The sequence below is a fragment of the Dermacentor albipictus genome, chromosome 6, assembly GCF_038994185.2.
Source record: "Dermacentor albipictus isolate Rhodes 1998 colony chromosome 6, USDA_Dalb.pri_finalv2, whole genome shotgun sequence".
Classification (NCBI taxonomy): Eukaryota; Metazoa; Arthropoda; class Arachnida; order Ixodida; family Ixodidae; genus Dermacentor; species Dermacentor albipictus.
In genome coordinates, this window is record NC_091826.1 from 63,330,273 (window position 1) to 63,444,608 (window position 114,336).

At 46.5% G+C, this 114,336-nt stretch overlaps 3 protein-coding genes across 3 annotated transcripts in view; all 3 read left to right on the forward strand.

The window, feature by feature from the left end:
* LOC135912311 (prolyl 4-hydroxylase subunit alpha-2-like) overlaps nucleotides 1-21,668 on the forward strand; it is a 49,661-nt gene extending 27,993 nt beyond the window's left edge. Inside the window, exons 8-13 of the mRNA XM_065444701.2 lie at nucleotides 1,671-1,847; nucleotides 2,590-2,664; nucleotides 15,377-15,439; nucleotides 18,059-18,127; nucleotides 20,323-20,419; nucleotides 21,432-21,668. Coding sequence (XP_065300773.2) covers nucleotides 1,671-1,847; nucleotides 2,590-2,664; nucleotides 15,377-15,439; nucleotides 18,059-18,127; nucleotides 20,323-20,419; nucleotides 21,432-21,625 — 675 coding nt within the window. The 3' untranslated portion in view covers nucleotides 21,626-21,668. The remainder of the gene's footprint in view (nucleotides 1-1,670; nucleotides 1,848-2,589; nucleotides 2,665-15,376; nucleotides 15,440-18,058; nucleotides 18,128-20,322; nucleotides 20,420-21,431) is intronic.
* A 20,074-nt stretch (nucleotides 21,669-41,742) lies between these two features.
* Nucleotides 41,743-93,936, forward strand: LOC135912301 (prolyl 4-hydroxylase subunit alpha-2-like). Its single transcript, XM_065444693.2, has 13 exons — nucleotides 41,743-41,988; nucleotides 44,018-44,196; nucleotides 49,258-49,422; nucleotides 50,203-50,363; nucleotides 65,122-65,149; nucleotides 68,130-68,218; nucleotides 70,213-70,383; nucleotides 75,872-76,048; nucleotides 76,529-76,603; nucleotides 84,608-84,670; nucleotides 89,079-89,147; nucleotides 92,688-92,784; nucleotides 93,685-93,936. Exons 1-13 carry the CDS (start codon nucleotides 41,786-41,788, stop codon nucleotides 93,777-93,779), a joined length of 1,572 nt encoding a protein of 523 aa, XP_065300765.2. The 5' UTR covers nucleotides 41,743-41,785; the 3' UTR covers nucleotides 93,780-93,936.
* Nucleotides 93,937-102,688: 8,752 nt separating this feature from the next.
* LOC135912351 (pre-rRNA-processing protein TSR2 homolog) lies at nucleotides 102,689-109,576 on the forward strand. Its single transcript, XM_065444783.2, has 5 exons — nucleotides 102,689-102,816; nucleotides 103,025-103,115; nucleotides 105,205-105,296; nucleotides 105,587-105,739; nucleotides 109,382-109,576. The coding sequence occupies exons 1-5, from the start codon at nucleotides 102,751-102,753 to the stop codon at nucleotides 109,517-109,519; spliced, it is 540 nt and encodes a 179-aa protein (XP_065300855.2). The 5' UTR covers nucleotides 102,689-102,750; the 3' UTR covers nucleotides 109,520-109,576.
* The last annotated feature ends 4,760 nt before the right edge of the window (nucleotides 109,577-114,336 follow it).

Here is a 114,336-nt window from a genome sequence, read left to right on the forward strand (position 1 = left end):
TGGATGATAAGGGGAGAAGGGTTGCCGGCGGCGTCACCAAGCGGCTACAATGACAAGCGCCCTTCGTCCTCCTCTTCTGCTGCCCTTGCTGTCGCTTTAGGGTAACAGCATTGTCACGCTGTCCTGAAGGTGAAGTACGAGACCGCGGCCCAGAGTAGAGCCACGAAGTAACTATTTACAGGGACGAACTCACGGCCGCAAACACAAGTGGCGCTCGGGCAGAGCGACAGAGACGAGCGAATGCGTGGATCGTCGAAATCTGATCCAGGCGCGTCGGCTACTTTTTACATGACTCGGCGTAGACTCTAATGCACAACATTATTCGCGTCGACCCTGTAATCCAATTACATAATATTCGACGACAACAGATACAACAGATGGAACCGGCGGCAACAATCGAGAATGTTTCGATAAGTACGTGTGCGCCATGCGCCGAGCGGTAAAGCTAAATGTTGGTAGTATGTGGAACAGTGGACACAAGAAAAAGGATAAACAATCTACGCCTGTCATTATAGTAAAGATGCCTTCGTAAGATGTCAGCATCAGCTACGGTAGCGCTGCGTTAGCATCACAACAAGCAAGTATAAGGTGACATATAGGAATACGCTGAAAGGCAAGGATCGAGAAAGCAGAGCGCACCTATTCTTCATATTTCGCAAAACCAAATAGAACAACCGCCTTCCACCCTCACAATCCCCGTCAGCTCGCGCGGCTCAGTGCAAATGACCAAGAAGACCGGAGCGCGAACGAATATTGTTCCCGTTTGTAGATCTCAGTCACCCGAAACTACACTCCGTGTGCACGAAAAGTGATCGGTAAGAATTTACTCACAGACCCGATTAATAAAGCGCTCCAATGAAGATTGGGAACTCGTTCATTTCATCGACCACAGTTGCACAAGGATCCTCAGCAGCCTTTCTCAAGCTGCTAACTACGAACCTTACGGTATCATGAGACTTCGCCAGAATATATTTCGTAGCAAACATAGCAAGCACTAAATGTCATCTTAATCTCTTGAATACAGGAAACCAATGTTGAAGAAAGAGGGGAAACTTCTAAGATGTATCATATGCCAATAGAAGAAACATTTACATCAATGACCGCTCCGCTGTACGATTGTTGCACTCTTTCTAAGCACTAGCTAGGGTCTGTTTGTACACGGTTCTCACAGTGAATCGTTACCATTGTGGACACTGTCATATTTTGAGCCAATAGGAGAAGCTGTGGCATGTCTCTGGGCCTGTCAGAACTGAGCAAATCCAAAATTCGACAATATGGCTGAATTTGAGCATGTCCGCTACAGGGCCCCTGGTTATATGGCCACAGTGGGGGACCCACTCAGGCGGCGTTGCCTGGGCAACCCCACCAGCATTCACGGCCATAGCCGTACAAGTCCATAGCCGGCCTCCTGTGTGGAGACTGTATACAAAGTGAAGTGTGAAAAGAAAAATAACTGATTACTGGTTTAAAAAACGAGCCTGTCTGAGTTGTCTATTTGCGTGATCTATACGGAAGGTAGATTGTTTAATATAATCATGTATTATTACGTTTAAAGGCGAATTCCGGGACACGCGTTTTTGTTGCACTCACATTCGATACCCGAGCCTTCGCCACGGCATGATGACTGCAGTTTTTCACAGCGCTTTGAAATCGCCTTTCTCCCTGCGCAGCTGGCCCGTGCCACAGTCCTCGAGTGGACCGAAAGAAAGGTGGACCCCGGCCGCATCAGTCATGTGGCGTGGATAAATCCAGACACCGACCCGCTGCTGGAAAGGGTCAACCAACGGGTGGCCATGCTCACCGGACTATCCACAGACTACGAGCGCGGAGACTCCGAGATAATACAGGTGATTACTCACTGAAAAAAAAACTCAAAAAGAAAAACACTGTCTCATGTATGTCCGAATTCCAGCAAACTCGTACATCAAAGGTAGCCAGACTGTGTAAGAAAGTTCTCTTACCCTTCGGAAGTCCAAAGGTCTGGTTTACCGCAGATTATGCCAACCCAAGACTTTAAAGGTTTAACATATATGGCACTTTTCTCGGCTATCTTATCTTTATATCCCAGCTTAATACTTCTATATACACTCCGATATATCGGACGCCTTTGCTGTGTGTTGTACCGGCTGTATACAGGGTGTCCCAAATAGAAGCCCGCGAATAACGAGTTATTGCCTCGCAATTCACCCCTCGAGACACTTTGCGCGTATTCCCCGGGTTTCTTTCACACTCAGAAAAACACGTTTATATAGCCTTAATGAGCAACAAAAAGCTCTACCGGGAGTTTTTCGTGTTGCTCTGCAATATTTCAATGAAACTTTTCATCTAATTAAAATATTTGAGCAGTTGATAAAATAATTAAGGCTAACTATATGCTCAGACATAATGCAAAAATAATCTCAGAAGGTAATAACACTACCTTCGTTCGGCCAAGCGACATTAGCTTATTTTTAAATCTTCGAGCATGATAGCTGGGAGACCCTTTATATCCCTTCGAACTTCGCAAGCTACGCACTCTGTCTGAGCTCGCTTAGCGTTCTCAATCTCACCTTTCTTTTGTTGTTCCTGCGTGCTGCTCGCGAAGAGCAGTACAACGCCTACGGACCTGGGGGTCACTACGAAACGCACCACGACTACCTGCTGCAGGGACTCACAGAGGAGGAGGTAAGTTGAGGATCACCACACAGGCGCCACATGTGAGTGTTCTAATTGATGAACATATAGGGAACGTTAGGTGCCTCAGCATTGACAAGAAAACAGAACTGTATTGCAGAATAAAAATTTGCTACATTGCTATACATACTTTAGGCACAAGGTACATAGGATACTAAGGAAATATCATGGGTATGGCGTTGGATTTCTTTCTTTCTTTTTTCTTTATTTCATACTGCAGACCTAGATCAGGTCCAAGCAGGGTGGTTAAACACAACAATAATACAATGCATTATTCAATTAGGTAGAACGGTAAGACACAACAGTAGTACAATGAATCAATCAATTGAAACAGGCAACAACGAGTTAGTCCAGTCTGTTATAGTTCGAGGAAAAAAAGAATACATGAATACATCCGTCCGTGCAAAATAAGGTGTTAGTGAATTCGGATGATGGTGCCGAGTAAGCCTAGACGTTGTACTGGACAGATACGATGCAGGATTATTTGATAAGTCTCCATTAAAAAACATGGAAAGAAATGGAATTCTTAAGTGTTGCCTTCGCTGCTCAAGGACTTCGATGCCATTATCACGCATTACTTGTGAGGGGGAATCATAGCGAGAGAATTTTGAATATATGAATCGCACGGCTTTTTTCTGTACCCTTTCAAGACATTTATTATTTTATTTTGTTGCATTCGTAGTTTATCGAGAAGATATCGTGGACAAGGCTGTTCACTCTTATAGGGAACGCGGGCATGCTTGCCTTTTTGTTAGTGTCTTATACATACCTTGGTTGTATTTTTTCTAAAATAAACATTCATTCATACATCATCAACCAATTACACTAATATGCCTTGCTTTTATATCGTAACTGCGAAATCTGTGCGAGTTTCACAATTTGAAGGACATCTTAAAATTAAAGAACACTTGAAGATATTTCGGCACGCAATATCCACGCCCCACGCCAGAAAAGGCGCGAAACTTATAAATCCTGACTGCGGCCGAAGTGCTGGTTTCAGAGAGAGAGAGAGAAAAGGATGCATAGAAAGGTAGGGAGGTTAACCAAAGGCAGTTCCGGTTGGCTACCCTGCGCGGGGGAAGGGTGAAGGGGGATAAAAAGAGAAAGAGAGCGGAAGGGGGAGATAGAAAGAAACACAGACGAGCACGACCAAACCGCGTACACTACAGAGCGGTAGGGGGCGGCGTTTTTACAGTGTATAGTGAAGCCCCGCAGACCGCAGGAACCCTAATAACGCCAGTAAGGCCTTTAGCGCGGATGTTCCGAAAGAGTACTGACCTAAAGCTTTGAACTGTGATAGTTAACGATTGTCCAACTGGTCCAGTACTCTGTACAGCACTTTTCTCTCGGCCCTATATCGCGGGCAGATACAGATAATATGTGCGATTGCCTCATCGACGTTGCATGTGGCGCACGTGGGGCTGTTGGCCATTCCATTAAGGAAAGCATACGAGTTCGTAAATGCAACGCCTAGCCCCAAATGGTGCAGCATGATCTGTTCACGTCGTGGTAACCCAGGCGTTTGGTGTATCCATATGTCCGGAAACGAGGAACGCTAACGACACATGGTGAAAGCGTTCTAGTACCACAGCGGGAAAGTACATTCACAGGACATCAGTCGCAGCCCAGCCGCAGCGTCTGTTCGCGAAAGCGGAATCAAGACACGTTGACCACTTTCACGAGCAGATCGGGCGGCTTCGTCGGCTTAGTCGTTCCAGCTGATGCTGCAATGTCCTGGAAGCCATTGAAAGATTATGTTGTGTCCCTGTCATGGCTACGATGATACATGTGTCAAATTTCTGAGGCCAGTTGTTCATTGGGTCCGTGGCGCATTGGGCTTTGTATGCACTGAAGGGCTGCCTTGGAGTCACTAAAGACTGCCCTTGTTGCGGTGGTTCCTGATTAATGAAATCAAATGCGGCACGGAGCGCCGTGAGTTCTGCACCCGTCGATGTGGTCACACGTGAAGTTCTTAATTTGATTTCTTCAGATTTTGCCGGGATGATGACTGCAGTAGCTGAGCAGTTGAGTTTTACTGAACCATCTGTGTAGACATGTTGCCTGAATTTGTGTACGTTGTGAATGTGTACCGAAGTTGCTTGTTTCAAAGCTGGCAACGGCGCTCCAGCTTTCTTCCTGATTCCTGGAATTGTCAGTTGCACTTGCGGCTGGTGCAGACACCACAAAAGATATGATAATCGCGGAGCAGGCGTAAAATATGATGGTATGTAGGACTGATGTCTTACAACACTTTTGGCAAAGGTAGAATGTGGCCTTTTGGCTGGCAATCAAGCAAGACGGTGTGAGGGAATCCGAGTCAGGCGTCGGATATGGGCTCTGAGGACATCTATATCTGTATAGACTGTCAACGGAGTGTCCCCGGCAGTGGCCACTGTCGCAATCGATGACGCAGTTTTGGGGAGACCGAGACAAGTTCTGAGTGCTTGTGCTTGCACACTCTGAAGTTTACGGATATTTGTAGCGCGAGTATTTCCTAGTACAGGTAAGCTGTACCACAGGAAGCCCAAAGACACTGCTTTATATAGTTGCAACATTGATGGTACTGTTGCGCCCCAGGACTTCCCGCCGAGAAACGTAAGAAGGTCCACGATGGCGGCCAAACGCTTTGTCATGTACGAGACGTGAGGGCTCCAAGACAAGTCCCTATCAATGATGACACCGAGGAAGTGGTGCGTTCGTCTGTATCGTACAGTCTGGTCATTAATCCGCAAAGCACACGGGGCCATCGCTTTGCGAGTAAAGGCAACGAGTGCACATTTCTCATGGGAAAGCTCCAGGCCCTGCCTTCTTAGGTACGTTGACACGGCTGTATAAGCCTTCTGAAGTCGTGCGCGGACTTGTAGGCGTGTCACTCCTGAAGCCCATATGCAAATGTCGTCTCCATGTACGAAGGGCTCAACGTTTTGCGGTAACGAATCGGCGAGAGCAATGAGCACCAGGTTGAAGAGGGTCGGGCTGAGTAATCCGCCTTGCGGCACACCATGACTGGTATAGCTAAACGGCGTTGGTGCGTCTTCAGTCAAAATAAAGAAAGATCTTCCATTCAAATGGCTGCGTATCCAGCGAAAGGCGTGTCCACCAATCCCTACAGCTTCTAAGGCGTCCAGAATTGCACGATGATGGTCATTGTCGTACGCACCTTTAACATCAAGGAATACGGCCACAGTGATTCGCTTCAGATGTTTCTGGTGCTGTACATATGTTACAAGTTCAATAACGCTATCTATTTACGAGCGTCCGCGTCGGAAGCCAGCCATTACCTCTGGTATGACGTAATATCCCAAGTACCATTCTAATCGTGTAAGGATCATTCTGTCCATTACCTTGCCGACACAGCTGGCCAGTGCTATTGGACGGTAAGATGACAATTCCAATGGAGACTTGCCAGGCTTGAGGAGTGGAACAAGGCACTGGATTTCCACGTGGTACGGACCAGGCCGTCACGCCATGATGTATTGTGTAGGCCAAGAAGTGCATCTCCGGCCTCTTGACGAAGGTTTGCAAGCGCAGAGTATGTGATGTCATCGGGTCCTGGTGACGAAGGTCGTCTGCACCCAGCAAGTGTGGCCCCTAGGTCTTCGATGGAGAAAGGAGCGTCCATAAGAGGATCTCGAGAGCAAGGGGGGACAATAATAGGAACAGTGCGCAACGTGAATGGGTGAACGCCGGACCCGCGATCCTTGCGCAGTAATCTTCGGCTACGTCGGCTTCTCGGCGTCTTTGATGAAGCGCTAGATATTTAAATGGCCGGCGCTGTTGAGGAGCTGTTCGAAGTCTAGGGACTATTCTCCAGACAACTGACAAAGGTTTACGCGGATCGAGAGACTCACGAAAGGATTTCCAGAGTTGATTTTGCAGCACAGCAAGACGACGTTGAGTTTTCATCTGAATACGCCTGGCCTCTCCAAGGTCGTAAACCAATTTAGTCCGTCTGTGCCGTCGCTCCGAACGACGGCGGATTGCACAGAGGCTCTATATTTCCGCATCAAAATCTGTGTATTTCTCCAATAGCCGAAATGAACGCATACCATCCTGCATAGCCTTGGCGAACAGAATTTCTAGTGTGTACGAAAAGCCTTCGTGGCCCGCATCTTCCATAAGTGATTTAAACGCAGGCCATTCTATTGTTTGCTGAAAACTGGATGGGACGGATTTGGTTAGGCCTTTAATATTCAGGTAGGTTGGGATGTTGTCGCTTCCGTGGGTTTTGATACCTGCGAACCAAAGGACGCGGCGAGTTAGGCACCCCGAGACAAAAGCCAAGTCTAAACAAATAATGTATGTCTGGCCGCGCAGAAACGTGGGACTGCCATCGTTTATACACCAATGTTCATGGTCACAGGCAAAGAAACGAGGTTTCTGCCTTTGGAATTTACCTTGACGCTTCCCCAAAGTGAATGATGTGCGTTAAAGTCCCCAACAACAATTCATGGACAAGGAATCGCATCTATAACGCCACTCAGTCTCTGTCTGTCGAAACGACCTGGTGGAGAAAGGTAAGCGCCCACTAGAGTAAATGAAAGTTTGTGCTTTTTCACGGTCAAACAGACATACTGATTGCTGTCATGTGGCAGCACTGGATGAACAATAAGCCAGTTCACACCGTATGTAGATGACCACCTTGCTAATTTCATTACAAGTCGATGATACAAGTGGACAAGTTTCTCTAGGTTCGGTTCATATATGACAATAATGGGGAATCGGTTGGTGAAAATGCAATGGCAAAAATCAGCAATACGAGATTTCAGTTCACGGGCATTCCATTGGATAATAGACGCTTCCTTGACTTGACTGGCTTCAGAAATCCGCAAAATGTTCGGGTCTAGGTACTGCGTGGTTATACAGTGACTATCAAAGATCACTACCTAGAAGCATACAGGACACGACTAGCGATTTATAGGCTTCTTGTATTTCCACAATGATTAACCTATGAGTCACGTAAAAGGAACTTCTTGTGGAATATTCGACGCGGTGCCTAGCACACTCCTGCAACAACCTAGAGGAACTGATACGAAATTTGCACCTGAGGTACTTGTGCAAGGCCTTCAGCTGATGAAGAGAAGGTGGCGTGATCTTCAGTGAAGCGTAGCTCAGCTTTAGGGTAGGACGGTTTGTGCGCTGTGTTTAATTTAACTTTCTGGGAAGATATCGGAGCCACTTTCACGTCTGTTATTTACCGTGTGCATAGAAAACGTTCATTTCCAGATTAGCTTTCGTGCCAGTGGCATTGTGCGTATACCTGAGCACGATCCATCATCAGTTCTTTCATACAGACCAACAGCGAGCACTCACGTTTCTCAACGTTGACCACAAAACATTCACAGGTGTTGTCACTCCACGCTTGGGAAGCCTGATGACTTCTTTATAGGACACCGTAAGGCATGCTTGGTCCCTGGCGGAGAGATACATAGTTTCTCGTCCGTCACGCTTGACAGAATCATATACATGCTGACAAGAGCACCACGTTCTCTCTTCATGTCTCCATATCAAGAAAGGACATTCGATCGCCTTGAACACAGTCCCATATCTAGCATACCAGTAGCGTCCACCTTTTCGCAAAATTTCGTTGAGCTTCTTAGGAATGTCCGTTTAAATATTCCAAGTACATTGTTCCTTGAGTGACCTGAAAATTCCGCCATTTCCAGTTATCCGTGGTTATCGTAGAGGATGCTGTCTGTCCGCAGTACTCTTTGTGCTCATCTTTGAGCCATTTCAGTGCTCAGTACTGAGAGCCCCTTACATGCGCGGCCTCCCCCTGCCTAATAGTGGTGCTATGAACGTGACAGCCTTAGCCGGTGAAATCACACTGTGTCTCGAGAACAAAGACAGCTTACCCACTAGCCTTAGAATTTACACTGAGTGCGAAAATATCTCAGATGCGGTAACTAGTTTCTCAAAATGTCGTTATTTGTTCATTGGTTCCCCAAAGACACACCTAAGTCCATTTTTCTGTTTTGAAAAGAGAGATTCTATTCATATTTTAGACATTCATTGCACCTGTGATGGCATATCTGATTGCGTGGTTTTCAATTCTTCAGGATGTAACACGACATCATATGGATGCTCAAGGGTATCAGTTACCCCTATTAGAAAGAAAATACTTAGCGTAGACTGTACTTTGCGGCCGTGTGTGATATGTGTGTGTCACGTTGCACAGCCACCATTACCGGTGACAACGGCGATGCAGTCACACCTGAGTTCTTTCTTCTAGTCGAGCAGCAGAAAATTGGGCTCTCGTGCGGCGCTTGGACAACCATGCTATCGCGGTGGGCTAGCGTTCCCTTCCGTGACGGCTCGCTACCGGCTGCTTGCTAAGTCATTTCCTCTCAGCTTGTTACAGCGTGATTAGTGTCCCACGCGTGAACTCGCCTGCTATTTCTTTGGCACATAGATTCGCTACCTGTTACCTGGCGCAGGTTTGAATTGCGGGCCACAAGTGTTAAACGCATCTGCATTTTAGTGTATACGGCAATGGAATTTTGTCACCACGTACAAGTACGTCCGGATATAGATGTATGCGAAAACCATGTAGTGTTTACAAGGGCAGCCTTACTGCTTCTTCTGATTACCCATGGCCAGCCTCGCACGTCCCAATAATGTGTCGTGGGGTCCGACAACGGCATCCTTTCTACCTGGCTACCTACGCGACTTCATGTGGCGTCTAGGGTGGAAGGTACTCCCAAAGTTGGACAAACTAGAGCGGTGCAACATGGTCCCGTCTTCACTGTGTCTCAAACTCCCAACTGCCGCTTCAAGAAGCGAATAAGAATGCACTGCGGTAATGCGTCGTTGCTAGCGTATTTTGGAGGGCCACGCATGCTGGCTTCTATGGCCTTAGAGTTAATCACTTTATCACATCTGGTCGTTGCTCCCTTGGTCGCTTCGTGCGACCTTTATTTGCTGCGGGGATCTCTCACCCGTGGAGCAATCGGTGCGAGGGAGTTGCCACCAGACATCGTCGCTGCACTTTCTTTCCCCTTCTGGAGAGGCGCTGCTCTGAGCTACTGTTATTTCTGTCAGAGTAGTTCTTCTTCCTTGGGGAACAAGAGTTCCTTCGACAGTGGCCGTGCCGTTCCCTGTCGATGGCTGATGGACGCGCAAGGCTTCATTTTCCGACCAGCTTGGTCATTTCAGCCAGGCCGTCATAAGTATTCATCGAATGTTGCCACAACAGTGTGTGCGTGCGTCAGGAGAAGTTAGAATATCAATTAGCGGTTAGTTATTCGAATGAGATAATGTCACAAACGGAGGTGCCATCAGCATAATAAATTTCGTTTCTAGAATAGGACAGGGCAGGTGGAAAATTCGAAAACTCCAAAGAGGACTCCACTGTTAAGGTAGCTGGCTTCGTAAGTTTTAAGTTTTAGCTTACGACCATAACTACCGTTGTGCCACCATAGTAAAATGCATATTCACGACTATGCATATGCTTGCTACAAATGCATATCCGCGAAATGCATATGGTCGCCACCTAGAGGAAGAGCCGACAAACCGCCTGTCCCAGCTGAGGTTTCAAGCGAATGAGGGTGTCCTATTATGACGTCAGGTCAGTGATTCGCAGTCCCGAATCCCGAAAATGAAAAAAGACGGATACTTTGTTCAGACAGGCACTTTGATAAATTAAAGTGAGGTACGCATAAACTTCATTTTGTTTTTGTTCATTTATAGTTTCCTGCCCCATCATCAGTGTTAGTAATATTTTAGGAAGGAGCAATATTCTTTTTGATATACTTTTGTCTATAGGTTCGCTAGCAAGAATGATGGAATGATGTATTGAATGGAGCAGGAATGGATGTGCGCACCTGTCAATGGTGATGACTGGACGGCGCGCACTATATCACTTATGTTTGGGCCACGCGCTCCGCGGTCAAGTTTCATTTGACGCTGATAGTACAATCATTTTCGTATTCTGAAAACAGCGGTAACCTCAGTTAGCTTTACTTCAAATTACTCCATTTAAACAGATGGGGAACCGCCTAATATTGAGAAGCAGTTATTGATTGATTGATTGAAAACTTTATTGTTCCACCGAGCTGGGGTGCCCGCCTCTTAACCTACACGTAGGTAGGGGAGGAGAACGAAGCAGTCCCCGCGCGTTGAGGACGGTGAGTCTTCACGGCCTCAACGGCCAGGCGGATTGCTCGACGCTGGTCGTCTTCAGCCTCACTCTGGAGCAAGGCCTCCCAGGCTTCTCTACTGACAATGTTTTCCTTGGCCCCTGGGGAGCCAGCACACTCCCATATTATATGATCTAGCGTACCTTTTTGCTTACAAATTTTGCAGAGGGTGTCGTTATAGTCCCTCGTCTGTGTTGTAGATCCAATGTGGTGATGTATAATTGTTTCCCTGGAGGCGTCGCCAAATGCGAGCGTCCTCCAGAGAGAGAGACCGATGCGGAGGCGGAAAGATTCTTCTTTCGGCTTTGTAGTGATCGACAATTTCCCTGTACGTGATCATGCCATCTTTTATCCCTGGAACTGGCTGCTCTAGAGTTGCCCGGTGGTAGAGTGCTCGGGCGAGCTCATGAGCGGCTTCGTTGCCTGGGACTTCTTCATGGGCTGGTACCCAAATAAAAGTTATGTCCCTCCTGGGAGGGTTTTTGAATAGAATGTGGAGGGCTTCTTCCGAGATTCTCCCTTTGTTAAAATTTCGGATAGCTAATTTGTTATCGCATAATATTACTCGATGCGAGCAGTGCTGGCAGAATCTAAACTGCATTGTTAGTTAAGTCCTCGTGTTACTGCCAAGCGGGTCTGTGAAGAAATGCAAAAATTCGATATTATACCATGAACTACTCATCGTGAACCATGAACTACTCATCGTGAGCGAACCTGTTTTAGCGGATTAATATCAAGATAACAGTTGTAGAAGTGACATATAGCCAACGTTTGTGGCAGCCCAGTTGCATTGCGGCAGGTATGGTATTGACCGCAAATAAAGACGGGGACAGTTCTTCGGGAAAGTTCTTCTGAAGCATATATCTCTGAAGAATATATCTCGTACAGATGGCCATTCTTTCTGTACAGTAAACACCAACTAGGCCAAACTGAAGTTCTTCTGAAGATATGGTATCTTAACTGCATTGTTATATGCTATATGTTTTGCGGTTGTGGAACCGCACATGAAAAGCCCGCAATGGGCTAGTCGGCGCTCCTTCGGCTGGCAGTGTTGCGTTGCCTTTGAGAACGTTATTATCGTATAAGAAATAGGTTCTTTGAAAAAATTTTCGTAAACGAAGACGTAGTAAAAATATATTTCAGACGACCGCCATAAGTATACAAGCAAAGGGAACGAGAGCGAACAAACGAAAACACTGCAGAAGGTGCCCGGAAACCAACCGAACTGCAGCGCACGACAGGCGCGAGTCCGTGCCCTGACGTCACGCGAGTGGCTCTCGCCGCGCCCCTGTACTTTGTTTTCGGGGCTAATAGGGGTAGCGTTCTTTTGCCTTCTTACGTCACCCTTCCCCAATATCTTATCCCTTTCCCCGGACGCCTCTATGGAAACTGTGAGTGAAGAGTGGCAAGGTGGTTAAACCCAATCATTCTGTGCCTCTTCTCCCCTTCCTCTCTACATTATGTCTAGCTTCCTTCTGGACTTGCACGCGAATAGAAAGGTAAGGCATGTAATTTCTGCAATGCTTTTCCGGACAGTCACTTATAATTACAGCCATCAAGAGGCTAATGTGGCGACGCCCACCGGCCTCCCGAGGGCATTGTGCACATTCAACGCAGTGCAAAGGTCCTAACGAGTTTGTCGCGTAGCCTTCCCTGTCTGCCGCGCTCCTGTCACGTATACACACGGTTTGAATCACGCCCCGACGCGGTGTGCCAGACAGCAGCAGCGACAGCAGTGGTAAAGTAGAAGGGAGAGGCAAAGGAAGCTTCGTTTTAATACTGGGAAGTCGAGGAAACCAACTAGAGACACGAGTTCACCTTATGAAAGCGACGACTCCGTCATTGTTGATGTTTTTTATGCAGATTCTTTTTATTCGTCGTTGACCCCTAACACCAATGCGTCAACTGAGCGGGCTCTTCGTTTCATAGCGAAGCTGTATAGGGCTACCCGGCAAATTTTCTGCGTCCGTGCGTGTACACCATCACGTCGACAAAGAAAATTTTTTCGTTTCCAGAACTTGTGTAAAAGAGAGTCTGGACATGTGGGTTAGTTAGCATTCGTGTCAACACCTATCATGGATGGCCACTTGTTCATTTTATTGCGCTCGTCACAAGTGACAACTCGCAAGTTCTCGCAAGAAAACTCGCAAGACAACTCGCAACATTGCAAGTTCTACTACCTATGGTTCATTCTAACTATGAAAAAAATGACATCATCATTCGCTCCTATAAAACTGCAGAATGGTTTACCCGTCAGCATTAAATCTTCACCCTTTTATACATTTAGTCGTGCCCTTAGCAGTTTTATATGTGTAACTAAGTTTACGTCATTCATTACACTACATTTTCCATTTCTATGTATTGACAGTTTCTTTTAATGCCCCATAGGCTTGTACACATACAATTTGTTTTCATTTATTGTATTTTTCTATCTTGTATTTTCGCGATTGTGTTCGTTTCTTTTATTTAGCTTGCTCTTCTTTTATACATCTCTACATTGTTATTATTAAGCGAGGGTCCCATTGCAATCTTTGACTTTGGGACCCTCGTCTGTATATTGTATCTTACCAATTCATAGTATTTAAACAATAATAAACTGAAGCTGAAACTGAAACTGAGTCTTTTATGACCCATAGTTATCGCCGCGGCACTAGTTCACTGCCACTTGGGGGCTCGTCGCTATACACCAGAACACAGAAAAAAAATTGAGTGGCGCCATTTTCAAAGCGTGGTGACGCCACCTGCTGCTCCAACGGCTCCGAGCTGCCAAGCGAGGCGACTGCAGGTAGACGCAGTGCTTGCGCTGCTTGCGCTTTGACATTTCTTTGAAGTTCTTACGAAGGACCGGATTGTAAATTTTAGCTAACGAATTTAGTTAGTGAACTTCAGCTTCTCGGCAAGATTGTGCTGCAAATCGGAATGGCTATGTCAAGCGCAACTTCAGCAGACGGAGCGGATTGTTCGGGTAAGTCCGCGTTACCTTTGCAGGCGGAAATATTGGTTCTGCGGCTATTCCACTTTGATTTGCACGTCTGACAGTGCACGTCATGAACTAGTAAAAGCCTTGCAGTACGCGATATACTTTACCTCCGCGTTGTTGTGCCTGGAAAAATCTCGCGGCCCGCACTTTGAAAACAGGTGGCATGCCGTAGGTTCGCGTAAGCGTAGCGCACGTGCGCAGATGTGTCAGTTTTTTGCCTCGGGATGGCGGAAGAATGAATTAACATTAGTTCAACCGTGTGGGATCTACTGTGCAATGTTTGCATACTTTTTTAACAAATATCGCCGCTCTTGCCATCTGGCCAGCAGTTACGATAAGCAACACAAACCAGCTTTCACACGTAAAGGTTTCGAATAGTTGATGAAAGGTATTGCAAAATTTCGTGGCCACTAACGCCAGTGCATGGAATTCAATCTGTTATGCATGAGTTCGATTGTCATGAGCGTCAGAATTCTGTAGCGGTGCGAACACTTTCGCGGCATTTACTTGTGAGTCAGGTGCGGAGTTCTATGGCGAGAGCCGCTGTACGAAGCCAACCTGAGGCCTTTGTGCAATCCAGGCCCGTAGACAGACACAAACACATAGAGAGACAAGCCCAGATACACACATACAGAGACAAAACGACATGCACGGCTGAATATGCCACAGCGGCACAGCTCTCGACGTGCATCGTGTTCGTCGCAAACGGTGCGCTGCAACCTGCTTCGTTTTCGCTGGTTGTTTGCACATCCATATATGACGCAGTGACGCCCCGATGATGCTCTGTACTTGGATGTTGCGGGCACAGACATATTTACACCTTGAACACCTCGTAACAGACGCACGTTACATGCACGCGAACGCGTTTTGGCAGCTCAGGGAAGATGGCGGCCGGCCGCTGGGTTCCGGAGTATGCGCTCAGCCCATCCCGTTCGAGACTATCGTGTTCTGGCCTATAGCAGCAAGAGCCTGGTGACGCAACCCACCAATGGGGACACTCGTAGCATGCATCTTTCCGTCTCCGTGTAAAGACCGTGAGAAACGTACACGTATATATCGCCTATTGTTTGTTCGTCTTAGAGTGACGTCAGTGCCGCCTAGCGACCATATCGGTAGTTGCTACTGAGCGGTTCTATGGAGTGGAGCATATCGTGCGCATGGAAGAGGAGCAACGTGTCCATCTAGAACGACGACGGAAGCGACAGCGGGAATGAGTGCGCTGGCGGCGCGAAGCCGCTATAGCATCGACGAGCCTGGCCCGTCGTGGGCGACGACCGACGAAGACCGGCAGCGTGGCCGTCAAGAACGGCGGCGTGAGCAGAACCGGGAATGACATCACCGGCGGCGGCAAAGCAGCACTGGCGAGACTCAAGCTTTAAGTGCACATATATGGTCATACACATATATATAACTTCGTTATTTTAGAAGAACGCATAACAGATTCGCTGGTCGTCCTTCTTCACAGAGTGGAAAGGCCGATGAATGTTTTTCATTACGGCACGCGAGACTGCGTCTGCATGAAGCTAACACGCTTTTGGTGTGCCTTTTGACTAACTCTTCTGTTCTCTCCCCCCGATTCACGCAGCTGGAACAAGTAGACCTAGCGGATAAGGAGTCCGGAGACCGCATCGCCACCTTCATGTTCTACGTGAGTTTGCGGCAGCCAACCTCACACTGCTCGACGTCCAAAACTCGAGGCGTTGAAAGTGTGCTGTTCGGTTCATTTTCTCGCAGTCTTTGTCAAAGGTTTTCTTTTTACTTGCTTTTTTTTACAGCTGGAAAAAAGAAAAGACAACAGTCCGTTTGTGACTTCCGCCGCTTCAGATATCTCGCCAGGACAGCGGCAGTCCTGGCGAAACACGACTTAAATGCGGCATGTTTCTTAGCAACAAAACTTAACGGAGAATTTTCTATTCTCCGTGAACGTATTACCGTTCGCGCAATACCTGGTTACCATAGAGAGGTGCACGACGGAAACAACTCTGATGGCGACATCTTATGACACAGAATTTAACCCCATGGCGCACACAAAACTAGTATCCTGCCCTGACCTAATGTATTCTATTTTACTGGTATAAGACATTGGTTGTAGTTACGTGAGCGTTAATGTTCCGTCTCTTCGTGGTTTTCGTCCGACAAGTACACTCACCCAATAGAAACACGACCTAAATTTATTGTAGTTGGACAAAGAGTCAGGGGATGTCGCAACCGCATTTCTTCCTGTCGGCCACTGCTCCTATACCCCCGTAATCCGTTAACGTTAAGTATAGGCTAAGAAGCTTACAAGCTCAGACACTCTAATATAAAATGTATTTCATGCGCGTGTGAAATATGGACATTTATTTCATAGTTGCCACTGTTGCTGTCGGCCTTAGTCGAGTTTAGCATTCGTAGTTCAGAAGAATGTTGTGGTCTTACACTACATCCGAAAATCTCGGGTTCTTGGCCGTGCGAAATGTATGTAATGTAGCCGTTCCGCTTGCTTTCTATAACGTAGCTTTTAATAGCTAGATGAGACGAGAACGAACCATGAAATAGTAGTTATGATAAGCATCGAAGTACCACTCATGAAAGTGGTAACCGCTGTTTTGAACGACATGACTATGTGCATTTCTACAAGTGAAAAGCTTCATTCCTCAAAACGAACGTAAACAGAGGGGCTTCAACACACGGTTTTTGCTCGGTCGTTAACTACTTTCTTCTTTTTTTTTGGCGGTGGGAGGGGCAGATAAACGCCGTGTTTTCCTGTACAATTTATTTAGTGGCATAAATATCCGAATTATAAAGGTTCCGCGAGAGATGTCACAAAATAATAAGATATATGCTTCCGTTATGTATATATGAAATTGTTATAACCAATTTGTAGATTTCTACAGGGTGCCACATTTCGTCTTTGCTACTTAAATCAGGAGCAACATTCTCATTTATTATTCAACAATTAAGATAAGGTTTTAGTTTCCCTTGGAAGGATATATTCCTTTGTGTTCTACAAACGTACGAGCTATCATGTAAGCATTTCACCTAAAAAAATCCTAATTCTAATATTTCCTATAATACTTAGTGATGACATTTGGGTACCGAAATTCATGCCACTAAATCGGACACAACAACTCGCCCTTTTCTGTCGACGGCGTCAAATGTAACTTTAACTTCACTCAGTGCAGTCATTCCTTAATGATGTCATTCTGTTCTTTTCAATGCCCTTGCAAAGAAGGCCGTATATAATTGCGTGCGGTGAAAATGTTTTCCTTAAGCAACGCATGTGTGGTACATCATTCAGTTAACTCCCGAGTAGAAAAGTACCTAGTTCTCTTACAGCGATTACTTGCGGCTACGAAGCCTTCTTCGAAAAAAAAAGCAACAAATGGGTGAAACATTGCCTTTTCTTATGTACGATAATAGCATGCAAAAGAAGAAAGAAAGACATGCTGGTGCAATAAAGCGAACAGTCCACCTTGTGACCATTTTGGTGGACCAGGAGAACGCCTTTAGTGCCAGTAATGACTGAAGATTTTTGAATTTCTGTGTCCTAGAATGAGCGGGCTCTCATAGAGTCATACACGTTTTCTCAAGAAAGTATAGCAACATTCTCATAGGTTGATGGTAAGGGTGAGGATAAAGGTAAGATGAGGGAAGGCGATGTATTCAAAGAAGAACATAAAATTGTGTTAAGCTGTGACAGAGATGAAACAGGCTGGCGTGTGGTGCGTTTTGTTCTAGCGACAACAGTACCCCTATTTTCCAGCATTGAAATGGACCGCTATCTCTTACACTCTGTTGTGAGGTAGGGGAACGGTTGTTGGAATTTAAACAACAGTACACCTACCTGTGATATATCTATCCCAACTTAACACCAATCCTCCCCTTCCCCCACATATCAACGCTGTTCATACTCTACACAACAGCCTATTCTCCCCTCTTCCCACATTGACGCTAGGAAGAGTGAAAGACGTGTGCATGAAAAAAAAAAAGCCGCTGATGAAAGGAGCTGCTGCCCGGACGAAGGCAAGTGTCTCCTGGTCGAAAGGTTGACTGTAGCGACATTCATTATCCTGCCATCGTTAATCACTTCCTTTGATAACTATTATAATCTCAGATTTCATGCGCCTTCTCTGCCAGTGGCCGTAAACGATATTTATTTCATTTCGCCATTGTCGCTTCTCTTTTTACTCTTTCACGAAGGTGGTCCTCGCCTTCTGATGTTCGTTATAAGTGTTCTGCCGTAATAAATCGCCTATTTGCTTCGTTTTTACTTTCACCGGGACAGCTGTCAGACGTGAGTTTGGGAGGTGCCACTGCGTTCCCCTACGCCAAGGCGGCTGTCCCTCCGCGAAAGGTAAGAGTTCATGGACCAATGTGTCTTACGCTGCAAAAAAAAAAAAATATGGCCGTACGAAATGTTTTGAAAACCTGCGGAGTCATATAACAGAGCCTTTGTAGACCTGGAAGTATGTCAACGGCCTAGAAAGCAGAACAGCTGGAACATGCTCTTCAAAGACATGCGTAACGTAGTATCACATGTGCCATCAGTTATAATATGTTCGCAAAAATTCTAGTCGGCTTTGCAAACTCTTCGTTTTGTTTTTGTATTTCTTTCCTTTAAATTTGCGTAGTGTGACATCGCAGAGTTTCTTTCACAACGCTACGTGCATTCTTTTTCGATCACATTCTCAAAACAATGCTTCTGTCGCAAAGCGTGAAATTTTATAACAACACCATCGCTCCAATGTGCAATTCCATGTCGCAGTCCGAAGGCAACAAAAACGTGCCACCTACCTATCCCCATCAAGATCGTTTGGAAGGATCGCTTGGGACCTTGTAGGACATAAGGCGCCTCGCGATGTAAACAGAAGTAAGCTTTATAAGTGGCCTTTTGGTAAAGTTTCTATGGCTAGATAAGAAACACCTGCGATGTAAAGAATAACAAAGGTGAAAATTCAGTGTCGGTTAACATACGTGCACTGACTCTGAATGCTTAATGTGGTACTCGTGACATAATGCGCATTTCGTGTTACACCGGTGGTCTTCGAAGGTGTTCGTGGTAGCGATTGTAATATTGCTACCCTTCACTGATAATAATCCTACTGATGATAATCAGTTTATGTTACGATGCCTAAGTATAAAGTGAGTGGCCAAAATAAACTTTACTCAAATACGACGACACGGCAATTGATTGCCCATTCGTAAGCTCAGCGTCCTTCTCGGCAAATACGCAAATTGGTACGGCCGAAAATTATGGAAGTGAGATCGAAGTCAAGAAAACGACTACGGATATCCTTGGGCCTGCGACACGAAAACAGTCGGCAAGACCTGCCATCTAAACTGTGAAACGCTACTCGTGGACGCCTCGTCGTGAAACAATAAGAACTATTGAACAAAAAAAAACAGATTGATGATGGTGATACCGAGGAACCAACTCCATAAAAATTGAAGGAGCTGGTGTCTGTGCAAAGTCACAACCGATTTTAGAATGGTAAGGCTCGTTTGACCGACAGCTGAAGCACCAGGACGAAACACGAATGACGGGGTCCTGTCGTTCGCCTTACGAGCGTGCTCACACACCGTGTGAGACGGCGATAACGTGACGAGGCCTTTGGCCTTAATGGTCCCTTTCCATTTCCCGGGGTTTCTCCTGTTTTCTTGCCGCGATCACTGTGTCAGGTTCACAAGATGAACTCCGGCTTCACAAAATTCCTACAAGCTTCCGTTACATCTTGCACAGTTAATTTTTCCTGGTGTCTGTGTCGAAGCTTATTACATATTGTGTTACCACTCGTAGTGAATAGCAGGCACATGGGTGTCGGGTTTTTCGAAGCCTCTGTCTACTCGATGAGACTGCCCTTTATGCGCGAACGTTGTACTGCCTGCTTTCACAGTACTCGGGAAAAAAATGGGTGGGCTGTGTCACGAATGCAGGGGCAGGGGAGTACGGCAAATGTCTTGTGCGTCCTGTAGAATGGCGTATGGGCACGAGGGTGCAGAAACAACGCAACCAATTGCACAAGTTACATTTACTCAGGCATTAGCAAATTTGCATTTTTAATTTTTGTTACAGCACGGAGGCGTACGAGCGTTGAAATTCAGCTAGCGACCCTCTTTTACTCATATAAAGACAGTTTCACGTCAAAATTAAGTTGTAATATTTAATTTAGGGTGCCGAAACTGCCCAGTGGGTTTCGAGGGAAGTCGTAATGTGGGGCTGCGAATCATAGTTGACCATCTGGGGTTCTTTAACGTGAGCCCACAGCACGGTACGCGAGCTCTCTTTTGTCTCGACCCCTGAATCGAACCCGCTACCTCACGCTCAGCAGCTCGACGCCATGGCCACTGAGATACAGGCATGGTTCGTAGTATTGAGAGGTCGCTATTTGCTGTCAGATTGAAAATGCACCAACAGACTACACTTTTACTAACATTTTACTGCCGCCTTGCTATGCTTTGTTCACCAAGTAAATCTTCTTGAATCAGCATGAAATGAAGCCAAACCGAACATTCGAATCACCACTCATGTGTGCGCGTCCCTTCTTACAGGGCTCGGCTGCCTTCTGGTACAACATGCACGAGGATGGCAGCTACGACTTCCGCACCTTGCACGGCGGATGCTCCGTGCTACACGGCACAAAGCACGGTACGTCTACGCCTGCTGCATGGCATCTTTTCTTTCTGTATACTCGAACGAGCCGCGGCCATTCATCAAAAACTTACGGTCCACTGTATCTCAAGAAAGAAATTGAACATTTCCGGATTCTGGACACGTACGCAGCGTGATATTCGTATTCCCAACTTGTAATATTACGGACAGGCGCCGACAAAAGTGGTATACTCCACGCAGCGGAAGCTGGAGCAACGGAAAAGTGCATCGCAACCCCATCTACAGGCAGCATATGGGATCGAGACAGCCAATGGGTGCCCTTTATTATCCGCAGGCATGTCGCTTGACTCGTGTCAATGTTTCGTGCTTCAGCTCGCCAAAATGCCGAGCGACGCCGCTGCAGTAGCACTCTGCGCGGAGTATATCACTTTTGTCGGCGCCTGTACATGCAACCAGCATAGTGCTGCAAGTTTTTACTCTTTACACTCGCAAACTGCTCGGAAACTTAACTTTTTCTCACGTCTCGCGGTTCCCGCACTTCTGACGCCGACTCCAACTGTGCTTTCAGAACCAGCTGCGTACTTTATAGTGAACAAGTGAAATTCCAACAGAAAAATTCAATCGCAAACGCAAAATCTGAAAACATTCTTGCTAGCGCAATCCATAAATGATCGCGCAAGTACGCCAAGTGTACCGCATAGTCCACACGGCGGACCCCCGTTTATTATTTGACTACCGATTACTGCTAAATATAGCATGAAGACGCGCACAGTAATATTTATCCATAATGTGCCCAGTCAGCCACATTTTGAATATCAAGTAGGGATGTTTCCCTTGTAAAGGCATTTAATATGCTGAGCCCCTCGGCCACCGTTTCGTTAATTACGTACCGTGCTGTACTACGATTACTCCTAAATGGGTAATGGTAGCAAATCCTGCAACATACGTTTCCGACGGAATGAAACGCACGGCATACTACCTTTAACTATTAGGTTTCGCTTATCAATGATAGCTCACATACTCTGTTGCACTGCTTTTGCTATTGCAGTCGCGAACGTGTGGATTCGATCCAATGCCCAGATGTTCAACCGACCATGCCCGGCGAAGAAAAGAAGACGAAAGCCTGTTGCTCTGAACCTGCGTACTTTATTTCTTGGCCCTGCTGCTTACATTTTTCTTCTTGTTATGTCTTTCTCTTTTGCTATCTTTTTTTCACTGAGAACGACGGGTCGTCCCTGTTAGAATGTATTGTTCTTATTTTTAAATAAAGTGAAAAGAAAATCAATACATTCTTTATACAACGGAACGCATTCAGTGTGGTAAAAAAAGGGCAAGGCATGGCACATGCCAAAAAAAAAAAAAGAACACGACTTTGAGTTTGTTGGAGAGCTAAAGGATGGTCCGTGCAGTCTTAAGCACACCACCTTGAGGATGTTAGCCCTGCACCTGACAGTTGACATGGCTAGCGCTGTAATTAGCACGACTTTTATTGCGATGCGATGAATGCGATGCGATGAAAGCTTCTTGGCAAATGCGCACGCTACGCCACGTACACACAACTTAAAAGTCTCTGCACGCATTTTTTTTTTATTCCTAAGATAGATAATTTGAGCTTGCCCCCTAAACGACTTTCTTTACTACGGCCGAATCTATAGCAGTATGGATGCAAAGGTGAAAGAAATACTTCGATACCTGTAACGCTACACTTCATTGCTGATTGAGAGGTGAGTAACTGCGATAGAAATAGAGGGTGGCATGATTTAAGAACGATAATGGGGAAGTAAGTATAACAAAAAAGACGGAACGGTGACGAGTGTTACAAGTTGCGTCAATGCTATAAAAAGTCGGTATCATGTGGGCGATGAAGTCTTACGGTGTGTGTTGCCTTCGATTGCTTGTGTGAAGGCCTTGTGGCACCTTAGGCTTGTAACATGATTCATACGGCGCAAATATGCCAGAGTCAGTAAACTGCGGTACATTTGTGGATTACGGTAACAAAAAGAAAATAAAAGAAGGAAAGAATGAGTATAATTAGCGAATGGAGAAAGTCGAGGAAAGAGCTCACAGGTCTAACTTTATCAGCTACCTGTCAGAAACAAACGGTTTACACAGAAGTAGATGCAGTGGTTTCAATCACCTCTACGCACGCGTTAAAGCGATGAGCTAGAGTAACTTCCGTGGATAGAGCTAGGTCAGACAATGGCATGAAATCTCTCACCAATACACCGAACTATAAGAAAAAAAGTAACAACGAGACTGAGGTATATCCGCAGTATATCGCACTAGTCATAGACGATTCCACACTCTAATCGCATGTTGTCCGCAGCTTCCCTGTAGGTGAGAATGTAGGATTGAAAGTTAGCCTTAAGAACGACGATGGATGGTATTCTACGAAAAAAGTGACCAGACAGTGCTAACATAGGGCCAGAAAATACCTCAGGTATACCAATACAAATAGCTTAAATACCTTAATGTATAGATAAACGAAGGCGACAGATATATCGAGACAAAGGAAGAAAAACCATATTAGAGGAAAAGGGAAGAGAAATGTGGCCGTAATGAATCCCAGAGCGCTGTGGGGATGGAATAAGTACGGGATGCTCCGGGATATGTGGTAAGGTACAATGGTTCCAGGACTTACACTCGGAAATGCAGTTGTTTGCTTGACTCTGGGGTACAATCAAGAATAGATGGCAACCAAAGGTGAGTGGGAACCCACGCATTGAGCCCCCACAGGAAGGCTACTAAAGAAACTGCGCAGTGTGATATGGGCTGGACAAGTTCAGAGGAGACGGAAGATCAGAGTAAAATTAATCTTAAAGAATGACTGAGGAATACATCAGAAAGTATATGGGTTGCGAGAGTGTTCAGGTATTCATGAAGGAAAAGCATTGATTCACAGTGGAGCAAAAGAACTAGAAAGTTTACGAAGAAGTGTGCTAGCGGTATGGCCACAGCATTGCAAGAAAGACCGTCAAACGAATAGGCTAAGACAATCTCATCAGTGGCAGCAAAGGAAAACAAGCCTGCTCTGAGTAACAACCTCAAACGAAAAAAAATGAAATCAGGGAACAAACAATCTATGATAACCCAAAGGGAAGCCCCTTGCTTTTCGAAGCGAGATCAATATGCCTTATAACGCATGCTTATAAAGTGAGGTACTTCAACGAGGAAGAAGCACGTGCTTGCTACGGTAAAGCTCGGAAAACGATGAAACATGTTTATTACAATGTGATGATATCCACGCAGCCGCCGGTTTAGCCTGCTCTGGCCTCGGACTTCCTTGGGTTCAGGGACAGCAGGGGGAAAGTAAACATGTCCGCAATAGAGATTAGTAAGAGGCGATTGGATGCTGGGTATCTTCAAAGTAGGGAGACCGCAGACAACGGAGGCACACAAAAACACATTTCCCAGTAATGGTGGAAAAAAGCTTTATGCTAGGAATTCTTTGTTTTGTGTATGTGTGTGTGTGTGTGTTTTCTCAAAATGATCAGTAAGACATTACGTAAAATAAAAACAAGAGCTTGGTGTCGAACCCCGCCACACCCTTCTGAAGGGGACGCTCATGGCGTTCATCCATACATCCAGCCAACCAGCCTTGGCCGCAGAAAAGTAGGCAGACCGCAAACAACTCAGCCGTACAAAAACAAGGTTCCCAATAATTGTCAGACTGTTTGATGATGGGAATTTTTGTCTGTTAAAAAAAAAACATACGTATGACACTCGGCAAAATAAGAAAAAAGAGCTTCGTGGCGCAACCTACCGCCTCGCTTAAATGGGAACGCTCATAGCATCTGTCTATTGAATCAGCCTTCTCATCGCCTTCCAGATGGTTCCAGATGCATTCCATTAAACGGTGTCGAAGCTGTCTCCTTAGCCATCTAAGAAGATTGTCTCCGATGCTGACAACTGCAACACACCATTAAAGGTCTTTCTGCCCGGCTGGCTCACGTGTGGGATTGCGGAGACTCTGAACGAGCGCTGCGCCTTCTAACGACCTTCATGCCAGCAAGCTGTATACGTTTACCTGTCAGGCAGCTTCACTGAAAAACAGCCCCTCTGTCTGGTGGAAAGGTGCCCGCCTGCCTCGCAACCTCTGCCTGCACTCGGTGTACCCACTGCTCTCGCACCGGTCGCACTAGGTGCACGCCGAGGCGCGAAGGATGGCGACCACGCTGGGCCCCGGGCTGAGCAGCCGCACGGACCCACGGCGCGGCCCCGAGTGCGGCGCTGCCAGAATACTGCGACGCTGCGCTTCCTCTGGAATCAAAAGCGCACAAAATTATTCTGTTAGGCACCACTCCCCGATAGAACACTGCATGGTTTGCGAGTAGGACTTTTCCAAAACCCCTCGCAGGCACTAAACGTTTCACGTGAGCTGCAGAGTTACGCATGAATTTATCCGTTTAAGACACTGTAACAGACGCAGTTTATAGAAAACACTTACTTTACGTACTTTTATTGATACTGAGTCTTGAATATGTAAGCTACGACTTTCTCGGTCCTTTTTTTCTTCTCTGAAGTTGCAGATTTTCTGCAAACGTCATTAGAAATGTTAAGCCCTGAATGGAAATCCTGATTCCTACGTACAGCCGATAGAATTTAACTCTTTCCTAAATTCAAAAGCCTTACTTAAACACGGTTAAGCTTTCGTCTAATAAGAATGTTTCTGTGCTTCCCGTCTGTTTAATACAGGGAAATTAGACTTTGTCCCGACGCGAATCTTGCTCTTAATAAAATTATAGAGACAGACGGAACATGCAAAAGTGCACACGCCGGGGTGGACACTGCACCTTATATCTGAAGTGAGCTGTATGGTCCGCTTTCGAAGAAAGCATTAAACTAGTGCTCAAACGACATACCTCAGACTTTTCTACGAAACAACTCGAAGAATAGCTTGATGTTGTTCCTTAGGGTAGAAACAACTCGGTAAACAAGTAATCATTCAGGCCGTTCATATAGAAAGTAAGCTACCATCAAGGATATACTACAAACTACGCGTTTCCTAGAAGATGCGATCACACTGTAGGTGCTCTTATGTCCTGGCTGTTTCCAGAACCGGTATATCACAAAGCTCACCACGGTAGATCATGTCGCAACCTAGAGCCAAGAATAGCAGTTGAATTCCTCTATAACTGTTGCACTTCTTTCTTTTTTTTTCGACCTGGATGTCTCGGCTTGACTAATAAATTTGTTTTTTGCAGAAGCGTCCAGCATTTCAGCGTGCCAGTCTCTGTACTTCTGTCTTCCATACACGAAGCAATCCAACAAAATTTGGTAGATAGGCACAAATATTGCGGTCTGTCGCATACATTTGTTAGGCTCCTACGTAGCTCGTATCCTTGGGCACTTTCCTAAATGACATTATGAAATCACACACACTTGGTCTTTGCAGAACAGTTTCTCCACATAAAAATGGTGTCTTCAATAAGTAGCACCAGACGCGCCTGTTAGACCCAGAAGGAAAAATGAATGTATTGACGCTGCTCTACTCGGACGACTGAGGTGAGTCACCCAGCTGACATCACTACAGCGCTTTTCCCAAATCCGCCATCGGCGGTCATGTAGCCATGTAAAACGACAAAACAGCTGCATAACACGAAGTATCTTTGTCGCGGAATTCTGGCTTTATTAAAACCACACTTACAGTCACGGCGTCACGAAACAACTTAGTTACTCTGTTAGTTTTGAAACTTTCCAGGAGTTCACGAAAACGGCCTGTCGAGACACTGAACTTCCGCTACACTGTTTAAGCGAGCTTGACTCTGCCGGAGGTTCCCTGACGTTCGAAGCTTACGTCACGCTTATTAAAAAGTTCACGCCAAGCCTCCGCGACGGTAATCTGTACCGTCATAATCTTCACACGGAAGACTCCGATTTCCTACTTGTAATTCGTAAGCACCTCCAGTCAACCATTCTACAAGAGCTTCACGACGCACCACCGGCGGCACACCTCCGAGTATCTCGAACATACCACCGAGTACACCGCCGTTTTGTTTTGTTATTTTTTCTCGCCGGGCCTTGCCCGTCCCGTAGGATGTTACGTCACCGCTTGCCGGCCGAACCCTTCCATCGCGTCGACTTAGGCCTCCTCGGCCACTTTCCGGAATCTACATCGGGCAACAAGTGGTTCGCTGTCGGTGCAGACAACGCGACTCGCTACGCAGTAACATGGGCTCTTCCGACCAGTTGGGCAACTGATGTTGCGGACTCGTCCTACACGATATCATTTTGGTGCACGGTGCTCCACGTCAAATACTCACAGACCATGGCCGTACGTTTTTGTCCAAAGTCGTTGACGACAGCATGCGTGTCGCCTCGACGCAGCGTAATCTAACCACTTCCTACCATCCACAAACGAACAGCCTCACTGATCGTTTGAAACAAACGCTTACAAACATGCTATAGAAGTCGGTTTCAGCCGACCACCGTGACGGGGACCTTGCTCTACCTTACATCACCTTTACTTACAGCGCTTACCATCTCGAAACTACCGGCTATTCCCCGTTCTACCTATCGTATGGCCAAGAACCAACCCTACCGAAAGACACTGTGCTTCGGTGCACCACAGCTTCAGCAAGCGATGTGCCTGTGGTGCCATCACCCGTGCAGACCATGCTCGCCAAATTGCACGCGCGTGCCTGCAAACGTCCCAAGAGAAATGGAAGCCCCGCTTTTACCTCCGTCACCGTGATAATGTCCATTTCGTGCCCGGCACCCTCGTGTTAGTTTGGTCATTATATCGTAAAGCTGGCCTTTGTGAAAAACTACACTCCTGTTACAGAGACGCATATCGCGTAACCCGACAAGTTAACGACAATCTTATGACATCATTTTAGCCACACCCACAACGTCCTCTGCTCTGGCAACCACTGACATTATCCACGTCGCGGTGCTTAATCCCTACATCTCACCGCGTGCCTTCGATGTTTAACAACACAGTTTGCCCCCGGGAGATCTTTGCCCTCGGCAGGTAGTATTACGATACCATGGACGCGCATGCTGAAGAGACGAGCATCCACAAGAAAGAGGATGAAGTGTCTGGGCTATTGACGCGAGCGAGTGTCTATCTTCCTGTCTACCTGCAGTTCAAATACAGTGTAAAGGACTCTTTCTCTTGTGTCTATCTATGTAACAATACAAACTTCACGAGAGGGACATTGCCGCCTTCGGTGTAAAATGTATTGGCTTCCACTTCACAATTCAATATCTCTAACAGTAAGTCTCTTCAATTATCCGTCTCTGACGCTTACGGACTGCACGAGGCGGGACATTAAACCAACGAGCGTTGCGTATAGGGCGTTTCAGGCCGCACTGGAAGGTCCGTGGCGATTAGTCAAAGATTCCTACATAAAAAGGAAATTATCTTTGCACAAAGAACTTGTACACAACTTCGATAAAAGAACAACATATATTTCACAGGCACTAAGTTACCGTGGTATGACACTGCGTATCTGTAAGCACTCAAAATATAAGGCATACGAAGGGAAGTTTACAGATGTACTAATAACAATAACAGCACAGGTAACCTTCGAAAACCGCGAACACTAATACTTATAGGCAAAACACAATTGTACGCTGCCAATTCAAGCCGTGCATTGTTTGCATGGAGCCAATGTACTAGCATACCAATGTAGGAGAATTTTTTTTTCTGCGACAACAGTTGCACAAGGTTATTGAAGTACATTGATTCAACCTAGCTGTCTGTGCTGCAAATATATCTCTATCTTCAAAAGCCATAAAGCTGCATTCCCGAACGAGCAGCGAACTTTATTTCAAACGATCTGAAGACAGGTTAGCAATGTTTAATTTGAGCCTGAATATGACCCCTAGCTGTACACTTGAGCGTTCTATCATCTTGGTCAACGCAACTAATTCCAATAAGACATTATTTGCGAAAACCAAATCGAACAATTGGAATAAAGCTTTAGTTTACGCCCGGTACTGTTACTCACGTTTACGAACGTATTTGCATTGTTATTGTTGCATTGTTAACCCCTGGCGGAAAAGTTTGAAGACCCCTGGCCTAGAGCACCGAATCGATAAGCTATACGATGTAACGATATTAAAACGTGTGGGCTGCTGGCCAACTTAAACAAAGCCTGCAAACAGCGGAAGCCGGAAGGACGCAAGAGCCACACCGAATTCCTTCCAGTACCTTGAACCTTGAAGCTGCTGTGTTATTACTCTCTCCTGGCTCTGCGCGGTACAGGACTCGAGCGCACTAAACAGAAGCAAAATAAATTTTATATGTTTTAAATAGGGGGTCCCAACCACCGTAAGCCAAGCTGTTCAACGAAAGAAATCCTTAAAGGAACAAGGTGCAAGATACGATTTTCAGAACTACGGTGTCCAATTTTAGGAACGCTGTCGACCGAACACATTCGGTATTATAATTGAATGTTCCATCGTGTTTTCTAAATCTTTTTTTTTTCGTTCAGCAACTTGGCATAACGTTGGCTGTGACACACTGTACGCTTATTTCCATTTTTACAAGATCGCTATAATTCAGGGAGCAAAAACACTAAAAGCTGACTTTATTTTATTTTCAAATTAAGTTCTAAAACAATTACGTCAGATATTAATCATGAATATCAGGTCGCATGTGGAACTGCAGGTCGGAAAAATGAACGTGAACACTCTCAGACTCACTCAAAAATTATGTTTATTACTTCCGGCCAACTCAAATTCATAACGACCGAAATTTTGCTCGGCCGGGCTCACACTCACCAGAATTATACTGATTCGGTTTCACTCCGACTCAAACTCACCAGACTTCTACTCAGCTGGGCTCACTAGGGCTCAGACTCACCAAAATTCGACTGAGCCGGGCTCAATTGGCCTCAGTCATCAATATCCGATGAAGGCCTGTCCACTTGGCCTGGCTCACACTCGTTCAGGCTTTCTCGTGAACTGAACGTCTCAAATAATCAAAGAACTTCATACGAGACTGCATATAGCGCATGCAGACGAATTACAAACGCGATAAGATTTATGAAGATGTATGCACAGGAGTCTTGAACACACATCGGACGACCCTTATTTCATCTTCATCCCACTGCCTTCTAAGCAATAAATAAGTATGGCACACCATCGTCGCAGTGCTCGAAGTATTTGGCTTAAGGATAAAATGTGCTAGATGGATAGTTAGAGAACACCGAAATTCTTATTTGCCGAATGAACTCGGTTCCTTCGGGCACTGTGCGATATGACGGCCTGCCTCGTAAGCAAAAGTGGACGCAGATAACATTGTGCACAAGACATCGCTTAATGCAATGTCATTTCTTAACTACGATTCACGATATTAGCGCAGAAGGTCGGGCTAACTGTTTCACTTTCTTGAGTTGTCGGATATCGCTCTATATAGGCGTTGAGTATTTTGTAAGTCCTGGGCAGTCGGAGGATCAAGGGTAGTTTCATTTATGACACTACATGCAATAAGATGCAGATGCGCTATTCCAAGCACAGGCAAGCAGTCAATCGCACTGAACGCGAGCACCGAGCATGGAGGAAGAAGAAAAACGACTAGGAGAGGATCGTCACGCTACCATCTTGAAGCCCAATCATAAAAACACAAAGGAAATGCTTATTGGGAAACAGGAGCTCAACGCGTCGTGCAAAAGCGAGAATTTCTTGCCACCAAGTGCGTACAAGTTATATTTAGAACAGCGGTTGCAGCGCTGACCGGTTAGATTCACCGCGCGAGCCCAGTTCGTTCTTCCTCCTCTTTTCTCGAGTGATGGCGCTCACGCACCTCGTTCAAACAATCAAATACCACACGCGCGTAGCAATACAAAACAAGACATTTAAACAATGCATGACAGTCCCGATAAAAGTCTATGCCATTGGTTGGCTGACACGGGGGCTAAAAAGGCTTCAAGATCGCAAGGTCAGTCAACAGACTGAGTCACGCTGGTTTTTTCTTTTACAAATTATACGAAAGTGCCGAAGGTGGGGGGAGGGGGGCTCAATTTCTCAATGTTTGCTCGTGCGACGGTGTCCCGCCCGTTTCCCGTTGCCGAAAGTTCTTACGTGCTTCAAGCATTGCGCATATCAGGGCCAAAATACAACGTTTACACAGAGTAGTTGCACTGTTTGTGTGGAGTTCAAGCTGGGAGCGCACCGGTCGCACTAATTTCCTTCGTTCTGTTAAAAATGGAAGGCTAGGTCTTGCAGAGTAGTTCATAAGGAAGATTGTGCCGAGGTATGTTTACTTACGGGACCAAACGGACCCATTTTTGTTCACTATGTTTCAAGTAAGGCTGTGTTGCATCTATGCCCGAGTCCATTGTGTCGTCTCGGCGGTGCAGTCAAGCCAGAGGGTATGGTTTCCTAAAAGTAGTAGTCTGGGCTTTCCAGCTGTTGAAGGTTCGGCTCTCCACAGAATATCTAAGTCGAGTACCACGACAACGCTGATTTAAGGACCTGATAGGCACAATACTGCCGGTACCATTGTATCGCTCCATGTTCTCCATTGGACCTGAAAAGAACATGCTAAAAAGAGTAAAACGAATTTCAGTGAGTCTGTCGGTAAATTCCTTCTTTTTTTGAGCTCCACACCAATACTTTACCTGCCAAATCATGGCAAGCGGAAATAGGACTTCTCGCACCTTGTAGCGTCAACTGTTTACTGTGCCGGACACCGCAAAGTCGAACACGTACTTCTTGAGTGCTGGGATGTGGCATTCCATTACAATATCTTAAAGACAACCCTAAATAAGGGCGTACCGATTACGCAATACGGTATGCGTTTCCTGCCTACTCTAAGTGAAATTCTCTAAATGCTCTAAATGAAGACACTGCTCCATATGACATGTTCATGCTGTTGTCCTGCCATATCTTATGGAAAACTAGAATGGCCGTGAGACATGCTGAGCTAAACGCCCAGCCTGTTAGCGAATGGTCCATCGAAAGCTCTTGTTACACTAAGGAACACAGCCGCACCAGCGATTGCTAGCATGCTGCGGGAAAATGCAATACAAACGCGACCTAGCGCGTGAGAAGACACGCGATGTGACATTCGCGCCGCGTAGCGTCGATACGTGCACATTTTGCATTCTAGTTTCATATTATTACACAAGGTATAACGCCATGTAGCAGGTACACAGGTAGAGGTACGCGGCAGTTCAAGAAGGTTTGAGGAAGGAAAAGTTTAAAGAGATGTGCACAACAATGCAATATCTATCTATCTATCTATCTATCTATCTATATATATATATATATATATATATATATATATATATATATATATATATATATATATACAGTAGAATCTCGATAAACGGAAATCGGTTAAACGGAATCAACGCTTAAACGGAACAAACGCCTCGCAGTTGGTTGGTTTTGTATTAAGGCAATGTAAAAAAAATCCCGTTAATCGGAACTCGAATTTTCAGACCACCGCATAAACGGAACCGAAAATAGACTCGAAACCACAACTTGACGTTCACGCAGAGCCCCATCGTGGTACGCATCACTGTCTCCCCTTCTTTCTCGCACACTGTAACCGCATCGCTTGCTCTCTGTCACGGTGCGCTTGCTGTTGTTAGGCTTCAGCCTTACATCCTCTGTTTAGCGTCGTCTGCGACATTTCGTCGCCAAGTGTTGTAGCAGACATCAGCATTGTAGCTGATGTCTGTCCCCCCCGATGAAAGCGAAGACGACTATGAAGAAGTCGAACACGAGACTGCCGACTCTGATCCTGTGGTGACACCTGCGCAGGCGGAACCGGCAGTCCAAATGCTGAAGAGTTTCTTCCAACGAGAAGAAGGTTCTGAACTGTTTTTGAGCAGCCTGTCTAGTATGAGTGGTGCCATTCAAAGAAAACGGTTGCGAGAGCTCAAACAAGCAAACATAAAGTCCTTTTTAACAAGCCAATAAATCGCAGTTCCCACTGATCTCCGCGGAATAAGTGGACTACTGAGATTTTTTTTTTTAAATTTTAGTAGTGCTCTGAAAAAAAGTTCATTGCTTACCGCTTTTGTGCAATAAAGTTTGTGCCCATAGCGTACCGTCCTCTTTAATACCTAGATTTTGCATCTGAGATCCGCTTCAGCGGAGACTGCCAATTGCGCGCACGCCTGCCTCGTCGGGACCAAGCAGTCCGGAACGGATTGCGAAATCTTGAACGGATTGCGAAATCTTGAACATTCTCTCTCTAAACGAAACTCCTGATAAACGGAACATGTTTTCCCGGTCCCTTGAGGTTCCGTTTAACGAGAGTCCACTGTATATATATATATATATATATATATATATATATATATATATATATATATATGGTGCACTTGATTAAATCAAGCTGGCTAGGTGACTATGTCTTCGCCGAGTTTCGAAGGGGATGCTGATAAATCATCATCATTATGATCGTATCGTGCCACTTGCTTTGCTATGTGAGATACGCGCCCATAGCGCCTATGCGTGCGCCCTTTGCATTGCAGTTACATAACATTACGGCAGGTGACACGCCATGTAGCAGTTAAATATATGTAACAGTACAATGTAGACAGAAAAGTCTTAAGGGTGAAAATGAGTATATAGATGTATTATTATTGATTTAATGAGAAACATGTATGGCGTACCTGATTAATTAAAGCAGGCTAGGTGACTGTTTGTCACCGTCCCATGCAATTCAAAGGAAATGCCAGTATATCATCATAATCATCATCATTAGCATCGTATCGTGCCATTTGACACGCGATGTGACATGCGTGCCGCATATCGTCGATACGTAGAAACTTTGCATTGTAATTCGTTATACTGTACGAGGTGTCCCAATATGTAGGAGTTGCCTGTAACAGTTGCATGTTGCATGTAGTTGGACCTGGTTAAGTCCAGCAATCTAGGTGATTATATGTCACCCCCGTCCACCTTTTTGAACGCGATGGTCATAAACTATCATTGTCACCATCATCAACAGCAACGTACCATGGCACGGGTCAAGGCATGTGACATGCGTGCAGCGTAATATGGATGCCTGTACACACATCACGGCGTGTCTTTTGCAACTTACGAACCACTGCGGAAAAAAGCGAAACGTAGGAGCAACGCGCGTGACTACAACCAGGCAACTTCGGGCCCAACAGACCGCTTTGCAGACAAAGGCGCACGGTTCAGTTCGTTCGCGCGAAAACGACATGAAGAGACTTCGCCGCGAAGACCACCGTACGGCGTGGTGGCGAAAAAGGAGCTCCTATGGAGCCGCTCCTCCAACTTACGCTGTGACTGTGCTCCGTGTGCCGCGCAGGCCTGCGACTTTTCCTTTCTTTCATTCTTGCTTCCTTTCTTTTGTTCCTTTTTTCAGTCTACCTTTCTTTCCTTCGTTATTCCTTTCTTTAATTCGTTCATATTCAGTCATGGAATCTACACTTGCTTACTCGGGTAATATACATTCCTGATGATGATATATTATGCATCACTGACATTTTTCATCTCTGGACTAGACGCCGCTTTCCTTTTTTCATGTATCAGCCATTACAACGATGCATTTCAGGTGGTGATGGTAACTTTACTGAGACGCTGCTCAGTTATGCAGTTATGATCTGGCAGGCCCGAGTCCTAGGATGGCCCCTCACGAGGAGCGACCCTTTCGGCGCAGGTAACGAGGGCTTTTTGTAGTTTTTCATCCGGCGTTCTGAGCAGCTCCTTCCACGTCTGTTGTGAGGGAGCTGGCAGGAGCGACCTGGGAAGGGGTAATCACACCCCCAAAGAATATGATTTTGAGTAGCCAATGTTTGATTTGTGCAGTTTTGACATATTGGATTCCATTGCCCGTTGGTAATTATGGCCAGCCAATGTGGGCTGGGGAACGACTTAGTTTGAATTCGACGCAGGATCGAGGCTTGCGCTCACGTGAGGCTTGCGTTTGGAAGCACGTAGATTCGCCTTTTTTGCTTGTAGTAGTTTGTTATCTCGCGGTATGCCGTCGGTGCCTCATTCATGGGATCCGAATCTGAGGGGCACACCTCCCGGTTGATTAGACCTCGGGCTACCCAGTGCGCCTCCTCATTCCCTTGATTCCCCGAATGGGCAGGGACCCATACGAGTTCAACAGTATTTTCATGTGTAATGTCCCGTAGGACTCGCGCTGCACAGACGCCTATGCTGCCTCTCGAAAAGTTGACTATTGCCCTTATGGAGTCGCTTATGATAGTTTGCACGGAGGGATTCATGATGGCCAAAGCAATGGCAGCCTTTTCCGCTTCCACGGTGGACGCTGTTTTTATGGTCGCAGCGTTGAGGATACTTCCCTCTCCGGTCACGACGCTCACTACGTAAGTTTGGTGATGCTTTGCTGCATCGACATAAGCGGTGTGCTGGTTGCTTTGGTACCTTTCTTGAAGGGCCTTGGCTCTGGCACCTCTTTTCCTGTCTCCCAGGTAGCATGATCTTGGGTAGCGGTTTTGTAACCAAACGGCGTTTGACCGCACCGAGTAATGCTGTTCTTCCTGCTGAATTCATAACGGGAGTCAGCCCAAGTTTACTTAGGATGACCCTGCCAGTTGCGGTGTTGGAGAGTCGTTCACGTTGGGATGTTTTATGGGCCTCCACGAGTTCGTCTACGGTATTGTATATACCTAGCTCAAGTAATCGTTCAGTGTTCACATACATCGGGAGACCTAGGGCAGCTTTATGAGCTGTGCGAATGACGCTGTTGACCTTTTCCTTGTCAGAAAGGCGTAGGTGGTAGTAATGGAAGGAATACACGATGCGACTGATCAGGAAAGCCTGCATCCGATGGCAGATATCAGCCTGCTTCATACTGCGGTGTCGTGTGGCTACTCGGCTGATTAGGCCACATATTTGGCGGGCTGTCATATCTAATCAGACAATCGCCTTAGAATTATGAGTGTTATGTTGAATTAGCATGCCCAGGACTCTTACAGTCAGTACGGGCGGAACTGGGCCGTCTTCGATACTGACTCCATTTCAGGTTTTCGCCTTAAGATATGTAATAGCTCATACCCCCGTAAGGCAGAGGTTACAAGCGTTCATCGAATTGCCGCAAACACTGCATACATTTTTTTGGAATCACGCATACAACATGTGTTGGCAGTTGTTTCAACGGAGATGTGTCGGGACCGAAAAGGTTGACGCGTTTCGTTTTGGAGAAATTTTGCTTGTGACGGGGGGCCACAGCGACCTAACCTAACCGGCCACCAAGCGGCGTACATGCATCGATCTGGCATTGTAAAAGAACCTGTCTGCAGTCGCGAGTATTCCGATCGGTGTATATCACACACGGCCACAAAGCCATTGTGACCGTCGTTATTAAGTGACAATGACTGATGCAATAAAGTCTTTACCACAAGCTTTTTTTTTACCAAGATATGTACAGCTCCGCTGGGGATCCACTTTCAGAGAGCGGAATCGCCTTGAATTTTTAAGCATGAAATGCTTTTAGGTGCCATTGTAGGCGACTTTCAAGTTACCTTGAGCCAAAAGCCAGAGCCGTTATCGAGGCACTCAAACGAGAACATCCGGGCAAGTTACGAGAACAGAGCCATATCGTCCCGGCATCCTGTCAAAACTAAAGAAAATGCGGTTTATGGCCCAAAATTGCCCTTTGTAGAGAACCACACTACACACGTTAGTTACCACCCAAACAAGTTACAAAAAAGATATTGCTATAGAGTTCTTCCTAATGTTTTGTCACAATAATACTGAAATTGAAACTTCTAGTACGCTGAAGTTTTATTCATCATTTCTAATAGCGACGTTCAAAGGGCCGATACAGGACCCCATAGACTTATTGTTATATTTTGACGCTGATACAGGGTTGCCTGCGCTCTTCTGAGCGCCAGTGGTCCGTGAGTTCCTCGGCGCGGGTTTTCCGCCACCTCGAGAGATGGCGCCGCGCTCTGTGGTGCCTCCTGGTGCTTTCCTTCTTCTAGCTATGCAGTGCGCTCTGGCTTCCTGGCCTCTTTCGCTGCCTGCCGTGCTGGCTTCAGCCGGTTGTCTTCTTCTAGATGGGCAGAGTCTATATGAACCAGTGCACAGTATGGCGTCGTGTGGTGTGGTGCTATGTGGTGGGGTGTGCCATTGCAAATATGCACTACACACATTTTAAGGTTGCGGCTATTATCCTGTCCAACCAACCTGCTTTGCCGCTTGCCATATTATGCTTACATTTATTCTGAATTACGAAAAAGCCAGCATTTTTTTCGTTTCCTGGCCTTCCAGAGTCGCGCTCGCGCTCTGTGCAGCATAACGCAATGGTGTTTTGAATGCAAAGCATTTCTTGGCGAACATTTCCCATTTTGACAGTATCTATCCACCTATCTACCTAGCCGCCTAGTCTTGGTGCTCTCATGGTCGTTTCGTTAGCTTTGTAAGTACCGAAATTGGCACAGCACGACAAGAATGTATGAAAACATAAATTATAGGTGAAGACATGAATGTCCTGACATGCGTGTCATATAGGTCATGAAATAGCCGCCTACGTCTCGGTGCTCTCATGATCGTTTCGTTAACTTGGTATGTACCACAATTGTCATAGTATGACAGCAGGCGATGCCAAACAAACACGATAGGCCATGACATGAATGCAATGGCATGCGTGTCATGTAGATCATTAAACAACCGCTTACTTCTCGGTATGTACAAAACTTGGCACAGTATGACAAGAGTACTAGACGAACATAAATTATAGGTCATGAGATTAATGTCGTGACATGCGTGTCATGTAGGTCATGAAACAGCCACCTGCGTCTTGGTGCTCTCCAGGTCATTTTGTTAACTTCGTAGGCTCCCCTCACACTACTTGGCATAATGTAACATCGATTCCCACAGGGCGTGATATCTGCCAACTTTTTTAGTAACTGTTCATTATCTTTATTTCTCCTTTTGTTGCACACTGCGCGATCTTACATTGCGCTGTTGAGACTAACGAACCTTGGCTGTAAGTCAGAGCGGTGTCTGTGTCTCTCTTCATCTGGTCTCCCTTCGTTTGGCACTGTTTTAGCATCCGATGTACTGTCTTACAGTTTCTTTATTTTCTCTCTCCGCAGGCTTCGTTTGCTTGCGCTGTAAGCTGGTTCAAACTTGTTACAGCCCAGCTAGAAAATGGGCCAAATGCTTGCAAGAGCACTGCAACGTTACCACCCCCTGTAGCAATAACAGCATAACCACCTAACTCACTTAGATGACATGCGATTAACCTTTTTTGCCTATTTCAGCCATCTTGAGTACATCTATCTATCTATCTATCTATCTATCTATCTATCTATCTATCTATCTATCTATCTATCTATCTATCTATCTATCTATCTATCTATCTATCTATCTATCTATCTATCTATCTATCTATCTATCTATCTATCTATCTATCTATCTATCTATCTATCTATCTATCTATCTATCTATCTATCTATCTATCTATCTATCTACCTATCTATCTATCTATCTATCTATCTATCTATCTATCTATCTATCTATCTATCTATCCATCTATCCATCTATCTATCTATCTATACGTTTACGCCGACTATGTGATCCCAGTTGTCTACCAGCTTCGGCCACTATATATGTTATCGTGGTTGTGTGAACGTTATGGTCGTTTCATCATCTCACTCCCGCTTTGTTACCTCACTCTCGGCATGCCGTCGTCGTCGCACCGTCTATGCGGACCAGTGCCCTAAATTGTCTAATAGCTTGAGCCACCCGGTATGCGCTCGTGGTCGTCATGCCGTTGTGGCCGTTGCATCATCGTCATTCCATCTTTGTCATTGGACTCTTGTTATGCTGTCGTCGTCAGGCTATCATCGTGACGCAGTCATCGTGCATTCATTATTACATCACCATCACAATGCCGTCTTGGTCATTTCATCGTCTTCACTCGAGCTTCGTGATCCGACGTTCATCATGCCGTCATCATCATGCGGTCATCATCATGCGGTCATCGCCATGCCAGCGTCGTCATACTGGCTTCATGATACAGTCATCGCCAGCTCATTGTCATGCACTGCTCACCCCCTCGTTTTCCTCATAGGCTTGTAATGCCATCATCGCGACGGTGTCATCGTCATACAGTCGCCGCCATGCATTCGATTCATACGGTTGTGATGCCATCGCGTTCGTTCCATCATGTCGTCGTGCCGTCACCCTAACGCCATAGTCGTCATTCAGTAGTCATCATTCATTATGGTCACGCTGTCGTTTTACCATCGTTAGCACATTTTCACCTTACTGTCACTGTCATGGAACCTTCGTGTTTTCTTCGACGCCAGTCCATCGTCGCCATCCTATCGCGATTATGCTGTCGCCAGTCAATCGTCATGATGTCACTGTTGCCATGCAATCATCGTCATGCGCCTTGTCAGGCAGTCGCCATCGTGTTTTTGCTGTCATACCTACGTCATAATGCCGTAGTGGTTGTGCCGTCGTTATCACTCCGGCCTCCTCATCCAGCTCTCGTCTTGCCGACAAAGGCATGCCATTTTTGTTATATTAGCTTCGCGATGTAGTCATCGATACGTCACTGCCTTCATGCATTTCTCGCTATCCCACTCTCCTCATACCTTTGTCACGTATTCGTCGTCGTTGCGTTGTCATACAATCGTGGTCATGCATCCATTGTCACAGCGTCATCATGGTGCCGTCGTGGTAATTTCAACACCGTCATTTTAACTTCTACATCCGCCTCTCGTCATACCATCGTGATCATGCCATGGTCGTCCATCTTGGCATGTGCCACAGTTGGCATAGTATGACAAAAGTGTATGACGAACATATGTGATAGGTCATGACATGAATGTTATGACATGAGTGTACGTGCAACTACTCATAATCCATTGTCTTCACACCGTCGACGTCATAGAGCCTTCGTCGGCGCATCAACGTCATTCCTTCTTCGCCATTCTATCGCAATTTTGCTCTCGTCATTCAATCGACATTACGCCGCCACTGTCATGCCTTCGTCCACATGCCTTCGTGGTGATGCAGTCGTCTTCATTCTAGTTCGTCATCCGGTTGTCGTCATACCGTCGTCATCACGCTATCGGCGTGACGTAACCGTCGTCATTTCATTCTCCCCAGTCATCGTGACGCTGTAGTCGTTATACAAGCGTTATAATTTAAGAATCGTTATCTCATTGTCTTAATGTCGTCATAAGCAAGCCTCACTTGTCGTTCCATCGATGTCAATCCTTCATTCTTCCATCGTGCTCACTGCGTATGAGTCAAAAAGTCTTCGCCTGCCACCATGTTTACACACACCTTGTCAAGCGAGTGCCATAGTAAAGTGGAACGATAACGCTGTAGGTCGCACAGGACCGATGTAACGCAAGTCACAGAATACTCATAAATATTCAATAAACCCAACTTCAGAAATACGGTTTGTCGGTGCATTGTTCAAAACCTGATAGCATCACCATCGACAGTCATCATGTGATGAGTTCTGTTGTACTTTCCTGTTTTGGAAGGGAACGAAACGGTACGTTTGAAAAAGAAAGTCAGATCAAATTTGAAGAATCCAGGTACCTGCGGCACGATACATGAATGATTTATTCATCTCATTATATCTGCGAAATTCTTAAAAAAGCTATTACTACTTTATTTAGGAGCACTGCGTCATTACCGTTGACAGAGAATGCCTGTGAAGTACCAATAACGCCACGCCATTTCGCTGCTTTCCTAGATGAACTAGAGCAACAATAAGCAATTAGGTTTAGCATTCTTACGATACTTTACACACTTTCTGATATCTATGCCTGTTTCTAATCAATTCTCTTGACTTCATAAATAAAGAAAGCGTACGTGCAAACTTCTCCGGTGGGAGAAATCGCAATTGAGTCAAACGGGTTCCCCAACCACAGCATCCGCACCCTCTAGCGAGTAGCGCGCACAAATGCACTAGGTTTGTACCGCTCTTCACTGACAAAGAAAAAACGGACCAGCTTTCCCACCTCGGTACGCACGCGCGGATTTCGTGGCGGAACTGCTACATAAATATCTTTAAAAAATATCCCCAGTGGTTTCTTTCAAACCTGGTTCCCTCAGCACAACAGTCCCATGTTCTTCCCATTAGACCCTGGACATACGCCTAGAAATTCCGCATCAACTATTACAAGCTTCCTGTCATCATGAGACCGCAGTCATGCTTTCATCAATTATTCGTGATTATGCCGCCATTGACATGTCTTCTTAGGCATGTCAATTATCGTACCATCGTGATTATTCCATCGTCGTCATTCGAATTTCATCATCCGATTAACGTCGTGTGATCGTCTTCACGCCATAGTCATCATGGTGTCGTCGTCATTGCGTCGCCACCCTATTGTCGACATTGCGCCATTATCACATGGCCCTCTTCGCTCCATCGACGTCATTCCTGCTATTTTATCACAATCACACTGTCGCCATTCAATCGTAATCATGACGTCATTGTCAAGGCATCGCGATCATTGCCTCCACGTGATACAGTCATCAGCATTCATTCGTTGTCATTCCGTCCACATGGTCACGTCGTGTCGCTCCATAGACACCATGCTAGCTTCGTCATGTCATAGTCGTCACACAGTTGTAGTGACACCACTGTCCTCAAGCTGCCGTCCTCATGACGCCTTCGTAGTTACATTGACCGATCCATGTCATTTCTTCTTCATCATTCTATGTTCATTTTTACTGTCGTGGTCATGACCAGCCTTGACGACCGATTATCACAGCAAATTGGGCCAGACTCCAAGAAAGTGTGTGTCGCATATACGCGAAGCAATGTTTACCTCTAAATGACCACAGCAAAATGCAAATGAAAGTGCCTGAAATGTGTGTTCAACAACACGGTGAGTTCATGCATTGCTTCAGTGATAATGGCATTGACGTCAACAGTCATCGCGGAGTGGGTTCTACAGGAATCTTTTTTTTATGCGAAGCTTTTTTTCACTCTTCCGTCAATTTTTCCTGTCTGACATGTCTTGCACAATGGGCCGATAGCTAAGACAGTGCAAGTCCAGGCAGCTCAAGGCATGAGTGTTCGCGGACGCGAGCCCCAGGACAAATATGCCATCGCCATACCACTATCATCCCATCGCTTTCATTTTATCGTCGATAAGAGCACCGTTCCTCGCCAGAAAGAAAACAAGCTTCGCTTAAACCGATTACGCTATAGCGCTTGGGACATTCAGAAACTGTGCAAGAGTCAACTTGAGAGGGGGTCACTTTTTCACGTGCATAGAAATTGTCCTTTGCGCACTTACTCGTGAAATTTGTTCAAACAATGGGCTTTTTTTTATGCTCATATGAGAACGTTTTGCATTAACAATGGACAATGAAAAGGCACTCTGCCTCCAGGCGCTTCGGTGTTGAGAGACTAAAGATATTGCCTTTTTGTGACCGAACGACGCCTTTTTTTCACCCAGGCCTTTCCTCCCAGTCGCTGCTTCGTAGTTTAACCGTCGTTCGGCAATGGCGATGCACTGCCGGCTACTGCTCACGACTTTTGCGTCGCTCTGTCTCGCTTCCCTGCTCAACCGCGATGCCGTCAGCGCAGCCAACGTCTTCTCGTCGGTGGCACACATGAAGGACCTGATGTCCCTAGAGCGAAGGCTCGTTTCCAAGGTCGAGGACTTCCTACACCGCATGGAAACCAAGCTGGACCACCTGCGCAGGTGAAGAATTGCCAGCGTACTTCCCCCTGTGCATTTCTCTAGTTACGCACGATCGTGATTTACTTCGCCCTTTTCGTCGTACGTTCTTTGTAGACTTATGCTTGCTTACTAGTAGCTTTATACTTTTCAGTTTACCTGCCTGTTCGTTGGTCCCTCTTCCCACCATGCCCTGCTGGCCGCCGTTCAAGTTAGCCGCTAAGCTAGATAGAAATTCCCTGCAACCTTCATTTTCTTCTAAATTAAAGCGCTCCTGAACCACCCCTCGGGCTTGGCGAAAAACAGTCCACGCATTGCACACGCTGTTGTGAACATCCCAGTGAAATATTGGATTCGTGCGCGACGCGCGGAGTTCCCAAGCGTAGCGCCATGTCACCTTTTTGTCATATGCTCTCTTTTCAACAGAAGCCTGTTCCTCACTCTTTTCTGAACCCTTTATTTCGTGATATAGCAGATTACCATACGCGGCTGCTATTGGCCAATAGCTGATATCACTCGAAATGGGTGTTTGGATCAGTGCCCTTCTTCTTACTTTAATGTGTATATATACTGAAGCAGTTTAATAAGCAGGCTGAAGTAAGCTAAATTCTTATTTCGAATTTCGATAATAATTACGTACTTCCGGCAGAAGTACGCCAACTATCGTCTGCTCACGCTTGGCTGCACCCACTCGCGTAGGAATTCAACAACTGGCCACCTCGCTCATCGGTGTCGTAGCCACCGGGTCTCGCTAATTTCGACTAGTTTTGAACACTCTACTAGCCTCGAACCACGCAAAACTTACGGTCAGGCCACGCGTACGCTTACCATCACGCGCTCACTCCTGGTCGCTCCTGGTTAGGCGCCTTGGCAGACTCTGCTTCGTATTGACCTATTGATTGAGCTTCAAAACGCGCAACAGTTACACGGTTACTATCCGTCGGTCAAGCCGGTGCAGGACAAAGCCGGTCTGCACCGCGTAGCTCGACCAGCCCTATCAGCGCGCACTCAAGCCCTGCCGTCCACAAGGTGAACACTGCCCATACGCACAGTTGCATGTAGTTGCCCTCTGCTACGTAGCGCAAATACCGCGGCTATAGTCCGCTAGCTCCACGACACGGCGTTAGCTGAGCGCACTGCGGCTCTCTGAGGACAGCCGCGTTTTGAATGATCTGGAGTCTTGCGTTAACATTGAGGCAACCAGATACTGGTACAACTAAACCTCTATTTAAAGTAATGGAAGGAAGCCAGCAGTTATTTCATTGAATTGAGAACTTCAGTAAATAGTCATACAAACAAACACACAGAAAACAAACAGACAAACTTTATTCAAACAAGAACATACCTGAACCCCTCATACACTTAACACTTACTTCAATCAAGAGCAAACTAAGTGAAAATGCCTGGGGGTAGTCAGCAGAAAGCGCAGTGAGTTATCATAAAAAATAAACAACGTTCGTAATGAACACTAGGTTTCAACCAGTGTTCAACGGCTGGGACAGAGCAGCTGGCGCCGTCTGGTATAGCCGGCTTTGAGCTCGCATTGTCTAGCATGGCCGCACTGAAGTGTCCTGGGGGAACTTCTGCAGGCGCCATGAGTAGCATATTCGGCTACCAATTACCGCTTATTTCCCTGTCTCTCCCCCTTACCGATAAAGAGTGGTAGGCCAGAGACCATCTCTGACCTCTCCTTCGTTCTCTTCATAAAACCGTCTCCACATGCAATGGGCAGCCTCCTAAAAGAAGAACGGCCCCGTCTGAAACCGTCATGGTGATGTTTTTGCCGTAGCACCACGTGGATACATTTCGAGGCATTTTTAACACAACGAGTTTCCGCGATCGATCTTTTTAACCCCTGTTTCCTATTCAGAAACTTTGTTAAATAGAGCCGACGTTGAGTTCATACCGGTGATCCGATGTTTTGATCCTATCAGGGACTTGGAATATTTGTCGGTGGACTTCGACCCCGCTTTGTTAAATCGCAAGTTTTGTAAATTCGGATTTACTGAATCAATAGATATGAGATCACTGCACTATTCTCTATCGACTGCAGCTTTCTGAACGACTACTACGAAACGAGGGCGACCAAAGACCGGAAGCTGACACCCTCTTCGACCGAGCATGAGTACGACACCCGCATGGCCCGTCGCATCGACCCGTACAACACCATAAAACGGCTGTCGGTCGACTGGAACGAGATAGTGCACCACTTCAGGGTGCCCGACTGGACGGGTGAGTATTCCCTATATTTTAGTTATTTACAGGAGTGATTGCACCAGCTTTACACAAAGCCTTCTGCGGGAGTGGGCGACGAGTCATACTCATTGCGACAAAATTGAAATACTAAGCATATACATATTACAGACCTTTTATTCGGCCGAGTAGGAAAAGGGCGCACGGCGAGCCCTTCCACCTCTCTGGCTTGGGCGAGCTGGCGCGGCGCGGTTTAAATGTGTTGTCGCGTGCTGTGGAACGATATGGAGATGTTCTAGCTGGTTCTTTCATGACATTTACTTGATGTCACTTGACACGACGTCGTCGAAGGACGATTGTGCAGTCTCTCGGTGAAGCAGTGATTACAGCACGCGGAAATTTCTATTCGCTGCTCAAACATAGACGACATGCGTCATCAATGCGGTGTGTGTATGCGCTGTGAACTGTTCTGTCTCTGTGGGTTTTTACTCGACGAGCAGCAGCGGTGACTATGAATTGCCAGCGTGAACTGGAAAATACTCTCAGTAACTGGTGGTCTGGCGTAAGAACTAAAACACAGTTCCGCGATTGTCTGTATCTTAGCGGAATCGCTTTCAAGTTTAATTGGACAGTATCACGTGCTCCCCTCACTCAATGCCTCACTGGAGGCCTGTGAGATATTTTGAAATAAAATAAAAAATAGGAGTGCTCGTGGTAGGACATTTTGAAATAAAATAAAAATAGGAGTGTACTGGTGGTCTGGCGTAAGAACTAAAACACAGTTGCGCGATTGTCTGTAGCAGCGGAATCGCTTTCAAGTTTAATTGGACAGTATCACGTGCTCCCCTCACTCAATGCCTCACCGGAAGCCTCTGAGATATTTTAAAACAAAATAAAAAAATAAGAGTGCTCGTGTACGGCAAACGTCACGCGGCCCCGAAGGATCTAAGCGGCAATCATTAAAAAATATTTGCGTAAGCCACCACCATGGTTCTCACGCATTTCAAGTATAGTAGACATGAAATCATTATGTAATGTCTTCGTTAGCCTCCAGTACGAGGCCGATGGCGTTGCTAAACATAGCGACCAGTGCAGTTGGTGAACTAGCATGATACATATAAGCTTTGTGCTGCGGCATTGCCTTTTTGCCCCGTAAAGCACTAATATTCAAAAGTGATATCGCAAAAATAATCCAGTAGCTACTTGTGCGGGCACAATTTCCGTAAAGCGGGCGAATGCGTCGTAGAGGACGGGATGAACGAGGCCGAAAAAAAAATTGTTTTCGTCCTATTTCTCGCAAAAGAAGAAAGACACTAGCGAACGTCCCAATAACAGCCAAGGATGGTCATGTCGCACTTATGAAGCATGTGCTATATACAGGGTGTTTTTTTTTTTAGCTGCACCAAATTCTTTAAATGAGAGAAGTATAAATCACGGTAACGTTATGTTTACCATTCAAGTGTACGGATTGAAAGCCTCTAAATACAGAGCAATTTCCGCACTTGCGTGCGTAATTAGCGAAGTTACGATAACTAACTTTCTAATTACCAATAATAGGTGGCTACAGCAAACGAGCACATAGGGGCCCGTCCCCGACGCTACCTATCCCAACATTAATATCTTGAATAGCAGAATTTATGTGAAAGCTACGCGAACAATTAGGTCCCTTTGGCAGGCTCCTCGAAACCGAAACTGCCTGTAAAAAGAACCTTTGTGTCATCGATGTCTCCGCCCACCCCCGCCTTTCGTCACATCTCCGAGGTCACCGCCGGTCCGCATTTTACAGCGGGGCGTGGCGCATCTCGCGGCGCTCGACGTTTATGCGCAGGCGCGAGTATGAGTGGGTGCGAGAGAGAAAATGAGGATGCCTTTGCTCCTTGAATATGTGACTCTGCCTAAGCCATAAAATAAAGAACACCTAGGCACTACGGAGCAGGTTTCTTAGCGCGTGTTGTATGCGTTGGTCCACTAGACATGTAAAACTCTTGCTTGGGCTAGTTGGTTCATGCTTGAAGTAGTAAAGGCAAGGCGCAGAAGACCAGGACTTAGGAAGAAGAACACAAACGACAAGACCGGCGCCCTGAAGTAACTCATGCGCCGGTCTTGTTCTTTGTGTTCTTCCTAAGTCCTGGTCTTCTGCGCCTTGCCTTTACTACTTCAAGCATGAACCAACTAGCCCAAGCAAGAGTTTTACTCGAGTCGAGTTTGTTTACGCTCCGCCGCTGGCTGCCCGCGCGGTGAGGCAGTGGGCGCGGACGCCCCATTCGGCGATCTCTGTGTCTGAAGCGGCAACGTTCTGACTGGTGCTGTGTAAGTCTCGGGTCGCTTTTTTCCTTGCGACGATATATTCCATTTTTCGCAAGCACTGCTCCAGGAGGGCACATGTAACGGGCTAACGGAAGCCTCAGGGCAGCACCTGAGATTATAATAAAGGCAAGCGGCGCAGGATCTCCAGGGCACCCAATGGGTAGAGGGGGGGGGGGGGGTTCAACGCTAGAAGCAGGGCGGCCCGTGGGTTGGGGCCGCGGAGACCAAAGGGTACCAGGGGTGTATAAAATCGGCTGGCTGTACGCCATAGCGGACAGGCAATTTTTTATGCGAACACCCCCTGAAACGCGTCACGCGTCAATACGCTCTGGACAGCTTAGCACTGGCGCGCGTTAAAGCCGCTCTCGAAGACTAGCTTAAGAACTTCAAGTGTATTCGTTCTTGTCAAGTGCTATGCCGCGCGTTCAAGAAAATTCAACAACATTGTTCAAAAGAGCAAGAAACTCTGGCGCTGGGTAGCATAGCCTGCTCTTGTCTTGGCCTTGCAACAGTGCATAAAGAGGATCATCTTTGTCGCATGTTGTTACAAGCATATCACAGGACTCGCAACAAAAATCTGTTCATTCACTTAGCTGTGCAACCTCCAACATATAACAAACCGGGTAAGTCACATACTTTGTTGTAGCGACTTGACATTCACATCGGTCACCCAGCTCGCCGTGAAACTTTTCAGGCAGTTTCGTAGCCATTTCTTCAGCATCAGTACCGGGTGTCTTGGCTTATTTTGGGCCTAATGACTTGGCCTTCCCAGTGCGATCAAGAGCAACAGCAACGGTCCTGTCGTCCAGTTAATCGTTGCCACCGCACGTTTGTCGAATTTCACCGGAAGGTGCCTCAATTCGATCGCTATTCTGCTTCAGCACATAAATGACACTTATCTACAGCAATAAACGTGTTCCCGTAGTGGACGGTGCCGTGAAAGCCAAGGCTTGAAAAGTCTCCTCTGTAAAGGCGTCGTTTCCTGGGGCGACTGAACAAGATTGTACATTCCTTATGCAGACGTCGAACTCGTTTTTTAGCCACAGCAAACGACGATCATGCGTGTTGCAGATTGGCGCCTTGTAGCCACATCCTGGATAGGAAGTATAATGAATATTAAGCAAATGCTTTAAAGTGTCCAGAAAACGAATGGCCGCTTCCACAAAATCATATAGGGCCCTATCTCACGGGTAATTATACTGGAGATGTCGTAGTGCTGCACAAACCTACCGTAAGCACACTGCAAAAGCGCGAAACACATTTTGCTTTTCGATATTCGACAAATACACATGTTTCCTTGTCATGTTTCGAGAGAAGTTCACACTCGTCTGCTTCTGGTACTGGTACGGCTTCTGCACGTACCTACCACTTATGACGTCACAGTCATCCAAGAGCTGCCTTTCGGGGAACTGACTTCGGACATAATTTATCGCATGAGACGGGCCACGGAAGACGCGGGTTCGTGCCCCACCTGCGGCCAGATGCTTTTTCATTCACTTTCATTATGCAATGTGACGGTGCCTGTGAAAAAAAAAGGGTATATAGTCTCAAATGTCTCGCACAGCAAGCAACGATTTGCCTTACAGCAGATATGTATAATGGAAGCAACAAGTGCGAGGCACAGATATCAAAAAAAGTAAAACTAAGAGAATGCTAACTACAAAGTTTCATAAGAAGTCAACAAACAAAGACACCAAGGACAACACAGGGGAAATTACTTGCAGCGGCAACTGTCGTCTGCCTGTCAATAATGCCCGCGTAATATCGTTATCGCGCTCACCTATCACGGTTCTCAGCATGGTTCCAGTAACCGACTACATCCTCACTGTAGACCGAAAAATTCTAATAAAAAATATTCTGCGGCGTTATCCGCGTTACCAATTCATTAGTCGACACTCTGACCGGTAAGCTTTCCATTACACTACAAAGAATGGTTACTGAAAATTGGTTGTCAAGTCCCTCTAAGGCAGATTTTAGAGCACCCCCAGAGACCGCACAGCCCGTAGAGACACGTTTTATGAAACAAGGCTGAAGCAATCGCGCACATTGAACGCACTGCGCTGAAGCGAACGTGCCAATTGCATGAAGTTTTAGTAAGAAGTATGTTAAACGGTGCGTACAGGTATCTTCAAGATTAGCCCCATTGAGTCCACATATTCGCATGCGTGTAGACGATTTGTTTATTATAACTGTTTCTTTTTCTAGTGGTGGCAAGAAAAAAAAACGTACATTAAGACTTGGGCAAATTGAACCTCTGTGAACCGAATGGGAATCGGTTTCAATTTTATGTCCTAATCAGTGCTACATATGACCACGGCGCTGTGTGCACCACTATGGATGAATAGACGGTCGAGGAGATGTTATACGTTCCGCGATCCGTCACAAATGGCCACATAACATATTTTGCCCTTTCTCGTAACGCCTGCAGCCAATATATGCGCCAACCCCCCCCCCCCAAAAAAAAAAAAAACGGGCAACACGTTTGGCTGTACAGTAAGTCGATATTCATTTACTCCTTAATTATTAAAACTCACTAGAACATACACGAAGCATCTTCCTATTAATTTAACTTTCTTAAGTTGAGTCTGCACTGTCTCAAAATAACATCATGCAACTTCGACACATTTATCGACAGTTCAACATAATCACTAATGACTCAAGCGGGTTGGTGCAGTGCCCGTGTTACTCGTCCTTTTCCTCAATATTGCCGAAGCAAGTCCATTTTGCCATGCTGAAGGTAGGGCCGGAGTTCGCGTGCTTGACTTGTCGCGTGTCGTCCATTTCAAACGGCAGAGATCGAGAAGCTGATGGTGGAGTCGAACGACACGCTCCCGCTCCCGAGCGATCTGCTGGACGCCGGCCAGGCGCTCGTCCTCATCCAGAAGATCTACCGTCTCAACCTCACCGACATGACCAAGGGAGTGATCATGGGACACAAGGCAACGTCGCAGTTGACAGGTAGGCGTGCCATAAACAAGCCTCTTGGTTTCGCTAAACGATTGCTGGGTTCCAGTTCAGGTGGATGGCATTGGTATGCGACCATTTGCTACTCTGACAATATTTGCGTATCGATCTATCTAGCGGCCAACGTCTTGTTGCTCTCATGCATGTCTCGTTAAGTTGATACGCACCGAAATTGGCGTAATATGACAAGAGTTTATGACGAACATAAATTATAGGTCACGACACGAATGTCCTGACATGCGTGTCATGTAGGTCATGAAACAGCCGCAAGACGGATTTTAGAGCAGCCCCTAAGACCTAACAGCACAGTTTAGGTTTCTTTGTATTCTGGTCGGAGAAAAGACATGTATAGCAAATGCAAGGAGGGTATGAAGCACTAAGCCTAGTTGGGAGTGCTACACGGAAACATTATTCGCACGATATCAAAATGCGAGAAATAAGGATAAGAAGTGGAACCAGAGTACTCGACACTACACTTCTCATCCCTTCACAAAGGCAGTCAATCAGGGCGATTAGCTTCAAGGTGTGAAGCATTTCTTTTATAATTTTTTTCTTGACCAGAATATACTTGTCTAGCGAATGTCTCAAGATCAATCTTTCTTACGCAAACTTTTTCAAAAGGGGGGGAGGGGTATTGTGAGGCCGGGGCGAAACACCAAATAAGATGAGTGGGTAGCATGAATGCAAGTTGACGCAATGAACGTGCTTCTACAGTGTACGCACAGGCTCCGTTTGCCAAAGCGCTGCCTTCCCCTTTTCACCCCCGATGCGCAGCGCGAGACTGTCTGTACTTCGGCCAGCTGCTGTACAACAAGTCTGACTTCGAAGACGCCACCAAGTGGTTCGAAGAGGCACTCGCAAGGCTGAGCCTCGAGAAGCAGCCCTCCATCACGCCAAAGACAGTGCAGGATTACCTCAAGAGCAGTCTCGAAGAGGTAGGCCCCGCTCAACACGTGACTGTGCCTGTACTCGCATTCTCAAGGAACGTAACACCATTCCCTAGTGAAGCAACATGTGGCAAAAAAGAATTAACGATAAATTTAAGGATGCTCGCACACAACAAGAAATATTAATCCGCCCTTCCACTCTGTGAAGAACGACAAGCAGCGAAGCTGTTATGTGTTTTACCTCAATCGACGCGCCTATGTATATATAGGCATTATTATTTCATATTTACCATAACTTTATTATTACTATTATTATTATTATTATTATTATTATTATTATTATTATTATTATTATTATTATTATTATTATTATTATTATTATTATTATTATTATTATTACAAACACCCGTGGTTGTCCGTTTCCCTCCCGTAGAAGCCCACATATTGACAGCAGACAGGAATTCCACATTTACAACTTCACTGTGACTTACGTAATTAAGAAAAGTAGATGAAACTCGGCGTAATGTTAAGAGCCGTCTTCGCGGCTAATTGTCGTATAACTTATTTCGATAAAGCAAGAGTTACAGCCGTTTTCTGTAACGATACTCCCTCCGTAGACAGGCGTGTATTGACAGCAGACGAGAATTCTGTAACATTTACAACTTCTCTGTGAACTAATTATGACAAGCAAAAGAAGCTCTGCGTAATAGAGCCCTCTTAGCGGCCAATCTCGGTGTCGTTTTTTTTTCCGAGACACCTCCATTTGATTGAGAGCTAAATAGCATACGCGAGAAACTGGAGAAGAATATTTTTTCGTGTAGACGCGACGCGTAGACGGACGGACATCGACTACCGCCAGAGGGTAGCTATACACTGCTTCGCTCTAAGAGAAATGTTGGAATGTGATTCAAACTTCTGTTGAAGTCGATAAAAGACAAAGTGTTCGTGAGCAAGTTAGGGTTGACAATGGAGTGCGTGGAGCATATCAACTTATGCTTAGAGCCCCGTAGCTTCTACACCAGTAGCGCCTGCGTCTTCTACCAGAGGCGCAGCGTTTCAATTACAGCGTCTCAAAACACTGCCTTTCATGAGAGAAAGGAACGCGAGAACGTGCCCCCTGTCACAGGTACCTCTACATGTAATCAGTACCCCTGGTAACACCGCTACCAGATCTACCTTCGGGACATTTTATGCGAAGCATATTAACGTAGGTTTCGGGCCTTCGCGCGACGCCCGGCGGTGGCCACCATTGACCCTGAAGTGGGGTCACGTGACATGACGTCACGTGATGACGTCACACAGGCTGTAGATGGGGCCTCATATCGCGCCATCGGTCGCCTCCCGGCGGTGGCCACCATTGACCTTCAAGTGACCTTCAAGTAGGTCACGTGACATGACGTCACGTGATAACGTAACACCAGCTGCAGATGGGACCTCATATCGCGCCGTCGGTCACCTCCCGGCGGTGGCCACCATTGACCCTGAAGTGAGATCACCTGATGTGACGTCACGTGATGACGTAACACCAGCTGCAGATGGGACCTCATATCGCGCCGTCGGTCACCTCCCGGCGGTGGCCACCATTGACCCTGAAGTGAGATCACCTGATGTGACGTCACGTGATGACGTCACACCGGCTGCAGATGGGGCCTCATATCGCGCCGTCGGACGTCGCCCGGCGGAGGCCTCCACGCTTCGGTTCGCGCCGTCGCGCGCGACGCGGCGGCGGCGCCACCATCGCTGCATCACATAATATGTGACGTCACGCGAGGGATGAAGCGGCGCGCGCCCGCCGTCGCGTCAGTCTCTGTGCCCGCAACCGCACCAGCGTCTTTGCGCCGGGCGTGTATGCGGTCAGCATGCCTCCAAACGCTAAGGACGTTAATAATAGGAATGCAAAACGAAGGCTGCAGCGTGCTACGGAAACCGATGAAGAACGCGAAGAACGCCTAGCCAGCTTCGCATCCACTGGACTTAACCTTGATAAGCCTCCAACTTTTTTGACTCACGCTATCACCGGGATCGGCCCACGAAAGAGACTAGAAACGTGCCCGATACAGAAAAGGAAGGGTAGCTCGCCAAGGATAGCATTGTCTTGAAAACAAGCCGGCGGCGGCAGCGGATCTCGGTGCGGTGAGTCAACGTGATGTGTTGCCAAGGCTACGGCGCAGCTGTGGTCAAATGAAGGTCAAATTGCTGGCGACGGCGAAACTCGTCTCGCCGCAATTAGTAGAGCTTTCGCTTTAAAAATTTGGAGGTCGCTTAAGCTTCGGCTTTAAGAGTGGAGCGCCCCCCGATAGCATTCAAAGATACCTGACTGCTTCTCACGCCTCCCGGCAACTGCAGTTTAGGTAACCGTAATATTTACCGGGAAACGCTGGCGGCGAACGCTACGCACAAAGGCGAGCTTTTGGGTAGAAACCCGGCTTTTTTCATGGGACCATCTCCTGTTACAGTTTCGCACGTTTAATATTTCAGTCTCAGAAGGTATGACACAAAGAGTATGTGCTGTCGGCTTTATTTTACATGACATTTGTTTTTGCTTTGTCATTCTCAAGATTGCGAGGAATAACTTTGAAAAGAATGAAAGACAAAGTATGAGCAACCTTGGTGATGAAAGAGTGGTTGGGTATGCGTGGTTCGAAATAAATTTTGCCGAAGCGATGGTCGACGTTGGACGCGGGATGCCGCCGCCGTGTTTATTGCGACGCGCGACCCTCAATGCTATCGCGTCAAAGCGCCACCTTTCGTTAGGCTGCTGACGTGGATAAAGCGTTCATTATCTTGTCGCCAAGGAAATTAATGCCAGAAAGACACTCCTAATATCGTTCCACATAATTTTCATTAATTCAGCAGAATACTTTTTTTGCAAATAGGTTCCACTAAGTCGGTGCAACCTGCGTTGAACGAGTTTAAGATTTTCCACTTATTGAAGATTACGTGGAGTGATGTTAAAAGTGATATACAGTAACAATGTAAACAACTTCAAGCAAAACCCGATCTTCAAGGACATTCATTGCACATAGATTCGACTTAGTATGCAGAACATTTTTTGGAAATGTGTTCCACTTGGGGGAACACATTTCCGCGAGGTACGGTGGTGGTACGGTGGCGGTACGAGAAGATTAAATGTATAAGATAGTGTGGAATATGTAAACATTTTGGTAATATTTAGAGGCATTTTGAGCCTCGGACACCATTTCTGACCGAGTTGTGTACGTTTCTGTTAACCTTGGAGTATTGATGTAATAACCACGCAGCAAAGAAGTTACATAACTTTTAATTTATGTTATTCGGACAAGTTCAGCTACCGTGCAAACTGATTCTTATCGCGCGTTATCAAGTGCTACGAAATTTATGCCTGGGTTCATTTCTTTGCATTGGCTTTTTCTCTCCTGCGACCTTACTGCGCGTGAGCATTCGTTTAGGACCTGGAATCGTCTACAACATTTATTTAACGCCTTGGGAATCTTGCATGAAAGAAAAGGGTTATTACTTCAGACGATGTGTGACACACGTGTTTGATAACATGGTTGCTTGGCACGTTTTTCTCGTATCTGTAGCCGCTTGTCTAGATAATGCGAGTTAGCTAACGGTTAGTAGCACGTGTTTAAGCTCTCGTTACCTTGTTAAACTGCTTTGGCAAACTTCTTTTACAACTCTGTCACAAGCGCAGCCTGTCCGCCAGCATTAGTTGGCTTCGTTTAAATCCCTCTTGACCACACTACCCTTTCATGACCTCCGCAACACTGAAACAGATCTTAAATTCTGTGGTTTCGCGTGCCAAAACCACGATTTCGATGATGAGGCTCACCGTAGTGTGGGGATCTTTAACACGGCCCCAATACGCGTGTTGGAACGCGCTGCGAGGCTGAGCTAAGCGAGTATAAGCAACCACGCGTCCCAAACAACAACTGAACTTTTATTCACTCCGAAGTTCACCAAGAAAAGTCACGTGGTTCCTCGCACGTGCGCTCTTGGCATTGCGCACGGACGCACCGTTTCGCGCCGCTACAATATCCCCCCCGCCCCCATTTAGTGAATGGGTCAACAATGAGCTGCGGTTCGTAAGTTCATTCGCAACGGAGGTCTTGTGCGCCGTCCACTCAGTGTGAACCTTTCGATGACTGGTTGGGCCGGTTCAGTCTGGTCTGCTGGTAGTCCTTGTGGCTCTGGAACTCGAGATGATGCGCGCACTTCACTGTTGCTGTCTACGTGCGCTGGTTTTACGCGGTCAAGCGAAACCACGCCGTAACAGCCACCTCGGTCGATCGTGATGTGCTTTTCTCCTCGTTTCACCACCTTGAACGGCCCGTCATACGGGGGCTGGAGTGGCGCCGTGCCTTACAAACACGTGGGAGCAGGAGGAGAGATCACTGTGGACATGCACAAGCCGTGGTGCCGGCAGACGTGGAGGGACATCGCGTAGCTTGCTCATAATGTCCCGTAGTCGCAGGGCGTAATCGTTGTTGGCCTGGGCGTTTGAGTTTTTACTGTCAGCGACAAACTCGCCCGGGAGGCGAAGTGTTGTGCCGGGTACGAGTTCAGCCGAGCAGCAGCCAATGTCTGCTTTCAGAGCCGTACAAATTCTCAATAAAACCAGGGGTAGCGCCTCTACCCAACTGTGATTTGAAGTTGCCGTCAGGCTAGTCTTCAGCTGGCGATGGAACTTTTCCACCATACCGTTGCTGATTGGATAGTAGGCACTTGTTCTGATGCGCATGATTCCTAGAAGCCGCGTGATGTTCCCGAATAGGAAGAGGACTCAAGCTTCAAGAATGAAGACTTCGGCCTCGACCCGCTAAAACCTTTAAAGAGTCAATAAAGTTTTCCATTCCATTCCATTCCCGTATAGGGCGGAATCGAATTGCGTTCCGCGATCCGCGATCCGCTGTCACTGTTGATAGAACTCCGAATCGCGCTACCCAATGGTAGATCAAAGCGCGGAGCACAGTATCGGCAGTCATATCTGGGATAGGGATGGCCTCCGGCCACCGCGTGAAGCGGTCGACGCAAGTTAGTAAGTAGTTTGGCCCTTAGCAATAAGGCAATTGTCCCAAAAGGTCCAAATGCACATGGGAAAATCGAGTGTCCGGCTCGGGGAAGGATCCTAAGGGGGTCACAGTGTGGCGCTGCACTTTGGAGCGCTGACACGATAGGCACTCCCGTGTCCAATGTCGGACGTCCCGGTTTATTCCGGGCCACACGAACCTAACTGCACAGCCGTTGAGTGGCTCGAATCCCCGGATGCGAGAGGCCGTGCAGCAATCCATAAATGTTGAGGCGAAGGCCGGGGGGAAGGGGGGGCACAAACGGCCTGGCCCTACCTGTGGACATGTCACAGCATGCAGATCCTGTCGGCCCATCCACCCATTGCAGCTTCAAGGTGCTGGTTGTGGACTTCAGTAGGTGTTTCAACTGCCTGTCGCTGCGTTTAGCTGTCGTTAGTGCGGTGAAGTTTATGCCGCTCGGTATAGGCTGATGGTGTTCACTGGGCTGCGCGAAAGAGCATCTGCCACTGCATTGTCCTTCCCGCTGATATGGCGCATATCCGTCGTGAATTCTGCGATTTACGACATTTGGCGGAGCTCTCGTGCCATGTGTGCACCCGTATCTGAGTTGATCGCGCGCAATGCGTAGGTCAGCCGATTGTGATCCGTGAGTACAAAGAATTCTCGCCCTTCTACATAGTGGCGAAAATGTCGTATAGCAGCGTATATGGCCAGGAGCTCCCTACCAAAGGTGCTGTACCGTCGTTCGGACGGACTCAATTTCTCCGGTTTTCTCCGGATTCTCCGGACGGACGGAGTAATGTCGGGCTGAGAGGAGGACGCAAACACGGCTTGCCTTGTACCACTGCACGACATACAGGATCCTGAAGCCGTTTGTTCCGAACATCAACCAACCGACCGAAGTATTGCAGAAAGTCAGCGCCCAATATGGCGAGCTTGATATCAGCGGCTATGGACGTTCTGTTGAAACCGAAGTTCAGCGTGAGCGAACGACGTCCGTATCACCGTGTTATTGACGGCTCGTAGTGGCGATGTGCAAGGGTTCTTCCTTTCGGCTTGTGACGCGGATATCACGCTCACCTCGGCGCCTGTGTCGACTAAGAAACGGGCCACGTTGTTGCGGTCGGTAATAAAAGATACCGAGGGACGACTTGAAGGCAACGTAGAAGCACTGGTCGCCCTCAGCATAGAGTTTCCTACAAAAAAACTACAGGGAACTCTGGCACTAGTGTCTACGGGACCTGCAATGGAAGCGGTTGCACCATCATGGGAAGTACATGGATTTACCTAAACTTCGTCCTTTTGGCTTCAAACGGCTTTGTGACTTTACAATCTCGTCATTTGCAACAGTGTATTGCGTAATGAATAAATAAACATCATTAAGATCGCCCGACGGCAAAAAAACAGTTACGCGCAGCATTCCTGAACTGCCGATGATAGCAGCATATATTCTCCCGCTGAGTAAGTGATAGCGACGTGTTTGGCTCGTTCAAATTTTGTGCTTTCCTGCTTGTGCGCAAAGCTGATAACGTCTCGGTTATTCGAGAAATATCTTCACGCATTTTCTGAAGTTTGTCCTAAGCCTGTGGTGCTCGCACGGCAGCCAGTGATGTGATCGCCATGAGCCGATTGGCAAGCTCGGCGACCGCAGGTAGGTCTTTCTGCTCTGACGCAGCGACAACCAAGCGGACACTTGACGGCAGCTTTTGCAAAAAGAATTCTCGGAATACTGCTCCGTCTACAGTCTTTGTTGTTTCGGCGCACAATAGTTGCATGTGCCGCCACAGTTTACTGGGAGTGCGGCCGCCGAGGTCCGTGTCACGAAGCAAGTGCTGTAGTCGATGCGACTCGGGGGGCGTGACACGGCGGATGAGGGTTTATTTTACCGTTGCATATGCTTTTTTAGCAGGTGGGTCGTGTAAAATATCCCGTATTTCACTGAAAATGGGCGGCGGGAGACTGCTTGCGACGTAGTGGTACTTGGTAAGGTCTGCTGTGATGCGTCGTGCTGCGAATGGCGCTTCTACTTGAATAAACCAGAGTGCGGGGTCCGCGGTCCAAAAAGGGGGCAGCTTACCGTCGACTGAAGAGACTGTCGGCGTAACGTCCGTCGTGGACGCCGAAGCCATAGTCGTGGAGTCCGTCGACGACGTCGAAGTCATATCGACGTTGATGCTCAACCCCGGTGGCTGCTTATCACGTACGGGTCACCAATGTTGGAACACGCTGCTAGGCTGAGCTAAGCGAGTGTAGGCAACCACGCGTCCCAAACAACCGCTAAACTTTTATTCCCTCCGAAGCTCACGAAGAAAAGTCACGTGGTTCCTCGCGCATGCGCTCTTGGCATTGCGCACGGAAGCGCCGTTTCACGGCGCTACTACACCCGGGACACGGGCGTTCTTGCATTTCGCTCCCACCGAAATTCGGCCGCCGCGGCCGGGATTCGATCCGAAGACCTCGTGCTTAGCAGCGCAACACCAACGCCGCTTTACAAGTTTACAGGTTATTTGTAAGCTTACAGTTATTATAGGTTATAGGTTATTTTATAAGTTTTACAGCGTAAGCTGTTATGGGGCTCATTCTAATGGTCGTTTGGGTTGGCGATGATGTCCGCTGCCTCCGCCGTCGGTGTCCATATAGCAGCTATCGTCGGGAATGAGAAAAAAAAATGAGCCAGTTCCCGCCGCGATCAAACCCGGGCCCGATGCATGGGAGTCAGCTAGTCTACCACTGAGTCACGCCACTCCTTTTTTCTTTATTTCCAGCTTGGCTACAAGCCTCAAAGGAGTTTGCGATCACACATCACACTCGTTGTATATGTGCTAAAGTATCCAACGTCGACACCACACATTCATCACAGTCAATCGTCTTGTACACGTCACGTACTTTCAAAACCATCTCCACAAAATATTCGTACACAGATCGGCCTTTAACATCGCAGTGTCTATATGCTAACGGACTACGCCTGACTGCGTGCAGCCCGAGTAAAAATATGACGTCCATCTGTTGAAAATCGCGTTCAGGCGGCGAATGCCATGTGGATTGAGGGGTAGGTCTACCTTTAAAGTTCTCTGTATTATATCCCAAAAGAATATAGCATTGCTAGAATCAATGAAAACGTGTTCGATCGTTTCAGCTTTGTTGCAAAAAAAGCATCTGCTTTACCATAGCATATAAATCCGTCTTTCTTCTAACGTTTTTAACAGGTAAGGTTCCCGTGTAAAGCGTGAAAAAATATCTGTTAACGTTCGCCGACATCCACCGTTCGCCGCCGCTTGCTAGCATGCAGCGGAAAAATGCCCTCGAAACGCGTCCTAGCGCGCGACGAGACAAACGATGTGATGTACGCGCTGTGTAGCGTTGATACGTGCACATTTTGCATTGCGATGCGATGCGATGCGATGCGATAACTTTATTTGGAATCCGGCGATTGAGAGGCCCGGGCCTGGGGCCGCCTAGATGGCCACTGGGAGCTGCTGCTCCTGTGTGGCTTCCTTGGCTCGCTGGACGGCCCAAAGTTGGTCTTGGAGTTCTGAGCTGAGCAGCACGGCCGACCACCGCGCCCGTAGATTTTCCGGGGAGACTGCCATTTTATTTTGATATATTTCACATCCCCACAACATGTGTTGAAGGGTGGCTCTAACAGACTTGCATAGCTTGCACATATCGCTCTCGTATATATCGGGGTAGAAAGTTTTTAGTTGCACGGGACTCGTATAAGTTTCTGTTTGTAGTCGCCTCCAAGTAACGGACTCAGCTCTGTTCAGTTTAGTGTGAGGCGGTGGTAATACTCGCCTCCGATTTTGATAGAATTTGGTAATGTCACTACATCTTGTTAATATGTCTTTTTCTCTCCAGATTTGCTCCTCCGCGTTCTCCTGACCGATGGAAGTCACTCTTTGCTCAGCTCGGCGAGTAAGACCTCGAGCTTCGCGGTGAGCTACCTCGTTGAGGTTGACTGAGGGAATGTCTGGAGTCGTATGCGCTGGGAACCAAATCAATTGCCTGCCGTTCTTCTCTGCATTGGAGAACTTTCCTTCATTGACTCTGATGATATGCCATGCCTCAGGAGAGATCCTACCTTTTGCATAATTTCTAATGGCCGCTTGAGAATCGCTAATGATGTACTGAGCATTCGTGGAGACCAATGCTAGTGCAATGGCTACCTCCTCTGCGGTCTCGGAATGTTTGGTATTAACTGATACGCTTGTAAGGGGTTTTTGGGTGTGATCTACGATTACTGCTACATAGCTTTTTCTGTCTGGGTATTCAGCCGCGTCTACGAAGGTTGCTCTGTCGTCTGACCCAAAGCTTCGGATAATTTTCTCTGCTCTACTCTTGCGTCTGCCGTCGTTGTAACCTGGATGCATGTTCTTGGGTATATTTGGTACTAGGAGTTTGTCACGAATTTCTCTCGTTATCGTCATCTTTTCCCCGTATAGATTGTGATAATTCATTCCTAGTTTGCTTAGTATATGCCGTCCCGTTTTGGTTTTGGTTAGTCGCTCTGCTTGAGATGTTTGTTGTGCTTCTATGAGTTCGTCCAGTGTGTTGTGGAGTCCTAACTTTAGCAGGAGATCCGTGCTCGTACTGATGGGAATCCCTAGCGCTAGTTTGTATGCTTTTTTTATCATGTTGTTAATTTTACGCTTTTCAGCTGCAAACCAATTGTGGAAGGCTGCTATGTATGTGATCTGACTGATTACGAATGATTGTATCAGCCGTATGATACTTTCTTCCTTCATACCTTGGTGCTTGTTAGTAATTCGTTTGAATAATCTCATGGTGTTTGTTACCTTTGTGTCTAACTTCATTACGGTTTCCCTATTTGTACCTTTGTTCTCGATTACCAGACCCAGCACTTTGAGCTGGTTGACTATTGGGATATTCCGCCCGTTCTTGGTGTGTAGCTTGATTTCCTCATGAGCCTTGTTTCTGTCGTATCCTCTGGGAGGCCTGCCTCTAAGTGTGGGGCGGTACAATAGAAGTTCAGATTTCTCTGCAGAGAATGTGAGGCCTGTTCCTATGAGGTGTTCCTCTACTGTGTTAATTGCAGTCTGTAGTCGTTGTTCTATTGATCCGTCGCTGCCATCACAGGTCCAGATAGTAATATCGTCCGCGTAGATTGTGTGATTCAGGGACTCTATGTGATTTAATTTTTCGGGGAGTCCCATCAAGACGAGATTAAACAGCATCGGCGAGATGACAGCGCCTTGCGGCGTGCCGGCCCCCCCTATGTCGATCTCGGGCGACTTGAGCCCTCCGACGGAGATGACTGCTTTCCTATCTGATAGAAAGCTCTTGATGTAGTTATACGTCCGTTGCCCTAGTCCTATTCGTTCGATGTTTTCCAATATGGTTGCGTGGTTGGCATTATCGAAAGCTTTTTTAAGATCAAGGCCCAACATGGCCCTTGTCGAGCGCATGTTATAATCGATTATCTGATGCTTAAGTTGGAGCATCGCATCTTGTGTCGAAAGATTTTTGCGAAATCCTATCATTGTATCTGGGTATATGTTATTATCCTCTAAGAAGTTGTCTACTCTGTTTAAAATTACATGTTCCATTAATTTTCCGACGCAGGATGTTAGGGAGATTGGTCTGAGGTTGTCAATCTCAAGCTTGTTACCAGGTTTTGGAATAAGCGTTATCGTCGCTTTCTTCCATTGAGCTGGCACTTCTCCCTTTACCCAACACTCGTTTATGTATTCTGTTAATTTGGCTATCGATTCATCATCCAGGTTCCTGAGAGTCTTGTTGGTTATACCGTCCGGGCCTGGGGCAGATTTGGTATTTAACTTTTGTAGGGCCGCGCGGATTTCTGCCTCCGTGAGTTCCTCGTCTAATTTTGCGTTTGTATTCCCGTTGTAGCTAGGATAGATGCAAGGGGGTGCCTGTTTTAAGTATTTCTGCTGTAATTCATTGAGAAATTCCTCTTCTGTACCCTCATATGCGTGTATTAACTTGTTAATGGCTTGCATGTGATTTTTCTTGTTATTGTCATGGTCAAGCAGGAATCTGAGCATGTGCCAGGTTTTGCCGGTGCTTAATTGTCCGTCCATGGAATTACATATCTCGTCCCATTGTTGTTTGGTCAATTGCTTAGCATGTTCTTCTATTTTTTTTTTGGTGAGGAGTGCTATGCGCTTTCTTAACTTTCTGTTATGCTTCTGACCGCTAAGTCTATTCTGAAGCGACTGCTTAGCTTCCCACATGTGGAGAAGTCTGCTGTCGCATTTATCCAAGTTAGATTCAGGTGGTGCTATTTTTGTGGCAGCTTTGACGTCATCACTGAGCTCCTTAGTCCATTGTTCCATGTCTGCGATTGATCGTTGTTGTGTCTTCTCTCGCGTTCTACGAAACAGTTCCCAGTCTACTAATTTGATCTGTCGTTCCTTGGGTCTATTCGGCCCTTCTCTGACGTGTAACTCCAATATGCGGTGGTCACTACCCAAATCTTCCAGTGTGTTGTGCCACGTCGCCTTTTCAATATTCTTGGTAAAGGTTAGGTCTGGGGTTGTGTCCCTGTTTAGCGCCGTGCCTACTCTGGTTGGAGTGGCGGGGTCTGTGACGAGCGTGAGGCCTAATTCTTGCGAGTCGTTCCATAAGTCCCTTCCTTTTGCTCTGGTATATAAGTATCCCCACGTGGTGTGTGGGGCATTAAAGTCTCCTCCTATAACTACCGGATTTTCTCCAGCAAGTCTGAGTGTTTTCTGGAACAGGTTCTTGAATTTGTGTTTATGTAGCATGGGGTTACTATAAATGTTGAGAATAAATAAGCTACGTCCTGTCTTTTTTTGTGGGATGAGTTCCAATAGAATATTGTCAATGTGCGTTATGCCTGTGTTATGGCTTGTTGTTATGTTATGTTTCTTTTTACCAGCGTAGTTAATGCCCTGGTGTCCCCTTCGGCATAGCCAAAAGATCTGTATCCTGCTAGCTTTGCAATCCCGTGTGTTTCCTGCAGAATTATGACGTCCGGTGTATCCTTGTCTTTCAAATACTGCTGCAAAACTGACTTTTTGTTTTCGTAACTTCTACAATTCCACTGCCATATCCTGAACCCTTCTTTAGCGCGCTTCATTTCGGGTGCGACCATGGGAGGGAGACGGGAGGTTGGAGAGAAGCTGATCTGATATAATTATGTGGTTGTGAAGTGGGTAAGGATTGTGGTGCTTCTGACGCAACGGAGGGGAGTCCATTACCTGGTGACTGGGTTGCCTCTAGGATATCTAATCTACTCATAATTGCTGTTATTGCCTTAGCCATTTGATTCATCATTTCGTCCCGTTTTTCATTGGACTTTTGTATTTCTGCTAGGCTCTTTGGATATCGGCTAATGCTTTATCTACCACTGCGTTATCTTCTTTATCACTTATGGCTTGGGCCTTGCGTTTGAGTGGAGGGGGCTCATCCCCTTCGTCCATCTTATTGTCCGGGATTTCAAATGGCTCTTTCGTGCTCGCGCGTGGAGTGGGAGTTACCTGATTTATTTGGTTTTTTCCTTCCTTGAGAATTTTGATTTCATCGCTCATACGTGCTAGCAGAATCCTCAGCTGCGCGTTCTCGTGTTTTAGTTGCTTGATCTCGTTATTAATGGCAGTCTCCCCACCAGCCCCCGGGCGCACGCCATCGACCACGTCTGCCCAGCTCACCGTGTTAGTCTGGTTTGCTGAAGAGGATGGCTTAGTTCTGGACCTGGATCTGGATCGTGTCCCCGGTGTCCTGGAGCCGGACCGGGATAAGGACCTGGTGGTGGATGGAGACCTTGTTCTCGACCTGGAGGGTCGTTCCCTGGCGTTTAGAAGGCCAGGCGTTCCGCGAGTCTCTGCTCTGTCTTCTCTTGAGATAGCGTCCTCATGTTCTTCTTGTCGTTCTCGTTGCAGTCTGTGCCATTGTCTCTGTTTAACGATGAAGGGCTTTTTGAATTTGGCTTTGCACGTCTTGTCTGCGGTCGGATGGTCCTCGCCGCATAACTGACATTTAGGTTGGCAATTGTGGTCTTTTTCTGGGTTTGGTGTTCCACATCCCGCACAAATCTTGTTGTCAGGGTTGGGACATACATCTCCTCTGTGTCCAAGTCTGTTACATTGGTGACAGATATCCACTTGTTTCCTGTACAGGGAGCAAGGGAGTAGCGCTGCCCTGTATCGGACGTACGTGGGCACTTTGTGTCCTTCAAAGAGCACAATCACTGTGGTAGTGTTACTGAGTCTCTTTGCTGCTATCGCCGTTGGGTTTTTACTCGTAACCACCGCTGCTGTGATGTCTCTTGGGCCCTCGTCGAGTGGGATTCCTCTGATGACTCCTTTGGCCGTCATGTCAGGCGCTGTCTCGTAAGCATTGCTCTCGTAAAACTTGTCTTGAATCTTGATGCGTGCTACTTCCTGATATTTGTTTGCACGCTCTTGATCCGAGGTACTGACGATGAGGATATTTTGATAGTTGTTGGGGCAGACAATGTCCTCCTCCCTTTCGTCTCGAGGAATACCTGCCGCATCTTGTACCGCAGCTGTGAGGGGAACTATACCGTGCTCGGATAATTTGAGTCCTCCACGCGGTCTGATCACAATCTTGTAATCCCCTCTTGGCAAATGTGGCATTCTGCTTGCCTTGCGTATTTGCTCTAGCCTGCCTTTCCATGGGTTGTTGTTGCGCTTGCCGAGCCGCGTCGGCGACAAGGTGCTCTCGCGGTGTTGGGAGGTTCGCCGGTCTGATCTTCTGTGTCTGACCTCCTTCCATCCCTTGCTTGTATCCATTTCTTCCTGGGATATGCTGCGCCCCTCTACGGTGACTTCCATCATTGAGAAAATGATCGGCAATTGTTGAGGAAGCCGGCCCCGGCGCGTGGCCTCGCGGCTCTCCCGCCACGAGGTCCGGCCAAAATACTGTCGTAGAGGCTTGAAAATGGGAATCCCACCTGGTTTTCGGTATCCACTTGTTCCTGGGAACGAGCTGAGTCCGTTGGCGTGCAATAGCGGGTGGCTTTTTGGCGATTTGCGCTAGAAGAACATTCGTGGAATACGGAGCCGACGTGGTGTGCATCCGCTCCCTCCGGCTTCTTCTTCTTCTCCACATTTTGCATTGATGTTCCATATTATCGCAACAGGTAGAACGCCATGCAGCAACTGCACAGGTAGCGGTACAATGCAGTTAAACAAGGTTTGAGAAAGAAAAAGAAGTTCAAGGAGATGTACACAATAATACTAGAAATATGTGTGCGTGTGCGTACGTGTGTGTGCGTGTGTGTACATGATTGTAATGATGTAATGATGTGTAATGTAATGTGTAATGATGTGTGATCATTACACATTAATGTGTAATGATCACACTTGTGTAATGATGTGTGACATCATTAGCATCGCATCGCGCCACTTGCCCTGCTATGCGAGATACGCGCCGCGTGGCGTCTATGCGTCCGCCCTTTGCATTGCAGCTACATATATATACCAGCACGATCGATGTCGACGAAAATTTATTTAGGTCACTCACCACGGAAGATTTTCATTTCAGTTCGAAGTGCAACAAGAGGTATTGCTTCCATTAAAGCGGTGTGTATGCATCACAATTACTACTTTTCTTGCGTTTTCCGTACGAGAATACGAAATGTATGCTGCATTCCCGTACCAGATGCGTTGAGAATCTTATCAAAAATTTGCGCATTTTTGGTATGAAATGATTTCAAGGCCACACTGAAACGTGTCAGTGGATGTGTCTCGTTCGTTCACGCATAAGTTCGCAGCGTAATTATTTAAACCCTGCCATGAGTCTGATGTACGTTTACTCTTGTCTAGCTGGAAGAAGAACAGTCGTCCGGCGCCGGTAAGTAGCACACCTACGTCATCGTTTTATTGTTTGAAATAGAGAAATTGCAACTCTTCTCACTGATGGAGATTTGTAGTTGTCTTTGCTTTCTAGTTTAGTCGTCTAAAGGGCGTTCAATCAGGAACTGAATGCGATTAAACTTGCGAACGCAGTCGTATAGTTATTGAACTCTGCACCCATAGAAACCTTATCCTCTTTATAACATTCTTCATTATATATATATATATATATATATATATATATATATATATATATATATATATATATATATATATATATATATATATATATATATATATATATATATATATTGCTCTAGAAGAGAGAGAGGGAGAGAGTAGCTGACCTATCTTTCTACCTGCATATGATATTAACAAAACAGAGCAAAAAAGAAAGAAACAAACAGAGCAGATTCCGTTTCATACCACACAAGTCTGTCCTTTAAAGAGCGCAGACTTTGTGAATAAGGGAACTGGGCGTACTCATTCAGGGAAGCGGAAGAGATTTGCATTTTTAATATTAACGCTGCTTGCTGACGCCAGCTAACGCCAACGGTAACTCCTCACATTTTAATGTTTTTTTGCTGGCGTTCTTCCGAAGATGTTCTTATCGCCTTCATACCTCCTCCCCCACCCCCACCCCCGTTTTGTCCCCTACTTGCGTTACAGAGAGGCAGAAGATATCTGTGCCCACGGTAGTTGCTATCTTCAAAAAGGAGCTTGCACGTGACGTGGAGTGATATGCACACATTTGCATATGCACAGTTTTTACAGAACAGCTGCCATAGAAGTGTTCTTTTTCCTAATAACAATCGGTAGGGACCCTTTAAGGAATTTTTTGGGTCCCAAAAGTGTGTACTTTGCAATTGTATACGTTCATTATGTTAAATAAACTTTCAAACTTTCAAAGGTCGCGAACGACTGAACCCTACGTTCTTAACTCTGTTAACGACCTTTGTGTATGCCTTAAGTTAGGCCTCCATTGCGGTTTTTACACAAAATGAATGAAAAAGACTATAAGGTTCTGCTAAGTAAAAAACAAATTGACTGCCGCAACACTAGTTGAGCGCCACGCAATGCGAAGCATCGTTGTTCGGTAGCATAGAAGGGCACTCACGAAACCCTGGTAATTTCCTGAATCGAAACATAAAGCGCAGTTTTCGTTGTTAGTGATGACGATTAGGTATAGTCTTACAATTTTGCATTGTTAGAGCATGTGCAATTAAACATACGCACAGTGTTCAGATATTCAGGCGCGATACCCCACTCGCGTGGCGGCCGGCACTTTTCCAGCCATCAATGAACACTGGACAATCGTTGTGCGGCCGAATACACTGCCACTGCGTCGCAGAGGCTCTCCTCTTTGTCGTATATCGTCACGTGTCAGCTCGGTGTCCACAGAGCTCATTCATGGCTCAAAAATCGCCGGCAGCGATACCCTCCGAGTGCCGTGTTTGATCCACTGAACGGTGTACATCACGTGACCTACTCAATATCTCTCGGTTCACTTATTGCGATTTGAACCATGTCTTCACTGGTGGATTCATCGGCTAGGGTGATACAAGTTCATTGTGCATCACTGCTGACGTCAGTGCGCACTTCTGGAAGAACTCAAGTGTGCAACGGCTATAGAATCCAAGTGCAGCTGTTGCGACCCATAAGTGATTGCACATTGCTTCGTCGGCGCCTATTTACGGGGCCGTACAGCTGCGCGCTGCAAATGCAGTTTCAAGTCTTTGTTTGAGACGCTGTGTTACATACTGCGCTCCTTCTGGGATAGGGCCGCGAAAAGAGTCACCTCAACGGCAGGAAAAACCGGTCTACGTTTACCGAGAATGGTCCGACATTTAAAGTACAGAAACAGCATATCAGGGAAAAAGCAACACCTACCCAATGACTTAGACATTTCCCACGCTGATTTAGCGCAGTGATTCTGATGCGATGCGCTCATTTCACTGCACAGCGCAGGGCAAAACGTTCTTTCACTTGACATGCCTCACTCATCGATGTGCGGCAATGAAAGATAGCAGCCCCGGTAATAGAACGCGGTACGTCGACGACTAACCTCCCAGATTTCTGTGCCACAATTCTGTTGTCATGTGCAGCACCTAATTGGAGGTCGTTTGCATACGAAACTGTACTTATCAAGCAGCACGTCGTCACCGCCTAGAAAGACCGGCGGCGAAAACGAGAGAATAATGAACTGTGAAATTAACGGTGCATGTTATTCTTAATTTGGTCTAGCCTAAAAATAAAAAGAAAACAGGCAAAAGGATTATCACAAGTTCGGTGTCGCGCTACTTCAAAGAGGACGTTCGTATCACATCCACCTTATTCAAAGCGTGATTCTTTCACATCCACTGATAGGCCCATTCACGGAAGTGAATGGGGCGCGTCAAGCGTAGAAATACTCGTTATTCATGTACTAAGATATAATTTTAAAGACGCTCATGTAACTATTCTACGTTGAGCAAAGCGCAGGGAGAAACAGTGATAGAAATTATCACATAGAAATGTTACATTAATAACACTCGGTGGTATACACTAGCCTAAAAAAAGAACATGGGGTTCAGAACACATTAAACAGGGACGTCGGCAACATCATAAAGCAATACACAAGCAGTCTAACCTTCAAAAAGTTTAGTTGAGTTGTTTAAAACCATCGAAATTGTACAACAAAATGGTCCTCACTAACATATGTCATCTGCATGTAATACGAAAATATGAAAAATAATTGTGCTTCCCAATAAGTTGACTGTATAATAGAGTGCGATGCGAGGTAATAAACAGTGATTCACTGAGAGACTACGCGAAGTAAAAAAAAAAGTAGGGACCGCGGTAAATCGCGAAAAAGAAAGGCGAACATATGTGTTAGAGGGTCTCAATAAATTGTCTGGTTGTGCTTTGAACGTATGCCATTCGTGTTGCTTCTGCTGTGGCGCGCATTCATTTGCACAATTAACAACCTTACGATGCAGACATGCCGCAGGTGCCCAGCGTTGACACGCCCTTCGTCGATGGATACCTGGAGGCGTACAACGACCTCTGCCGCGGAGACAAACTCCGGGTCAGTAACTCAGAAACTTTCTTGTTGCATGCGTATTTATTTTTTCATGATTTCTTTGGTATTCGCGTTTGCAGCCTCTTTTCTTCAGTGGGAACAGCAATGTGTCATTACCCCACTGAACTCACTCCCGCCGGAGCTTGTGCAAAGGTAGTTAATGTTTCGCACAAGCTGCTCCGGTTGTTTGTAACGTTTTTAGCGGCAACTGCAATGGCGTAGTGTTCAAGGCAAATTCTATTCTCTCAAAGCACCAACGTCGTCAACAGTCTCTTACAACTCCGGAAATGCACAGTTTAAATGCAGTAAAATATGCGAATAGAAAGTCTGTGCTTCGACATGCATGCCATTTGTTTCAAGGCCTCGTGGTTGTTATGGTATAACTAACGTTGAGGGACAGACCATATCCGCTCCGCAGTATGTGAAAAGTAGACCTCCTCGGTGCACCGAGACTGCGAGGACCTTGTGCTGGCCTCGGTTAACACCATGCAGATGAGCCTACACCGCAAATGTATACGCACACAAACACCGTTGCACATGCCCTCTTGGGAGCACCTCTCGAGCAGCTCTGAGCGTTCCTGCTCGACCACTAAAAGTCTGTGTTGCTAACAGCGGAAACAAGATTTTTACTTTCTACCTCTCTCCATTCACTACATTCTTCCTTCGTTAGCTTCGCTAAGTAAAGTTCCTAGCCGTAAAGAAGACCAAGCAATTAATGCGGCTAACTTTTCCTGATTATCAGCAGCGGCTGAACAAAGGAAGCCTTAGCCGCGTAGCCAACGTTGCAATAAATGGCTGTTCAAACGAATAAAAGTGTCGTTGTGCAACCGCTTGTTGTAAGCCGAAGTTTTCATTTCTAGGCCGCAGTTCGCAAATTCAAGTAGAGCCCAATAATACGTACTGCAAGCCAGTATTACAAATCTGAGCTTTTTGTCTGGTTTCGACCTTTACTAATGTTTCTAGCGAATACGCCATGAAGATTAGTGAATAAGTTTACCAGGAAGGCTCGTACTTGAACGCGAGACCATGACAGGGAACAAAACCACACAAGATGTTCTTCCTAATTTACTGCAGCCAATCATGGTAAAGCCTACTATAATTATTGAGAACAAAGCGATTGCGTTAGAGACCGTTCAAGGTAGAAGGAGAGAGAGAAACAATACTTATCATTCTCAAAGGGACTAAGGCCTCTGTCGGGTCCTCCTGGTACAGGCTCGTGCCTCTTGGTCCAGCACATTGTTGACGTGCTGCAACAGGGAGGGCCATCATAGTCCGTGAATCGGGGTTAAAAAAAAAGCAAAGCGCGACAGACGACGAGCACAGGGCCACGCACGTCGAGTGTAGTTCTGTGTTTTATGTAGCTTATGGATATTACAGGATTAGAAGGGGTACGGCTAACATTGCCCTTACAAAGGTCGTTTGAGAAATTTCACTGCCTTGCTGATTACATTTCGTAGCCTTCACTAGACCTTCTGTTGAGATGCAAACGATTACCGCGTAAAACTTTTAGAGAGAGAGAGAGAGTAATATAGGAAGGCAGGGATGTTAACCAGTCAATAGTCTGGTTGGCTACCCTACGCTGGGGGAAGGGAGAAGGAGAAGCGAGAGAAGGTAGAGAAAAGTTGTAGATACCTGTACGGACAGCACTTGTTAAAGACGCTCGCACAAACGAGAAGTTCTGAGAAAGCATAACAGTGCCTTCACTGCCTTCTGAGCCGATGATCGGTCGGGACGGTGCCCTAGTAACGTCTGTTCACTCAGAGGACGATCACCTAATTTCCTCAATGTGTTGGACTAAGATTGTCTTTGTGCTTGAAACTTTTAGAAAGGTGTGCAGTCGTATGCTATCTAGCTACGATAAACAAAATTCTACAACATACGTGGCATTTAGCTAGAGCCTATGCATAGCTAACAGCTTGCTTTCCATGAATGCGTGCAACAAACCAGTAAACCGTATGCTCATTAGGTATTGTATATACGTCACCCGACCCTGTGCCCAGAATGCTACCGAAGAGAAGGACCTGCGCTGTTACTTGAGCGTACCACACCCGTACTTCCGAATCGGCCCGGTCAAAATGGAGGTAATGAGCGTGGACCCTTATATCGTCCAGCTCTACGACGTCATCTGGCCCGAGGAGATACGGGCAATCCGCAGCATGGGAGACCCCAAGGTGAGCCAGTTTCTGATATTTCGAGGAGCTAGCATCAAGCCCGCCTGTGACGAACTGTTTCGTTTCCTCAGTAAAGACCACCGGAGGCAATTTTTTTTTTCTTTTTGTCACTAGGAGTCTACACGATGCCATGGCATCTAAAGCCCGTCAATAAAAAACTAAAGTAGCGCCGTCCTTAGAAGATTGCCGCCGTCCTTCTCCCTGGCGCTTTCCCTCGACGCTCGGCCCTCCCATTGGCCAAACGCCGTCACACGCTTTTTTCTTGCTTTTTTTTGCTTCCACCGCCATCGCGGCACCAAGCATTGTGAGTGGCGTGCGCAGGCACAACGTTTCGCGACTGCTTTGTGCTTTTGTAGCGTAGTCACGTGATCGCGATGTCGCGTTGATGTTGCCTCGCTTGGCGCAGCGCACGATTTTGCGCTCTGTGCATGCGGACACCTGACTAGCGGTTTAACTCAGTGCTACACGAATACAGAGAGAGACACAAGCGGACCAAAAAAATGGCCAGGCTTAGCGTGGTTAAGCCAAGAATGCGTTGCATATTGCGCGAGTTGGGGCCCAGCTTTTCCTCCGGCTGTCGTGACGTCACGTCACGTGGTTGCGCTAAAGGTCAATGGTGGCTGCCCGGCCGCGCCCAAGGGCTGAACTGAGTGATTGCAATATGCAACGCATAAAAATAGAAGCAACTTAATAACAAACATCGCAAACTTAAAAAAGAATGGACCCACACATGAGACGCGCAGCAATGAACAATGGCTCATACCCTCAATGGTGGCTGCCCGGCCGCGCCCAAGGGCTGAACTGAGTGATTGCAATATGCAACGCATAAAAGCATGATCGCGCGCGGGAACACGGTAGAAAATGACACAGTTTCGGTGTCTGCGCGCGCGAGTGCATGACGTGGGAACAAGCAGACGAAGCGCAAGTACATCTCTCTTGCTGCGGTGCGAACAACAACACGCAGACATTCGGTTTGTGTTTTTTTAATATTTCGCTAAGCTTTAATTCCTCTATTCAAGCAACATAATACACAAGTAAGAGACGTTGCATTAAATAATTTTCGAAGTCACGTGTTACCACGAGTGACGTCACTGCGCAAACACATGTACGTAGGCGCACTAGCAAGTGTACGTCACCTTCCGGCTCGGAGCGCCGCGGGCGCGAGGAGGAGAGTAAACGGTTTAGGTTATAAATTTTAGATCTTTCTGCGGCGCGTAGCGACGTAACACTTCGCAGACACGATCGTTATCACGCATTGTATGCTCTGCGCTTGTCAGCTCAAAATCGCCACACCTGGTGGGGGGCCCTTTAAGTGCCGCATGTTCGCACTGCGTTTACTTGCAAACTTTCTTGCCCGACTTCAATCAGATCGTCTTCAAACACACGGGCTTTCTGTCGACTCAGTCATACATTCCATGGCGTTGACTTTGTTTGGCGTGAATGTGTGCGAAGAGCACCTTTTGTGTGCATCGCTGTACGTAACGAAGCGGTGACGGTACGTAGGCAAACAGGTGCGCTGACGACATTCCGATCATTATAAGCCGTTCAGATTCAAATTCAGATTCAGATTTATTGGATTCCAAAAAAAGGAAGTAATTACATGACGAATATACAGACGAGGGTCCCAAAGTGAAAGAACTGTAGTGGGACCCTCGGTTAATAATAAAAACATTGATGGTGATATCAATAGCCAGCAAATTAGAGTTACTATAAACAACATCTACAGATCAAATACATCATTACACATGTCATTTACAATCAAACACGAAAAAGCACGTTATAAAAGAAAGTCGGAAAAAAGCATGGATGAAATACAAGAAATGACATGTGAGAGAAAAGTCAAAGGCACACCGCCAGATCATAGTTAAGTTATCGCATGAAATGATGCTTAAGGTGATGGGGTGGATAAGGCGCTCAAGAGCGATAACGCTCTTGAGCTCCTTATCCATCCGCGTCGAACCGTTATGAACCGTGACCAAATGCACTCGGGCGGCGGCACCACAGCGCGGACCGCACCTTGAAAACGATCTCCGATGATCGACATAGAGCGCCGACGACTAACATAGCTTCGCGCTTTGCGTTCTGTTAGGGTTGGCGTCTGACACCACGTGGCGAGAGGAATTTCGCCCGACCTTCTACCGGATGCCTACAGCCCGCCGACAACGCCACGCTACCCAATAAGTAATGTCGGTCGAGCTTCGATTGGCAGGCGCCGCTACTTCTCGGCAGCAGTACCATACGCCACCCTGGAGTACGCAGCAGTTCTCGCCGCTTACTTAGCGTTGAAGAGAGACGCGCGGAGAACGCGGAGATCGTCTTGTAGTTCAGCACCGCGTAGGGGGAGCCAATGTCGATGCAGGAGGAGGAGAGAGGAGATGGCGCTACCTGTATTTTATTTAGGGGCATTATTGGCATTGACCGTGGGTTCACGGCATTATTCAAACCTGATCACTGCCGTGACAAACACAGCGTTTTGTCGGGAAAGCAGACTAGAAAACTTCTACCACTGCACTCGCTTCGTGGTCGCAGTCTTTGTCAAACGTCGCCAGTTGCCCATGCTTGCGTCGCCTATGTGTAAGCCTAACTTGCCAAACCTGGCCAGTCCATGTTTTATTTGGCGCAGTGTTCCCGAATCCGGAAGAAAGTCTACGTTCCGAAGTTGCTTTGCTGAGGCTATTACTACGTCACTACTAAACTTGAAAGAAGTTATTATGAAGCGTAGTAGGCGAGCCTGCTAATACATATCAGTGATGAGAACCGACATAAGTAACCCCAGTCGCGGCTTGCTTCGATAATGCTCGTAAATTAACATTGTTCGGGACGGCTTCCGGAATTCCTCCTGTAGCACATCATTTTATTAACCACCGAAACCAAAGGCACGTGTTCATATACTGTCATTCTCAAATCAGCAGAATCAAGCAGCACGCGTACTCGAGCATAACTCGGGCTAAATTCGTGAGTGGATATATAGGCAACAATTTCCTGGATTTCCTTTGTTCTCCAAATAAAAAAAAAATCAGCTCCATATCGCTGGTCTGTGCTAAATAGATGCGCCGTCCTGCTATCATAATCCATACAATTCTGACTGGCATGTGTCTAATATAGAAACAGTACAAAATAGCAGCAGGCACCGTGTCTTAACCAGAGCAGCACAGGCAATCTCGAGCTGGCGCCTCCCGGACGACTGGCGATGTGGCTGCAGCGCCGGGCATTCCTCTTCACTGCAATCGCCCCCCGTAAGAAACCATCCTGGCGACTCATGGTGAACATAGGATCATGGGGTCGTATTACTGTTTCAGGTGTTGTACGTGGACGGTTTCACGACCACGACAGTGTTGGTCCGTAGGTGGCGTGATAGGCTCGGCAATATAGTTCACAGGCGATGTCTGCGCGGATGTCTGCACGGTAGAGTCCTTGATATTTGGAGACAAGCTTGAATGAGACTCCAGTAGGAACGACAGTGGTGTCGTAATTTTTCCGAGTGAACGGCAAAGGTTTGCACTAATAACTGAAACTGCGGCACCAGTGTCAACGAGGGCTAGTACAGCGACGCGTCCACATATACTTCAATAGCATTAGTCGGAGAAGGGAGAGGCCTTGGTCTGTTCGCGGGTGACGCAGTTCTTGCCTCTGGAACTGCGACGACCAGTTTTCCCGTTCCGGCGTAGAAGGACGACGACGCCGCATCGGCGAAAGCGAGCGGCGTCGAGGCGATGGCGAACGGCGGTCAACAAGTGGTCCGAGGAGGAAGACATCTGGCCAGGGTTCAGAGACGCGGAGGATAACGGGTATGGAGGAACGTATGATTCGGTGTCGAAGCTACGGCGGTAGGAGGTTGCGCAGCGAAGGCAAAATCGTTGCAACGTGGCCGGTTGCACGGACACATTGGCCGGTTGTCAGGAGTGCGCCATTGTCCACTGCTGTGTGGGTAGCGCGGCTGAACGAAGTGAGGAGCTGGACGCAGTGGCACGACTGGTGGGAATGGCCACTCAGAACATTGCTTCGCACTTCGAATAAACGTATACACGGTGCCCCGCATATTTTACCTAGGATACCGGGAATAAATCTAAACGTCAACTATAACGCATAAAAATTTGGCACAGTGCGACTATTCAGTAACTGTTTTTAGAGCACATAGCAGCCTACACAGTGGAAATTTTCAGTACACGTCACCAAAAAGCGGCTTTCATTTTCTTTTTTATGCGAAGCATATTACGAGGGCTCAACCCAGCTCCTCAGGCGCGGCGGTGACCATGAAATCACGTGACACCGTGACGTCACGACAGAGGAGAAGTGGCTTTGGCTCAACTCTTGCAAGACGGGCTGGGTGGGAATCGAACCAGGGTCTCCGGAGTGTGGGACGGAGACGCTACCACTGAGCCACGAGTACAACGCTTCAAAGCGGTACAAAAGCGCCTCTAGTGAATGCGGTGTTGCCTTAGAAACGCGCTGTTTCTAAGGCGTGCGTCTCTTGCTCAGGCGCACATTTCGTTGCCGCGCCGAACGCTGCTTTGCTCGACGCTCACCGCGTCCAATGCGGGGCGCGTAGTCGCTGCCCTGTAGCCCATTGTCTTACACCCCTTGGCGGGTCGACGGGAACGCTGTCGCGTTCCACTCTTGAAGGCGAAGAAGTAATGCATGAGTTGTTTCTTCGTCTAGCCGAACCAAATATAGCCAAGCAACAGCAGTTCACCAGGCTAAACAGTGGTTCAACAACTAAAATAAAGGCTAGTATGCTTCGCATCCTGGGCTTAACCTTACCTAAGCCACAGCCATTTTTTTTTAAGAATATCAAATATCTGCTGTTTTTCCTCTTGTCGGGAAATACGTAATAGTGTAGCTCTTATTCAGAAACAGCCTGAAAAGAAATCGTCAAAGTGGGAAGTGATACGTGCTTTTAGAAAAAATTTATGTCAGTGTTTTCTTGTTATTGAAATGGCTCTGCAGGTTAGACCTAGGTCATTTTCACGAGCATATCTACGATAAAGGGCGATCGCTGGCCCTGCAATCGCCTCGACCTTCTCTCTCTTTTCTTCTTTCTTTCTAATTTACGTCCCCCTCCCCTTCCCCAAGCCGCTGAGTCGTGCTCCCTATAGGGCTGCAGAAAATAGCGCCTCTTCCTCTTCACGATCTTTCTCTCTCTCTCTCTCTCTCTCACCCTCGCACGCTTTTACTCGCACATACATATACGGCGCGCGGCAAAGATTTTATCGCCCTTGGACTTTACACGGAACCTCACGCCGACGGCAGATTCGCAATAAAATTAGCCTATATGAGTTGGCTATTCGAATGGTTTATACATAAAGGAATTCTTGTACTATAATCATATACTATTACGTTTCAAAGCAATCTCAGGGGCTCCGACCCGCGTTTTCGTTGCACTCACATTCGATACCGACCACGCCGTCTCACCCCGGGCCTTGACCACGGCGCGACGATTGTTGCGGTTTTTTCACAAGGCTGTGAAATCGCGTTTCTCCCTGCGTAGTTGGTCCGTGCCACAGTCGTCGACGTGTCTAAGGAAGTGCTGGACCCCGGCCGCATCAGTCAACTGGCGTGGTTAGATCCAGAGACCGACCCGGTGCTGGAGAGGGTCAACCAACGGGTGGCCATGCTCACCGGGCTGTCCACAGACTACGAACGTGTACACTCGGAGTTAATACAGGTGAGCATTCATTCAATAATAATAATAATAATAATAATAATAATAATAATAATAATAATAATAATAATAATAATAATAATAATAATAATAATAATAATAATAATAATTTGAAAATAAAGAACGCACTTTATCATATATGTGCCAATCCAAGCCACTTATACATCAAGGGCATCCAGGCTGCGTAAGGAAGTTCCAAAAAACCATTCGGAAGTCCTAAGGGTCTGGTTTGCCGCAGCTTATCTACCCAAGATATCAAGAACGCTTTACGTGGTAATTTTTCCGGGTATCTTATCCCGGTATTCGAGCTTCGTACTTCTATATGCACTCCGATATATCCGACGCGCCTTGCTCTGTGCTGCACCGGCCGTATGCGTCCTTTCGAAGTATCGCAAGCTACAAACAAGCTCTGCCTCGATCGCTTCGCGTTCTCGATCTCGCCTTTCTTTTGTTTTTTTCCTGCACGCTGCTCGCGACGAGCAGTACAACTCCTACGGGCCCGGAGGCCACTACCTGCCGCACCACGACTACCTGATGGGGGGACTCACGGAGGAAGAGGTAAGTCGAGGATCACCGAAGCAGGCGCCCGACATGCCTGCGCGAAACGACGGACATGGTGAAAATTCTGCGCCTCAGCACCGACAGGAAAAACGGAACTGCCGTGTTGCAGAATGAAAATTAAACAATGAAAGCATTTTAGCGTGTCGGTACCGTTCTACCGTAAGCTATACCGATTGCCACCAAATGTCAATTTCTATTGTTTTAGTCCACATGAGCGGAGGTTACCGCGCATACGCAGTTCAGACGAAGTGGTCTCAGCGACGGTATTGGTATGTAGCACGGCAGCGTTACGCAATACTCTAGCAATAGGGAAACAGTTAGTGTGTTTCTGACTGAGAACATGAAACAAACAATATCTTTATTTGTGTTATAGGGTCTAACGTGCCAAAATGACGATCTCGTCATGACGCCGGCCGTAGTGGGGCTTCTTAATTAATTTTGAGCACCTGCGGATCTTTAACGTGCACTTTAATCTGAGTACGCGAGCGTGTTCGCATTTCGATTCCATCTAAATGCGACCCTCTTGACAGGGATCGAGCGCGCGACCTCGAGCCCTTCAGCACAGCATAGCCACTGAGTGGCGGGTAACCAACAATAATCACATATATCATTGTAGACATTATATATTAATTAAGGAAGGTACACTTTGGCCATTTAAACCTAGAGGGCACATCCGAGGCCGCATACCAGGTGTCGTTTAAGGAAGTTCAGGTTTTTTTGCCGTACATTACACTTGAATGCGTTTCAAGGGTTTCATCGCTTACTGCGCAGTTGCTTTTATATCGTAACACCGAAATATCTGCGACAGACAGACAGACAGACAGACAGACAGACAGACAGACAGACAGACAGACAGACAGACAGACAGACAGACAGACAGACAGACAGACAGACAGACAGACGGACAGACGGACAGACAGACAGACAGACAGACAGACAGACAGACAGACAGACAGACAGACAGACAGACAGACAGACAGACAGACAGACAGACAGACAGACAGACAGACAAGAAACTTTAATTGGTCCGAAGGGACTACGTTGTCGTAGTCGCGGGCCGCACCCGCGCCGGGGGCGGAAGACCGTGATCTTCAGCCCTGGCGCAGGCCCCTTGGGCAGCCCGAAGTTGGACTTGAAGGTTAATTGTCGCTCTTGACGGCTTCATCCCAATCTTCTTGCCTGTTGAAAGGCGAGTGGCGCAACACAGAACATTGCCACAGCATGTGGTTCAAAGTGGATGGTTCCTCGCCGCAGTCTGGGCCGCGGGGATTCACACCCGGTGTGTAGTGGCTCAGCCTTGAGCGACACGGAAAGGAGCCCGTCTGCAGCATTCTCAGCACCGATGCCTGGGGTCTGCCTAGCTTCGGGTGAGGAGCCGGAAACTGTCTGCGTCCAAGCTGGTAGTGAGCAGTTAACTCGTGGAAAGTTAGCAGCGGGTCCGTGGTTCGGTCGATCCCCTGCGAGGCTGGGCCCCTCGGACCGGCGCGGTTGATGAGACCTCGCGCCTGGTCGTGGGCCAGCTCATTCGGGTTGATCGAGCCAGGGGAGACGTTCCGGCCCATGTGAGCCGGGAACCAAGTGATGACGTGACGGGCCGTGCCTGTCTTGCGGGTCCTCAGCACTGCTGCAGCCTCGGCCGGGACCGAGCCGGCGAGAAATGCCATCGCAGCCGACCTGGAGTCTGTGAAGATATGTGTGCGCCCGGGTTCGCACAGAGCCAGCGCCACTGGGACTTGCTCTGCGACGGACGCCGTCGAGCGTTGTATAGACGCCGCATTCAGGATCTTGCCCTGGGGGTCAACCACCGCGGCCACGTAGGAGTTTGATCCCGGATACCGCGCCGCGTCGACAAAGGACGCGAGCTCTGGGTTCTGCAGAGCAGTCTTGATGCGTGCTCGGGCTCTGGCTGCGCGCCGGGCCTCGTTGTGCTGTGGATGAACGTTCCTCGGGAAGGGGGAGACTCGGAAGGCGTCCCTTTCACCCTCGCAGAGCGGGACTGCGCACGACTCCTCGGCCATGGCTGCCAGACCCGCCATCTCGAGTATTCGACGGCCGGCCTCGGTGGTAGAGAGGCGAACGATCTGTGCCGTTTTCTGTGCTTCGACCACTTCGCTCAGGGTGTTGTGGACCCCGAGTTGCATCAACTTCTCCGTGCTGGTCGTCACGGGTATGCCGAGGACTCGTTTAATGCTCTTCCTCATGAGTGCGTCGATCTTGTTCTCCTCCGACCGCGACCAGCTTAGCGCAGAAGCCACGTAGTTGATATGGCGAGTTTTACGATTTAAAAAATTTTGAGAAACTAAATAGCACGTGATCATTTTTCATCACGCAATATTCACTCTCCTCACCAGAAAACGCTAGAAATTTACAAACCGTGACTGTGGCCAAAATGATGTTTTGAGAAATCCGCAAAATGTCTAATACAGCAACTTTAAGAAACGTCGATTGAGGAGCAAATAGGACACGACCGTAGCACTGTTATTTGCAGGCTTCTTATAAACCAACGATGATTAACCTATAAGCCATATTAGAAGAAACTCTTCTCAAACATTCTAGGCGGTGTCCCGCACATTCCTACAACATTCTCGCGGAAATCATACGAAATTTACACCTTAGGTGGCTGGCCGTATTTGTGCAAGGCCGTGAGCTGATGAAGTGAAGGCAGTATTGCATGAGTTTGTTCGTACACACAAATAGAGGCCACTCACGCTTCTCAACGCCGACTACAAGACCTTCACAGCCGCTGCCACTCCGCGCTTGAACTGACCTTAATGGGACGCCATCAGGCATTCTCGGTCGCTGACAGAGAGATACGTAGTCGATCGTTCGTTACACGCGACATAATGACCAACACGCTGACAAAACCATGCAAGTCGTCTCTTGGTTTTACTAGGTAAAAAAAGGGCATTCGATCGCCTTGAACATAGCTACATATTTAGCGTACTGACAGGGCTCGACTCTTCGCCAAATTAGGTTAGCTTCTAAGGAATCCCGATTCAAATATTTCAAGTAGGGTGTTTCTTGGTGCGCGTGAAATTGCGCCATTTTCCCTTATCCATGGTGTTCATCGAGGGTGCCGTCTAACCCCAGTACTATTTGTGCTTGCGGCGCCTAGAGTGGCTAGTACTTCCAACGTGTGACAAGCTATAGCGACGAGGTTCAATCGCATGTTCGCTATGTCCCAGTTGCCCCCTTCAAGAATCCACCAAGAATGTGCTTCTGCAATGCGTCGTTGGCAGGGTATTTTGGAGGGCTGAGCATGCTGTTTTGCGTGGCCTTTGAGTTAACCGCTTTATCACATCTAGTCATTGCTCACGTGGCCGCTTCGTGACCTTTAGTAACTGCGGGGGCCTTTTGTCTATGGCGCAACCGGTGCGAGGCAGTTGCAGCTAAAGCCCCTTAAACTTCGTAAAGTAGCGACACTCTCCTCCTCCGCATTCACTCCGCCTCGTTTCTCTTCTCTTTCACGCTCCCTTCTCGACCGTGGCGCCGCCTACACTGCTCGACCATAGCAACAACACCAACATGCGCTCCTCGCCACTCCGTAGACGATTCTCGAGCAAAAATGGCGCTGATGCACGGCATGAGGGCCCACGTGATCCCATTAGGCCAATAGCGACGCGGCGTCGGTCTCGGCCAGAGCGCGCCAGGAGGAGGCGCCATTCTTCAAAGCGTGGCACTACTTTGCGAAGTTTCAGGGGCTTTAGTTGCAGTGGGACATCGTCGCTGCGCTCTGTTTCCACTTCTGGAGAGGCTCTACTCTGAGCTACTGTCGTCTGTCAGAGCAGTTGTTCCTTCTTCGGGAAGAGGAGTTACTTCGACAGTGATCGTGCCGTTTTAGTCAGTGGCTTGGATGCGTATGGTTTGGTTTTTCATCAGCCTGGTTCCTGTAGCCAGGTCATCGAAAGCATTCATTGAATGTACACAGTATGTGCGTGCCTATGATTTCCATGTGTGCATGCTCTCGTGTTCATGGGAATTTTTGCATATACACATCTCATAGCATCGCTACGCAATTATGTAAAGTGCCTTTTTTATGTGATTACATCATCATTCTACGTAGTGTTCATGTTCTTGTATACATGCGACGTCATTGTATATATTGTAATGATTTGTTAATGTGTAACTGTCTTTCTGTAGGTCTATGTGGTGGAATGTTAGTGAAAGCATATGGCCTCAGACATTTCTCTGAAAACGTGCCGTGTGTACTATATACAATGCTCAGCAATTTCTATATGTAATCGTCCAGGTGGCATTATTCTGTCATTGTCACTCAAGATATTCGTATTACCTTTTGTTGAAATAAGCCTTTTCTAAACAATCGAATTACCATATCATCAACAGACTGCGCTTGACGGTTACTGTGTGGTCAGCAGCATTTGCATTCCTTCTTTTTTTTTGATATTTCAATATGCAACATTCCAAATGATGAATATTATGAGCAAATTCCCTGATTCCCTCTTTGGAAAATAAACAAAATGCCTGCAATTATTGCGAAGCATTCGGAACTATTTCGGAACGTTACCCAAACATTCCCTGCATCGCCAAGGAAACAGAATACACTATTCCAGGAGGAACCAGGATGCAAATCGCGGCTAGCTGTTCCAACAGTTCACAAAAAACAACGAATAGATTCTCGTATGTCGCGATCGGAACGCCACCCGTCGATTGCATCTATTTTGGCAAAGACAACGATATCAATATACAATAAATTATAATAAAGTAAATAAAGTATATAAAGATACAATAAAGGCAGACTACATAAGAAGAGAGAAGATTATAGAGTAGACTAGAAGTGTCAGGAACTGCAATATATTAGTATTTCAATTCGCTGGGAACCAAGCATGGTATATGCGCCACTTAAACGACATCTGGCTGATCTGAGATAAGACAAAGGAGGTCGTCGTTCCGCATGCAAATTGCTGCAGTAGAATATTCCGGAGGACTCTGCAAGGCACTTCATGACAACCTATTCGAAATACTCACGAAACAACACGTGAGAAAGGTCACGCAGTTGTTCGCGCTTGATGACATCAGTTACGGAAAGCTAGCGCCTATGGAGTACAGCCACGATGTAGCTATTACGATGTAAAAAAATTCACTCAGAACCTCCTCTAGGAAACGTCTAAGTATGCGTAAGCATCGTGGGACTTCCTCATCTGCACGAAGCTCGGTGTCATTATGAACGTTACGAAATGTGACTCTACCAGCATAAACCCTTATCAACCCTCATCGGTCGCTATCAACCTTATCGAACATGATCCGACCTTTATGAACGCTTTGTGATCACTTTGTCATGTGCTCGAATTGGGCAAAGTCAGCTCTGAGGGTGGGCCACCCCAATTTTGGGGGTTGACCAAGTCAATTTTGGGAGGGAGTGGGCCAGGTCGCTTTTTCACGTGGGTCAACTCAGTTGTCGAATAGCGCGAAGTCAGTTTTGGGAGTGGACAAAGTCAGTTTTGAACATGGGTCAACTCAATTATTGAATTACGCAAAGTAGATTTTGAGGGTGGCCCACCCAAATTTTCGGGGTGTGTCAAGCCAATTTTGGGAGTGGACCAACTCAGTTCTCAACGTGGGATTATCGAATTGGGCAAAGCAATTTTTTTGGATGTGGGCCAAAGCAAATTTTAGGGGTGAGCCAAGTAAATTTTCGCAGTAGGCCAGGTCAGTCTTCAAAGTGGGTTAGCTCAATTTTCGAATGGGGAAAAGTCAATTTTTGGAGTTGGCCTCGGTGTCTGACCGATGCCGTCCGTCCGTAACCAAACCTATGTCCGTCCGAATAGCCACGGAATCGGTCCGGCATCGTGGCTGTTCACCTTGGGATTTCGCGGTAGGAGCCACAGCAGGTCCAGCGCCGGGAACCTGACGTCATCACTTGGTCACGTGGGTTAATTTCCTTGCCATCGGATGTTAACGCAGGACGCTCACCAGATTTTCCGCTTCATGGGGCTTACAAGGTTTCCGCCTTAAAATCTACGCACGCACGCACGCGGAAATGCACACAAACACGCGTATGCTGCGACACGCATACACGCGCTCGTGCGCACGCAAATTCAAGTGCGGAGACAGAAACACGCACCCACACGAAAATGCAAGTTTGTACATACGCGCGCACGCACGCTCAAGACGTGCGTAGGCGTATACAATCCTCCCTCTTTGCTCCCTCTCAGAAACCCGAGCATGCAAACGTATTCAATGACTCTCGCACTGCAATTAACGTTCGAACTGGAGCTGTAAAAAATCGCTTTACGCTTTAAATTTGGCGCTTATTCAAACTTGTTGATATTCGGCCGATATATCGAAATCAAATTTTCTGAAAATATCCCCCATTCAATTAAGCTTGTGCATGCATTGCCGTGAAGTTCCACAGAATAGTCGCGGATTTGATGTTGACCGAGGCACCCGCATTTCCACAGGGGCGAAATGCGGCTGGACACAATGGCGCCAAAATTAAACCGGAGTCCGCTACTACGGAGTATTTCATAATACGAGTGTGGTTTCAGCACGTACAGCCCCGCAGTTCGATTAAAGTTTAATACGTCTGCCAGGATGCGATGTGCCATGTGCGGAAATGACAATGCTCAACCTTCTGAGAGGTTATGACACATGGCGCACAACAATGCCTCAAGCAAGCACGCAGACAAACAGCAAGGGTGCACGCAAGGTAACGTTTAACACCAACTCACCAAACTCGTGCTGCACTGAACGCTAAAGAAAGGAAACATTCCCCGTCAGCATCAAGGCTAATTATCGTCAATCAAAGCAAGCGGCACAGAAGGCTTCGCTTACATCGACTCCCACAGTGCGTGGATCTAGATAATTTTACAGCACAGATGGTAAGGGCTGCTTTCCCCACTATTGTGTCCGCGTGAAGAAAAAAAATGCCGAAGACAATAAAATACGGGGCCGACCCGTGGTGCAGGTGAAGCAGGCGTTAAACACTCCCCATGCGTGGGCCCACTACGATTATAGTAGAACACCGGGCCGACCTGGGGGGGGCGGCACTAGGACACTGTAATAGGAACGTATGCGATGCCATATATAATTTTGTAATGGAAACAAGGAGACTTCCATGATAACTTTCATGTTTCATTTTCCTCCACAAGAAACCAAAAATATCAACTTCTAATTTTAAGATACTATAGCATAAAATTATTATTAACGATTAGAATTCATTTAATATCTCATTTTCAGTAAAAAAATCCTGTTTAGATATTTATTCTTTTTCGACCCATTGCAGCCCGATTCATGGCCAATCCCCCGTAGTGGGTTGTGCTAAATCCACAGGCGCCAAACCAAAACCAGACCTAAAGCGGAGGTGCAGTTAGCCATTAAGGGGCCCACATACACAGCTTCGCCGGTCATCGTTCCTCACAGAGTGGAAGGGCACTCAGTCTTTTTGATGCAGATTCCTTTTTCTTCGTCGCTGACTTCTAACGTCAATGCGCGCTCAGCAGATGCGAGCTCTTCGTTTTCATTACGGCATGCCTGGATGGAAACAACTTTATTCTGAATCCGGCAAATTTGACAACCCGGGCTCAGGTCTCCCATGAGGGGACTTCGAGGCCTTGCCTCGTCGCCACCTCTCGGGCTTGCTGGACAGCCCACTCTTGTGTCTTGAGGTTGGAGCTGCGCAGAGCGGCGGCCCACTTCGGCGCAACAGCCTCCGGAGCTACTGCCATTGTAGCTTATGTAACCCGGCACTCCCACAACATGTGTGACAGCGTCGCTCTAGTCTCCTGACATAATTTGCAAAGAGCAGTCGGGTATTGCGCGGGGAAAATGTGCTGCAATCGCACCGGACTGGGGAAGGTTTGTGTTTGCAATTGTCGCCAGATGACTGCCTGGCGACGTTTCAGCATGGGGTGAGGTGGGGGCAACAACCGCCTGCCTAGCTGGTAGTGCTTGGTGATGTCAGTCTGCGTCTGCATGAAGCTAACGTGCAATTGTGTGTGCCTTTTTGCTAACTGTGCTGTTCTTTCCGCCCGGTTCACGCAGCTAGAACAAGTAGACGAAGGGGAAAGAGAGGCCGGAGACCGCATCGCCACCTTCATGTTCTACGTGAGTTTACGGCAGCCACCCTCGCGCTGCTAGACGTCCGGGTCTCGTGGCATGAAAGTGTGCCGCCCGGTTCCATTTCTCGCAGTCTCGGCCGACGGTTTTCTTTCTTGCTTGGTTTTTGTTTTATAGCATGAAAAAAAAAGAAAAGACAACATTCCGCTTGAGACTTCTGGCGCTTCAAAGATCTAGCCTAGATAGCGGAAGTCAAACAACGATGTAACTGCCGCATGTTTCCGAACAAAATCATTTAACAGAGAGGTTTAGTTTTTCCGTTAACGTATTACCGTTCGCGCAATATCTGGTTACCGGAGAGAGGTCTACGGCGGAAACCACTCTGGTGGCGGCATCTTGTGACGCAGAATTTAACACCATGGCGCACACAAACCTTATATTCTGCACTGGCCTACCGTATTCTGTTTTGCTGGTGTAAGATATTGGTTATAGTTACGTAAGCGTTGATGTTCCATCTCTTTATGATTTTCCTTCGACAAGTACATGCGCTCACCCAACTCAAACACGACTTAAACTCATTGTAGTCACAGAAAGCGTCACCTGTAGACCGCGGCTGCTGTAACCGGTAATCCGTAAACGGTAAGAAGAAAGGGGTAATAAGTGTAGAAGCTGAAACATTCTAATACAAAATAAATTTCAGGCGCGTGTGAAATAGGGGCATTTATTTCGTACTTGGCAGTATTGCTGTCCACCTTCCTCGAGTTTAGCATTCGTAATTGAGAAGAATGTTCTGGTCTTACACTAGATACGAAAATCTCGGCTTCTCAGCAGTGCGGAGTGTATGTAAAGAGGCCGTTCCGTTTTCCTTTTCAATGTAGCTTTGAAGAGCTAGATGAGACCAGAACGAGCCATGAAATACTAGTTGCGAATAGCACCGAAGTACCACTCATGAAAGTGGTAAGCGTTGTTTTGAACGGCATGACTCGGTGCATTCCTGCAAGTGAAAAGCCTCATTCCTCAAAACGAACGTTTAGATATACGGTCTTCCCGTTTAACGCACGGTTTTTGCTCAGTTGTTAACTACTCTTTTAGCGGGGGTGGGATAAACGGAGTGCTTTCCTGTACAATTCCTTTATTGGGATAAATATCCGCATTATAAAGGTTCCGCAATAGATCTTACATAATAATAAGATAGATGTTTGTGTAACGCTAATATGGAATTGTTATAACAATTTTCTAGCTTTTTACACGCTGTGATATTTGGCCTTTGTTACTTAATTTAACATTAACTTTGTTAGTTATTATTCAGCTCTCAAATCAAGGTTTTGTTTCCCTAACAAGGCTATACCTTTGTGTTCGACAAACGCTCGAACCATCAGGCAAACATTTCACCTCATAATTCCTAATTACAATATCTCCGGCTATCTTTAATAATGACATTTGAGTACTTAAATTCGTGTCACAACATCGGAGACTAGAATTCGCCCTTTTCTGCCCAAGGCGTCAAGTATAACCTCCCTCGGTGAAGTTCACTGCTTAACCATTTCATTCTTTTCTTGCCCAATATCCTTGCAAGCAAGGCCGAAATTGTTTGCAGTGCAAAATTTGCCCTTAGACTAGGCACGTGTGGTAAATGATTGTGTCACCCCCGAACAGGAAAATACTTAGTTCTGTCAAAGTCATGACGTGCTGCTACAAAGCTTTATTTAAAAAAAAAAACAAATGAGCGAAACATTGTCTCTTAGTAAGAAAGAAATGTCATGCTGTTGCAGTGAAATGAACGATTCACGGCGTGACCGTAACGTATGATCTGAATAACGACTTTGTTTCCAGTAATGATTGAACATTTTCCAATTCTTGTGCCCTAGAATAAGCACCCTGTTTTAGTCATACACGTTCTCTTCGGAAAGCAGCGTTACATTGCTTAGATCACTGCAACGCTGAAAACATTGTGCTGCAGAAAAATAAAAGTCAAGGGAAATGTACTTCGGAGATGCGTCAATATTCTTAGTTTTCGGGAACGCGTAAGGCCTATATCAAAAATGATCTGCATGATTTTGTCTCGCTTAAAAATTCGCACAAAAAGAAAGGAACAATGGGGTTCCAATGTTTTAGTGTTTTCAGTGCCGATGCTACATTCAACAGAATAGCGCAACTATTGTAGTCTGTATGTATCATCTTGAGTTCTTTCTGTGTCGTACAGCTTGAGCAGACGCATTTAAGTCAATTTTAAATGTGCTTCATATTACTTCGCGCAACCTGAGAACAACTCGTTTGCAAGAATAATCGCTCCATTACCAGTGGCCTACCTCAAGTTTCTTTGTCATTAACGTCGGCGTAACACAACGGTCTGGTAGTTACTCCCTAAAATACCTAAAGTACCTAAATACCTAAAGAAGAATAACTTTGGTGTTCAGGAAGTCAAAGTGCATCTAAATAAGGAAAACTAACTCAGCATACTCAAACACTTCAAGCTAGAGAGAAGTTCACAGGGCGATGAATGCTTCAAGGAATGAACACTCGGTGAAACAGAGATGACGCTGCAGTCAACCTTTCGACAAGGAGGCTCGCCTTGATCAGGACAGCAGCTTCTTTCCTTGGCAGCGTTTTTATGTGCGCGTAGTTCACCCTCCCCCATCCCCAAAGGGGAACGTGGGAAGAATAGGCTGGCGCGTAGGATAAGATGAGGGAAGTCGAGCTGTTCAAAAAACGTGAGGAGCCGTTCTACCCTGCGAAAGTGATCGACCAGCGAAGCTCCCATGGTGGTATAAATTACGTTGGTAGAGAGAGAGCAAATGATAAAGGAAAGGTAGGGAGGTTAACTAGGACTGAGCCCGGTTGGCTACCCTACACTGGCGAAAGGAAAAAGGGTAGAGATCCAAAATCAAGAATGGGGTTGACAGATGGAGTAGCACACCTTGGTGTGAAATTTCCTTTTTACCACGATTTCGGTAGAGAGTTTTGTTGGTGTGTAACTATACGTATAATTATGTACCTATATGTCATTTATGCGAAATGCAAAGAAATATCTGGCGCGTACTAGGTCACGCACTACGTCATACATACACAGAGCTACCGCCGAGGGGCTTTTACGACACTCTAGAGACACTCTACTTTTGCTCTAGAGAAGCAGGTGTTGTCGACGCAGCTTCGACGGGACGCCGTTTAGACGCTGGTGGCCGTTAAGCCGAGCCTCGACGCGAGCGACAATAATGCGTTGACCGGGGCGCAGTACAAAGGCGTGCACGAAACAATGCACATTTGCTTGTAATTTGCGATTGAGCACACTTCCTAGTTAATCTGATGAATGAAACCTAGAAAAACTGGAGTTTTATTCCAGTGGACCAATGTGGGGTTGTCCGTTTCCCCGTGGTAGAAACCCATATATTGACAGTAGGCGGTTATTTCACAATATTTGCAACTTTGCTGTGAACTACGTTATTATGAAAAGTAAATGAAACTCGGCGTGATGTTAGAGTCGTCTTAGCGACTAATTGCAAGATAACCTGTTGCAGGATAGCTTCGACAAAACAACCAGGTACAGCCGTTTTCTGTAACCATACTCTCTTCGTAGATGCCCATGTATCGACAGTATAAAGGAATTCGGTTACGTTTCCAACTTCACTGTGAACTAACCAATTAAGACAGGTAAATAAAACTCGGCGTAATGATAGAGTCGTCTTAGCGACCAATTTCAGTATAATTTTTTCAAAGATACGTACATGAGAATGGCTTGTCGCAAGGAGTTTTCTGTTCGCCGCCATGACTTCTTCCGCAGGGCAGCCAAAGGCAGCTTCGCTGCAAAAAGAACAGAAAACGGTGTTTGTTGCTTAGTTGCGACAGAGACGGAAGGCTGGGGAATACTGCGCTTGGTTCTTCCGACAACAGTACTCTTATTTTCTAGCATTTACGGGTACTGCTGTTGGTTACACCCTGTTGTGACGTAAGGGAACTGCTGTTGGAAGAATAACCATCAGTACACCTATACCTGTACAATGTCTAACAGAACTCAACACAAACCTGCCCTCTTCTCTCTCCGTTTTTATAACAATTCGACTTCCCTCTCCCTACTCTACGCACAAGCCTATTCTCACCCTCCTTCCGATTTGATTCTGGGGAGAGTGAACTACGCGTACATAAAAAAAGAAGAAACGCCGCTAATGAAAGCAGTTGCCTCACTGTCGAAGACAAGTGTCTCCTTGTCGCAAGGTTGGCTGCAGCGTCATTCCTCGTCCTACCATTGTTAATCACTTTCTTAATCACTGTTATAATGTTCCAATTGAGGGGCCGTCTCCACCAGTAGTGGCAAACAGTATTTAATTTTCTTTTTCTATTGTCACTTCTCTTTCTAGTCTTTCACGAAGGTGGTCCTCACCTTTTGATGGTCGTTATAACTGTCGTACCGTAATAAACTGTCTTTACTTTTCTTTCTTTTTTTTTACTTTCGCCGTAATAGCTTTCAGACGTGAGCCTGGGAGGTTCAACTGCGTTCCCCTATGCCAAGGCGAGTGTCTCTCCGCGAATGGTAAGAGTCCACGGATCAGTCTTTCTTACGTGGGGAAAAAAAAGGTCGCACAAAAATGTATGCAACACGCCCGGACCCAAAGAACAGAACCTTCGCAGATCTGGAAATTTGTCAAAGGTCTCCGTAAATGAATAGCAGAGCTGAGAATTGCTCTTCAAAGAAATGCGTACCGGATCATTACATTTACCATCAACAATAGCATGTTCCCAAAAATCGTAGTCGGCTGTACAAACTCTTTGTTTTGTCGTAATAGTTCTGCGGAAACTCACAAAGTGGAGAGAAGCAATTAATAAATGGAAAGTGAGACATCCACCCAAACGTAGTTAAGTGCTACAAAGGAAACCCATGCGGGTTCCTCGAAAGAAAAGCCTTGCAGTTGAACAAAAATTCGCCCTGGTCCGGGACAGGAACCCGGGAGCACCGCCTTTCCGGGGCAGCCGCTCTACCATCTGAGCTAACCGAGGGGCAAGGAGATCGCAGTTGAAGAATTTTTTCTCAGCTGCGAAGCTTTTCTTTCGAGGCATCCGTACGGGTTTCCGTTGTAGCACTTAGCTACGTTTGAGTGGATGGCTAATTTTCCCTTTATTAATTACTTCTCTCCACATTGCGGGTTTCCGCAGAACTATTACGTCAAACTCTTGCATTTGCTTCGAGTTGTTGACGAATTCGACTTAGCCCTGCCGCCTCCTAGCCGCCTGGCTAGCTCAGATGGTAGAGCCGCTGTCCCGAAAAGAGGTGGTCTCGGCTTTGAGTCTCGGAACAGGACGAATTTTTCTTCAACTGCAAGGCTTTTCTTTCGAGGAACCCGTATCGGTTTCCTTTGTAGCACTTAGCTACGTTTGGGTGAATGTCTCATTTTCCCTTTATTCTTTTTTTGTATTCTTTTTCTTTTACATTTGCGTAGTGTGAAAGCACGGAGTTTCTTTCATAACGCTACTTGAATTTTCTTCCGATCCCATTTTCAGAACAGCTCTAAGCTTGAAGTAATCGCCGCATCCGGCGCTTACTTCTTCTATCGGCAAAATGTGAAATTTTAAGGTTACGGTCTTCCGTGAACATGTGAGTGCATGTCGCAGTCCGGACGCAAAAGAAAAGTACCACGTAGCTACACACTGTGAAATCGCTTGCAACCTTCTAGGCCACAAGGCGAATCGTGGTGTAAACTGAAGAGACGTTTACATCAACAGTGACGTTTACGCCGCGCTTCGTCCATCGTTTTAACAGCGAGTGCGCCTGGTGATCGAGAGGGATGTGTTCGCGTTTGCTTGTGCGTGTGACACCGTGCTTGATGATTTAGTTTGTAAGCGAATGATTAAGTTTACAAGACCGATAAAGCTACTATCCTTACCTCGTATAGGTGCCTACTAATTTTCTATCGCAATCGATGCTTCGCCCTTCGAAAGAAGCTACGCCTTTCCTTTAAAGCCCTTTTTACGTAATAGGCCAGGGCGATTACAAAGCGCCTAATGCTTAATAACTCTCTGGCATAACCTAAAACTATTCGCGTCCGCTTTTATTCCAAATCCTCCATTGGCCCATCGTGATAAGTGAAAATGGCTCAGGCCTCGCCCATACGGACATAAAGACAGATTGGAACAGTTTTACGTTACACCGGCACTGGCAACAGATCGAGACGCACACGCGCTGAACCCGATGCAGCCCGCGCCTCCCTAATATCAAGTAGGGTGCCTGGATGTCCTCCTCGCCCTCCGTTCCCTACAGAGTACTGTACAGAGTACTGTACGTAGCGGCGGGCGAGTAGAACATCGAGGCACCCTAATATAACGCACGTTCGCAGTGACCTCAGCCTAATTGTAGTTGTTTTGCACCTCAGGTAGGGAGTACCGCGCCGCTCGGCCCACCCAACCGTATTCTAGTGCACTCGGAATACAGCCCGCCCTGGCCGTTCCAACAGCAGAGACGACATCCGGGAGTGGCCGCGCGCGCCGGCCGAGCCGGCTACTTGCAGAAATCTCCGAAAAGCTAACCGTTATAAGCGCTGAAATTTACGAGAAACTATGCGGGAGGCGCCGTCCCTATAGGTGTGCGGAATGTGAACGACTGGACCCTTTTTCGGCGAACGAATTCACTCACGCTTCACGACCACTGTCGGCGCACACGTGCCGAAGCTGTTCTGGCGAAGCGTGGCACAATTTGTGTCAATATTCTGCGTTTGGTGCAGCAATTTGCGTTCGTATCAAAGTGGCGCAATCGGTGCCGCAATCCCGGAATAAAGTACAGCCAATCGAGTAGTTGGATATCCATCGTAGCGCCCTTCCAGAAACTCCCAGTTCAAGCTGCCCACACAATATACGAGCATCACTGACTTTGTCGAAGGCTCGTTCAATGACTAAAAAACGCTATTGCGACATTTCCCCGTGCTCGTTCGTCCTCAGCATAAGTGACAATATCAAAAATTACATCCGCGGTGCATCGCCGCCTTCGAAATAATGACATGAGATAGGGAAGTGCTTCTGTTTGCTCACACGACCATTGCAGCCTAGTGTCAATTATTTTCTCCTCAATTTTGAATAAACAGCTCGTCAGACTCACAGGATCAGAACACTCAAGAGAAAGAGAAGTTTTACCTGGATTCAATGTAGGTATTATACGTGCTGTTTTGCAAGAGTCAGGGACACACCCCTTTTTTCCATAAGTGATTGAATAACTTCAAAAAATGTCAATCTACCATTAGTTCTCATGTCTAGCAACATGTTGTATGTAATGAAATGTTGATCTGCATCAGTCTTTGTCTTGCAAGACCCAACCGCACATTTTAACCCAGTCATAGAGAATTCGTAATCTAATTGTACGTGCTCCGATTGAAAACACGCAAGAACTTTTTTTTTGTCATTTCAACTGAATACTGAAATTCTCTACAATAAATACACTTGTTCTATTTATAACATTGCGGAATTCCTCAGCAATCACGAATTCTGAGGTATCTTCGCTATTGCGAGAGCCCGAAATGGTTGCGTTTGAACAATAGGGTCGCTAATTGCACGAAAACTCATCCATACTCGAGGAACTGTCATTGGGGAAGAAAACTTATCGCAAATTTCAAGCCATCTCTTTTTCCCCAATTTTCTAGTCTATTACTTGTCATATTACCATCCATAGGGAATAATAGCAGGCACACGCGTGTCAACTTTTTCGAAGCATCCGTCTACTCGATGAGACTGCCCTTCCTTCGCGAATGTTGTATCGCCTGCCTTCACAGTAATGAGGGGGGGGGGGGGATCAGGTGGGCTGTAACAGGGGCGCAGTCGGAATCGGGCACAGGAAATGTCTTACGCGTGCTGCAGAATGGAGTATGGACACGAGGGTAGAGCAATGACGCAACCAAATGGCAAATTACCTTTATTCACGAATTAGCGTGCTTACATTTCCTATTTAAGTTACGGATAGTAGGCGTATACGTGCTGTCTAATTTAGCAAGCGACCTCCTCTTGCCTATATTGAAGTCATTCACGTCAAAATTAAAGTGCATTCTTTAATTTTTGGTCTCGAAATTTATGGTATCGCGTCCCTTCTTTGCAGGGCTCGGCTGCCTTCTGGTACAACATGCACGAGGACGGCAGCTACGACGTGCGCACCCTGCACGGCGGGTGCTCCGTGCTACACGGCACAAAGCACGGTACGTTCTACGCGTGCCGCGAATGCGCCTTCCCTCTATATATAGTCGTACGGCCCGCGGCCATTCGTCAAATACTTACGGTCGACGGAATCTAAAAAAAATAATAATAATAAACTGAACATTTCCGCATTCTGGGCATGTACGCAGCGTGGAATTCATATTTCCAATTTACAATGTTGTGTACATGCAACCAGCACAGTGCTGTACGGTTTCACTGTTTACACTCGCAAACTGCTCGGGAATTGAGCTTTTTCTCACGTCCCGCGGTCCCCAAACTTCTCACGCCGGCTGCGCCTATATGCTTTCCGAGCCAATTGTGTAGTTTATCGTGAACAAGTGAAATGTCAACAGGAAAATTCAATCGCAATGGCAAATATGAAAATATTTCTGCTGCCGGAAGCCATAACTGATTTTGCTGCCATAACTGCTGCCGGAAGCCATAACTGATACCCCTTATGTAATACCCCTGAAATCGGGGGTCTTTAAGGAAAATAAACTGAACTGAACTGAATGTACGCCAAGTGTACCGCATGGTCCACAACGCGAACCCCCGTTTATTATTTGGCTACCGATTACAGCTAATTATAGCGTGAAGATAAGCAGACTATTTTTTTATCCATAGAAGCCAACGTAATGTGCCCTGTCAGCAACACTTTCATGAAAATAAGTAGGGGTGTTTTAATGAAAGCATTAAAAGTACTGAGCCCCTCCGATACCTATTTATGTCTTGGTTATTAGGTACCATGCTGTACTTGATTGCTCCAACTACTTAATGGCAGCACATTCTGCCCCATACGTTTCTGTCGGAATAAAATGCATGGTTTACTAACCTTAACTATTCCGTTCCGCTTATCGAAGTTAGCTGCCATAGCCTGTTGCACTATATCTTTGCTATTGCAGTCGCGAACCTATGGATTCGAGCCAATGGCCAGATGTTCAAGCGACCATGCCCGGCGACGAAACGAAGGCGGACGCTACGTTCTGCGAAGCTGTGATAGTAGTTACCTGTGTTACTTTATTTCTTGTTCCTGCTGCTTAGAGTCTCTTTCTTCTTGTGCCTTTCTCTTTGCTATTTTTTTAATTGGGAACGACGGGTCGTCCCTGTTAGTGTCTGTTGTTTTTATTTTTAAATAAAGTGAAGAGAAAATCAAAGGATTGTTTATATAACGGAACGCATTGAAGGTGTTAAAAGGAAGGTCGTGGTATTTGACACATCAAAAAACAAAAAAACACGGCTTTGAGTATGTTGCATAGTCAAAGGGTGGTCCGTACAGTCTTAAGTAAACCACTTTGAGCATGTTGGCCCTCCACCGACAGTTGATATCGCTAGAGCTGCAATTTGCACGAAATTTACTGAGAAATGCTGCCTTGTTACATTCACTCGGAAGGAAATGAAGCGTTACAGTGTAAAGGTCAATGGGCAAGCAGTAGCAAATGCACGAAAACACCGCTTTTTAGGGGTAATTATTGACCGAGACCTATCATGGAGCCCGCATGTTTCATACCTGAAGAAGAGATTATTGACAATAATACATCTCCTCAAATTTCTCGGCGGAAAGTCATGGGGCACTTCGGTGCGGTCAATGCTGCAGCTGTATAACGCCTTGTTCCTCGGCTTCGCAAGATACAGCCTCCCTGTGATTGGCAACACCTGCAAAACAAACCTGCGTGTACTCCAGGGACTACAAGCTCAGGCCCTAAGGTCGTGTCTCGGTCTTCCGAGGTGTGCGTCTACAGCCGCAACGATCGTCATAGCTCGAGATCACCCAATATCAACGTACTTGGCAACCGACGCTCTCAGGGCGCATATTCGGCACGTTGCCCGATTACCTTCTCACCATCTTGCCGCTCTACCCACAGAAAGGCCACACACAACCTTCAGTCGTTTAATTGATGCCAATCGCCCCTCATTGCCATCGAACTACATGCCTGCAGAAAGACCATCCTTACCTTTATGGTGCCTGCACAGACCTGACATACGCCTCACCATCCCAGGAATCATGAAGAAAGCCAACATGTCCTCGTTTGGCCTTAAGCAGGCCACGTTAGAACATTTACATGAGGTGCACAGTGGCCGCGTACACGTTTACATCGACGGTTCAGTTACATCTGCAAGCGCAGCTGCCGCTGTGCTGATACCAAGAAGATCCGTCAAGATACAGCTAAAGACGTCACATGTACCATCAACGACAGCTGCTGAACTCGTAGCCCTGCGTGCGGCTCTTCATTTTATTAAGGAGGAACCATCCCAGGCATGGTCAATCTTCTGTGATTCCAAGGCAGCCCTACAGAGTGTACTCTCAGCACTGCGCCATGGATCACATGAGCACCTCGCCGCAGAAATCAGAGAAGTCCACCATCGACTAGTTGACGAAGGACACGATATAATATATCAGTGGTTGCCTAGTCACTGTGGCATACATGGCAATGATCGAGCAGACGCAGCTGCCCGATCTGCCCATGACGGCGTCAACTGCGTTGCCATTCCTCTTTCGAGAGCCGACACAGCGAAAAAACTTGCCACACTTGCGCGTGACCTGACATTAGCACAGTGGAATTCATCCGATTTCACAAGTGCACGCCTCCATACTCTGGACCCTAATTTACAGCTCCATATTCCGTCCGAGCTTCCACGACGTGACTGCACCCTTCTTATCCGTCTATGGCTTGGAGTAGCATTTTCAAATGCCTACTCTTTCCTTATCGGAATGGCCAACAGCCCACTGTGTGACTTCTGCGGGTGCAACGAAACGATCGAGCATCTTCTTTGTCAGTGCTCTCGTTTTAACCTACAAAGAACTGTCCTCTCAGCCACCTTAGACCAACTGGACAAGCGCCCAATGACAGAAGACAAGATCCTTGGAACCTGGCCTACGCGAACATCAGCGCGATCCGCTATGAAGGCGCTGCTGCGATACTTGAAAGACACGGGACTTTCTGACAAATTGTGACAGTACACTGTGTGGCGCAGGACTGTACGGTGACACTGCGTAAGACTAGGAATGCCTTTGCGGGTTGCGTGACAGTGCCCACAGAAATAGTTCGTGTGTACGTGCGTGTGTGTGCTTAGGTTTTTTTTTTCCTTTTTTTATCCTTCTTTCTTTCTCACCTATTGCATCCCCTTTCCCTTCCCCCAGAACAGGGTAGCCAACCGGAGATAATCTCTGGTTAACCTCCCTGTCTTTCCTTTGCCTTTCTCTCTCTCTCTCTACTGTGACGCGATAAAAGCTTCCTGTCAAATACAGTAGCCACGTACACTCAACTTCAAAGTCTCTGTACACACTTTCTTATTCCTCAAGAAAGAAATTCAAGCTTGGCCCGGCACGACGCTGTTTACTATGGCCGAATCTACAGTAGTATGGATGCAAAGGTGAAAGACATTCTGCGAAACATGTCGTGTCATTTTTCATTGCTGAGTAAAAGGTGGGTAACTGAAATAGAAAAAGTGACGGCGGCCTCCAAGAAGGGTAGTAGTGAAGTTCATCTAACTAAAAAAATCCAGAACTGTGACGAATCTGGCGGTAAGTGGTGTCAGTGCTGTAAAAAGTCGGTATCGTATGGTCGACGAAGTCTTACGGTGTGCGTTGCCTTCGATTCTTTGTCTGAGGGGCTTCGGGTGCCTTGGGCTTGTTACAAGATTCATATAACACAAATATATCAGAGCTAGTAAACTGCGTAACATTTGCGGATTACGGTAAGAAAAGCAAATAAAAGAAAGAAAGCATACTTGTAGTTGGCGAATGAAGAAAGACGAAATAAAGAAAAACAAACTGTTTACCCCGAAGTCGACACAGTGGCTTCGATAAACTCTGCGCGCGCGTTAAAGCGATGAGCGGGAGTAACTTCAGCGCATAGAGGTCAGAGAGTGGCGTGAAATGGCGTCAATACGGCGAACAACAAGAAAAAAAATATCGCTGCGAATAAGGCATTCGCTGAATGACTTACGAGCGACAGGCGATTCCACATATTCATTGCATGTTGCTTACAGCTACTCTTCACGACACTGAGTGCTAGCACCTAGCCTTTGGCCGGTACGGTTGGCCGATCTTATTGGCCACTTGGCTCAGCATAGTTCTTGGATCCCACAGTTGCCCCTGAGGATACTTCTCGAAGGACACAGAGGAAACATTTGTACGCCGGGCACAGGAGCTCTTCTGACCAACAATCTCGAAAAGGTGTGAATTCTTTGCTCGTGCACTTCAGTTTAAGAATCACACGGCTATAGAAAGTCATTCAGTATCTCTAAAGGCGCGTCACTCCAGTAACTGTGACCAGGGCGAGTTTCACTTAAAACCCTGTGAGCCTTTCCTGAAACCACCTAGACACAGTCGACTACAGTGACCAATGAATGATCCTCAAGAGCGCTCGGCGCCCGTAGCATGGCCACCCTAGTTTGTCTTCATGATCACTGACGTCATGGCAGCGTACCGGTTGGTCTTTATGGCAATCGACATATTCTCCGAGAGCGTCTACGTAAATATTTCCTTCGCTCACGTTCAGCTTCTCACCAGCGTGCTGGCGAGTAGGCTAAGCGGCCACACTTCATGTCGTCGGTCGGCAAGCTCCAGCCCTGCCGGCTGAAAAGTCACGCCGATCTAGAGACAGACGCTAAGCATTAGTTCCGAATGCCAAGTCCCAGCAGAGCACTCCTGATACGTTCGTTCCTTGTTTTCGGCATCGACGTTTACGCCCGATCCTTCAAGCTTTCGAGTATGGGAGAGACACGCGTTCCAGGAGCCCGAGTCCAGGCGGCATAGGCGGCAACGCCTTGGTGGGCTTGTTCGTGCTCGCGGCCAGGCGATCCATGTACTCGGGCAGGATGTTGCCCCTGTCGTGTCGACAGCTGGGAGACCTCACCTGCTACAACGTCGCCGATCTCCTCAAGCTGGCGGCCATGCTGAATTACGTGCGGTTAGTGGAAAACGTTTAGGCGACCATCAACTCGCGACCGGTGGGGACCGTCACCGCGCATGAAGTCAAGGTGTAAATGGGTTCGACTTCGCCCAGCCATCTGCTATAGCTGCCTGGTTGGCTCAGATGGCAGAAAGGCTGCCCAGGAAAGGCGATGGTCCCGGGTTCTAGTCCCAGACCAAGAATTTTTCTTCCCCTATGAGGCTGTAATTATTGTGACGCGCCACAAAAGCATTGTGGAAACTGCAGCGCTTACCGGTCTACTAACGTGAGCTCCTGTGGAGAGGTAAATAGAATGGTAGAGAGGGAGCAAGGAGATGAGGCAGAGAATGGGTAAAACCGGCGCAATCGCGAAACGAGTCAATAACAGCCTTGCCACTCTTCGCTCCCAGTTCCCATACGTACAGGAGAGAAGGTCGTTAAGGGGAAAATGTTACGTTAAGGAAACGAAGATAAGGAAACGCTACTACTATAGACACAACAGTTGCGGGCCAAATGGCAGGTACGGTGCTGTAGGTTTTTTCTATTTCTCAAAAACAAACACCATGCAAATTCGTCAAGCGGACTATTGGCGCAGGGCGTGCAGATGCAAAGCCACATTAAATCACCGTAGCGCCTATGCAACGCTAAGGAAGCGGTCGCACGTCAAATCAACGTTTCTGAGCCCACCGCGGTAGCTGGGCGGCTGGCATCGCTCGACGTCGGGATATCGATCCTTATACCACGGGAGCTGGATTTCGACGGGAGCGAAGTACAAAAACAGTCATGCACTTAGATTTAGGTGCACGTTAAAGAACAACAGGGTGTGAAAATCGATGGGGAGTCAGCCACTACAGCGTGCCTGATAATCTTATTATCGTTTTATCGTTTACGTTATTGTTATCGTTATTATCGTTATTATAACGTTATTATCGTTTTAGCACGTAGAGCCTCGTAGTTCTGCCTACACGTCTGCCGCGATGCGATGTGCCATGTGAAGCAATGACAATGCCCAACCCTCTTATAGGTTATGAACAATGGAGCACAACAACGCCTCAAGCAAACACGTCTCGCTGTGTGTTGTGTACTACGCAGACGAAAAGCAGTGGTGCACGCAAGGTAACACTTGCCATCAACTCGATACTCTCGTATTGCACCAAACGCTAAAGAAATTATACATTCGCAGTCAGGATTACCGTTAATTATTGTCAATGAAAGCAAACCATACAAAAGCTTCGCTTACATCGATTCCCACAGTGTGTGGGATCCGCATAATTTTTTAGGCTGTGAATTTATACAATTAAGACCGGCGCTCATTAATACAATATTTTCATTCGCAGTGAGCAAAAGCGGCTGTGGTGTCCACGGTAGAACGGCTTCAATCCGATGGCCACTACATCATTGCCAACTTCCGTGGGATCGTAGTCGTCAAAAGGGACTATAAGTGACAGGGAAATCAGGAAGTTGATGAATATCAAGAAGACAGAAACTTGCACAATACATCAGGAAAATAAAATGACCTTTTGAGCAGCATGGTCAGGGGGCCGTGCTATGGTTTCAACGTCCATTAAAAATCCCCCGAATTATGAACAGAGGCCAACAAAACTGCAGGCGTTTTGGGAAAGGTGAACCCACTGGAAATCTCAGGACAGTACTAGCTTAAATGTAAAAGATGACTTAAAGATAAAAAAACCATATAATTGATAGCCAAAATTCCGGACAAATAAATTCGCTATTGAGGGAGTTCAGCCGAAACCCGATGGTGCGAAATAAGGCGAAAATGCCGGCAAGTGTTGTAGAGAGGTCAAGTAGGTCCTTTGGCCGAGGCCAGAGCCCGGCAACTTTCAGGTGACAGCACATATAAGCGAGATGCCTGGTCCTCAGTCGTTACAGGGCGATCGGGTGTAAAATTTTGGGCGAGGACTACATCACATTAAATACAATGCACTCTGCGGTCATTCTCCGACGGCTCGTACCGATTCTCGTGCCACGAAGATGCAAACAAATTGTCTCACGTGCCGACTGACACCTTCCTCGAACTGCCAACGTTCCTTACCCGCTGTACACTGTAAAATAATTTACACCATAAAAAGTTAAAAAGGGTGTAAATGTGTCTATAACTCACACCATTAGGGTGTTATCTATATAACGGACACCCTAATGACGTGTAGACACATTTACACCCTTTTTCACTTTTTATGGTGTCAATTATTTTACAGTGTAGTTGCTTAGTGGATGTAGTGTTGGGTATCTAAGCACGAGGCCACGAAATCCAATCCTAGCCACGGCGGACGTATATTGATAGGGGCGAAATGCGAAAACACCCGTGGGGTACTTAGATTTAGGTGGACGGTGAAGAACCCGAGGTGGTCAAAATTATAACGGAATCCCCCACTACCGCATGCCTAATAATCAGATCGTGTTTTTGGCACGTAAAACCCCATAATTTATTATTTGCCATTCCTCAAGGATGTCCTTGAGAGTCGCACAACTCTTGAATACAATTAAGTGTCAGGAGTTGTGCGCGAGGTCTTTGAGTATGTGGGTAGCCATTTTGGCGTTCGATATCTGCTAGTCTACGTTGCGGCTATATTATATAGGCGGAACGGAAACAGGGTAGACAATATGGAGAACAACCAAATTCCGCATATGTTATTGCACAATAATCTTAAATGGTTTCTTTCACGCACGTGGATAACCGTGACAGGACAGTACTTTCACAACTAACTGGAAGTACTGTATACGGCATGCCCAAAGGTGTAGCTGGCCCGGGGGCCAGTAAATTAGACGTAACATTGTGAGTAGCTTCGGCCATAGCACGTTAACGGGCGACCACACAGAGACAGTTGCTACAATTCTCGTGTCGTGCCTTTTGCCTCAAGGCGCAAAACCGACTTATCCATGTATCCACCTAAATAGTTATGCACATCTCGATTTGCAGCTGCTGCGGTAGCCCATGAGTGCTGATAGCAAAGTCGCTAGAGAAATAATTGGGGGCACCTTAACGAAATCGATAAGTCAAAATCAGAAGCCGTCCACGATGGTGTCTCTCGTAGACGCTGTGCGATGTTCGGGCGTTAAGAATGTGCGCCTACTGAATAAAGGCTGCTGCGGGGTGCTTCCGACAGTTATGAACTAGCTTGTTTGCTCCTTAGTATCAACAAAAAAGGAAAAGAAAAAGAAAACCGTGTCAGAAGCCCCGAATCAATCGTCGCTCGTCGCGACTAAACGCTCCTAGAATAAATCATTTCCAGGCGACGAGCAGCTCCGCTTTATGAAGAACAGTGATAACGCCGGCGGGGCAAGCATTGTGGCGAAGTTCAATGCGCAGGGATATATCTTCTAATTATTTCATTTTTGTTTTGTTGACGTCATCACGCGTCACCGCGGCAAGTTTAAAAGTTTGAGGGCAGTACGCCACGTGGTGACACTCACACGAACTAAGCACTCGTGTCCAGAAAAGCAGGATACGACCACGACGGCATCGTTCTGCATTTTGGGCCCGAGACCCTCCACGCTAGTACGATGACCCAGTAATTCAACCTCCGGCTGCCAGAATCTGCAAATGCGTAAGTGAAGTTTGACGCCGGCTTCCATGAACCGTCCAAGCACTTTGGGCAAGGATGATGCTATGCGTCTTAATTTTTTTCATTTAAATATTAATGTATCATCATTGACGCAAAGTACTGGGTCTGTTTTCACCTGCCGAAGGTGTCGCAATATTGTTTTAAAGGCGTAGGGGTGCCTGAATGGTCTCGATCTCCCCGGCGGGAGGGAGAGACCATTCAGGCGCCCTACCACAGGACACCTGCCCTACACATAGCACCATTCTTGTGAAAAGTGTCGCACATCGTCCAGGTATGTTCGCACATCCGGTAGACCTTTGCAAGATTGCTTCCATCCGCAACCCTAAACGGCAGCAGATTGAAATAATGTAACCCTTTTGGCGTTCACCACCAGCAGTTTCTTTTCCTTTTTTTTTTCTTTTTTTGCTGCATGTGTAGGTAGCTTCCTTCTCCTTCGTTGAGCTTCGCATATATATCCCTTATTTTCGGCCCCGGTTATTTGTGCTGTGTTCGACGGCAAGACACAATGTGGAGGCCGAATTAAGGTAGTGTTCTTTCTGTAGCCCAATTAATGTTTTCAATTAATGTGTACATGTAAGGAACTAGCAATCTTGCCCTGAGTCGCCGTTTGCTCAAAGAGGTCCAGTCTAATGTCTAACACTGCGAGTGACAATAGTAATTTGAAAAAAAATGGCCAGCACTCTCTCTCTCTCTCTCGCTCTCTCTCTCTTTATATATATATATATATATATATATATATATATATATATATATATATATATATATATATATATATATATATATATATATGCAATAAGTCAGGCAATAAGTCATCTCATAAAACCTGCACATGTGATGCCAGCTTGTTGAATGACTTTCTTGATTGCCTATTATTACCTACCTGTCACACGGCGCTCTTTTGATCGCGATCGAGCCCGATCCGGCTCAAATTTTTCAGTCACGATTGGATTCTTTGCTCAATCTGCGAAAAGGAGCCAATCGCGGTCGAGAATTTCGATCCGGATCAGGTTCAATCGCGATTGAAAGTGGCCGTTTGGCACTGCTATTATATTACGGCTAATTAACTACTATATTGGGCAGTTGGGTATGTGACCACCGGTCATGAATACTAAGGTTCATATGGCATGGAATTTTGGCCGACAAAGTATACAGCGTTCGCGAGCGCACCTATATGTTTTGCGTAATCAAAGAGAAAATTAGCTGTCAGGTCACTCTGGAAGCAAGCTGCGCGAACAAGGGCACCTGCAAATGAAACGCTCTCGATACGACGAATGAAAAGTATGTCGAATGCATTGCGATTTCCAGTGATGCGAGTAGTTTCGAATGCCTCTACGCTTGCAGTGAAGATGACACGGCGTCCTTACGGGTGGTAAAAGTGATCTAAAAGTCCACATTACACAATCAGCAAAGGCAAATGGAAACCGAAATTGCACCCGTTTGTACGGGAAGCAGTGCAAGCGGCAGCGCAGCCAGCGAAGCAGATGTAAACATGGCCGCTGGCAACGCGTTTCACGTGTCCGTCAAAACTCTAATAAGCGATTGGCATGGCTTGCAGGTATGTCTCAGTCGCTTCACTCGCCACAACGCAACCCGCGATGACTGTGGAGTGTGATCAATCCGCGGTTTCATGAAGAGGCATTTTCCTGTAAAAGCAAATCGCCAACATCCGCGACATCCCCTGCCTCTTGCATGCCGATATCTGCGGCATGTCAGCGTCATGTAGCGCATTTGAGACTTTTCCACTGTCCGCTGTTGCTTCACAGGTTGCCATTGAAAACGGCATGGGTGGTCCCCAGGCACGGGAGAAGGAGCAGTGGCTCGTCGGAGTCATAGAACAGTACTTCGCCGAGAACAGTGAGTGATGTTTACAGCTGGCGACGTTGCCTTTGCTGAACGTCGTAAGCTACGATGCTCGGCAAGGTTCCGACTGGTGTTGTATGAGTCGCGGGCCACTTTCTTCGTTGCGACGATAGATTGGATTTTTTACAGGTGCTGTTCCAGGAGGGCACATATAACCCACAAACGGAGGCCTCAGGAGAGCACCTGAGATTATAATAAAGGAGGCGGGGCAGGATCTCTAGCGCACCCAAGGGGTAGCGGGGGGATCAAAGGAGGGAGCAGGGAGGCCCGTGGGTTGGGGCCGCGGAGGCCGAAGCGTGCCAGGGGGCGTCCCTAGAAAAAATTGGCTGTCCGCTATCGCGGACAGCCGATCTTGTACACCCCTGGCACGCGCAGGCCTTGGCGAGTCCCCAACCTACAGACCTGTCCGGGTTCTAGCTTTGATGTCCCCGTTGCCGCTTTGGTGTCCTGGAGGCGCCGCCAATAACACGAAATAATGACACGTTAACTAGTAAAAAACATGATTGAATAAATATAATTACGTCCAGCAGCCAACATGTGACGCTGAGTTCAGCACTACCCCACCCCGCGACTTCTGCGACACTAGTCGGAACGTTGCCCAGTGTTCTTGTGCTTTGACGTAATAGTTCTGCAGAAACCCGCTAGGTGGAGAAAAGTAATTAGCAAGGGGAAAATGAGACATCCAACCAATCGTAGCAATTGGTACAAAGGAAACTCGTACGGGTTGCACGAAGGAAAAGCCTCATAGTTGAAGAAAAATTCGTCCTGGTCCGGGACCCGAACCAGGGACCACCGCCTATCCCGGACAGATACCATCTGAGCTAACCAGGCGGCTAGCTGATGGCAGGGTGAAGTTAAACCCATCAACATCTCGAAGCAAATCTTATTTTGTTATAGCGCAAGCTTGACACGGACAACAGAAGGCACATCTGACATACACAGCGCTAACTTTCAACTACAGATTTATTTCTCGTTCTCGTCGCTATATATACACCCTCGAAGCATCATACAGCACATGTAAAATTTTTTGAAAAATAAACAAAATATATAAACTGGAAACCACACGTAGGCAGTTTCTTGACTCACATATTCACAGACATGTACACGTTCAACGCGAACAACGATAATTGAGCTCTTTTGAGGATAATGAAATGGGAGGTTTACTGATGCATGCATAGCCGAATGTGGATATGTATCTGGCTTCTATTATCAAACGCGTCATTTCACACCTGCTTCTACTCGTGATGACTGTTTCTTTAAATCTTGGTTTGCATTTGCATCTCTGGCAACGAAGGGCAAGAAAGCCGTCAGCAGCCAAGTTGTTAACTTTGTTACTGTGTTCTCGTAGCCTGTCATTTATGCATCTGCCTGTTTGACCGATGTAGGATCGTCCACACCCGAGAGGAATACAGTATACCACACCGGCGATGCAATCAATGAACTTGTTTTTATGTTCTTTTTTGCATGTGCTACGTGGGATTCTTTCTGGCCTTGTGTTTTTACAGAGGCTGACCAATTTATTAGGTGCCGAAAATACAATGTTGATGCCGTTCCTTCGAGCAATCTTCATTATTCAATGGGAGAACCCGTGTATGTAAGGGATGACAGCAACCTTTCTTTTGTTCATGTCAGTGCTTGAAACGTGCTCCTGCTCTGAACTCATCCAACCATTAAAGGGTTTGCTTTGTAGCAGTTGCTACGATTGGGTAGACGTCTCATTTTCCCTTTATTAATTACTTCTCTCCACCTTGCGGGTTTCCGCAGAACTATTATGTCAAACTCTTGCCTTTGCTTCGAGTTGTTGATGGGTTCAACTTCGCCCTGCCATCTGCTAGCCGCCTGGTTAGCTCAGATGGTAGAGCGGCTGCCCCGGAAAGGCGGTTGTCCCGGGTTCGAGTCCCGTACCAGTTAGAATTTTTCTTCAACTATGAGGCTTTTCCTTCGAGCAACCCGTATGGGTTTCCTTTGTAGCAATTGCTATGATTGGGTGGATGTCTCATTGTTCCTTTATTAAGTTCTTGTGCATTGTGTGTGGACTAGCTGTAACTTCATGTGTTATTACTTTTTTTTTCTTTTCTTGCAGGTAGTTTGCATCCCGACGAAGTGGCCGATTTGATAGCAGAGATTGTCGACAACGAGTTTGACACCATTATCGAAGACGGCAGCATAGGACAGGTGACATCATACTACAGCCCTTACAGCCCCGTCGCATGCATATCGTTCCGGTTAGCTCGCTGAGTATGGGATTGTATTTGTTTAATTACTACAAGTTTCATTATTTTTTATATTCGTTTTATTATTGGCACAGGTATGTAGGTTTGCATTTACTAAAATGCTACTGTCAGCTGCGCTCAAGCACAACTGCTGCTATGAATCTTGACGTAGTTTGAGATGAAATTTAGTGTGTTACCTTCCTCTTGCGGAGTTCTGAAATATTTTTTCTTCTTGCCGCCTTTTGTATACAGATATCAGCCTTGTTGTGCAAACACTACCAGCTCTGCCTTGAGGGCAGGGAAAATGAAGTGCTAGAATCTTTGTCGCAAAGGCTTCCACAAACAAGGACGCTGAGGGTACCTGTCGCTGGAGACTACGACAGTGATGACGAAGCAGAAATGCAGGTAAGCCCTTATCCTTATGTACGCAATGCCCAAGCAAACGTTTTGATGTCAAATTTACTAACATAGGAATAAGTTCTGTCATTGCTGGCCTCCTGTGCCTCTCCGCTAGATTCCATGCCAACCGATTCATGAAGGTTGCGGGGCCCTAGACTTGTGATTTTACCACGCCAAATTTCGCACCTTTCCTTATGACTGAAAATTTAGACCTTTTGTAATTGTCACTTGTATGCTGAGGAGACTTTTAGAATAACTGGTATGACATTCTGGGAGATTCTGAAAGCAGTTCTTGACCTTTTGTTAGTGCCGAAGTACCAATTCAAACAGACGTGTCACTTTTCACATGGCGTTAGCGTTGTCACTGAGCTTGCTGCCAGTGTGCCCCATTATTTATGCATCACTTTAAAACCTTGATTTTGATGTCCTTCACATTCTGCCAGCACTTTTTTGTGGGTTCATCTACATCTGCCTAGCTCAATTTTGTAAGATTACTACCTTCTCGACATTGTAGTACTTGTTCTTTAACTGTCGTGGTGGTTGATTGGCTGCGGCATTCTGCCGGTAAGCTCAAGGCTGTAGGTACAATTCTTGGCAGTAGTGGCGACATTGTGATGAAGCCGGAATTCATTATTTTTCATCAGCTTAGATTTAGGTGCACACTAAAGAACTCCAAGCCACTATAATAAATCTGCTGTGGCCCTCACTGTACCATGCATGTTTAAGGTGTAAAACCCCCACTAACACTCTTTGTCATTGCATGGAGTAACCTGCTCACCATCTTAACTTGTGCCAACATTTAAGGTGTGAAACACCACCAACAGGCCTTGTCATTGCATGGAATAACCTCCTCCCCATCTTGACTTGTGCCGACATGCAGTGGTTTTCCGTTACAGTGAAACTTTACTTTCTAAACATGACAAGCCTTCTTGTATATCTGCACTTCAATGTGTACCAAATAGCTAAACATGATAAAGGTGTTCTACTTCTAGAATGCCAGCATTATTGGCAGTGGTTGCCCTTAGGTGTCAGGAAGCGTAGTTTCTTGGATCAACCATCAAGTCGTTATCAATACTTGGCAGTAGTAGCTAAAGGCTTGTCAGTGAAATTGGCCAAACAGCACTGTTTTTCAGGCATGCATTTCCATTCTGTGCAGCTGACATGTTTGCCAGCATATGCTGACCAAGAGTGTGAGCAGCATTTCTGCTAGGCTCTTCTTCGTACTCTTGGGTAGTGCATGCACTTTTGCATTGTGCTAATGTGTTGTACAATACACACTACTGCCTAGAGCGCTGAATTGATGTGCTACAATGGAGAAATAGATGCCTGTACATTGCTGGCTGGTTTGAGAGAGATTGCTTGTGGCAAGGGGATGCCACAAGGGTGCCCGGGCAACGAAGCCTGGTACTATATTGAACTTAGCTGCTGCTGTGTTATGTGTTACGCCTTCTTTGCACTGCGGCCGTGTGCTCGAGCACCACGGACAAAAGTGTCGATGCGTATGTACAGTTTAGCCCGCAAACAAGTGTTGTGATAGCGATGACAGTCTCATACTTTTCAATTCTGTCATTACACTGCACAACTAATACCCTAGTTACACGGGCGTGCTAAACGCAGTTAAGATGTACCTCAGTTCCGGCCAACCGAAGTTACCCCACTTAGACGGAAAGCCTAATTACGGTCATTCCACTTATCATGGTCCCTGCAAAGTGAGGTTGGCCACCTCATGTGTAGTTAATGGCAACCATAGTTCAGTCCGGTAACGGAAGTGTGTCTTAACTGTAGTTAGCACGCCCGTGTAACTAGGGCGTATAAGCAGTTTGTTGGGCAAATTCACTGTTCTTTAGAGCATATGTGGTCATAAATCATCTTGTATAGCTTAGAAAGACAGCCTAGTGTGCCAGTTAACATCTACGTATACCATAGAGTTTCATATTAGTATAACTAGAGGGAAATCTGGTGCTGCGGTCATTCAACCATCATGGGAATGATGGGAAGTACAGGCTATGGATTGGCATTCTGTTGACTGGCAAACTAGTCTACAAGTATTTTTTGGCAGTTTTGGTTTCGCTACAAGCGCAATTGCTATAACCTACAGTGGGACAGTGCAACACAAAGCTCTCTGCCTTTGTTCTGTTGCTCGAAGTGGCGATAGCGCACTGAGCCAGTGGCTGGGACGATGTTTGTGTCCAAGCCCTGACAAGAAAGCAACGGCATCGTAAATGTTGAAAGAGCATGTTTTGATCATTTGGACCTTGGTTTGTTAAGTGTGTTAGGTTGGCGCTGTAGCGTTACGTGCTTTATGAAACTTCAGCATAGGAAAAAGAAGGCACTACTGATGCAAGACATACACAGTTGTGCTTCTAGTGGCTTGACAATCAAATTTTATTGAGGGCTTCATTAAGCATTGCTCGTTTATGTGCTCATTGAAATGCTTGTTTTAGGACTTTGAGAACACAAACTTACTTGTGGCAGGAAAGGTTGCTGCTTCCTGGTTGTAGTCGTGTCGCAAAATGGGTAAGTGCAAAGCCACGCCTTAATGCTTCGGAAGTGGTGCGTCAACATAAAATGAAATGAAGCATACTCGTAGAAGGCCTCAAGCATCCCTGCTAGCAGTGCAGCAGATGTGGTTAAAGGTACTTGAAGACGTTCAGCAATCGTGACAGCTGACACAGCCTTTCGAAAGAGCGAGAGAGTTCGCAAGTGATTGTCGTCTGCGAGGAAAGTCTCGCGTTTGCAGCGAGCAGGCGTCGTAGCAGACGACACTTATAGCTTTCCTCTCAAGGGCGCAACACTTTCTCACAACGCAACATTTTTATTTCCATAAATTCTTGACGAGTATTTTTATATAAGTAGATGCACGATTATTATTGCTGTGGTAAAAATAAATAATTATTCTCTGGCGTTAAATCGGGAACAGAATCGCACAAGAATGCATGCCCTGGTGTGCACTGTTGATAAACCATAGTAAACCGTGCTTCAATCTCAGTCATACGAAGTTTATGTAACGTGTTGTACATTATATAAGATACTGTGGAAATAAAATTAGATTTTACGCAATATTTGAGTATAGCTTCGTTTACTGCGCCGCAAGTAAATGCCACTAGTCTAAAGATCGAAGTCAATCCGAAGCCTGTACTTCCCATCATTCCCATGCAGGTTGAGGCGACGCCCATGAGAACCCCCGCAGACACTAGCGCCGCATTTCCCTCTAGGGTATTTATTTAGAAACTCTATGACGTATATCTTCTCAACCATGCCAGAAATGTGTGTCATCTGCGGCGATGGTACTGCAGAAAAAAAAAAAAAGAAAACTTTAGTTCAAACGGTTGAAGCAGATGATGTCACTGCTATTGCACCGATTATGTTGCAGTGAAACATTTTCATCTTTAATCTGATGAAAGAATGCAGATGCTACATCTATAAATAGCACCAAACAGCACCCATTGCAGAATGTCATGCCTAACCAAAATTTTATTGTGACTGATCATAGTTCTGTCAGAAACTTCTGGCACTCAAGTCATACAGCAAATTAGTATGTCTGCTGTAGATGAAATGAAAGTTAATGCATTCTTGCTTTAATTTTTCGATCATGCACAGTTCATACATGCCACGAGTCCACTTGGTGTTAATGTCGGTCTTTTTCAGAACCACATCAACACGGACGTTTCGTCACAGCTGGGAGACCTTCAGCTGAATGGGCCCAGCTCAAGCCAGCAACCATCACGGCGACAAGAACCGGATGAAGATGGCTGGACAGTAGTGAGGCACGGAAGGAGGACATAGCCATGGACACTGCCACTAATAGTACTATATCTAATTAAATGTCTTGTGTTGCTGTCAGTCGTTTTTAACCTTTACTGCAAAGCTATTGTAAGTTTTATCCCTATGGTGGCTTAGCAGCTATGGTGTTGTGCTGCTAAGCACGAGGTCACAGGATGAAATCCCAGCCACGGCAGCTGCGTTTCAATTGGGGCAAAATGCAAAAACATCCTTGGGGATCCAGGGCATTGGGGCCTGTTAAAGATCCCCTGGTGGTCATAATTAATCCGGAGTCCCGCACTACAGCATGCCTCATAATCAAATCACGGTTTTGGCATGTAAAACCTCGGAATTAATTTATTCATTCAAGCTTTATCTACAAGCAAGGAGAGACATTTCCTGCGTTACGCGCTTAGCTAAACTGCAAGCCTTACTTGTAGAAACACTCGCAGCTGTTTTCAAGGTGGCATGTGACCACAAAATTTTTGAGTTACCCAAGAACACTGCAAGAGCAACTCATCACTAGCCTATTCCATAAGTGCAGGATTGAAGAGACACTGAAGAGGAAATCAGTTTGGACTGGTCATTTGTTCACAACTTCATTTTTGATCATCGAGCGGTAAAAGGTCTTGCTAAAAAAATGAAAGCAAAATGTTCATTTTTTGTGTGTATTGCCTAAATCCCAGCACCAGTATGTGACATTGTGGATTTCAATGCATTTTCTCATGTTTTTGCCACTGTGACATTGTAGGTGTTCTTGAAACTTGCTTAGTCATATCCTTGGCTCTTTTGGAATACAATGCAGACCAACTTTAACAATGAAAATTTTAACTAGACCTGAGCACACGCCATCAAGGTCCACGAGGTCAAAACAAGCTGGTGCGAGAACTCCAAGGTGGCATCACCGCCCATATTTCGTTCTTGCATATTTCTGATTAGCCAAGCCTCCTTGTACGGTTTTTTTCTTTTTTGGGGGGAGGGGGAGGGGTAGCTCAACTTATTTCTGTCTTTAGCGTACCTTTAAGGCATCTCCCAGTGATCTCCAGTTGCCCCTGCTTTGTATCAAGAGACCATCTTATGCCAACAAGTTTCCTCTATTGTATAGTCCTCCGCCACCTTTCGCTGCATTTTCCTTCTCTTGGCACCCATACTGTTACATTAGAAAACCAGCATGCTACGCATTAGATGACCTGACCAGATCATGGTCGGAACTATGCAGTAAACAAACAGGTAACTGCAAGAGTTATAAGGTCAATGGTGCAGTGCCAGACGACGTTGAACTGAGCGATATGTCATGTGCCGACAACGGCACCGTAACCTACAGAAGAGATTTCGGTGCAACAGTTGAATGCATGCGAGATCACGGTGACGATTTGCCAGAGGCAGATCCACCATGTGCCATGCGCACCACAAAGGGAGGTGATGGACGTTTCACTCCATTTCTTCCGCTTGCAGGATGATGAAGCAGCCTTAGATGATCCAGTTTCTTTAGAGCACCGTGTAGTGTCTTGGGTTGTGTGAAAGCAACAAGCAAATATTACCCAGTTTGTGCAAAATAAATGTTGAGAAGCGAGTTCACTTGGTTTGACATCTGTTTCATTTTGATTGCATGACCTATACCAGTGTTCAAGAGAAAACTAACTTAATTATGGGGGTTCACGTGCCGAAACCACAATCTGATTATGAGGCATGCGGTAGTGGAGAGACCGGATTAATTTTGACCACCTGGGATTCTTCAACGTGCACCTAAATCTAAATACACAGGTGCTTTTGCATTTAAACCCCATTAAAATGCGGCCGCTGTGGCTGGAATTTGATACCGCGACCTCGTGCTTAGCAGCGCAACACCAAAGCCACGAAACAACCATGGTGGGTAAGATAACTAAAAACTTGGATGGAAAAACATTTGAAAAGCTTTTTTTCAATTTCGCGGCATTTAGGTTTAACTGTATTACTTAAAGCTAGTATCGTGTGAATATCGGAATTTCTGAATAGTAGTTTAGAATATTGTGCTATTTAATATTTGCTTACAAATTCAATATCCTCAACGATCGGCTCTCTATATATATAATCAGCTTCGCAGTACTACAGCCATGTTATGCGGTGAAGCATATCTGTCGCGCGGTGAAGCAAATCAAATGAAAGGAGCAGTGTAAAAAGATGTAGTGTGCGTTCTGCATATACACGTGCCGTCTTCGGTCACAGTACAAACACCGAGGTTTCAAACCATAATAAAGTATTGTTACGGCACCATCTTCTATTTACACTTCTTCACGCCATTGCAATAGCATAAAACTCTAATTTGCACATTGCTTTACTTTTGCGACATATTTGTGAACTTCCTACATGCATCAAGACAGTTGCGCCATGCTTTGCTATTCGTTAACCTCTTTGACTGTTTGAAATTCAGTTAATGAGGTTTGCTGCACTAAATTTTGGTCTCATTCTTTTACAGAACAATTCACTAATATGCAGTAGTCCCTATGCATAAGAGTTTGCAGCCACTTCTCTATTCGAATATTTATCCCACATCACTGCTTGCTTCGAACTCAAAATCCACTACTTGCACATGCCTGCTAAAAGCTATGGATAAAACTAGTAGTGCATCGGTATAAGCAACTGGAAGTCTAGCAGTCCTGATGCAAGCATAAAAAAAAAATTTTAAGAACATTATGAAAATTAATAAAATTACAGAATCTCCAAAACGCACAGTGGGTTACGAGGGAGGCTGCAGTCGAGGCTCCAGATTAATTACAACCTGAGGTTCTTTAACGAGAAAACAATGCACGGTACAAGAATGTTACTGCGTGCCACCCCATCGGAGTGCAGTCACAGCGGTGGGGAATAAAATTCGCAATCTCGTGATCAGCAGCAGCACCATAGTCACCGCAGTGGGTGTTTCTCAAAAAATAGTTTTTTGAAAAACAACACAGAATAGAACAAAGGTCAACAGAGGGATAGTACAAGTACTGATATTGTGCCAACGCTGCTGGGTGCAATTACCCGAAAGTATTGAAAGCTTTGCAATTCAAGAAGCACAGACTTTTGTTACTGCTTATAGCGAGACAAAGCTAGCTATTTGGTTGACGATCTTAAAAACTATGGAACCAGTTATTGCACTTTGGTGCCACTGTTACGTTAAAGTATTGTTGCAACAAAAAAGTGCATTTTTTTTTTTCGTCACTGTTCTATCCCCTGTTGCCATTCCAGATGAACACCAAAAAGATTAATTCATATTGTAACCTTTGTACAAAATACCATGATGCTCTAGGCACTCCTCACCTTTGGTTACGGAGCACCGACATTGTCAGGAGAGACAGGCAAGTGCAATCTCCACAATGCAGTGAGTAATAACCGCCTGCATTGTTAGGCTACACGAGTGATTTTTTTTTAAACACAGTACCAGCAGAAGAGGTTACAATTTTCGACAAGAAGCCAGAGAGACACAAAGCTGAGATGGCTTTCTTCGTAGCCATAAAAAAAGTGTGGGAAAAGCATTTCGCAAAGTTACTTATTTTTCACTTTGCATTATAGCATCAGGTGTAGCACCACCGTTAACACTCAAGTATATTGGTCTTAACATCGCCCATTGTGTGAATCGCACAGAACTGTTCAAATGATGGCAATCGTTTTCTAGCATAGAACATTTCCTTAATTATCTTCGCTTGTCACTGGTGTGGTAGAGAAGCTAACATTCAAACTTTCATAGCCGTGTGTTTGGCACGCGTGTACTACAAAGGTGAATCTCTGAATGCTGAAACTTCCTTTTATTTTTGAATTGCAGGCTTCTTAAGTGGGGTTGCAGCTCTCGCACTAGCTCGGACAATAATTCGAGTGAATTCTCAGTTCTGGCATCTAGTCATGAGCTGACTACCGACTTGTCAGATTAGCCCCCAAGGCAATCTTGCGACATGCTTATAGAGTTTGAAGTCCTTGTGACCGCCGGCGTTGCTTTTGGTGACGCGACGAGATGATGAATTTCATCATCTCCTGCTTCACATCTGAAGCAGCACTGCACTTGACGTGCATTCAGAACTGGTTGCATTAAAAGGCGCAGTGATTAATTGTTTGTAGTGCTCTCAAGAAGCTGCAGTTTCATGCTGAAATTGTGGCAACAGTACACAACTTTCATGTTGGTACTCCTTTAAGAGTGCGAATAGTTGTTTCTACAGCATAAGACTTTAAAACTTTGCAAAACAGCCTTCCCCCCCTCCCCATATGGTTCTTTAAAGCATTTTGCATGCCACAGTGAGTACCATGGCGGAGATCTAGGAAGTTATGGCTAGCTATGCCAACTTTTGCGGTGCTTTATGAAATGAGGGATTGGCCTTGCAGTAGGTAAAAAAAAATTATGGGGTTTTACTTGCCAAAACCACATTCCAATTATGAGGCACGCCGTAGTGGAGGACTCCGGAAATTTCGAACACCTGGGGTTCTTTAACGTGCACCTAAATCTAAGCACACGGGTGTTTTCGCATTTTGCCCCCCTCAAAATGCGGCCGCCGTGGCTGGGATTCGATCCTGCAACCTCGTGCTTAGCAGCCCAACACCATAGCCACTGAGCAACCACGACTAGTGTTGCAGTAGATAGCTAATCTCTCATGCAGCAAACAAATGTTTCAGTCTTAGGTGGGACAAGATTTTCTTCTTTATTGTTAAGCTTAAATAAAAAAACAGGTAAGATGGCATACATAGGTAGCTATTTGCTGTAAAAAATAGCCTGCTTTGTAGAACGTATGGATATTGCCACCACACGCAGTCTTCAATCAGCTGGAATCTAATCAAAACAAAGCTTGTTAGAGTTAGCGAGGTAGCAGCACCAGTGAGCAACACGAGCGCAG

Excerpts from the sequence above, each read along its gene's own strand:
- LOC135912301 (XM_065444693.2), top strand. The coding sequence starts at position 41,786 with ATGGCGATGCACTGCCGGCTACTGCTCACGACTTTTGCGTCGCTCTGT. Across the intron at positions 50,364-65,121 it reads TCAAGAGCAGTCTCGAAGAG|CTGGAAGAAGAACAGTCGTC; the intron begins GTAGGCCCCGCT and ends ACTCTTGTCTAG. Across the intron at positions 70,384-75,871 it reads GCAGCATGGGAGACCCCAAG|TTGGTCCGTGCCACAGTCGT; the intron begins GTGAGCCAGTTT and ends CTCCCTGCGTAG.
- LOC135912351 (XM_065444783.2), top strand. The coding sequence starts at position 102,751 with ATGGCCGCTGGCAACGCGTTTCACGTGTCCGTCAAAACTCTAATAAGC. Across the intron at positions 103,116-105,204 it reads ACAGTACTTCGCCGAGAACA|GTAGTTTGCATCCCGACGAA; the intron begins GTGAGTGATGTT and ends CTTTTCTTGCAG. Across the intron at positions 105,740-109,381 it reads ATGACGAAGCAGAAATGCAG|AACCACATCAACACGGACGT; the intron begins GTAAGCCCTTAT and ends GGTCTTTTTCAG.